This window comes from Castor canadensis, chromosome 1 (assembly GCF_047511655.1).
Source record: "Castor canadensis chromosome 1, mCasCan1.hap1v2, whole genome shotgun sequence".
In the NCBI taxonomy this organism is placed as follows: Eukaryota; Metazoa; Chordata; class Mammalia; order Rodentia; family Castoridae; genus Castor; species Castor canadensis.
This window is the reverse complement of record NC_133386.1, coordinates 143,428,476-143,572,654: the sequence shown is the minus strand read 5'-3', so window position 1 is coordinate 143,572,654 and position 144,179 is coordinate 143,428,476. Positions and strand designations below refer to the sequence as shown.

The following is a 144,179-nucleotide window of genomic DNA, read 5'->3' as shown; positions in this document are numbered from 1 at the left end:
AGTAATGAATAAGTGAAATTTATGGTCATTAGACTTTAATAAATGCTATGTAGATCAGAGAACAGGAAGCCCCTAGTAAATTGTGTTTGGGGTAAATATTGTTAGATACTGTGTTAAATATTATGGTTAAAGAGAACCAATGAATCTGAAAGAGAGAAATATGTGGGCAGAGGAAATAAACAAAAAGCCTTAGAAAAAAGGATGTGGTTGGTGTTTTTGTCAAATTGCTAAGGAGATGTTTAGATAAAATTGAGTAAAGGAAGAGGTTGGATAGGCAGATGAGGGTCAGATTGTGTATGACCTGGTAAATTTATTTTATTTATTTATTCTGAATAAGTTGTGAAGCTCTACAGAGCTTTTGTGTATAGCAGTGGTAAAACTGGCTCTACCTATTTTAAAGTGGTCACTTTGGCTTCTGTGTTTGGGATAAACTATAGGAAAACAGGAACAGAAGAAAGGAGACAATCACCCTATCTTCAAGAGGTGATTACAATAATCTAGAATAGAGATGAGGTGACTTGGGTTTGTATATTACTAATTGTGAAAAATAATGGGATTCTGAAACTTACAGGATTTGTTGATAGTTCAGGTATTAGTTATGAGAGAGGCAAGGTTACCTCAATGTTTTGAACTTAAAAATTAGAACTCTAGTACACATACTAACTGGGTTAGAGAAGCCACAAAGAATTATATTTGGTGTTCCATAAATAAACAAAGAAATTTTATATTGTCTACTCTGCTCCATGATGGTTCACGTTTTAGTTATAGCTTTTCTGTATTTTTTGTTATTGTTTGCTTATTAATGCAGGTTCTCCTTATGTAGACCAAGGTGGCTTTTTTAGCTTAGCATACTTTAACTTAATGATCTCCAGTGTTACTCATTTTTCTGAAAATGACATAACAATTCTTTATAGTTGAGTAAAACTTCATTGTGTTTATATACCACATTTTCTTTATCTGCTCATCTGTTGGTGGGCAACTAGCCTGATTCTGTATCTTGGTTATTCTGAGGTAGTGCTGTAGTAAACTCAAGTGTGTAGGTATCTCTATTGTATATTGACTTACATTCCTTTGAGTGTAAACACAGTAGAGATATAGCAGGATCAGATGGTAGTTCTATTGTTAGTGTTTTTAGGAACTTACATACTGAATTCCATACTGGCTGCGGTAATGTACATTCTTACCAGATGTTTAGGGGTTCCTTTTTCCTTACATCATTGCCAGCATTTGCTTTTGTTGGTTTACTAGATGATAACCATTCTTACTGGGGTGAGATGGAATGTCAAAATTATTTTGATTTACATTTCTTTATGGCTAAGTAAGTATGTTGGCTATTTGTACTTCTTTTAAGAGCTGACTGTTCAATTCATTTGCCTATTTATTGATTGGATTATTTATTATTTCAGTGTTTAAGTATTTGAGTTCTTTATGTATTCTGGATATTAATATCTTGGCAGATACATAGCTGGAAAAGACCTTTTTTTGTTATGTAAGTTGTCTCTTCATTCTGTAGTTGTTTCCTTTGATGTGCAGAATTTTAAAAAATTTGATACAATCCTCCTTTGTCAATTCTCACTATGATTTCCTAAGATATTGGAGTCCTCTTCAGAAAGTTACTGCCTATGCCTATGTCTTAAAGTGTATTTCTATAAAAGTTTCATAATCTGAGGTTTTAACACTAAGGTCTTCAATCCATTTAATGTTGATTATTGTATAGCATGAGAGATAAGGATCTAGTTTCAGTCTTCCATGTATTGATATTCAGTATTTCCAGCGCTACTTGAAGAAACTTTTTGCCAATGCTTATTTTCAGCACCCTTGTTGAGAGTCAGATGGCTGTTAGCTATGTGAGTTTATGTCTGTTTCCTGTATTGTATTCCACTGGTCTATGTGTTTAAAAGTTATTTTAATGTTACCTTTATTGTTCTAAAGCTGTGAATTGTCACCATCACCCATACTTCTTGGAGTATTCATTTTTCCATCTCCACAGGCTCCACTTGGAATTCAATCAGGAGCAAATAATTAGGTCTTGATGTTTGACTTATCAAAGATTCATAGCCCCTTATCTGGGTAGTGTGGTGGGAGATGATATATAGATTTCCTTATTCTCTTCTAGAAATGCATGGAATGGAATGAGTGGTGTCTTTGGATTAGAAGGAAGGCATATAGTTCACATGATCAGTTATGTTCAGAAAGGATATTAGGATTAATTTCTAATATTTTGGGAATTCTTCATCCAGAAAAGCAAAGCAAGAACACAATTACTTTTGGATGTTACCCACACGTTTTCAGTAATTTCAGAATCCCTTGTTTAATCTCCTGGGTTCGTACTCCATAGACAATGGGGTTCAGAGCTGCAGGAATGACATGATGCAGGACATTAAGCAAGATAGGGATATCAGGGGAAACTTTGTTCTTGGCCACATGAGTAAAGACAAGAACCAGCAGGATGGTGCTAAAGAAGAGGATAAGGATAAAGTGAGAACCACAGGTGCTTAGAGCTTTGACAACTGCTTCTTTTGCCTTTAGTCTAAGAACTGCTCTGAGGATGAAAGTATAGGAGAGGAAGATGAGGATGAGGTCAGAGCCCAGAAGAGTCCAGGCCATAGTCAGCTGGAAGATTCTGTTAAGGTCAACACTATCACAGGAGAGCTTGGACACAGAGAGGTTGGCACAGACATAGTTCTCAATTATATTTTGTCCACAGAAGTGGAGCTGGGCAGAGAGGATGGGGATGGGTGAACTGAGAAACATATTCCGGATCAAGATAAAGACAACAGACTTCACTACAAATTGTTCAGTAATTATGGAAGCATAATGCAGAGGCCTGCAGATGGCCACATAGCGGTCATAGGCCATGACCAGGAAGGTGCAGGACTCCATAGGGAGAAATATGTTCATGATGAACATCTGGAAGCAGACAGAGAAGGTGATGGGCCTGAGGTCAAACCAGAAGATGGCCAGCACCTTGGGAATGACAGTGAGGCAGAGCACGACATCCAGCAGGGAGAGCAGGCTGAGCAGGTAGTACATGGGCTCATGCAGAGAGGATTCCAGCTGGATGGTGATGAGAAAGATGGTGTTGGCTCCCATGGCCAGGACGAAGAGGAGACTGAGTGGCAGGGACAGCCAGAACTGCCAGATAGGAGATGTGACAAAGCAATTCAGGATAAATTCTGAGACTTCCAAAGGAAGGGAGCTATTGCTATAAGGCAGCATTAGCAGTCACTACAGTGAGGTGGATGTCTTTGAATAGCTGAAGAAAGAGAAAGAATTATATTTACCTAAAATTAACTATACCTAAAATTCTGCAAAAATAAAACAAAATTGACTGTAAAAGAAAAACATTGTGAAAACTAGATGTTTTCCAATAAATTTTCAAGGAAGTAAAAACTGAAGGTATCCAGAAGCATGATGCACTGGGTACAAAGAACTAATTTCCTGTGGCTCAGGAATGTAATCTTAGCGACTATGGAGGCAGAGATCAGGAGGATCATGGTTTGAAGCCAGCGCAGGCAAACAGTTGGAGAGACCCTATCTTGAAAAAACCCTTCACAAAAAAAGGACTGGTAGAGTAGCTCAAGGTGTAGGCCCTGAATTCAAATTCCTTACTTACAACAATAACAAAAAAACCCCAAAGAACAAATTTCCTGATTAAAGTAGACAAAAATCTCATGTCTGCCCATGTCTATATGTATATCTGTTTCTCTATCTGCACCTATATCTTCCCATTCTCATGTTCATACCCACAGCAGGACCCACAATCACACCTGTGCTTAAACCTATACCTATACTCATACCTGTACCTATACCTGTGTCTATATCCATAACAATACCTATACTTGAGTGCCACAAATATGTCGATGGGAAGTGAAAAAGAAAGAATTCTCAGGCTAGGGATCGATTGCAGTACAGTTATTAAAAGAAAACATTGATATTGATTTCCAACCCAAACAGCCATGCTTCACATGAATGTAAGAACTACTTCATTACCTAATGGAGGTCAAGGACATATCATGAAATCTAGGCTCACATAATTATCGTTTTTAGGGTGAGAATGACTTAGATCCGCTCTCTTGGCATTTTTCAATAATACAATGTATCATCAACTATAGTCACTGTGTTGTACAATAGCTCTCTTATACTTACTCCTCCTATCTTAGTGATTTTGTGTCTCAGAGTTTCATTTTATTTTATTATCATAGATTGTACAACTTTTTTTTTGATACGAGGTCTGACTATGAAGCTCAGGCTTGCCTGGAAATTGCTATGTAATCCAGGCTACCCTTGAACTTCTGATTCTCTTCCTTTCATCTCACCTGTGCTGAGATTACAGGTATGAGCCACAGTGCCTGGCTCATGTGACTGAAATTTTGCACCCTTTGACCAATATTTCTCTATATCATCACCTCTCCCAACCCTGCACACAACCACTCAGTCTGTGGTAACCATCATCCCACTCTCCATTTTCAGTGCATATTAATCATCTTGATTTATTCATTCCCCAATGATTACATGCTTCAAAAACATTATGCTGTTTGGAGGCTTCTTAAAAATCTAAACAGATCTGCCATATGATCCAGCAATCTCATTCCTGGGGATATACCCAAAGGAATGCGACACAGGTTACTCCAGAGGCACCTGCACACCCATGTTTATTGCAGCACTAGCTATTCACAATAGCTAAGTTATGGAAACAGCCAAGATGCCCCACTTCTAACGAATGGATTAAGAAAATGTGGTATTTATACACAATGGAATTCTACTCTGCTGTGAAGAAGAATGAAATCTTATAATTCCCAAGTAAATGGATGGAACTGGAGAACATCATTCTGAGAGAGGTTAGCCAGGCTCAGAAGACCAAAAATCGTATGTTCTCCCTCATATGTGGACTTTAGATCTAGGGCAAATACAGCAATGTGGTTGGACTTGGGGCACATGATAAGGGGAGAGCACACACGGGAGGTTTGGGGATAGGTAAGAAACACAAAACATGATAGTATTTGATGTCCCCACTGCAGAGGAACTAATACAGAAAGTTTATAGCAACAGAAGTCAATATGAGAAGGGGATCAGGAACTAGAAAAAAGGACAGTTAGAGATGAATCAGTTTAGAATGTAACACATTTGTACATGGAAGCAATGCTAGGAATCTCTGTATAGCTATCCTTATGTCAACTAGCAAAAATGCTTTGTCTTTCTTATTATTACTTATTCTCTCTCTTCAACAAAATTAGAGATAAGGGCAAAACAGATTCTGCCTGGATGTGAGAGGGGTAGGGTGGAGAATGAGGGGCTGGGGGGTAGGTGGAAGAAGTGTCTAAACAATGTATGCACATATGAATAAATGAAAAAAAACCCCATTATGCTGTACATAATTTCGTGTCAATTAAATTTTCATATGTCAGTAGACATGAAACAATTTCCTGTCTTCTGGGCTTCCAGAACTCTGGAATAATTGACATGTCAATTAAAAAATTCAACTCATATGTCAATTTATAAGTAAGAGAATAAAAACCAGGCTCGAGAAGGTAGGGAATTAATTACGTGATGTACCACACAGTTCTTTACAGCATTTCATCTGCAGGGAAGATGTGCACTAGAAATAAACAGATTCTTCCCCCCACCCCCACTCTCATCTTGAAAATCAAAGAAAACTGACTGCCTCCAGTCTTCTTGGAGAGAATGTGTCCTTGTAAACATGGAACCATAGACTAGTCTCCATGTGACTGTTTAGCCTGAGTTTATGTCAACTCTTTGGCTAAAAAAAAAATTGAATATTATCCTGGATTCGCAGTAGCACCAGAAAATAACAGAAACAATTCCAAATAATTTTTGAGGAACAAACTTTCACCTTAAACCTCAAAGAATTTCAAAATGTAACCATCAGATGAAATCAGTTTCTTTGCAGTAAAAATAACAATTAAAAAGAAAAAAATGATGAGTAAAGGCCTATAAAATTATAGATAGCAGAATCTAATCCATAAAAGCTAGAGATACTGGAATAATTTGATAAAGACTAATGAATAAATTTTCTCTCTGAATAAACTTGAAAATATAAGCAAGGAATAAATATGCTTAAAAGAAGCGTGTCATATCTCCTAGAAATATAACATAACTAAAAGAAAAATTTTAGAGATATGTTTGGTAGTAATTAGCCAAATTAAAGTGATAATTTGTGAATGAGAAGATAGAACTAGAGAAAGTTTTAGAATTAAGTTCTAATAGATAAGCAGAAAATTCAGAAGTGCAGTTCAGAGAGACATGGTATTCTTATCTGGCTTAGTTACTCTACCTTTTTTTTTTACTTGGAATTAGAAGATAAAGTATGAATTTCAATGTTTTGCTGACAGCACTGGAATTCTTAAAAAGGACAAAGCACATGTGAAAAAGAACTGAATATATTTGAAAAATGCATTGTGATAATATGAATAAGTAGATTAGAGGCAACTAAAGACAGCAAACTTTTGGATAGGAGCTCAGAGAAATCTACTAAGGCTGAAGATGGAGAGAAAATGAAAACTGGAAAATACTGAAGCTAGTGTAAGAGAAATAGAGGGTAGGGTAAGAGTATCTAACATACTCCTAATCACAATCCCTGGTTGAAGAGGAGAGAAAATGAAGCCAAATATTTTGATCTTTTCAGAATAGATGAGATACATCAACCACCAGGGGCAAAAATTTCAATAAATATCAAGTAGGGAAAGTAAATGAGAAGTACAACTAGATATACCTGATTTATTCTAAATATACATGTAGATCTCATATTATGGGGTACCTGCAGATACAAAAGACCAAAAGAATATCTTAAAGATCAGTATGACCAATACAATAAGAGAAATCAGTGCACACCAGGCCATTTGTAACTAGAATTCCAGCTAAAGAGTTGCACATTAGGCACAGGATTCTTGGTTTCTTTTTTGAAGAGGAACTTTACTTTCAAGGTAGTACCACTATGATTTTTTTCTTTTTTTTTGTTAAGAAATAAAGTTCTCTTTATTCGTGGCTATGTACATGTATTCCCAGAAAAATATAAGGACTGTGCAATAAAACAAAAACAAAAAACATGAACAACAGAACAACCTAATAGGACAAATACATAAATAGTGAAAGGTCACACACATACAAACTCAACTGCATTTCTACCTTCTACCAATGAATTTGAAACAAAGTAAAAATATCATGTACACTATATCAGAAGTATAATATTCATGATTTTCTTCTTATGCCCTGTAATCCTATCACTTTTCCTTCTTTTTATCAGTTGCTAGTTGCTAGGTTTCTTTGCCCAACTTAATAATGGGCGTGTAGAAGAAACCCCTCCCAGTGTTTTGAAGATCTCTTGGCATCTGGAAAAGATAAATCTGTGCAGAGACTTTTTCTCCCACAATCCTGATGGGTATCAAATTATGATATTAGAAGGTTATAGGAATTCTGCTAATCTTGGAGAAATTATTTTGTTTGATATCAAACCTGTTTTCAATAAGACCTGGAGACAAGAGATAGGGAATACAGAGTAATAAATAATCATGATCTTATTTGTAAGGAGTAAGTTGTATACAGTGGGGTGAATCTGGACTGACTAAGTGGAAAACAGAGAGAAAGCATGGGAAAACTGTGGAGAAGAGAAGCATATGTGTCAAAAGCAATATTTGGTGGTGAGAAGATGGAAAAAGATAAAACTAAATGAAAACAAGAGACTGAACTGAGAACAGACAGGACAGAGACAGGAAAGAGGAGTGAATACTTTTAGAGAATGAGAAAGAAAGTAAGAGGTAGACTGAGGGAGATTTTTTTCTTTTTATGTTACTAAGTGTTGAATTCAGAGCCTTGTGCTTGGTAGGCAGGTGTTCTATCACTTGATTCATGTCCCCCACCCCTTTTTTCTTTAGTTTTTATTTTTCAGATAGTGTCTTGAGCTTTTGCTTAAAGCCAGCCTCAGACCACAATCTTCCTACCTCCATATTCTGAGAAGCTGTGTGTGTGCTATCATGCTTGGATCACTAGTGAAAATTTCTAAAGAAAAAATTATGATTAAGGCAGAATGATTAGGAATCTCACAAATCTTCCCTTCCAAATCTACATTTTCCCTCATTCTCCCCAAAAGGCTCAATGAATGCTTCTCAAGACATCTCTTACCTGATACACTACCTCAGATCTTTGAACCTCCTCTGATTCAAACTCCTCCCCATAGAGCACAATAGTTTGGGCACACAGTTATGCCATTTCTTTCAAGGGCTCTTCTCTACTTCCTGTCAAGCCACAATCCTCATACATCAACTGCACAGCTTTTCCAGTTGCAAACTCTGCTCTAGGCAGATGTCTACTATGATAGGGATGGTTTGGTATTCCTCATTTGCCCATGGGGCCAAACTTACTGGTGCAGACAGTGACCTCTGCTAGGCAGGGATATTTCTGAATCTGTCTGACTATTCTACACTCTGCCTTTCAGAGAGGATAATTTATGTTAGAGCTTAATTTTCTCTGCTTCCCCAGGGAAAGACAGCCTTGTTGGCCCTGAAGAGGCTGGGAAGTCAGGAGTCCAAAATTTTCTTATTCTTGGAAGAGAAAGCTTTCCTCTTAGGTCTTTATGTCCTGTGTTTTCCAAAGTGGAGGCATTATTGCCCTAGAGACTTAGGGAGTTTCAGACAACTTTGTACCAGTTGAATGGGTAGGGTTTGAAACTTAGGAAATAAAAATATGTGATTAATGGAAAGCAATATAAGATATGAAATATATGAAATCAATATAATAATATGAAGACAAAAGCTTAGGGCAAGAAGGTTAAAAGCCAAATGTTAGTGGGTACCAAATTCTTGTTTTCCAGAAAAGTATGGATAAAAAGTGTGCATAATGCATTAAAACCCATCATGTGCCCACCAACACTGATAGTTCACAGTACTTACAATACATTTAGAGAAACTTCCTCATTTTCCAGTATCTCTGATTAATAGATCTGAGTGAAATTTTTCAAGATACTCCATTTTGTAACATTTTTAATAAAAAAATGTCAAAAATTGCTCATAACTTACTTCTTCATAATTTACTATGCAGTGCTTGGCTGGCAAAAGATATGTTGGTCTTATGGTAAAGAATTTTTCTAACTATTCCCCACCCTATGTCCAAGGGCCAAGGCTGGAAGTGAGACAGGAAGGTATTCAAGTCCTACATCTGCCACTTGAAGAACTGGTTACTTTATCTGAATCCTGTATTGCTACTTTGTATATTTGTTGTGAGGAATAGGAATGTTAGGAAAGCATTTGGTAGTTCTTGTAATGTTATAATTACTAACACTATAAAATTGATCTAAGTGTTTTTCTAATGAAAACATTTGCAAACAATAAATGACTTATGCCTGCTGCTACTCACCTTGAAGCCAGTTATATAGAATTACCATGTCAGCACCAGTTTGATCTCAAATCAGTGTCACTGTTTGAAACACTTATACAAATAATCATTGGTTTTCAGCTCATTTTTTAAAAAATAATTTTGTTTGTTCATAGCATCTTATTAAACATAGCTATCTCTGTACCTTTGATTATAACCCAGACTTGTTTTTTGTGGACTATTACCTATCTCTTGGAAATTATTCTCCTATTTCCCTCAAAGTCAATTTTATAATACATATTATATAGTTAACTTTTCAAGTCAGACACCCCAAAATCTTTCCATCTATTTTCATTTGGTTTGGTAATAAAGATAAACTTAATTAAAATATTTTTTGCAAGTAAAACCCACAATGAACTATCATCTCAGCTCAATTAGAATGACTATTAACAAAAGAACAAAAAATAAATATACGAGAGGATATAGAGAATGGGAAAATATCATGCAGTGTTTGTGAGGATGTAAATTAGCATAGCATTATGGAAAACAGTATGGAAGTTCCTCGTCAAACTAGAAATAGAATTACCATATGATCCAGAATTTCCACTATTAGGTATATGGCCAAGGGAAAAGAAGATAGTACATCAAAATTCAAGGTATGGAATCAACAGAGATGTTCATTGATACGTGAATGGATAAAGAAAATGAAGTATACACACAATAGAATATTATTCTTCCATAAAATAATAGAATTCTATTATTTAAAGCAACATGGAAGAGCTGGAGGACATTATATTAAGTGAAATAAGTCAGGCACACTTATGTGTGCAAGATATAAAAGTTGACCTAATAGAAGTAGACAGTAGACTACTGGTTAGCAGAGGCTGGGATAGGTTGGAGGGTAGGGGGAGATGGGGAGAGGATAATTACAAAGTATAAGGGTATGCTTGGATAGGAGGAATAACTTTGAATGTCCTATAGCACAGTAGGGTTACTATGATTGGCAACATTTAATTGCAAATGCTTTATTTATAAGATGCAAAGATTTACAACAGACTTTTTGTGTTCACAGTGCCAAATTAATGTTGCATTATAGCACTCTATGGGCAGGAGTATTGAAGCTTAAAGAGTTTTTCCATTTGTTTGTTTTTCTGAGACAGTATTTCACTGTGTAGCCCAGGTAGGCCTCAAATGCATGATTCTCTTTACCCTACAACTTGAGTGCTGGTGTGACACCATGCCAGGCTTCAAAGAGTTTTAAGTGTAATTCTCAAGTCAAACTTCCAGATAAAGCCTGATCTTAAATGTTTATTTTATGACTCCTTGTTAATTTCTCTTGCCACTATATCCTGTATGGCTTTCATGAAATTCCACATCATTTTTAAAGTCATAAACTTGAGTTTCTGATGTGTGAGTGGAGAGGATCTGAATGTTGACAGACATTAATCTAGGCAGTTGCTGAGACAACAGCTTTTTGCAAACCCTTTGTCTCCTTTGAAGAATCTTGTAGTTTTCACAACAACAAAAATAATAAATAAATAAATAAGAATTTTGTAATTTAAATATGAGTATTTTAGGGGCCTGGTGTGGTGGCTCACATGTGTAATCCCAGATTCTGGGAATGAGGACCACAGTTCAAGGCCAGTCCCTGCAAAAGTTAGTGATGAACCATGTTAACAAATGTGCTAGATGTGGTGGCACATGCTTGTAATCTTAGATTGAAGGCAAATGGCAGGAGGATCCTGACTTTAGCCTAGCTCAGGAAAAAAAAAGTGCAAATTCCTATCTAAAAAGTAAGAAAAGAAAAAAGGACTGGAGGTATGGCTCAAGTAGTGTAGTGCTTGCCTAACAAGCATGAGGTCTGTGTTCAAAACCCCAGTACCATCAAAACATTGAGTATTTTTGTACTTTCTATGGATTAAAGTAGAGACACTGCCTTCCAATGGGAAAGTATAAGCCATAGAAGACTATGTAATGGGATTGGCTTTTCTGGGACTGTCAGAGGAGTTAAACAAAAATGTTTCCAGTGTTTATTTGTGGTCTGATCTCATTACCATCTTACTGGACTGTCATAGCAGATTCTCTTGGAACTAGACATCGATAACTTTTAGGGTTAAGCATCCTTAGAATCCGTTCTCTTATCTGTTTTGTCCTGACCCCATAGATAACAGGGTTAAGGGCGGGGGGCACAACCACATAGAGATTAGCCAGAAGTATGTGAATGAGGGATGTTGTGGCCAAAGCGGTGTGTCATGAAGGAAAACAGGGCTGGCAGATAGAAGGCCAACATGACGCACACATGGGAGCCACATGTGCTGAGTGCCTTGAGCCGGGCATCCCAGGACAGGAGATGGAAGACTGCTCGAAGAATTTACACATAGGAAAATCCAATTACAGAAAGGTCGATGTATCCTGCTGAGAAAACAATCAAACCATAAATAACATTGATCCTAACACTGGCACAAGCTAACTTTGCTAAACCCATGTGTTCACAATAGGTGTGGGGGATATTTCGGACACCACAGAAAGGCAATCTCAGGATGAGAAATATGAGTGGAGTCACAAACACCAAAGTCTATGGCAACTATGCCCAGAATGGCTATAACCTTGTTGGTGAGGATCATGCTATACCTCAGTGGGTTACAGATGGCGATATAGCGATCTATGGCCATGACTGTTAGCACCACAGACTCCAGGCCAGTGCACATGTGGATGGTGTACATCTGTGTGATGCAGGCCCCAAACATGATCTCCTTGAGACTGAGCCAGAAAATGCCCAGCATCTTGGGGATAGTGGCTGTGGATAAGCCTAAATCAGTGCAGGCCAACATGGCCAGGAAGTAAAACATGGGTGGAGGCTGCGTTCAGTCTGAATTACAAAGACGATTATGATGTTCCCCAGGAGGGCTATTAGGTACACTGCAAAGAAGGGGATGCCGATCCAGATTCCCATGTCTTCCAGTCCTGGGATCCCCATCAGAAAAAAGGAGGAGGGGTGGAACTGTGTAGGATTAGCATATGTCCATATTGGGTTTGAATTCCTTCAATAATATACTGTGGAGCCACTTGTAAACATGTGTCATGACTGCCAAAGAGGAAGAAGCTACTTTATGATTTGTTCTTTCCCCGAGTTGTATTAGTCCATTCTTTTTCTCCTTATGGGGTATGATCATATGAAAGTCACTATCAGAACCTTTCACCATCAATGACCCTTTGTGAGATTCACCTTTCTATTCAGCTCTGTCACTTGCCTCAGCAGCCATTATACCAGGCAATTCTTTTAATTTCACTTCCTACTAAAAATGATAATCAATTAAGTTTTTGTTTGGGGAAAAGTATAGCCAGAAGTGTCAGAAACATTTTCAGTCCTTTGCAAGTATTATTTTACATAAAGATTAAAACAGACATGAGATTGGTACTTCTGTCCCTATTTACAAAGGAGATAAATGAGGCTCAGGCCAAGGGAATATATATTTACATATATATTACTATTTGAACATATGTACATGAATATATGTATGTATACATATATATGGCTCAATAGTTGCTGCTTTTAATCGGTAATTTTTTGGTGATATTAAATTTTTATCTGAAGACATCACTCTTGTTAGGTAGGTGCTTTGCCTGTTGAGTCATGCCCCAGTCTTTTTTGCTTTAGTTATTTTTCAGATACCATCTCTCTTTTTTGTCTGAGGCTGACCTGGGACCATGGTCCTTCTATCCATGCCTCTTGCATAGCTGGGATAACAGCATACAATCCCCATGCCCAGCTTGCTGGTTGAGATTTGGTTTTGCTAATTTTGTGCCTAGGCTGGACTCAAATCGTGATCCTACTGATCTCTGCCTCTTGAGTTGCCAGAACTACAGAAATGAACCACAATGCCCAGCTTATTCGGCCATTTTTTTAGTATGTAAACTGAGGGTAACAATACTGATCACCTGATCAGTATATTATATAGAGCTATTTTGACAACTGGAACTTATAGACTTGTGGTGTGTGCTCACTCTGCCCTGCAATATAGATTTTAAGTAACTGTAACATCATCACAGTTATCACTGTTGATGAGGAAGAGCGGCAGAAATATTTCCCTGGCCCATCTCTTTTCATTCCACTTGGCACTTACCATCTTTAAATTATTATTATTTATCATATAAAGCATTTTGTATCACTATTAACATGCAACATGTTTCCAAGGATTTGTAAAGTTTGAATAATTTCTTATTCAAGAAAGAGAAAGAGAGAGAGAGAGAGAGAGAACTTTATGATTAATTTTATATTTTCATTGCTTCTTGTGCAACATGTTTCCAGGACCTCTTCTGAGACACGCAATTTCCATTACAATGGTTGGCTTTTTAACTTTAAGGCTATACTTATTACAAAAATAATACTCTATGAATTATTAACCCTGGATATTGTATTGTTCACTTAAAGTTTTAAACTGATTTGAATTTGAATTTGTCCACTAACATTGTCACAACAAACCAATATCAATAACCTCAGTAATCTTATCAGAATTAAACTCAACAATTGAAATGTTTGTAGTTATTCTTGTATCAGTGAGGAAAATTATTTCTATACTCAAATTCTAAGATTGCTTTTCTTTGTTGTTGAATATGCAAAGTAAATTTTTCATCAGTTACATTATGGAAGCAAGTGAAATCTCCATCTTTTGTGGACAACTATGGTCCATGGAGCCAATTTGGCCCCACATGTGTTTAAGATATCTATACAGAGAGTTTCATTATGACATTTCCACGTATATTTGTATTGTATCCTGAACCCAACATTTGTTTTAGTAAGTAAAGTTTCATTTGAACACAATAATTCTCATTCATTTATATAGTGTCTATTATTGCATTTACTCTACATGCAGAGGTATTTGTGAGTGACACAAGATGACTGGGAAAGCTGAAAACATGTACTCTTTCTCCCTTTATGGAAAATGTTTGGTGACTCCTGAACCACAAGAAGAAAATTTGCAATAGTGACCCCAAGTTCTGGTGAAAAAAGTTGGTATTTTGTAAAATGACACTGAAGATTCCAATCCTAACTTATTTTACAGTTTTATCATCTCCCCATTGTGGTCAAAGTAGACTTCAACCTTTTTGCATTCATTCTATTGTCTGGAAATTGACAGGTTTCAAGAAACTGTCAAATTGAGGGTTTCAAGTCAATTTAACTACAATCTGGGGACCAAACTGTTAATATCCTTCTCATCTCCATGAAGTGCTCTTCTCTCTTGGATTAAGAGATGTTTCTCTATCCTATTTTTCATCTAACCCTTAGATGCTCCTTGAAGTTATTTTTACTCCTTGATGCCTTTCATTTTGTCTTTAAGTCTATCCTCAACCACAGCTTCTTATGTGATTGATTTCACTTCCTGACTGCAAGTGTCACATTGTTTTCCTTCTGATTGTCAAATATCTGTTCTTAGAAAATTTCTTCTCCAATGTTTTATGTATATATTTCCAACTGCTTACAAAATGTCTACAGATGTAACTGAGGCATATCTCATTTAATAAAGTGTGTTCCGAGTTGATCCTTTCCACTCTGGAACCATTTCTTCCTCTATTTTCTCAATTCTCATTAATGATGTTATACACACACTATTCAAGAAACAAGCCTTCAAGACATGATAAATAGTTTTCTATTTATATTCCCTCACTTTTGAGTTCAAATCCTCCTCAATTCCTGTCAGTTTTCCACTCAAGCACACTTAACATAATTAGGTGACCATTTCATAGCTAGAACTGGTGTTCAAGGCGTTAGAGAGACAAAATAAACTCGTGATCCTTCACTCATTGGTCAAATAGTCTACTGAGGGAGACAAACATTAATCCCATCCCTTAAATAAATGTGAACAGCAACTGAGCTACATAGAGTAGTTATCGTACATTAAAGCTTACTAACCTGGTCAGGGTTTACTGGGAATGGTTTTTGGAAGAGGTATTACATAAATTGACAATTAAAGGATGAGAATTCATAAATCAAAGGGCTTCAGTGGAGAAGAACATGTCTAGTTAGTGGACCAGGGTATACAAGACTGGGCTGTGGAAAAATGGCATAGCAAATATGAGGGAGTGAAATGTCAGTATGACCAGGGTTTAGAAAGAAAGCACAGGGTAGATGAGATGAGACAGAAGCCGTAAAAGATCATATAGGCTCTTCTGGTTAATTTTAAGGTGTTTTATTTTTGTCTTAGAAACAATGGAAAGAGACTGTAGGATTTTAATTTTTTTTCTGATTTGCAATTCAAAACCATCACTATGTTTGCACTGTCAAAGCCTATTAAAGATAGCAAGTGCAATTGCATCTGGATCAGTTAGAAGGTTGTCACTGTTTGCAGATGGAGGATGATGGTATCTTGTTCCATACTGCTAGTGATGGAGATTGACCAGAGAAGGTCAATTTTAAAATTGTTTTATATGGTTAATTCTCAGAAATAGTTGTTTAACGAATTTTTCTTTCCCTTTGCAATTACTGTGTTAACAAGGCATCTTTTATCTTAACTTTTTCCCTAATTTGTTACTTTATACCAATGATCTGTGATATTTTTCCTTTATTAAAAACCTTTAAAATTTTATTTATGTAGATGGTACTGGGGTTTGAATTCTGGGCCTCATGCTCACTAGGGCATTGTTCTACCACTTGAGTCACACCCAGCCTCAATATTTTTCATCCTTGAAAAACATTTGAGGGATCAATACAATCACATTTATAAAATGAGACTGAGAAGAACTGATTTGCATACTAAAAGAAGAGAGCGGGGCTTGTGGTACTAAAGCAGTGTATCTGAGGGTATGCATACTTTGAGAAGTCCTCTGTTGGCGCTTGAAGAGGGCCCTTAGGGGAAAAAAAGATGGCCTCAGGATAGGTTTGGGGGAAATATTTCATGTGGACCTGCTTATTATACTATTCTTGCAATACACAATATACACTCATGTGTCAAAATTCTAAAGTCTTGGAGATTTTTCCATGTTCTAACTGCTACTGATGACCTATATCCAGAATTATTTGCAAACTTAGTCTCATTCTCTGTCTTCATCTGTTATATCAGAGTTTCCCGTTCCCATTTATTAATCCCTTAACTCATTTTACAAATATTTATACAGTGCTTACATAGTCGTAGGTACTGGTCCAAATGCAGGTAAACAGAAACCATTCAGTCAGAAAAGTCCTCAACTTCATAGGGCTTAAATGCAATATTTTGCTTCCTGGCCTCAAAGAACATTTCTACTGTCATTGTAATACTCCCATGTTTTGGTATTCTTTGTAGGAAACTTTCTAAAAGGGCTTCGTGTTGTAAATAATTCAAATCCAGAATGTGCTGGTCAATAAGCTTAACCAATACCAGCAGAAATTGTTTGTTTCACTGCCTCTCCTGGAAACCACTTTCATCACCTTATGATTAATGTATGTAACATGTTTTTGTTTAATGAGCACTTTTGTATATATTATCTAAGGTTTTCTCCACCAAAACCCTCTCTTTCCCTTTCTGAATCCCTCTTTTTATATCAAGCTCTGATGAGCTTTTATCAGTGACTGGTTACCATGTTTGAGGTAGAATATTCAATAGATTCTTTACCCACGATCTTAGACTTCTTGTCTTTCAACCCATCTTTCCCCCATTTTTGGACATACAGAGTTACCTTTCCATCGGCCTGACTAATTACTCAAAACTTCTCTTCTGAGATGACAAAATGAAGGACATTGGGAAGGACAGACTTTGTATGTGCCAGCTGATAAATTACCATGTGTATTTCCCTCATGTTTGCATATAACATTCTTTGTTCATATACTCATGCCTACATATGTGCTATTGCATTTGTGAAACTGGTTTGTTTATTTGTGACTAGGGTGGTTTAACTGTGTGCTTTTGTGTTTAGTGTCTGATATGCAGTAGTGAAGCCAGATTATTCTCAAAACATCTTCTCTCTCTCTCTCTCTCTCTTTGTGTGTGTGTGTGTCTCTCTCTCTATATATATATACATATATACACACACTCACACATATACACACACACATATATATACACACACATATACATATATACACACACACATACACACACACACACACACACATACATATACACACACATATCTTGGTGATGCATCTATCTATCTACAGAGATTCTAGCTGGGTTACTGGAGCTCAGTTACTGTCCTTGGGTCCCTCTTTCAAAATAACCCAGAACTGACTCACCTACCTCTGCCCAACATCAGGGATCCTTTGTGAAGGACTGGATGCAACAGACTGCAACTTGCATATGACAGATCTCAATAGTCAGGGCCAAGGGCCAAGGAATTACACAACAACTCTAGTCCCCTGAGAGAAGACTCAACACAGTTGGCTTTGTCCCTGAACCTTGGATTTGGATCAGAAAATTTCCATATCCTTGAGGCTGAATCTCTTTGTTCTGGTCTAAGGCAACTTCTAGTTGCCTGGTGTCTGCAGCCTCCTGTGAGTACCCTTCCCTGAACAGGTCCTAGGAGGCCAGGTACTCAGAGTCATAGAGCCTCACACCAGCACTTTAAATCTTACTGTGGCACTAAGTGGACAGTTACATTTGGCAAAGGGGCAGTGAAGTCAGGAAAAGAGCACTATAGGAAAACCTCAGCATTTCCTTGGTTATCTCAGAAATACACATACATTAATGAGTGGCAGAGACATGATTCTATTCAGTTTTACAAACAATGAGCCACATCAATGATAAGAATTACATGATTTTGTGACCATTTAGTGCCACACTTTAAATCTTATTAATTAATGCAAAATATATTTTGTAAAGGAAAGAAATTTAATATATAGGTTAGGACATGGCTTTCGATCCACCTACATTATCTTGACTTTGGATACTTTAATGTGCATTCCAAGTCTTGGTTTTCTCACATAGAAAACAAGAAATAATTACGTCAACTAGTAGGATTGGTGTAATGATGTAATAGGATAGTGCCTAGAAAATGCTTAGCAACTATTTGTTAAAAGTTGATTGATAAATAATCATTATTATAATTTTTCAACAGCATTATTGCCAGAGTTAACACTTTGGAGTTAGTAAACTTAACTTTTACTCCATTTCTTTTAATTTAATAGCTGATAAAAACCTTCCTTAACATCTCTGAGCCTCATTCTCTTCCTAGGGGTGATAAAAATGACAATAAACATGTCACATGTTTTTTTCACAATGAAATGAAATCATGCACTTGGCTAGTATAGCACAGTGTTTGAAAATAGATCCAAATTATTATTAAAATAAACAATATACTTACTATTTATTTGAAATAGAATTCATTGGTGTTCGATAACCAACCAAACGATCAGATAGAAAAGATTGGCAGTTACTTTTTTAGTTTACCAGAATTCTCATTTAATTTATCCAGGAATGCACTTAGTTTGACCACTACATGTCAATAATACACATATGCCAAGTCAATGTTCCCAGGTTTAATCTCTATTTATTGAGTTCCTGCTATGAATTATACAACATTAACAATTGGTTCCTAAATAAATGAAAGTTAAATCAACAAAAGCTTGCTTTCTATTTGAAGAGTATGGAAATTTAGTGGTCAAGCAGCTACATTTTTTAAAACAAATAATGGAAGTTCTCCTGTGACTTATCACCCAACTGCAAGTTTTCAAGTTATTTTAGGTTAATCTTTACCAAAAATCTTTGACTTATATTATGACAAAAAGGATAGGACAAAATGTTGGTGACTTTTTTAGTGACTGCCTTTTTTTCTTTTTCTTTTTATAAAATTGTTTTATTATTCATATATGCATACAAGGCTTGGATCATTTCTCCTCCCTGTTGCCACGCCCTCCCTTACCACCCTCTTCACCCCCTCCCTTGATACCTGGCAGAAACTATTTTTCCCTTATCTCTAATTTTGTTGAAGAGAGAGTATAAGCAATAATAGGAAGGAACAAGTATTTTTGCTAGTTCAGATAAGGATAGCTATAGAGGGAGTTGACCCACATTAATTTCCTGTGCATGTGTGTTACCTTCTAGGTTAATTCTTTTTGATTTAACCTTTTCTCTAGTTCCTGGTCCCCATTTCCTATTGGCCTCAGTTGCTTTTAAGGTATCTGCTTTAGTTTCTCTGCATTAAGGGCAACAAATGCTAGCTAATTTTTTAGGTGTCTTACCTATCCTCACCCCTCCCTTGTATGCTCTTGCTTTTATCATGTGCTCAAAGTCCAATCCCCTTGTTGTGTTTGCCCTTGATCTAATGTCCACATATGAGGGAGAACATATGATTTTTGGTCTTTTGTGCCAGGCTAACCTCACTCAGAATGATGTTCTCCAATTCCATCCATTTACCAGTGAATGATAACATTTCGTTCTTCTTCATGGCTGCATAAAATTCCATTGTGTATAGATACCACATTTTCTTAGTCCATTCGTCACTGGTGGGGCATCTTGGCTGTTTCCATAACTTGGTTATTGTGAATAGTGCTGCAATAAACATGGGTGTGCAGGTGCCTCTGGAGTAACCTGTGTCACAAACTTTTGGGTGTATCCCCAAGAGTGGTATTGCTGGATCAAATGGTAGATCAATGTTTAGCTTTTTAATTAGCCTCCAAATTTTTTTCCAGAGTGGTTGTACTAGTTTACATTCCCACCAACAGTGTAAGAGGGTTCCTTTTTCCCCGAATCCTCGCCAACACCTGTTGGTGGTGGTGTTGCTGATGATGGCTATTCCAACAGGGGTGAAGTGGAATCTTAGCATGGTTTTAATTTGCATTTCCTTTATTGCTAGAGATGGTGAGCATTTTTTTATGTGTTTTTTGGCCATTTGAATTTCTTCTTTTGAGAAAGTTCTGTTTAGTTCACTTGCCCATTTCTTTATTGGTTCATTAGTTTTGGGAGAATTTAGTTTTTTAAGTTCCCTATATATTCTGGTTATCAGACCTTTGTCTGATGTATAGTTGGCAAATATTTTCTCCCACTCTGTGGGTGTTCTCTTCAGTTTAGAGACCATTTCTTTTGATGAACAGAAGCTTTTTAGCTTTATGAGGTCCCATTTATCTATGCTATCTCTTAGTTGCTGTGCTGCTGGGGTTTCATTGAGAAAGTTCTTACCTATACCTACTAATTCCAGAGTATTTCCTACTCTTTCCTGTATCAACTTTAGAGTTTGGGGTTTGATATTAAGATCCTTGATCCATTTTGAGTTAATATTGGTATAGGGTGATATACATGGATCTAGTTTCAGTGTTTTGCAGACTGCTAACCAGTTCCCAGCAGTTTTTGTTGAAGAGGCTGCTATTTCTCCATTGTATATTTTTAGCTCCTTTGTCAAAGACAAGTTGGTTATCGTTATGTGGCTTCATATCTGGGTCCTCTATTCTGTTCCACTGGTCTTCATGTCTGTTTTTGTGCCAGTACCATGCTGTTTTTATCGTTATTGCTTTGTAATATAGTTTGAAGTCAGGTATCGTGATACCTCCAGCATTGTCCTTTTGACTGAGTATTGCCTTGGCATTTCGTGGCCTCTTGTGTTTCCATATAAATTTAATGGTAGATTTGTCAATCTCTTTAATGAATGTCATTGGAATTTTGATAGGTATTGCTTTAAATATGAAGATTACTTTTGGGAGTATAGACATTTTTGCTATGTTGATTCTACCAATCCATAAGTATGGGAGATCTCTCCACTTTCTATAGTTTTCCTCAATCTCTTTCTTCAGAAGTGTATAGTTTTCCTTGTAGAGGTCTTTCACAGCTTTTGTTAGGTTTACACCTAGGTATTTGATTTTTTTTGAGGCTATTGTAAATGGAATTGTTTTCATACATTCCTTTTCCATTTGCTCATTGTTAGTGTATAGAAATGCTAATGATTTTTCTATGTTGATTTTATATCCTGCTACCTTGCTATAGCTATTGATGATGTCTAGAAGCTTCTGAGTAGAGTTTTTTGGGTCTTTAAGGTATAGGATCATGTCGTCTGCAAATAGGGATATTTTGACAGTTTCTTTACCTATTTGTATTCCTTTTATTCCTTTTTCTTGCCTAATTGCTCTGGCTAGGAATTCCAGTACTATGTTGAATAGGAGTGGAGATAGTGGGCATCCTTGTCTGGTTCCTGATTTTAGAGGGAATGGTTTCAGTTTTTCTCCGTTAAGTATAATGCTGGCTGTAGGTTTGTCATATATAGCTTTTATAATGTTGAGGTACTTTCCTTCTATTCCTAGTTTTCTTAGAGCTTTTATCATGAAATGATGTTGGATCTTATCAAAAGCTTTTTCTGCATCTATTGAGATGATCAAGTGGTTTTTGTCTTTGCTTCTGTTAATATGGTTTATTACATTTATTGATTTTCATATGTTAATCCTCTCCTGCATTCCTGGGATGAAGCCTACTTGGCCGTGGTGAATAATCTTTTTGATGTGTTGTTGAATTCGGTTTGCCATTATTTTGTTGAGGATTTTTGCATCAATGTTCATTAAGGAGATTGGCCTATAATTCTCCTTTTTGGAGGTGTCTTTGCCTGGTTTTGGGGTAAGTGTAATACTGGCTTCATAAAATGTGTTTAGCAGTTTTCCTTTCCTTTCTATTTCGTGAAATAGTTTAAGGAGGGTTGGTATCAGTCTTCTTTAAAGGTCTGATAGAATTCAGCAGAGAATCCATCAGGTCCTGGACTTTTCTTTTTGGGGAGACTCTTGATTGCTGCTTCAATTTCATTTTGTGTTATAGGTCTATTCAGGTGATTAATTTCCTCTTGGTTCAGTTTTGGATGATCATATGTATCTAGAAATCTGTCCATTTCTTTAAGATTTTCAAATTTATTTGAATATAGGTTCTTGAAGTAGTCTCTGATGATTTCCTGGACTTCCATGGTGTTTGTTGTTATCTCCCCTTTTGCATTCCTGATTCTACTAATTTGGGTTTTTCCTCTCCTCATTTTAGTCAGCTTTGCCAGGGGTCTGTCGGTCTTGTTTATTTTTTCAAAGAACCAACTTTTTTGTTTCATTAATTCTTTGTATGGTTTTTTTGGTTTCTATTTCATTGATTTCAGCTCTTGTCTTTATTGTTTCTCTCCTTCTATTTGTTTTGGGATTTGCTTGTTCTTGTTTTTCTAGGAGTTTGAGAAGTAGTATTAGGTCATTGATTTGGGATCTTTCAGTCTTTTTAATATATGCACTCATGGCTATAAACTTTCCTCTCAGGACAGCATTTACTGCGTCCCATAGGTTCCGGTAGGTTGTGTTTTCATTTTCATTGACTTCCAGGAACTTTTTAATTTCCTCTTTTATTTCATCATTGACCCATTGTTCATTACGTAATGAGTTGTTTAGTTTCCAGCTGTTTGCATGTTTTTTGTCTTTGCTTTTGTTGTTCAGTTCTACTTTTACTGCATTGTTATCAGGTAGTATGCACGGTGTAATTTCTATTTTCTTATATTTGCTGAGGCTTGCTTTGTGCCCTAGGATATGATCTATTTTGGAGAAGGTTCCATGGGCTGCTGAGAAGAATGTATATTGTGTAGAGGTTGGATGAAATGTTCTGTAGACATCAAGTAGGTCCATTTGATATACTGTATATTTTAGAACTTGGATTTCTTTATTGATTTTTTGTCTGGATGACCTATCTATTGATGATAATGGGGTGTTAAAGTCTCCCACTACCACTGTGTTGGTGTTAATATATGCTTTTAGGTCTTTCAGGGTATGTTTGATGAAATTGGTTGCATTGACATTGGGTGCATACAGGTTGATGATTATTATTTCCTTTTGGTCTATTTTCTCTTTTATTAGTATGGAATGTCCTTCTTTATCTCGTTTGATCAATGTAGGTTTGAAGTCTACTTTGTTAGAGATAAGTATTGCTAATCCTGCCTGTTTTTTGGGGACCATTGGCTTGGTAAATCTTCTTCCAGCCTTTCATCCTAAGCATATGCTTATTTCTGTCGGTGAGATGGGTCTCCTGTAAGCAACAAATTGTTGGATCTTCCTTTTTAATCCATTTCATCAAGCGGTGCCTTTTGATGGTTGAATTAAGTCCGTTAACATTAAGTGTTAGTACTGATAGGTATATGGTGATTCCTGTCATTTAGTTGTCTTAGTTGTTTGAAGGTTTGATTGTGTGTACCTAAGTTGAGGTTACTCTCTACTTTCTTGCTTTTTCTTTTCCTGTGGTTTGGTGCTGCCTGTCTTTTCATGGTTAAGTAGGTTTCACTTTCTGTGTGCAGAATCCCTTGCAGAATCTTTTGTAGTGGTGGCTTTGTGGTCACATATTGTTTTAGTTTCTGCTTATCATGGAAGACTTTTATTGTTCCATCTATTTTGAATGATAGTATTGCTGGGTAGAGTATCCTGGGGTTGAAGTTATTTTCATTCAGTGCCCGGAAGATCTCGCCCCATGCTCTTCTTGCTTTTATTGTTTCTGTTGAGAAGTCTGCTGTGATTTTGATGGGTTTATCTTTGTATGTTACTTGTTTTTTCTCTCTTACAGCCTTCAATATTCTTTCTGTAGTTTCTGAACTTGTTGTTTTAATGATGATATGTCGTTGAGTAGTTCTATTTTGATTTGGTCTGTTTGGTGTCTTGGAGGCCTCTTGCATCTGTATGGGAATATCTTTCTCTAGATTTGGGAAATTTTTTGTTATTATTTTGTTGAATATATTACACATTCCCTTCGCTTGCACCTCTTCTCCTTCTTTGATGCCCTTGATTCTCAAGTTTGGTCTTTTGATGGAGTCGGTGAATTCTTGCATTTTCTTTTCACAGGTCTTGAGTTGTTTAATTAATAGTTCTTTGGTTTTTTCCTTTAATTACCATTTCATCTTCAAGTTCTGAGATTCTGTCTTCTGTTTTTTCTAGTCTGCTGGATTGGCCTTCCGTTTTGTTTTGCAGTTCTGTTTTGTTCTTTTTTCTGAGGTTTTCCATATCTTGGGTGCTTTCCTCTTTAATGTTGTCTATTTTTGTCCTGAGTTCATTTATCCATTTATTCATTGTGTTCTCTGTTTCACTTTGGTGTTTATACAGTGGTTCTATGGTTTCCTTTATTTCTTCTTTTGCTTTTTCAAATTCTCTATTTTTGTTGTCTTGGAATTTCTTGAGTGTCTCCTGTACATTTTGGTTGACCCTATCCAGTATCATCTCTATAAAATTTTCATTGAGTACCTGTAGTATGTCTTCTTTTAAATTATTCTTGTGGGCTTCATTGGGTTCTTTGGCATAGTTTATCTTCATTTTGTTGGAGTCTGGATCTGAGTGTCTGTTTTCTTCATTTCCCTCTTGTTCCTGTACTACTTTTTTGCTGTGGGGAAACTGGCTTCCCTGTTTTTTCTGTCTTCCTGTCATTGTCCTTGGTGTTGTTACTGTCCCTGTATTGTGTTCAATTAAGTATTTTCTAGCTTATAATAATAACAATGGTAATATTTAGAATGGAAGGGTGAGAGGAGATGGAAAGCAAAGAAGTTAAAGAAAAAGGGAAAAACAAATAAACAGACAAGTAGGAAGAAACAAAACAAGGAATCAAACAAAAAAGTTTCAAAGATATAAACAGGGTGTGTTAGTGTACTAATTGATAGTAAACTGAGCAGGCTTTAGAGAGATAGAGAGAGGAGTGAAAATAAAGAATAAAAAAATAAAGATAAGAATAAAAATAAAAAATAAGTAAATGAAAGAAATATATATATATGTATATAAAATAAAACAAAATGAAAAATAGAAAAAAAAAAACCTCTGAGTTCCAATGCAATGAAGTTTTAGTCTTAATAATTTTTGTGTCACTCTTAGTCTCCAATCCTGGAGATGGTGCCTCAGATGTTGTTTTGTAGTTGTCTCATCAAAGGGGATGCATGAAGTAGAACAAAACTGCACACACACACAAAAAAAACCCCACAAACTGTCCCAAGTTCAAATGCAATACAGTTTCAATAAATTTTTCAGCATGCAGTTGTATTTCAGTTGTTTTCTCATCAAAGGTAAGGAGAGAGAGAAAAAAAAGAGTCTGGAGACAGTTCTGTGAGTGGCTACCTGAGGCTGTGGCTTGCCTGCCCACTGCTGTCAGCCTGCTGTTGCTGGAGGCAGATCTCAGGGGTGAGCTTAGCACTCACCTGGCCCCGCAGGCTTTGTTTACTGAGAGTTCTCCTGTGCGTAAGCCTCTGCTACAAGCTTTCCCCTTTCCAAGCACACTGGGGGAGGTGACAGTGCACCGGCTTTCTTTGGCCTGCGTATTTATTTACAGCTCATGTGGGAAGTGGGTCTTCCCCCCTCTCCTGTGGGTTTTCCTCCCTCCATCACTCTCACAAGCTTTCCTGCTCCCGATTGCTGGGCATGTGCTGCTGCTCCTGCTGGCTGCTGTGTTTGTTTACAGCTCATGTGGGAGGTGGGTCTTCCCCCTTCTCCTGTGGAGTTTTCCTCCCTCCATCACTCTCACATGCTTTCCCACTCCTGGTTGCTGGGCAAGTGCCCCCGCTCCTGCCAGAGCCTCCCTGGCCAGGCCCAGCTTGTTTATTTACAGTTCTGGAAAGTATTCCCTTCCCCTCTTCTTTGGCGCTCAGTGCGCCCCACCCTCTTTCCCATATGTCTTATTGTTCTTGTTGCTTATTACTCAGTTTCTCTTTTTTTCCCAGGTGGAGGTTGGTCTGTCCAGGGGGCTATGCTGATCTGACCCACGGTTGTCTGTGGGAGTACCATGGTACCACTAAGCACACCTTGTTTGTGTCTTCCTAAGCTGTCTGGGCACAGGCGACTGCTGGCCTGGGGGCCCTCCTGGTTTCTCTGTTTAACATGAGGTGGAGATTCTCTGCACCAGCTGGAGGTGTGGAGGGGTCAAAGTTTTTCCTCTTCTCAGTGGTTTTGCCTGCAAGGTGTGCCTCCGGCGTTTCTCCACGATTTCACTATAGGAGGCATGCTTTCTGCTTCTTCCCTCTAGCTGCCATCTTGGAATTCTAGGACCTCTTTTTCTTTTTGGTAACTTACTGTGGATTGAGCCCAGGGCTTTGTGCATGCCAAGCAAGCACTGCACCACTTGAGTCATGTCCTAGTCCTGACATTTTAAAGACAAATCATTAAATTACAAAGGCAATGAGTTTTTTCTTTTTCAGTTTTTATTACCATATATTAATTGTGCAAACTATTGTGTTTCATCATGATATTTTCATATGTGAGTATAGCATATTTTGAGCATCTTCACCCCAATTAACCTTATTTATACTCCCTTCCTGGAAACACTTCCTTTTTCTAATTATTCCTCCTTCTACTTTCATAATCTTTTTTTTTCCCCTTGATTCCACATATGAGAGAAAACATGTGATACTTGTCTTTCTGAGTCTGGCTTATTTCACTTTACTTGATGGTCTCCAGTTCTAACTTTCCTGAAAACAACACGATTTGTTTTTCTTTATTGTTGAGTAATACTCCGTTGTGCAGTTCAAAAACTTTAAGAAATTGGAGTTCAAAGATTAAAAGCTGCCTTTCTCAAAGTAAACAATAAGAGCCAGTAAAATTTTATTTATGTATATATAATATCATATATTATGCATTTTATTATGCAAAATAAAATTAAGTATAAAACTTAAATAGGGGAATATATAGGTTGTTTTAATAGAAAAATAATTGCCAAACTCAAGTGGGCCCCTTAAACTTCCTTTTAATAATATAATAATTCTATAAAGAGGTCTTACCATGGCATTTCACACATTTGTATATTGTACATTGATCAGCTAAACTACCTTTATTGCTCTCTTTTTTCCCTGCTCTTTTCCTTATTTTTCAACAGCTTTCAGTTGGTTTCCTTGTGCCATCTTCATAAATAGACACAATGTATTTCAGTATTGTTCAACTCAAACCCCACCCTACCTTCTTTCTCATCAAATTTATCCAAGCATATAGGTAGTTCAGATAACCCATAAAGGACAATAGGGATAGTGTTTGTAGAGATGTTTACAACTAATCACCCCAAAGAGGAGAAGGGGTTCCTAGAATCTAGAAACCCAAAGAATGTGGTGGAGAAACTTGTCTAAACTAAGATTTACTGTGAGGAACTCACAAAGCCCATAGTGACACACAGTGATGGTGCAGGTAGGAACCAGAACAAGTATCCTGACTGCGCTCTCCTGCTACCCTCCTGTTGGTACTTTCCATTTTCTGAAGCCAACCAGATGCCTCAGAGAAAAGGAGGTTATTTATCACTGCAGTACATTTTCCAAGTGCCCAGGACAGTGTGGCATGCACACCTGCTGTCATAAATGAAGGGAAGAAGGAAAATTCTGAAAAAAACTTGAAGGTCAATATTTTATATATTTTCCTTCAAATTATTATTCTTTATTAATTATTTCAGGACATTTCTGATTTGAAAATCAACTTTGGTTGGGTCTTTTCTGTCAAAGGGTTTAATCAGTAATCACTGCTATTACAAATGTTAGTTTCACTAACTCACTTCCCATATGCTTGCTTCATGAACTCTGTTTAATGTGATAAAGTTTCTGTTAAGAACAAACAGTTGTTATCCTCAGCTGGGCTGGGGCAAGAATTCCTCTAGATGTCCTGGTTCTGGAGCTGATAACTGAAAACTGTTATTGCTTCTCTGATGTTTTAAACTTTTTTGATCCCAAGGCCCCCTCCTAACCAGGTCCCTTTCTAATTAGCCAACCATGTAGTCTTGAGCCCAAAGTCTGCTCAATCTAGGGGCAGGAGAGGGACAGCTTGGCATCAGATAAAACCCCTGAGGGCTTGCTGCCCACTGTGCATACTTCCCAGACTTCCTGGTGTGGTGCACCCTTCTGCAGATATAAATTTTTCCTTGCTTATTGACTTCTGAGTAGCATCATCTATCTTGTGACACCTCAATATCTTAAAGATATTTCTAACACTGTGATATAATAGAATATAGCATGAGCATTTGAACCAGAATGAATAAGACCTGCCATATAGCTGTAGCACATTGTTTGAACTTAAGATTCAGCAGTAGGCCTTTGGAAAATCAGAGTCAAAAATGTATCTTGTTTCTGACATGAATGATAATCATCTCAAATCATTTTGTCAGCACCCTTCTAGTGTGGTGGCCTCAATTTATGTAATTTCATGAAAGAAAACTATAGAGGGAGTTTTGTCTCTTCACCAAACTACTATGTTCCTAACTATGGGATCCCAGGAACATCTAGGCATGGTCCACAGAGCTTTAAGAAAAATGGCTGACTTTGGTGGGTGTAGGAAGAAGAAAGTGACAGAGTTCTCTGAAGAGGAGAATCAGAACTATGTATGTTTTGTTCAGGCTCAGGGCCCTTGCACATAAGCCTTGCTGAGCCCATGCATCATAAATGGACTTAGAAACTTTTGAGATGACTATCCAAAGCACAGAATTTCCTTGACAAGGAATCCTAGGACAGGGGCTCTGTTCAGCTAGGTCTAAGCTTATACTGCCATTTGGTCATGAATCATTTTAGAGTCAGAATCACTGTGTACTCTAACCACGCTGGGCATGCTGTCATGCTGATAGTTGATTTCTCCCACTCCCACAAATATATTTAATCAGGAAATTGCCTTATATGTGCCACTGACCCTTTAATACCATGGGTAGAAGAATAAAGTTTGTTTTTATTTATCATGTTTAGGCGTGGTACAGATATTATTGACAGTACAGTAATAAAAACCGGGCCAAATTTACTCACTAGTACTATTCTACTTGCACTGATACTTAAAGTTTCTGTAGTCTTTTCTATTTATCAATGCCAACCATAGGGTATTTTTCATCTCCTCTTTTTAAGCCACCTCTACCTGGGACCCATGTTGGAGATACACACACACACACACACACACACACACACACAAACACACACACCTACACACACACACATGAAATATTTTCTACTTAAATCTATAAGAGTTAAGATATTTTTGCAAGAGAATTTAACTGGGTGATCTTCTTTCCCTTGTTACATGAGAACAATGATAAAGATTTGTCCTCTTTATACATTTTATGTACACACAAGTGTTTGTGTTTCTTTGGGTCTCTGTCTTTTTATTTGTAAGATAAAAGGGATAGATGAGGTTTCAATGAATTTTCAATTTTCCCAATGGAAATACATAAGGAAATAAATTTGCAATGCTTTTACAAAATTTAGGGTGTAAAAATTAAAGTATAATTCATTCATGTAGACTTAAGAAATGCCAGAAGGTATTATAGGAAGCAGGAATTGTGCTTAGCTATTGTTTTAGAACAAGAACTGCTAATATTCACAGAAATTGAATAGATAATGTTGCTTTGTATTTTGGATCTATTGTCCTCTATTTCCTACTAATCTACTTTTGTGTACTTTTGAGTGTTTTGTATTGTCATATAGACCTAGACAATGGTGTTAAATATAGGACATGAGGGCACTTCTTATTTCTAAGCAAGAGTCACAGATTTCAGTTCAGTGCCCTTTTGATCTATTTTAAAGCAAACTACATTCCCCAGCCACATCTAGAGTTTAGAAATGAGACTAAATATTGGAGGATTAATAAATTATGCTGAGATTATTTTAAGCTTGATATCAAATAGATACTTTGAACCTTGTCTTATGCTTAAACCATAGAATGAACCCAATATTGTTTTCTAAATTTTATGAAGTCCTGTGTATCTGAAGATAAATGGCACATCAAGCAATGGAATATTTAAAATAAAATAAAATTGAAATTAGACATGGGACACATACTGTCATTCACATCTAAAATGACTGACTGCCTACCATGTTAAAAAAGAATATTGCATTTCCTTCATGCCTACACAGTAGTCTGTCAAATTCCACAATTAACCAAGACCTGGTTTAATGGAGAAATAATGAAAAAGAAAAGAAAAAAGAGAGAAAAGGAATCAGAAATAATAAAGGGAGTGAGAATGATGGTAAGAATAAGAATGAGTACATGTTAAAATAAAAATAAATCAAAGATTCTGGAAATTTGGGATTATCATAAATAATAGAAAGCTGAGGTGGAGTAGATGCCATAATTCAGACACTGCCACTGAATGAAGGATTAAGCCTATCTACAAAATATTATTAGATCAATACCCTTGAGGATTCAAGTTTACCTAAGGAGAAGATATAAGAAGAAATGGAGAGCATTCTCACAACTTACTGCAAGAGTCTCCTCCAAAACCACTATTACCTCCAGCATGGTCTCAGTAACCTTTTCCAGATACATGGAATGAAGTGGGGACAATGGGTAATAAAGATAGTTTAGGATATCTGTCAACACTAAACCACTTCTAATCAAAATGAAAAATCTGACAACCATAATCTAGTGCTATAAAAGATTTAAAAGACAGATCGGCTTTTTAGTATTTGGGTTGTATGTAGATAGATTTACACAAACTTTATATAGAACTATTCTTTTTGCACAAATATCTTTACCACCCACTCTCAAATCTGCTTGGTTTTGACATCATAAATGATAGGTAAAGGGCATGTGGGAGAACCACATATAGATTAGACAAAAGAATATGCATGTAGCAGGGAATGTTTCTGCCAAAGCGATGTATCATAAAAGAAAAAAATGTTGGTGTGTAAAAGCACAGCATGACACAGACATGGGAACCACAAGTATTGAGAGCCTTTCGTTGGGCATCTTGTGAGGGAAGGCAGAAAACATCTCGAAGGATAAGCACATGGGAAGAGGCAATCAAGACAATGTCCACAATGATAATAGAAATCACCATGAGCCCATAAATTATGTTGACCTTGATGGGTGCACAAGCCAATCGGGCAAGACCCATGTGCTCACAGTATGTGTGAGGCATAATGTAATGCCCACAGAAAGAGTCGCAGAATGAGAAACACAAATGGAGTCACAAGAATTAAATTTCTCCCAACAATAGAGACTAGGAGGCTGGTGGTTTTATTGGTGAGGATTGTTGTTTACTGGAGAAGGTTGCATATACCATCATTAGTGCTTTGATTTGATATAAATTTAGGGATTTTCCTCATGGATTTAACATAGTCAATATGACATAAGGCAGATCAATGAGATGTTCTTAGAATTTCCCTCATTTCAAACTCTGCTACTCTGACCAGTTTGTTCATTCTATGAGAATACTGTTATTTTTGATGTTTCTTCATTTTATGGAACTGCTTTGGTTTCCAAATCCCTATTCCCAGCCTCCTATTTACTCTACAGTACTCTGATATTCTTCTAAAAATACTTATGAGACAAATTATGTTTGTCTTCCTTACAACATGTAACACCAATAAATATCATAAAGTTATATTTTATGCCCAAAATCATGTCTAGCTTCAGGTATGAAAAGATCAAATATGTAACAAGTTTTGTTGACACTGAAATTATATTTTTGTTAAGGAATCTTCCTTGATTTCTTGAAAATAACAAAGAAAATTACCTTCTCTTAACAATTTGTGTCCCCAGGACATTGTACAACTTTATAAAAAAAATAACATAACCTGACTTCTTTGTTTTCTACGAACGAACACAATAATTCCTCTTCAGGGAAAGGAACAAGGAGATTTTAATGTTAATATCTCTAATGCTGACATATGAGTATTGGTTATCAGGGTGTGTGTGCACATGTGTGCGTATGTGTGTGTGTGAGAAAGAGAGAGAGAGAGAGAGAGAGAGAGAGAGAGAGAGAGAGAGAGAGAGAGAGAGAGAGAGAGAGAATGTTTTATTATGTACATCATTGAACGTATCATTTGTCCTCTAACTTTACCTGGTACTTACTGCATAGTAAAGGTATCCAGGAAAAGGAGATAATAATCCACTGTCCTATATGAGCAGAAAAGAAGCATATTTTGACCCTTCAGAAGCTGGAGAGTCCTTGTATGAGGAAGAGGAAAGTTCGCCAGTGTTGAGGGAAAGATCCCAGGCTGAGAAATCAGAGGACGGTTGTTTGTGGAATTTGAGTTGGAAACATCTCAGGAAATAGCTAGAATGATGTTGTGTGATTTAAGTTCAGAATCAGTCTCATTTTCAGGGCAGTGGCTTTTAACAGGACCCTTTACTAGCACAGGCAAAAGTTTCCAGGGAGTAATCTTTTACTTTAGTCCATCACCCATCAGTACACCTTCCCTCTCAAAGGTTTGGACAGAAGGCTTGCTTTCTCTCTGGTATAGCTGTGTGCTACCAGCATAGGCAGACAGTGTGTAGCTGATAATTTGAAAAGATTTTGTGGAGGATAAAGTAATAGGTTCACCATAGTCTAGAGGAGCTCATTGTCAAAGATTCCAGTCCCACAGACCACTTCAAAACCTGAAGTGACAATGTTCAGAGATCGTCTCTGGCAATGCACAGCAGTGCTGAGACTACATTGCTTGTGATTTCCTTTTACTCAGCTGCATCTTTGTCTCTCATTCTAGTAGAATATTAAGAGAATTTGTTTGGACTTTGAAACCACTCAGATTAAAAGTGGTTTGAAATCTTTCTGTGTCATTTAGTACCTGGAGATCCTTGACAAATTCCTTTACTTTCCAGATCATTTTTTTTTCATATAAAATTGGGAGAAATAAATCTAAATAATGTTATCGTTTTCACATTAAAGAAGATCAGTGTATGTCAATGAAATAGTTCATAAAGTACACTAAAAATAGTAGTTATGGTATTAATGACTCCTAATATTTTATTTTATTTTAACCCAAGATGCTAAAAAAGACCATTTGGTAGCTGAAAAGAGCTATTTACTTTTTTAAAAGATCATTATTTATAATTAAACCATGATTGGCTAAAGATGAGATGGAGGAGGTGTGAAGGAAGGTTTTCATAGAATAAGCCAAAGTGAAGGAGTGGTGCCAGGTCACGAATTTATACTTAGCTCTGGGTTTCTGTTGATGCTAATATAATCTTACTTTGCTATTTAAAAGGAACTATGTTCTTTCCTCATTCTTATGACCTTCCCAAGCTTGGTGGGTCAAAGGAAGTTGATGAGAATGGGTACTCATCTCTACTCAAGCACTTTTAAGACTGAGTTGTGAGGGAGGCCAGAGAAGCAGGTATAGTTTGGCTGCTTGAGCAATAGAATTGGGTTTACAGAATCAAAGGCTTGTAAATAATTCCATAAAGTAGTGGTAACCAGGGAGCCAAAATAGATTGGCTAACTTAGAAATCAATAGGCATATGAAAGAGAGAAAAGCAAACAATGATGCAGACCAAATATATAATACTTATGTCATTATATTTGGATGTTGACATCAGTCACACCTTCACCAGCACCCCAAATATACTAAAGTAACTGGCAAGTTTTCTTCTGTCTTAGATGAACAACAATAAGCTTAGTTGCTGCCCTTGTTTTCTGCCAACAGGTCAATTTGCTAACCTGAACTATTTTCACTCTTATTGACAACAGTTGTGGTCATAACTATATGACTGTATTTGTAAAGTTCTGCTTTGACTAATGTACAGTGTATGTGTGTACTTCTGTGTATAGTGTGTGTGTGTGTGTGTGTGTATGAGAGAGAGAGAGAGACAGAGAGAGAAATAGAAAAAGAAGAAAAAATAGGCAGAAATAGAGATGATGATAAAGGGCACAGAAAGAGACAAAATTAGAAATTCTGCATAGAACTCAGAAGTATATCTGCATACTACTGAGAAGACTGGTATATCACAGTCTTCACCTTTGATTTGTACCAATCCCAGGTGTTGTGTTCTGTGAAGAGAATTGTGCTCAGGATGACTCATCAGCAAAGAGAAGAAGGCTACTGTCATCTTCAGTTCTCATGTTCCTTTTCTTCGTCCTCTCTGTTACTTCTCACTTATCCCATCCAAGTATACTTACCTCTAATATTTCCTCGCCCAGTCCCCAACTGGAGCAGAATCACAGCATCAGCGAGGTTCTTAAAGATGGTTCTTTGGAGCTCCTTCAAGCCTGTGTGCTCCAAGCCTCCATGGTTGCATGTAGAAAAACTTTATGGCGAATCTAGGCGTACCCTAGAATCCCCAAGCTTAGTCTTAAGAATCATCTGGGTATAAACCTAGGCCTAGGGATTATTAAGACTCTCTAACTCTTTGTTCCTCCCTATTGCTTCTGCAGAGAAATACTGTATCAGACATACATTCTTAGTGGAGGGGAATGTCACATGAAATGTGAGGAAGAAAAGTATGCTGAAGGGAGAGGAGTATGTTTGGGGGTTGATACTCCTGAATCAGTTTGGTCATTGTCACTACTGGGGGTTCAGAAATGATGAAGCAATAGATCCCTGACACACATTAGAGTCTGTTTATTGGCAATGTGCACACCTGCAGATAATGGGAGAAATTTCTTCCAACCCAGCAAGAGTGCCCTTCCCAGTCTATCACTAATGGTGGACAGATTATCTGGGGAGATGGGTTTACTCTTCTGTTTGGTGTGAAAAAAATTTCACTCTTTCTTGAGAAAACTTATTCTATTTTCCTCAGCCAGAAAAAAAGTAGTGCTTCCCAAGAGTCTTCCTTCCCGGAAGGAAGTCATGGTAACTACCATGACATTCTGTAAGTGCTGTTTTTCCTGGATGCAGGTAGAAAGAGATCGAGGGACAATTGAATACACTAGATAATAAATTGGTATTTTTGTCTTCCAAAATCAGACTGTTCAGTTGTTAACATAGAGAAAGTGATACTGCCTATGGTCCAAAAGGCACTCTGGTGTGGTCTGCTATGTTCTTATCATCATTATTTCTCTGTGATTGATGAGAAGATTACTTCCTAGTTTCCTATCTCTACCTTGTCGGGTGCAGCTTCCCCTTTGTATCCACATTTATTTTCTTAAATCAAACTTAATTCTATCTAATCTCTGCTTAAAAATTCTTCTTGTGATCCCTACTTTCTCCATTGTACAGTACAAATTTTATGTGATAAACAATCACATAAACAATCATTGCTGTTGCCAAAGCCTTTCACTCAATACCCAAGCAGCCTTTTGAACTTTAATTGTTCTTCATGATGTTGCAACATATATCCCTGTGTTGGTGATGGAAAGTCTTACATATGAAATAACTGTCACCCATTTCCACTTTCTTTCAACTCTTTTTCAATGCATTTCCTCCATGATAGTCTTCTGTATGAACAACTCAGATATGACTACTGTGTTTTTAGTATTCTCTGCATATTTTCTTTTGCTTTTGCGTAGGCTTTTCCTCATTCTCTTCATTGACAGTGGCATTTAACTCAATTCTACTCTTCAGAATTTACCCAGCATGGTGCCTTGAATGTAGGAAGTGCTTAGGTTTTAGGGAATTACTAAGAGAGTCACAATACCATATGGTTTTATATCTCTTAATTAATACTATCCCAAAATGTATTACACAGAATCTTCTGGAATCAGTTTGTCATGACCATCATTATACTTTCATCTTAAATCATTTTTGACATTCTATTCATTTTTCCTTTTGAGTCAGAAACACAAATGTTCCCTGAGGCCACTGCTTCTCCTGAATACTTTTTAGGGATTAGATAGGTTTTCCCACTATAACTCCTCAGACTAAAAAGCCTAGAGATCTCCTCATCTAGTCTCATTAATATTCTTCAGTAATATCTACCCCCATCTTTAAAATCTAGTATACCTTGGATGCACATGACATAATACAGTAAATATCCCTAGTTCCTTGAAGATTTTGATGTCTACCAAATATTGTTGAATATTTCATCAAGAAACTCTTATTGGTTTATTACCATAAAATATGAAAATTTTTATGATTTCTTATACACAGGGTAAAATTCATATTATAATGTTATCCTAGAATCACATTACAAATGCATCTTAATACTGTGTTACATTACTTAGCTTTTAATGACAAAACTAACTTCTGTAAAATTAGTGGCTTAAAATGATGAATTTCTTTTGGGTCAAAATTAAAGAAATTATTTCATTCTGGGTTATCTTGCTTTATCTTTATGAGCCTTTTCTAGTGGGTCAAGTCATATTTTGGCTGGATAATCATGGACAGTCTCACCCACAACCTCCAGCGATTGGAAATCTGATGCTGGGGTACTTCCGTTCTCTGCCTCATAGGCCGTTATCCTTTAGCAGGCCAACTAGGATTCGTTTGCGATGTTCTCAGAGTTTCAAGTACTGCATCGATAAACTTGAATTCCCAAGCTCTTTTCAAGCCTTGCTTTCATCCTGTTTACTAATTCAAAAGAAGTCTTCTTCCTTCTCAAAGTCAAGAGGTAGGAAAAATAAGCTCATATCTTGATGGGAAATATTAAACATCACATTGAAAGGGCAGTGTTGTAGGGACTAGGATCATTCATTTTTCAGTATCCAATTTATATAAATTGGCTATTCATTTGATCTTGCCCCATTTATCAAAAAGTCTGTGCATTCTCCAGTGTTTTGCATAGCTATGTTTTCATAAATCATAATGTGGTATGTGTGTGTTCGCTTTTTGTGCCATATTGTTCAGTCAGTTGTATACTCTAGTACAAGTATCCCACATCTTAATCAGTGAAGCTATAAAATGAATTGTGGAATATCTCAGTATAAATTCTAAAATGTTATTCTTCAAGATTATCTGGTCTACTACATTTTAAATATATATTACAATATGAAAAAAAACAAACCAACAAATGCACAAAAATATTTATTGCATAGTCAGGGTCCAAATGTAGAGGATTTTTTTTTTAAAAAAGTGATTATTTTAAACTATCTACCTCTTACATGTTTTCATGTATTTTAAATTAAAATTATTTTAAATAATTTTATACTTTTATTATAAGTTGTATACATCATTTGTTGAAGTTAGCTGTAGGTATGTGATGTTTTACAATACCATTTAAAAATGCAGTGGAGAAGTGAAACTGTCAACCTAGATTTCTATACTCTTAAGAACATGTTTTTGGTGGGTATGAAAATCCAGGTTAGCATTTTTTTCACTATTTAAAAAAATTTTTTTTCAGTGTATTTTTGTAGATATCATTTTATTGCCCTCTTGATTCCACAGAATTTTTAGAGATATTTGCCATTGGTTTTATTAATTTTGCCTTTGAAGATATTTTCTTGTTCTGCCTGCTTTGAGGATTTTCTTATTATTTGTATTTTCTAGTGGTTTTTCTTTGACATTCCCGAGTGGGCTTTTTATTTTTTAATGAATTGTGTTTGGGTAATTATTCTTTTAGTATTGCTCACGACGCACATCAAACTCTTCTATATATCCAGTTAGATGTATATATAGCTTAAGTTACATAACAATCATTTTCCAAATATATATTCTTTTTCATGTTTTCCATCAACTTATCTCTCCAGGCTTCATTGTAAATATTTCCTTCTGATAAATATCAATTTATTATTTCTTCAACTGGATATAATCTGTTGTTACCTTACCTATTGACTATGCATTTTAAATTAATACAATTTTTAAAAATAAAATTTCTAACTGGTTATTGCTACTTTCCAGTTTGTGCTGAAATTTTTCATTTTACCATCCAAGTTATTGCATAAAATGCCATAGTTATTTTATAATCCCTTTGTCTGTCTTTCTTTTGAAGTTTTATTGTTTTTGGTTTGTTTGTTTTGATAATTATTATTCTTTTCATTTTTTTTAATTTAATTTAATTTTTTTTTTTTCAGAGATTGAGAATGTTTAATTTTGGAGTTAGTTTTAGGCAATTTTTCTTGAGACAAAATTTCTCAATTATTTTTAACCATGTCAACATCTCAGAATATGACTCTTGGCTTTTTTTTTTTTTTTTTTTTTTTTTTCATTTTTCTTTTATTATTCATATGTGCATACAAGACTTGGTTTATTTCTCCCCCCTGCCCCCACCCCCTCCCTTACCACCCACTCCACCCCCTCCCGCTCCCCCCCTCAATACCCAGCAGAAACTATTTTGCCCTTATCTCTAATTTTGTTGTAGAGAGAGTATAAGCAATAATAGGAAGGAACAAGGGGTTTTGCTGGTTGAGATAAGGATAGCTATACAGGGCATTGACTCACATTGATTTCCTGTGCGTGGGTGTTACCTTCTAGGTTAATTCTTTTTAATCTAACCTTTTCTCTAGTTCCTGGTCCCCTTTTCCTATTGGCCTCAGTTGCTTTAAGGTATCTGCTTTAGTTTCTCTGCATTAAGGGCAACAAATGCTAGCTAGTTTTTTAGGTGTCTTACCTATCCTCACCCCTCCCTTGTGTGCTAAAGCTTTTATCATGTGCTCGTAGTCCAATCCCCTTGTTGTGTTTGCCCTTGATCTAATGTCCACATATGAGGGAGAACATACAATTTTTGGTTTTTTGAGCCAGGCTAACCTCACTCAGAATGATGTTCTCCAATTCCATCCATTTACCAGCGAATGATAACATTTCGTTCTTCTTCATGGCTGCATAAAATTCGATTGTGTATAGATACCACATTTTCTTAATCCATTCGTCAGTGCTGGGACATCTTGGCTGTTTCCATAACTTGGCTATTGTGAATAGTGCCGCAATAAACATGGATGTGCAGGTGCCTCTGGAGTAACAGTCTTTTGGGTATATCCCCAAGAGTGGTATTGCTGGATCAAATGGTAGATCGATGTCCAGCTCTTTAAGTAGCCTCCAAATTTTTTTCCAGAGTGGTTGTACTAGTCTACATTCCCACCAACAGTGTAAGAGGGTTCCTTTTTCTCCGCATCCTCGCCAACACCTGTTGTTGGTGGTGTTGCTGATGATGGCTATTCTAACAGGGGTGAGGTGGAATCTTAGTGTGGTTTTAATTTGCATTTCCTTTATTGCTAGAGATGGTGAGCATTTTTTCATGTGTTTTCTGGCCATTTGAATTTCTTCTTTTGAGAAAGTTCTGTTTAGTTCACATGCCCATTTCTTTATTGGTTCATTAGTTTTGGGAGAATTTAGTTTTTTAAGTTCCCTGTATATTCTGGTTATCAGTCCTTTGTCTGATGTATAATTGGCAAATATTTTCTCCCACTCTGTGGGTGTTCTCTTCAGTTTAGAGACCATTTCTTTTGATGAACAGAAGCTTTTTAGTTTTATGAGGTCCCATTTATCTATGCTATCTCTTAGTTGCTGTGCTGCTGGGGTTTCATTGAGAAAGTTCTTACCTATACCTACTAACTCCAGAGTATTTCCTACTCTTTCTTGTATCAACTTAAGAGTCTGGGGTCTGATATTAAGATCCTTGATCCATTTTGAGTTAATCTTGGTATAGGGTGATATACATGGATCTAGTTTCAGTTTTTTGCAGACTGCTAACCAGTTTTCCCAGCAGTTTTTGTTGAAGAGGCTGCTATTTCTCCATCGTATATTTTTAGCTCCTTTGTCAAAGATAAGTTGCTTATAGTTGTGTGGCTTCATATCTGGATCCTCTATTCTGTTCCACTGGTCTTCATGTCTGTTTTTGTGCCAGTACCATGCTGTTTTTATTATTATTGCTTTGTAATATAGTTTGAAGTAAGGTATTGTGATACCTCCTGCATTGTTCTTTTGACTGAGTATTGCCTTGGCTATTCGTGGCCTCTTGTGTTTCCATATAAATTTAACAGTAGATTTTTCAATCTCTTTAATGAATGTCATTGGAATTTTGATGGGAATTGCATTAAACATGTAGATTACTTTTGGGAGTATAGACATTTTTACTATGTTGATTCTACCAATCCATGAGCATGGGAGATCTCTCCACTTTCTATAGTCTTCCTCAATCTCTTTCTTCAGAAGTGTATAGTTTTCCTTGTAGAGGTCTTTCACATCTTTTGTTAGGTTTACACCTAGGTATTTGATTTTTTTTGAGGCTATTGTAAATGGAATTGTTTTCATACATTCTTTTTCCGTTTGCTCATTGTTAGTGTATAGAAATGCTAATGATTTTTCTATGTTGATTTTATATCCTGCTACCTTGCTATAGCTATTGATGATGTCTAGAAGCTTCTGAGTAGAGTTTTTTGGGTCTTTAAGGTATAGGATCATGTCGTCTGCAAATAGGGATATTTTGACAGTTTCTTTACCTATTTGTATTCCTTTTATTCCTTTTTCTTGCCTAATTGCTCTGGCTAGGAATTCCAGTACTATGTTGAATAGGAGTGGAGATAGTGGGCATCCTTGTCTGGTTCCTGATTTTAGAGGGAATGGTTTTAATTTTTCTTCGTTAAGTATAATGCTGGCTGTAGGTTTGTCATATATAGCTTTTATAATGTTGAGGAACTTTCCTTCTATTCCTAGTTTTCTTAGAGCTTTTATCATGAAATGATGTTGGATCTTATCAAAGGCTTTTTCTGCATCTATTGAGATGATCAAGTGGTTTTTGTTTTTGCTTCTGTTAATGTGGTTTATTACGTTTATTGATTTTCGTATGTTGAACCACCCCTGCATCCCTGGGATGAAGCCTACCTGGTCGTGGTGAATAATCTTTTTGATGTGTTGCTGAATTCGATTTGCCATTATTTTGTTGAGGATTTTTGCATCAATGTTCATTAAGGAGATTGGCCTATAGTTCTCCTTTTTGGAGGTGTCTTTGCCTGGTTTTGGGATAAGTGTAATAGTGGCTTCATAAAATGTGTTTGGCAGTTTTCCTTCCCTTTCTATTTCATGGAACAGTTTAAGGAGGGTTGGTATCAGTTCTTCTTTAAAGGTCTGATAGAATTCAGCAGAGAATCCATCAGGTCCTGGACTTTTCTTTTTGGGGAGACTCTTGATTGCTGCTTCAATTTCATTTTGTGTTATAGGTCTATTCAGGTGATTAATTTCCTCTTGGTTCAGTTTTGGATGATCATATGTATCTATAAATCTGTCCATTTCTTTTAGATTTTCAAATTTATTTGAATATAGGTTCTCAAAGTAGTCTCTGATGATTTCCTGGACTTCCATGGTATTTGTTGTTATCTCCCCTTTTGCATTCCTGATTCTACTAATTTGGGTTTTTTCTCTCTTCATTTTAGTCAGGTTTGCCAGGGGTCTATCGATCTTGTTTATTTTTTCAAAGAACCAACTTTTTGTTTCATTAATTCTTTGTATGGTTTTTTTGGTTTCTATTTCATTGATTTCAGCTCTTATTTTTATTATTTCTCTCCTTCTATTTGTTTTGGGATTTGCTTGTTCTTGTTTTTCTAGGAGTTTGAGATGTATCATTAGGTCATTGATTTGGGATCTTTCAATCTTTTTAATATATGCACTCATGGCTATAAACTTTCCTCTCAAGACTGCCTTAGCTGTGTCCCATAGGTTCTGATAGGTTGTGTTTTCATTTTCATTGACTTCTAGGAACTTTTTAATTTCCTCTTTTATTGCATCGATGATCCATTCTTCATTAAGTAATGAGTTATTTAGTTTCCAGCTGTTTGCATGTTTTTTGTCTTTACTTTTGTTGTTGAGTTCTACTTTTACTGCATTGTCGTCAGATAGTATGCATGGTATTATTTCTATTTTCTTATATTTGCTGAGGCTTGCTTTGTGCCCTAGGATATGATCTATTTTGGAGAAGGTTCCATGGGCTGCTGAGAAGAATGTATATTGTGTAGAGGTTGGATGAAATGTTCTGTAGACATCTACTAGGTCCACTTGATCTATTGCATATTTTAGATCTTGGATTTCTTTATTGAGTTTTTGTTTGGATGACCTATCTATTGATGATAATGGAGTGTTAAAGTCTCCCACAACCACTGTGTTGGCGTTTATATATGCTTTTAGGTCTTTCAGGGTATGTTTGATGAAATTGGGTGCGTTGACATTGGGTGCGTACAGATTGATGATTATTATTTCCTTTTGGTCTATTTCCCCTTTTATTAGTATGGAATGTCCTTCTTTATCTCGTTTGATCAATGTAGGTTTGAAGTCTACTTTGTCAGAGATAAGTATTGCTACTCCTGCTTGTTTTCGGGGGCCATTGGCTTGGTAAATCTTCTTCCAGCCTTTCATCCTAAGCATATGCTTATTTCTGTCGGTGAGATGAGTCTCCTGTAAGCAACAAATTGTTGGATCTTCTTTTTTAATCCATTTTGTCAAACGGTGTCTTTTGATGGGTGAATTAAGTCCATTAACATTAAGTGTTAGTACTGATAGGTATGCGGTGATTCCTGCCATTTAGTTATCTTAGTTGTTTGAAGGTTTGATTGTGTGTACCTAACTTGATGTTACTCTCTACTGTCTTGCTTTTTCTTATCCTGTGGTTTGGTGCTGCCTGCCTTTTCATGGTTAAGTTGGGTGTCACTTTCTGTGTGCAGGATCCCTTGCAGAATCTTTTGTAATGGTGGCTTTGTGGTCACATATTGTTTTAGTTTCTGCTTATCATGGAAGACTTTTATTGCTCCATCTATTTTGAATGATAGCTTTGCTGGGTAGAGTATCCTGGGGTTGAAGTTATTTTCATTCAGTGCCCGGAAGATCTCACCCCACGCTCTTCTTGCTTTTAATGTTTCTGTTGAGAAGTCTGCTGTGATTTTGATGGGTTTACCTTTGTATGTTACTTGTTTTTTCTCTCTTGCAGCCTTCAATATTCTTTCCTTAGTTTCTGAACTTGTTGTTTTAATGATGATATGTCGTGGAGTAGTTCTATTTTGATCTGGTCTGTTTGGTGTCCTGGAGGCCTCTTGCATTTGTATGGGAATATCTTTCTCTAGATTTGGGAAATTTTCCGTTATTATTTTGTTGAATATATTACGCATTCCCTTCGCTTGCACCTCTTCTCCTTCTTCGATGCCCATGATTCTCAAGTTTGGTCTTTTGATGGAGTCAGTGAGTTCTTGCATTTTCTTTTCACAGGTCTTGAGTTGTTTAATTAGTAGTTCTTCAGTTTTTCCTTTAATTACCATTTCATCTTCAAGGTCTGAGATTCTGTCTTCTGTTTGTTCTATTCTGCTGGATTGGCCTTCCGTTTTGTTTTGCAGTTCTGTTTCGTTCTTTTTTCTGAGGTTTTCCATATCCTGGCTGTTTTCTTCTTTATTGTTGTCTATTTTTGTCCTGAGTTCATTTATCCATTTATTCATTGTGTTCTCTCTTTCACTTTGGTGTTTATACAGTGCTTCTATGGTTTCCTTTATTTCTTCTTTTGCTTTTTCAAATTCTCTATTTTTATTGTCTTGGAATTTCTTGAGTGTCTCCTGTACATTTTGTTTGACCCTATCCAGTATCATCTCTATAAAATTCTCATTGAGTACTTGTAGTATGTCTTCTTTTAAATTATTCTTGTAGGCTTCATTGGGTCCTTTGGCATAGTTTATCTTCATTTTGTTGGAGTCTGGCTCTGAGTTTCTGTTCTCTTCATTCCCCTCTGGTTCCTGTACTAATTTTTTGCTGTGGGGAAACTGGTTTCCTTGTTTTTTCTGTCTTCCTGTCATTGTCCTTGGTGTTGTTACTGTCCCTGTACTGTGTGTAATTAAGTATTTTCTAGCTTGTAATAATAACAATGGTAATATTGAGAATGGAAGAGTGAGCTGAGATGGAAAGCAAGAAGTTAAAGAAAAGGGGAAAACAAATATACAGACAAGAGGGAGAAAGCAGAACAAGGTATCAGACAAGAGAGTTTCAAAGGTATAAACAGGGAGTGTTAGTGTACTAATCGACAGTAAGCTGAACAGACAATAGAGTGACAGAGAGAGGATTGAAAATCAAAGATAAAAAAAATAAAAAATAAGTATATGAAAGTAATATCTATTTATAAAAATGAATTAAAATAAAATGGAAAATAGAAAATTAAAAAAAAACAAAAAAAACCCAAAAAACCAAAAAACTTCCAAGTTTATATGCAATGCAATTTCAGTCTTAATAATTTGGATGTCCGTCTCAATCTCCAGTCCTGGAGTTGGTGCCTCAGATGTTGTTCTGTAGTTGTCTCATCAAAGGGGATGCATAAAGTAGAACAAAACTACACTCACACACACACAGAAGAAAAAAAAAAAAGCCCCACCAAGTGTCCCCAGTTCAAATGCAATACAGTTTCAGTAAGTTTTTCGGCTTGCAGGTGTAATTTGGTTGTTCTCTCATCAAAGGTAGGGAGAAAAAGAAAAAAAAAAAAAGCGTCTGGAGGCAGTTCTGAGAGTGGTATCTGCAACTGTGGCTTGCCTGCCTGCTGCTCTCAGCCTGTAGCTGGCGGCGTTATTTATGCAGATCTCTGGGGTGAGCTTAGCACTCACCTGGTCCCACAGGCTTTGTTTGCTCAGAGTTCTCCTGTGCGGGGGAGGGGGGGCCTCTGCTACAGGCTTTTCCCTTTCCAAGCACTGGGAAAGGCGACACTGCCCCGCATTGTCAGGCCTGCGTGTTTATTTACAGTTCACGTGGGAAGTGGGTCTTCCCTCCTCTCACAAGCGTCCCCGCTCCTGGTTGCTGGCGCGCCCCGCTCCCGCCAGAGCCTCTCCGGCCCGCCCGGCTTGTTTATTTACAGTCCCAGGAAGGAGTCCCTTCCCCCAATCTTCAGCGCTCAGGGCGCCCCACCCTCTTTCCAGCGTGTCTTAACTGTTCTTATTGCTTAGTACTCAGTTTCTCTTTTTTTCCCGGGTGGAGGTCAGTCTGTCCAGGGGGCTATGCTGCTCTGGCCCAGGCTTGTCTGTGGGGGAACCGCGGTACCGTGAAGCTCACCTGGTCCGCGTCTTCCCAAGCCGTATGGGCGCCGGCCACTGGCGGCCCGGGGGCCTCCTCGGTTGTCCGTTTAACGTGAAGTGGAGATTCTCTGCGCCGGCTTGGCAGGTTGGTGACTCCTACAGCGACGCACCTCTCCTTCTTTTCATATTTTTAAACTGAATGCTTGGTATTATGAAGAAAACTTGTCAGGATAGCTTGAGGCTATAGGTACCATTGCCCATCATACTGGTTTTACTTTGGCTCTGGTAAGCCTTTACAGTAAGAGCACATGGCCTCATTCAAATAAGGAACAGAGTTAATTCTAAACTAGGCTACATGCTTTAGGATGGTTGGCCTTTGCTGATTTACCTTCATGCCTTGAGTACTCCCTTGGTGGTCTGTTTCCTATATACCTTGGCAAACTCTCATCCCTTAAATACCAGTGCTTAAGCCTGCTCTATCTGTGATACAACTAAAGTGATCACAGTATCAGTCTCTATGAAAGCTCTTCTCAATTAGCAAATGCAAAGTGTGGAGTAAGGAAAAGCAGCACCTGAGACAGGCTTCGTCTTTCTTAGCTCTCTGTTATTTTCTGAGATCTTGACTTTCTTTTATGTTTGCTGATTTATTAGCTCTTCAATGCCTTAAAAACATATTTTTAAACATTCTGTCCAGTTTGTCCAATTATTTTCTTGCAAAAGCATTTATCTGAAATAAACTAGTTTATAATTACCAGAGTGAAATTTCATTAAGTACCGTTTCCTAAAAATCACATTATTATAATCAATTTATCCACAGTTATTTGGCTTAATTATACCTTTTACTGCTTTCCTGTTTTTTAAACTGCTTTCACATTTTTTCATATCTCATGAAACTCTTTTTTAAGTTTCTAATTTTTTTTGCTAGAATGTAGCTTAAATAGTTTCCCCCTTTGGGAAAAATATTTAGTCAAATTTTTCATTAGATTTCTGAAAATGTCTTCAAATTATCATTTTTCTGTTATGAATTCCTTTTTTGTGGGAAAACCTTTTTATTTCCCTTTTATCTTTATCACCTAGTTTTAATGGGCATGAATATAATAATAAACTATTGCATGTAATTAAAATATTATAGTTTCACTTAAATAAAAAACTTATTGTAGCCATTGTCAGGATATTGGAATGTATATGATGTATGCATATTATTATGCATAGAATATAAAGTGGGTACATTTTGTTTACATTTGAATACAGTGTGTTGCATTTTATATGTTTAATTTGTATTCTAGTATAATTTTGTCATCAAACATGAAATTGATTAGTTATCAATGTCAATAGAAGCATGCATTTGATTATTCTGATACAGTCTCAAAAATATTTTTTATTTATCTGTTATGAATTCTGATATGCTTCTTGCTATGAGCCAGTCTTGTCAGTGTATCCCCCTCTGGTTTGCACAGCACCACGTTACGTAAGGGTATATCTCATGCTTTTCCTAGAGGACAGAAGTCACAATCAGTCCACGCTGTCTCTCAGTGTACAAAAGGTGAAGAACTATTTGCCTATTTGCAATATGAGTATAGGAATATGTTTAGTATCCTGGTGGTTATCTCATGGTCTCTGCTCACTGCACTGATTGATCCTATAAATAATAATTGTAATAATAATTTTGTACTTTCTTGAAAAAAGTAGTCTAAAAGTGCTGTATTTAATTGTTTTAAGTTGGTTTGTATTTCCCAATAATGATAGATAGTTATTATTTTATTTCTTCTCTCCCATTTCAAGGTGGATTTGAAAAAGCCCAAAAAATACTTGTCCTAAAAATGTCTTTTATTTATTTATTTATTTATTTTATTTATTTATTTTTTTTCTTTTTCTTTTATTATTCATATGTGCATACAAGGCTTGGTTCATTTCTCCCCCCTGCCCCCACCCCCTCCTTTACCACCCACTCCGCCCCCTCCCTCTCACCCCCACCCCCTCAATACCCAGCAGAAACTATTTTGCCCTTATCTCTAATTTTGTTGAAGAGAGAGTATAAGCAATAATAGGAAGGAACAAGGGGTTTTGCTGGTTGAGATAAGGATAGCTATACAGGGCATTGACTCACATTGATTTCCTGTGCGTGGGTGTTACCTTCTAGGTTAATTCTTTTTGATCTCACCTTTTCTCTAGTTCCTGGTCCCCTTTTCCTATTGGCCTCAGTTGCTTTAAGGTATCTGCTTTAGTTTCTCTGCATTAAGGGCAACAAATGCTAGCTAGTTTTTTAGGTGTCTTACCTATCCTCACCCCTCCCTTGTGTGCTCTCGCTTTTATCATGTGCTCATAGTCCAATCCCCTTGTTGTGATTTCTATTGTACTTTTTGGTAACCTTGAATGTACTGCTTATCTACTTTGGCTATTTTATATATCCCCATTATATTTACTTTTCACACTCCAACAATTTTAAGGTTCTTTACAATCTGATTTTAGTTCCCGTTCCCTTTTCTACATTTTCTTTTTTGAGGTTCGTGAATAATTTCTTTTTTTCTTCTTATGCATTGCAATGTTCAAAGTCATTTAGTTAAAAACCATTATACAAGCAAAACAAATATTTTATATTTTCTTTCTGAATGTGACTAAATTCTGTTTTATGTCTTCTTTCTATCTCATGCTAGTACCTCCTTTCCTTATTTGAATGATCATTACCCAAATCACAGCTCTCCTGGGAGTGACATGTGACCTTTGTGAAATATATTATTACTACCAGAGAGAGATCTAGAACCAGACAGTTTTAGACCAAGTACTTCCTTCAGTAATTTAAAACACTAATCCTTCAGTGAGTTTAAAGTGCTTTTCCTTTAAACTTACTCTTCAATGACATCTTCTGTGTCGGGAGTCAATAGAAAATACACATATAAACCCACATAATTGCTGCCAATATTTCTTTTTGATACATATAAAAATAATTGATGATAGGCTGAGCATGATGGTGTACACTTGTAACCCCAGAATTTGGGAAGTTGAGGCAAGAGAAACACAAGGTCTGCATGGACTACATTGCAAGATCCTGTCTCAAAAAAAGAAAGAAAAGATATAGAAATATTGGCAGTAAATTTTGGTAAAAATAATTTTTTATTAATTTTTATCGCGAATTTCAGCCTATTTAGACCTTATACTTTGATAACATGAGCAAATCACCTCTCCTTCAATCTTTTTTAGTAAAGAGACTCTTTACCCGCTGTTGGATATGCTTGGTCCTGATTCCATAAATGATTAGGTTGAGGGCAGGAGGAATGACTACATAGAGATTAGTCAAGAGAATGTGGATATACTGAGGGATATTATGACCAAACCGATGACCAGGGAAGGAGAAAAGAGTTGTGCCAAAGAAGGCTAATATAACTCAGATATGTGAGCTGTAAGTATTAAGAGCTTTTAGTTGGGTGGCTTGGGAAGGGAGGTGGAATGCTGTGCATAAAATCTTAGCATAGGAGATAATGATAAGAATCACATCCAAAAGCAAGACAGAAATATTCCCAAGACCAAAGGAGACATTGGCACTGATGCTGGCACAAGTCAGACATGCCACTCCCATGTGCTCACAATAGCTATGAGGGATGATTCTATGTCCACAGTAGGCTAGCCTTACGAGGAGAAGAACAATGGGCGCAATCATGCATAAGCTTCTTAGAACCACAACTACAGCAATCCCACCAATGATTCTGTTGGTGAGAATCGTGGTGTATCTGAGAAGGTTGCAAATTGTCATGTAGTGATCTAAGCCCATGGTAAGAAGTACAATGCTCTCCATGACTATGAAAAAGTGGATAAAACAGACTTGAGTGACACAGAACCCAAAGCACAGCTCCTGAAGTCTGAACCAGGAGATGCCCAGCATCTTAGGGATGGTAGCAGTTGAGAGACTGAGGTCGGTCACTGACAACATGGCCAGAAAGTAGAACATGGATTGGTGGAGGCTATGATCAGTCCATATCACAAACAGAATGATAAGTTTTCCAACAAGAGCAACCAGGTACACGACACTCAAGGGAAAACCAAGCCAGAGCTGTACAGCTTCCAATCCTGGGATCCCCAGCAATAGGAAGGAAGAAGGGTGGGGCTGAGTGATGCTGGGAGAAATCACTCTTCTGCCAGCTGATGGTGGTTTTAAAAGGTGTTGCCAGTTCTTATTGGGGCAGTTCCTTCAGACTTACTTGAAATCTACAAAAATTCAGATTATGGAGTCCTGAAAGAAAGGATTGGTATTAGAAATAAACTTCTCTAAAGGGTTTTGATTCTTTCCTCTTCTTCCAGTTCTCCATAAACTGTCCTGGTAACACTTCTCACCTGTACCAAAAGTATTAGAGGCTGAGCTGCCAAATAGAAGTCAACACTGTATCTTTCCTAAAATTAGGGGTTTGGAGCAAGGAAATCTACTTACTTCTCTCTTCTTTAAGAAATAGACATGAGGAGAAAAAGAAAATTGATAATAACCACCACAATATTCATAGCTATCACTAATTTGATATCTACTGCATTATGTTTACCTTACATATGTTGTCTCATTTAATTATGCTCACATTTCTCTGATACACATTCTACTGGTATCTGGTTTTATAGAAAGGAAGTTTTAATTAACTTCTTATTGTTTATAAAGCTAATAAGCAGAGGAGTCAAGATTTGAAACCATTTTGAAACTAAGTTATGTGACATTGGTTTGGATCTGTCCTTATAAGCATGGCTAGTAGAAGGAGTGAAGGAATAGAGAAAGAAATAGGTCTAAGGAAGAATAAGAGGATCTAGAGGAAAAAATCCGCAAGATTTGCACCACTAGAAACTTTCCATAAAGACACTGAGACTATTAAGCTTTGATAATTATAACAGTGTGTAAGTGGGATAACTAAATAAACAAATAAAAGAATAGAGAAAGATAATGGAAAAGAATTTGGTTTAGAAGCAGATCCACACATTTAATAGTAAGTTAATTCCAGGTGAGAATGTAAGATAAGTTAGCAAAAAGAAACAATGATCTGTGATGTTTACTCCCGCTTGAAGTTTTTTTTCAAGAACCTGTTGGCTACTACCAACAGTTAAAAGAAATGTGACATCAAATCTGATTGTGGCCTGAACAGAGCTAAACTGTAGATGTGGTTGAATCAAGTCTCCAAGTCTCCAAGTTGATTGATACCATGTCATATCACTTAAAGTTGTATTCTTGTTCTTTATGGCATGACCAGCCTTTACTCTAAAATCTAGTATTTTCATTTCCACTTTAAAATTTTTTTATTCATTTATTCACATGTGCATACATTATTTGAGCCATTCCTCCCCCCGCCCACCACCCCCTCCCTTTCCCTCCCAACTCCCCTCGCTTCCAGGCAGGAGTTCTGCCCTTATCTCTGATTTTGTTGAAGAGAAGATATAAGCAATAATATGAAAGAAAAAGTGTTTTTGCTAGTTGAGATAAGGAAAGCTATACGGAGAGATTCCTAACATTGCTTCCATGTACAAATGTGTTACAACCCAAGTCAATTCATTTCTACCTGACCTTTTCACTAGTTCCTGATCCACTTCCCATATTGACCTCTGTTGCTTTAAGGTTTCTATATTAGTTCCACTTTCATGTTTTGGGTTTCCTAACTATCCCCATACCTCCTATATGTACTTTCCCCTTTCATATGACCCAAGTCCTACGACACTGCTTTATTTTCCCTAGATCTAAAGTCGGCATATGAGGGAGAACATATGATTTTTAGTCTTCTGAGCCTGGCTAACCTCACTCAGAATGATGTTCTCCAGTTCCACCCATTTACTTGCAAATGATTAGATTTCGCTCTTCTTCATGGCTGAGTAAAAGTCCATTGTGTATAAATACCACATTTTCTTAATCCATTCATCCATATTGGGGCATCTTGGTTGTTTCCATAACTTGGCTATTGTGAATAGCGCTGCAATAAACAGAGGTGTGCAGGTGCCTCTGGAGTAACCTGTGTTGCATTTCTTTGGGTATACCTCCAGGATTGGGATTACTGGATCATATGGCAGATCTGTGTTTAGACTTTTAAGAAGCCTCCATATTTTTTTCCAGAGTGGTTGCACTATCTTACATTCCCACCAACAGTGTATGAGGGTTCCTTTTTCCCCACATCTTTGCCAACCACTGTTGTTGGTGGTGTTGCTAATGATGGCTATTCTAACAGGGGTGAAGTGGAATCTTAGTGTGGTTTTGATTTACATTTCCTTTATGGCTAGAGATGGTGAGCATTTTTTCATGTGCTTTTTGGCCATTTGAATTCCTTTTGAGAAAGATCTGTTTAGTTCAGTTGCCCACTTCTTTATTGGTTCATTGATTTGCAGAGAGTTAATTTCTTAAGTTTCCTATATATTCTGGTTATCAGTCCTTTGTCTGATGTATAATTGGCAAATATTTTCTCCCACTCTGTGGGTGGTCTCTTTAGTTTAGAGACCATTTCTTTTGATGAACAGAAGCTTTTTAGTTTTATGAGGTCCCATTTATCTATGCTATCTCTTAGTTGCTGTGCTGCTGGGGTTTCATTGAGAAAGTTCTTACCTATACCTACTAATTCCAGAGTATTTCCTACTCTTTCTTGTATCAACTTAAGAATTTGGGGTCTGATATTAAGATCCTTGATCCATTTGGAGTTAATATTGGTATAGGGTGATATACATGGATCTAGTTTCAGTTTTTTGCAGACTGCTAACCAGTTTTCCCAGCAGTTTTTGTTGAAGAGGCTGCTATTTCTCCATTGTATATTTTTAGCTCCTTTGTCAAAGACAAGTTGGTTAATAGTTGTGTGGCTTCATATCTGGGTCCTCTATTCTGTTCCACTGGTCTTCATGTCTGTTTTTGTGCCAGTACCATGCTGTTTTTATTTTATTGCTTTGTAATATAGTTTGAAGTCAGGTATCGTGATACCTCCAGCATTGTCCTTTTGACTGAGTATTGCCTTGGCTATTCGTGGCCTCTTGTGTTTCCATATAAATTTAACAGTAGATTTTTCAATCTCTTTAATGAATGTCATTGGAATTTTGATGGGAATTGCATTAAACATGTAGATTACTTTAGGGAGTATCGACATTTTTACTATGTTGATTCTACCAATCCATGAGCATGGGAGATCTTTCCACCTTCTGTAGTCTTCCTCAATCTCTTTCTTCAGGAGTTTGTAATTCTTCTTGTAGAATTCATTCACATCCTTTGTTAAGTTTATTCCTAGGTATTTGATTTTTTTTGAGGCTATTGTAAATGGAATTTTTTCCATATATTCCTTCTCAGTTTGTTTGTTGTTGTATAGAAATGCTAATGTTTTTTGTAAGTTGATTTTGTATCCTGCCACCTTGCTATATCTGTTTATGCTGTCTAAGAGTTTTTGGATAGAGTTTTTTTGGGTCTTTAAGGTATAGGATAATATCATCTGCAAATAAGGATATTTTGACAGTTTCTTCACCTATTTATATTCCTTTTATTCCTTTTTCTTGCCTAATTGCTCTGGTTAGGAATTCCAGTCCTATGTAGAATAGAAGTGGTGATAGTGGGCACCCTTGTCTCATTCCTGATTTTAGGGGAAATGGTTTCAGTTTTTGACTGTTAAGTATAATGCTGGCTGTAGGTTTGTCATATATAGCCTTTACAATGTTGAGGTGCATTCTTTCTAGTCCTAGTTTTCTTAGAGTTTTTATCATGAAGTGGTGTTGGATCTTGGCAAAGGCTTTTTCTGCATCTATTGAGATGATCAAGTGGTTTTTGTCTTTGCTCCTATTAATGTGCTGTATTACATTAATAGATTTGCATATGTTGAACCACTCCTTCATCCCTGGGATGAAGCGGACTTGGTGTGGTAGATGATATTTCTGATGTGTTGTTGGATTCAGTTTGCCATTATTTTATTGAGGATTTTTGCATCGATGTTCATTAAGGAAATTGGCTTATAGTTCTCCTTTTTGGAGGTGTCTTGGTCTGGTTTTTGGATGAGAGTAATATTGGCTTCATAAAACGAGTTAGGCAGTGTTCCTTCCCTTTCTAGTTCATGGAACAGTTTAAGGTGGGTTGGTATTAGTTCTTCCTTAAACATCTGATAGAATTCAGCAGAGAATCCATCAGGTCCTGGACTTCTCTTTTTTTGGGAGACTCTGTATTGCTGCTTCAATTTTGTTTTGTGTTATAGATCTATTCAGGTGATTAATGTCCTCTTGGTTCAGTTTTGGATGGTGGTAAGTATCTAGAAATCTGTCCATTTCTTCAAAATTTTCAAATTTATTAGAGTATAGACTCTCAAAGTAGTCTCCAATGATTTCCTGGATTTCTGTGGTATTTGTTTTTATCTCCCATTTTGTACTTCTGATTTTACTGATTTGGGTTTTTCTTTCCTGATTTTAGTCAGGTTTGCCAGAGGTCTGTCAATCATTTATTTTTTCAAAGAACCAGCTTTTTGTTTCATTGATTCTTTGTATGGCTTTTTTGTTTCTATTTCATTGATTTCAGTCCTTATTTTAATTATTCCTCTCCTGCTTGTTTTGGGATTTGCTTGCTTTTGTTTTTCTAGGAGTTTGAGTTGTAGTATTAGGTCATTGATTTGAGATATTTCTGACCTTTTAATATATGCACTCATGGGTATAAACTTTCAAATTAAGATAGCCTTTCCTGTGTCCCAGAGGCTCTGGTAGGTCATGTTTTCATTTTCATTAACTTCCAGGAACCTTTTAATTTCCTCTTTATTTCATCAATGACCCACTGATCATTGAGCAATGCGTTGTTCAGCTTCCAATTGTTTGCATGATTTTTACTGCTGTTTTTCTTGTTGATTTCTAGTTTTGATGCATTGTGGTCAGATAGAACACATGAGATTATTTCTATTTTCTTGTGTTTTCTGAGGCCTTCTTTGTGCCCTAAGATGTGATCAGTTTTGGAGAAGGTTCCATATGCTGCTGAGAAGAATATATACTGTGCAGCAGTTGGATAAAATATTCTGTAGAAATCAGCTAGGTCCATTTGGTCTATGGTGTGATTTAGTTCTAGGATTTCTTTACTGATTTTTTGCTTGAATGACCTATCTATTGGTGATAGGGGGGTATTAAGGTCTCCCATTATCACTGTGCTGGAGTTTATATATGTTTTTAGGTTCTTGAGAGTATGTTTGATGAAATTGGGTTCGTTGATGTTGGGTGCATATAGGTTAATAATTGTTATTTCCTTTTGGTGATTTTAGCATTTATTAGTATAGAGTATCATTCTTTATCTCATTTGATTAAGGTAAGTTTGAAGTCTACTTTATCTGAGATATGTATTGCTACCTTTTCTTGTTTACAGGGGCCCCTGGCTTGGTAGATCTTCTTCTAGCCTTTCACTCTCAGCCAGTGCTTGTTTCTGTAGATGAGATGGGTCTTCTGTAGGCAGCAGATTATTGGATCTTCTTTTTTAATCCAGTTTGCAATTGGTGTCTTTTGATTGGGCAATTAAGTCCATTAATGTTTAGCATTAGTATTGATAGGTATGTGGTGATCCCTGTCATTTAGTTGTCTTTGTTGTTTAGGGGTTTGTGTGTAGCTGAATCAATGTTACTCTATTTTCTTGCCTTTTCTTCTCCTGTGGTTTGGTATTGCCTGCCCTTTCATGGTTTTGTTTGTTTCCTGTGTGCAGAATTCCTTGAAGAATCTTTTGTAGTGGTGGTTTGGTGGTAATATATTGTTTTAGTTTCTGCTTATCATGAAAGACTTTTATTGTTCCATCTATTTTGAATAATAGCTTTGCTGGGTAGAGTGTCCTAGGGTTGAAGTTATTTTCATTTAGTGCCCAGAAAGTGCTCTTCTTGCTTTGAATGTTTCCATGGAGAAATCTGCTGTGATTTTGATGGGTTTACCTTTGTAAGTTATTTATTTTTTCTCTTTTACAGCCATCAATATTCTTTCTCTAGTCTCTGTGCTTGTTGTTTTAATAATAATATATCATGGGGTAGTTCTATTTTGATCAAGTCTATTTGGTTTTCTGGAGGCTTTCTGCATCTGGATCAGCATAGTTTTCTCTAGATTTGGGACATTTTCTGTTATTTTGTTGAATGTATTACAAATTCCTTTTGCTTGCACCTCTTCTCCTTCTTCAATGCCCATGATTTTCAGGTTTGGTCTTTTAATGAGTAATGAATTCTTGCATATTCCTTTCACAGGTCTTGAGTTGTTTGATGAATAGTTTTCCAGTTTTTTCCTTTAATTTCCATTTTATCTTCAAGTTCTGAGATTCTGTCTTCCACTTGTTCTAGTCTGCTGGCATGGCCTCCATTGTGTTTTGTGTTTCTTTTTCATTCTTTTTTCTGAGGTTTTCCATGTCATGGTCACTTCCTCTTTAATATGGTCTTTTTTTGACTTTAATTCATTTATCTCCCTATTTATAGTGTTCTGTGTTTCACTCTGGTGTTTATTTAGGGCTCCTATGATTTCATTTACTTGCTCTTGTGTCTTCTCCTATTCTTTATTTTGGTGTCTTAACATTTCTTGAGTGCCTCTTGTACAATTTGGTTAACCAAATTGTATCATCTCCATGAAATTCTCAGTGATTGTTTGCAGGATATCTTCTTTAAGGTGTTCTTGTGGGCATCATTGGGTTCCATGGCGTCATTTATCTTTATTTTGTTGGTATCCAAAACTGGGAATCCATTTTCTTCATTTCCCTCTGAATCCTGTATTAAATTATTTTTTGGGGGGGAATGGTTTCCATCCCTTTTTCTTTTCCCATCATTCCTGTTGGTAATGTATAAGTGTTCTTGATAGGCTAATTGGTGGTTTCAATGACCTGTTTTCTTTCTCTGGGTTAAATTTTGTTTTTTGGCTGTATTGGGTTTTTAGCTAATTGTCTGTGCTGTTTCTGTCCCTGGTTTGCATGTAATTTAGTATTTACTAATTTACAGTGATAAAACAAAAAGACACCACCAAGAAAAACAAAACAAAACACCCCCCAAACCAAACAAAAAACCCAAAGAAATCAATAGGGAGAGATGTGCAAACAGACAAGAAACAAACAAACAAAAACTCAAGGTTCAGGACCAACAGAATTTCAGTCTTAGTTTAAGTTCTTATGTTACTCCTCCAGTATCCAGTCCTGGTGTTGGTATTTTAGCAGCTCTGTCTTAGTCTTGCCAGGTGGCTGGCCTGTGGGTAGTTTTTTTTTTTTTCAGCAGCTGCTGATTGGTCAGCTTGTCCACCAGTGAAGTGTGGCAGCTCTACAGTCTACTAGTTGTCCTGCTTTGGAATTGGCTTATCTCTGTGCTTGTTTAATAGGGGCTTGTGTCTTTTCCTTGCCCCCTTTCCCTGGGGCAAGGGCAAGGTCAGTGATTCATCAGCTGGCTGCCCCTATCAGCCTGATGTGATGGTTCAATGTTTGTTCCTCTATGCTGCAGAGCTGTCTGACTGTGGGTGCCCAGGGACTGAGCCCTGTAGTCTGTGCCTTTGCTCCTTCCCTACTTCAGGCAGCAGTTTATCACTTGCCCACTGTTGGCCCTCCTGCTGTTTGTTTACTGATTGTTCACACACGAGTTTGGCTCCTTGCCCCTCCTCTCTTCTCCAGTGAGTTTTCAGCAACCCCCACCCCTTCTGCTGTGTGCTAGTCTTCAGTTTTGTTGTTTATTCAAGTGGTTTTTTTTTTGAGGAGGAGATCAGTCTGTCCAGGGGGGTTGTGCTGGTTTATCCTCAGGGGTGGCTGAGGGATACTGCGTGATGCTTGCCTCTCAACTGTGTGGTCTGCTGAAGGTCTCCCAAGCACTTTTGGAGCTGGCGGGGTGGCTACCCTCCTGTTCTCTCAGTGTATCATGGCATGGAGAAGATTTCCATGGACTTGGGGTTCTGAGTTCCAAAGTTTCAACTCTCCCTTGTTCTTCACCTCTGCCAAGTGTGGCTCCAGTGTCAGCAAGATCCCTGATTCACTGAGCACATGCTGTCTGCGTCTGTGTCCCAGTTGCCATTTTGGATCCTCTTCTCCAATTCCACTTTTAATGAAAACACCCTTATCAGGTGTAACAAAGAATTCAAGAGTAAAGGACACACCTCTCTCTGGGCAAAGCCACATTTTTTATATTTGCCTTTCCTCTTCAAAGTTATTCTTTGCTATTGATATATCTAAGTTTTTTATGTCATGCTACATCTTGGACCCTGGACTCAAATGTAAATTCAGGTCTTTTGATAATAGAGTTTGAGTAATTTAATTCTTTTGAAATATGAAACATGAAGAATGAATAACCAACAGCTGAAGGTCATATTGTATCCTTTTCTATATCAGGGGATGTGTGCAGTCATTCTGAGTATAAAAAATTAAGCTTATAACTCTATCCTTTGTCTACTATGGATTTTTTTTTCATTTTCTTGTATCATGGAGGCAATATGATTAGGAAAATAAGCAAAATCACAGGATATGTAATATTTCTGGCACTGTGGCCTGGGATACAGTCCTGAATCTGTTCTCAACTTTCCAGCCTTAAGTAAGTTACATCATGTTCTGAGCTTCAGCTTCATATAGAAATAGGTTCAGCACTATCTACTGTATTATTACATGGTGTAAGCAAAGTGCATGTACGTCTGAAAAATATCAGCAATGGCCAGCAAGTATTTTTTTCCCCAATGTTTTCCAATTTATTCCTCTTTATATTTCTCCCTAGACCATTAAAATGCACCACTTTATTCTACACTCTAGTGATCTAGGTTTAACTCAATTTCTGTGAACCCAAATTCCAGTCCTAAGCATACATTGCAAAGACTTACCATGATGCTTCCTCTGTTTTAGGGAGTTATATAATAAGTGTGCCTTTAGCCCTTAAATATATATATATTTATTGGTGTTCTTTTAAAGCCGTTTATATTTACATACAATAAATAAACCCTGAGGGATGTTAGCAAAATGTGTCTGTGCTGAGGTCTCCAGGCACCAGAAGTCTCCTACTAAAGTGAGTAGTTCCCCTTAGTCATTGCACCAGCTGAGGAGAAGCGCTAGAGAAATCTTGGTGACCATTCTGTGTCTTACTTGGTCTATTATTGTATTTCACATAGTAATTATGGCAAGTCTAATTTTGTCTTTTGCCTTCCTCCTTTTCTTTTTGACAGTAGTGGACTTGAACTCAGGGCCTTGTTTGCTAGGCAGGCACTTGAGCCATGTCTCCTGCCCTTTGTGCTTTTCTTGGACCATGATCCTCATATATGCCATATGCCTATATGCCAATCCCGTATGCCTGGGTTGGTCTTGAATTGCTATCCAACTAATCTCTGCCTCCTGAGTAGCAGGATTATAGGCGTGCTTCACAACCATCATTCTTCTTTCTTATCCTTCTCTCTGTCAGTCTGTGGATTACTTGGTCTTAATCCTCTGGGCTATTGGGCATGTATATAACCAGTAACTTTAAGAAAAATTATACATGTATTTTATATATATATATATATATATATATATATATATATATAGTGAATTTTGCCTTTTTAAAGTTTGTAGTTTGGTGGCACTTAATGCATTCACAATGTTATATGATTATTACTATTATTAGTTCCTGAAAATTTCAGCACTCCAGAACTAACTGCTGTATCCATTAAGCAGTCACTCCCCATTCTTCCCTCTGTCCAGCTTCTGAGAACCATGGCTTTGCTTTCTGCCTCTATGGAGTTTCTCTGATAACTTATTCCAGATAAGCTCATAAAGATGGAGGAATGCATTTGGTAGCCTTTTGTGTCTGGCTTCTTTCACTTGGCCTAATGCTTTCAAATTGCATCCATACTGTAGCATGCAGCAGTATTTTATTCCTTCTATGACTAAATAATACCCCATTATACAGATAGGTCACATTTTGTTTATGCATTGACCAGCTGGTGGATATTTGGATTGTTTCCATATTTTGGCTATTATCAATAGTGCTTCTATGTATATTTTGGTACAAGTTTTTTTTTGAACACCTGTTTACAAATCTTTGGGGTAAATACTAAGTGAAATTTGAGGCCTTAAGATAACTCTATGTTGGACTTTTGGAGGAAATACTGAACCATTTTCTATAGTGACTATGTAAATTTAAATTCTCACAAGCTCTGTATGAGGGTTCCTACTTCTCACATTCTCTCCAACACTTGTTTTACAGCTTTTAAGACTATAACTATCCTCCTGATACAGTGGTACCTCACTGTGTTTCAGATTTTTAGTTTCCTAATGAATAATGAATGATGTTGAGCATATTTTAGAGGGTACATTGACCATTTGTATATATTTAAGGAAATGTGTATTAAAGCCATTTGCTCATTTTTGCATGGTAGTGGGGATTGAACCCAGGCCTTCATGCATGCTAGGCAAGTGCTCTATCACCTGAGCCTCACCACCCCCAGAATCCCCCATTTTTTGAGAGAGGGATTTGTTAATTTTGTCTGGGATGGCCTTGGAGTTGCAATCCTCTTGATTATGCCTCTGGAGTAGCTGGGATTACAGGCATGTGATACCATGCCCAACTTCTTTTACTCATTTTTTACATTGCTGAGATTTAAGGATTCATTATATATTCTGAATACTAGACTCTTATAAGATATTTGATTTTCTAATAATTTATCCTACGCTATATTTGCATTTTCACTCTGTTTTAGTATTATTTTTTTTGATCCTGATCAAGTTCAACATATTTATTTTATTGCTTTGTTTTTGTTGTCTTATTTTAGAAACCAAATCTAAGGCTATGTGTTACTACTGTGACATGTTTTAGTGTTTTGTTATATTTCTGTCTTTGTTCTAGTTTACTCTAATTTTTGCATATAGTGGAAGCTTAGGGTCCTTTTCATTCTTTTCTTTGTGGATACAAATTTTCAAAGGAATTATTCTTTTCCCCATTGAATGATTGTGACACTATTGAGAAAAGTCAATTTATCATAAACATGCGATAAATTTATTTCTCAACTGTCAATTCTACTCTATAATTTGTATTTCTGTTCTTATGTCAGCACTAAAATTTTTTGAATATTGTATTTTGTAGTAAGTTTTGAAATAGAAAGTATGATTTCACTGCAATTTCTTTTCATTTTCACATTATTTTGGTTATCCAATGACTTGCTATTTCATGAAAATTTTATTTTATTTTATTTTATTTTTATTTGGTTTGCAAGTATTTGTTTTTATAGTCCTGTTAATCTGGAATGGGAATCATAATGTCTTGGGAACTTCAGTGGAGTTTATGTAATAGACTCTGGAGAATTCTTTTCTCAATCTCTTTCTCCTTTTACTGAGACACTGAGAGATTTTTCAGTGATCCCCTGCTTCTCCCTAATTTTCTATTCATTTAGTAGCACTGATAGAATGTATTGGACTTATTTCCAAATTATATTGCTAAACTCCTGGGACTTTATGGTTTATCTCCAATCCAGTCCCATCTCAGTTGTTTTATGTCTAATCCAAGAGAAAGCAGGAAATCAGCGAAGAGTTGCAACCAATAACATTATTTAACTGGGAATTAATGCTTTGACTTTTTGTGCTGTTACTGGCAATATTAGAATTTGTATAATGACTTGTATAAGAACTTTTACATGTGTTTTCATTAATGTTGTTGGATTCTGAGGATGGTCCTACAAAGCATATACTTCTCCTCTTTTTGTACTGAATACACTATGTTTGAGAAAGTTCAGTGATCTAGTTAAGTTTCATGTTTAGTAGAAATAGCATTTTATGCTAAATAAGTTTACTACAAAGCAGGATCATTTTCTCTCATCCCAGGGAGTTTCAGAACTGAACACAATGCAGAATAACATTGAAAATTTCAAAGTAGCTGTTAAGGGAACAAGTGGCTTCCAGAATTCTTAGAGTAATAATAATAGTTTACACTAATGTAACATAATATCTCCCTATTATGAATATGATATATATAGAGATTGTTGATAATACTGCAGAGACATACACTCACATCGTGCTTACCATACTCCTACTTGACTGTTGCTACAAGTTCCACATGCAGGTAGAGAAGCAGACAGAAGTCAGAAATTAAAGTAATACTAAAAGGAAGTAACAGAGCTTTGTCATAACATGAAATAAGCATCCCTAATTAAATATTTAATTAATTTTTCTTACTATACAAATGATAGTTATATAATACTCTTGTATATGCCATATGTAAAACAATATTAAGATATAAATTTATATATACACTCAATATACTATATATACATGTTTTTGTGTATGCGCACACTTACACATATATATTTTAAACTTCTACCTTGTACCTCACATGATTTTTTGAGCAATAGAAAGATGGAAAGATCCAGGCATGGTGTTGCATGCCTGTCATCTTAGCACTTGGAAGACTGAGGCAGGAATATTACAAGTTTGAGTTCATCCTGTTTCAAAACAATCAAGCAAGCAAACAAAGACTTAGTCTGTGTGGAAGCATTTTCACTGGGACATATGAAGTAAGAATTTTGTTCTAAAATAGTATAGATCAATAAAACTTTTCCCCTGAGTATTTGCAAGGTATGTAGTTGTTAACAGTTCCATTCGAAAAAGACTTAGAAAGTTTGGAGAAAAATGATTTTAGAAAGAAGGCCTTGAAATTTGCCTTGTATTGCTGCTTTGTCTGCCACTTACAGAGTCAAGGCAGAGCTCAGCAGGCTTCATAGGTAGTATGTTGAGAAAAGAGCAAAACAAAGATACTTTAAGACACCACATTGAAATTAGTCATCCTGCTTCTTATTTAGTTCATTTATTTGCTTCCTCATTATTTTACATTTAAAAACATTTGAAGGTCAAATAAAGATCATATATATTCAAGGTGTGCAAAGTGATGATTTGATATATGTGTACATTGTTTAATGGTTACCATAATTAACAAGTCCATCAACACCTGCACTGCACTACATTGATCTCCAGAAAATGTTCATCTTATAAATGAAGTTTTCACCCATTGCTCAGCAGCTCCCCAGTCCTTCTCTCTCAGTTCCTGGTAACCACTGTTCTTATTTCTGCTTTACAAATTCAACTTTTTTAGGTCATATAGTACTATTTAACACATTGAGATTTGGGAGGGGTTGGGTGTCACCTTAGCACGGTCTAGGCAATCCTGATACTATACTCATAGAGAAAGCACTGCTCAGTCTCTCTCTCCTTCTCCCTCTGTCCCTCCCTTTATCTCTCTCTCTCTCTACCCCCCCCTCTAACAATAAAGGACAAGAATGTAAACCAGGTCATATTAAGGGGAGGGTTTTAGTAGGAGGGAGAGGGTAAATGAGTAGGGTAAAGGAGGGTGAATATGGTTGATGTATTTCCTACACATGTATGACTGTGGAACATTTGAACCTATTGAAACCATTTTAAGAAGGGGAAGGGAGAAGAGGGAGAATAATGGAGGGGATAAGCCATGCTGGGATACATAGTATGTATATATGGAAATGTCACAATGAAACCCCTTGGACAACTATTATAAAACTTTAAAAAACAAAACAAAACAATTCTGAGACTGCTGATGATTATACAGAGCAGCAGATATTCTCATACATAGGCAATACTGACATATTCTAGCCAACAACCACTAGGAGTACACTTACAGTAAAAAAAGAGAAGAGTTTATTATTTCCTGTAGGAAGGGAGACCACACGTAATGATGAAATGATGGTGGCTTCAGTAAGAGGGTGTGAGGAAGAGTTTGATATTTATTTGTCCTTGTTTTGGGGTAGTTTACAAAAACAAGCAGTTTTCAAAAGAGAGGCTAAATCTATTATTCAAAATCGTAATAATTTTTATACAGAGAGTTGGAGACAGAGGGGCTAAAGTTTTATTTAATAAGATGACTATAGTTACTCATGTCATCCAGAAGGACACCTTTATTTGGCAGTGTTATTGTTTTTGTCTCTGCTGAAACACTATCATGGAAAAGTATATTGTTTTTATTTCACTTCATTACCATGGACATAAAGTGATTAATGCTAATATTTTGTGAAATTCATCAATGCCAAAATGATAATGACAGACCAGACAGTTCTTAAAACCTTTTTTTCTTGTAAGAAAGCCAGTCTCCATGATTGTTCACTTATTCAGGCTAGACACATATTCTTTCTGTAATGTTCCCAAATAATGTTTCCATTTTTCTTGGCAGTTTTTACTATGCCACCTTCTAATCTCATTCTAAAGGAAGTTGATTTAGAAAGTCTAGAAAACTAATGGCTCTCTTAATTTCTGTAGGTCTAAAATTAAAACTTAATTGAATATTTATAAGTGGTTAATATTATCCATGGAAATAGCACATAACTTCTTGAAGGAATGAATTACAAATGTGAAGCATATCTGATCACAAAACTTGAAATAGACACTAGATGTTAACCCTCAGTAATCATAAGTAGAATTAGTCTATGTTGGAGGAGTTTTTCCTCCTACTTCGTCAAGTCTGTTTTTCTAAATATGGACACCTCTTGAATTCATTCACAGGTGTAATTCTTTGACCACAGATTTTGCAAGTCTCTAGCATTATCCTTTTGCCTTTTTCACAATCTTACTTGTTTTGATATGTTAGTGTGGAGTAAATAGTGATGTTTGCTGAAAACATGTTGACTTTGTAAAACATGCATAACTCAGATTTTGGAAAACATGCAAGTAATAAACTTTTTCACTGATGCCATAGAGTACAATAAGCAGCAATTTCTAGGAAAATAATGTTATGCATTAATAAGTCCCTTGGTATTTTACTTTTCAGTTCTGGTTGACTGTCATGATCACCTTCTTTTACTAATCTCTCTCTACAATGGCTGACCTACAGTCTCTCTGTTACATCACAGGCCCATTGATGGCCCCCTTGTCAGGAAAGCTTCTGATCAGAATCATCTTCTTTATGCATCCACAGTGCCCTTTTATAAAGTTTACAGTTTTCCTTCTCATTTCTCCATCCTTGGCTGCCACATACATTGTGTGATTCTATTCCTACCCTTCTTTGTATCCATCATTAATTTCTGTTTTTAAATTATTGTTATACTGGGGGTACATTGTAACATTCACCAGAAGCTCTTAATATATATCAGAGTTGAATTCCCTCTATTCATCATTCTCCTTTATCACCCTTCCTCCTACTCCTGGAATAGTTTCAACATGTCTCATTTTCCCATTTTTATTACTATCCTTCTAACATGAGGACTTTTGACCAGGAATTAAAATGAATAATTACCTGTATAGTCAGTCATTCATCAACAAACATGCTCTGGGTGGCAGCTGTATTTTATATTCTGTGCTAGAGATAATGGTGAACAAAAGCACTTTGTCCCCTCCCTCAAATGTTCATGAAGGTTACAACTAGCCGGGAATTCAGACATTGATTAACTAGCTACACAAAGTGTCATATAGTACAATAAGAGGGTCCTGGAAGAGAATATTATAAGAAAATGCACTATGTTCAGTAAAAGCTTTTCTGAAAATTAGTCACTAACGTACAGCCTGGAGGATTGATAGGAGGAAGATGCTGGTTCCTCATTTCTATTTCTTATACCTATTTTGGGATGCCTCCAACAGGTTCATTTCTGTTTTTAGAGAGGACTCCTTCAACAGGCACATTTCCACATTTAGAGATATGACTTTCCTCTCTTTTTTCTCACAAGGCCATGTCTCTCTTAATCTTAAAGTCTTCTTTGATTTCTTATGATCTCAAGTTCATTGTGTATTTGTGATTTCCTGTCTTCCTTACCACCTAGAAAGATGTCAAATTTCCTATTATTAATACTTTTTCAGTCCCTTCAAAGGGCGATTCCTTCTGCATTATTATCAAGAACCCAGTCATCCTTGGTTCCCCTTCTTTAGAAATGTAAATTTAGATCAATTATATTAGGAAAATATATAAGAAGTAATACAGAGTAAGGAGGAGTAAATTTGGAGGGAATCTTTGGAGTATTGATTATAATGTAAATATAGCACAAGAAATTGAATAAAAGACTAAATTCTTGGCCTGGGAATTGGCTCAAGGGTAGAGTGCTGCCTACAAAGTGCAAAGTACTGAGTTTACACTCCACTACCACCAAAAAGGAAAAAAAAATAGCAAAAGGACTAAATTCTTGAGCCTAAACAAATGTGCAGGGAATAAGTACATTTATTTATGCCTTAGCAATACAAAAGCTCAGGGCTGGGTGACTGTGACACAGAAGCTTCAGGTTGAGGATGGAGGCATCCATTTCCAATACAGACATGCAACAAAAGACTTTTATTCAGGAACTGTATTCAGGTCAGGCTCAAAGCTCTCAATACCTGTGGTTTTCATGTGTGTGATCTTAGCTTTCTTCCTTTCCAGCCTTTTTCTCATTTCTGACTCATCGAATTGGCCTCAATAGTCCACATTGTATCCACACCCTCTTGGCTAATTTATATGTGATCATCCCCTCTCTGCTCTGGACTCTCTTACACCATAGAGTAAGAATCAAGCAGATCTGGGATTGGGTGTTGATAATCTTCCTTTTTTAAGGAAGTTTGACTATGAACATTTGATTTGGAGACAGTCTTCCAGTCTTTTTCCTTTGTAATCCTAAAAAAAAGGGAAACTTACATGTCATTAAGCTTAAATGGAATAAATGCTTTATGGAATTTAATGTTAAATTGAACATTAGGGGTCTTTTGGTGGTACTATGGTTTGAATTCAGAGCTTCGTGCTTGCTAGGCAGGTTATATACCATTTGAATGTTGCCTCCAGCCCTAAACACTAAATGTTTTTTTTTTATATGCAATTTCAAACTGAAGATAATGTTACATAGCAAATATTTGTTCCTAAAGTAACTAAAATTATTGGTACATAAATAGGTATAATTTATTTCCATAATGAATATTAAAATCATGTTCCAGGGATAAAATCTTACTGAAACTCAAGTACTATTATATAGTATTTCTGTACAGAATTCATTAATTATGGTATAGGAATTTGATGCTGCCAAGGACTATCATAGCAGCAATGGATTGACTAGACAATACTGCAAGATGTGGGTCCAGGAGTCCCAGGCAAAGAAATCAAACACAACTCTATATTCTTGCATGAAGAGTTAGCTCCCATCATTATGTCACCATAGGGAAAAAGATGATCAGTAAAGCACCATAGGCATCATTTTATTATCCATTTTTACAACTTTTAAAATAGCATCTGCAGCAATTATTGAGGGTCAAATATCTAAAAGAATCTTTGGATTTAAATTAGTTCAAAGTAAGGTACAATGGAGAAAGAAAGAGATACAGTGTGTAAACATGGAGAAATCAAAAGACTTTCAGGTGTAGCTACTGGGATGCCTCACTTGCACAGAATGAGCTTTGTCTTTGTAGTGAACTACCAAAAAGTGCAGATATCTTTGTCTCAGCCAAATGAAGGCCTAAGTTTATTGAGATCTTTTAAAGCTTCCTTTTTGAATAACTACTGAGTCTTCCTTACTTTCATCTAATTAGTTGAAAGCCTAAATAGAACAAAAGTTGAAGTCCAGTTCCAAGAAAGAATGAATTCTGTCAATTTCAAAGTATGTCTATTTCAATTACACATTCCAGAAAGAGCAAAACAACAACAACAAAAAATCCACACAAGCTAGGCTCAGGGATCCTCGAGGTCCATTGTGAGAGAGACTTGACTTAAACCTCTACTAGTCATCTGGTGTCCATAAACCCCTACTCTGACAATACGGGTTTCAAAAAATCTTGGTTGTACTGGGGTTTGAATTCAGGGCCTTGCACTTGCTGGGTAGATACTCTACTACTTGGGCCACATCCCCAGAAAAAAATTTTAAGTCTTGTTTTTAATACACACGAGTAAGAAAATGAAAAATGCAAGCCCTATCCTGGAATAAAATACTTGCAACTCATTTCAGACAATGGGTTTGTATCTTTACTATACAAAGGACATTTATAAATCAATAATAAAAAGACAAAGACCCTAATTGAAAAAACAAAGATAAAATTTTAATAGATATTTCATAAGAAGATAAACAGCTAGTAAGTGCATGAAAAGGTGCTCTTTGGGAAAATGAAAGTTGAAATTATGAGATTCCATTCCACACCTATTAAAATGGCTAAAATGCAATGATCCCCTTTACATAAAAAAGCCTGGTGGGGGAGGGGGGCAGGGTGGAGAAATTACCCAAACAATGTATGCACATTTGAATAAATGAACAGCAACAACAAAAAAAGCCTTCTTTAATATTGGTAGGCCATTGACTATAAGATGTAAAAAGATCTATATTCATATTTTGGATATTTTAATCTAATATTTAAATATAAACATATTGACTGAACATTCCCAGAGGGTTTCTATTTAATCTGTAAGGATATTTGGACAACCAGCTAAAATTCCCAATTTAAATCATTAATGTAGTCTTTATTTCCTTACTCATTGTACCTGGGAATTAGACTTTTACCATGCATATTTACTTATTTGTCTCCTTTATGTAGTTGTTTAAAGCCAAATATATAACTAAAAGAAATAGAAAACAGAACTTATACCATTCAATAATAGGAAACAGAAATAACCATTGTTAATATTTTAAATACCATTCATTGCATGTTAACAATTTAAAAAAGATAATGCAAGCACCAAAAGTGCTCACCAAACTCTCTCTCTATATATACATATATATAGTAAAACTATACATAGTAAAAACAATCTCCCTCACCTCATTGACTTCTGTTTCTCTGGTTCCTATTCTCAGAGACCACCTCTGGTAATGTTTATCAAGAGTTATTAAAGCATATTTATCCATCCTTCAGCAGCTACCTATGACCTTATTTTATTGATATTTGACATATTGTTACATTTTTCCCAATGTCCGCTCTTATAAATCTTTGCCAATAGAAATGATAAAATGTCACCTAGGCTCAAAGAGGTAATTTTGTGTCACTAAGGGGGCATCTGACAGTCACTGAACACATGGAATTCAGCACCTAACAAGCAATCTGATCTGTAGCAAGCAGCGATGAAGGTAGGGCATGCAATTGTTCTGTGCCTGGACTATATCCTGGCACAATTAGCACTGACATTTAAATGGATGAATGTGTGGATGGCTGGCTGAGGACTAGTCTGCATAATATGTAACATAAATTGGAATTACAAATGGAGACTTTGATTGCATCAAGGATTCTAAAGTAAGTTCCTAAAATAATTGAGAAGTCTTATAAAATATAATATGGGTAGGAAGTTGATTGATTCTCTAAAGGTTGGCTCACATAAATAGAGTTAGCCTCCTGCATAGCTCCATAAAAATTGGATACAGATGAATATTTAAGGCAATTAGTTTTGGTAAAATTATAAGGTAAGAGATAAAGTTACGGATGTATCATGTTGTGTAAATTGGAAGTGAAATGTTTGGATCTCAGTGGGGAAGGGCATAAGATCCTCCAACTCTGAATGCTGAGGTTATAGAAAGAATTAGGGTCTTTTCTGCCTTGCAGACCAGCTGGAGCTTCAGATCAGGCATTTAGGCATTTAAATTTCTGCTATGCTTTTTTTTTCTTGTTCTCCTTTCTTTATTTGTTCTCAGGTAACTTTAGTGGATATCTTAACCCATGTCAATAAAAATCCAGAAAGATTTCCAATTACTTCCCATTTGTCACTTTGTTTTCTTCTTTGACCTACTTCGCTGTGTATCTTAAGACCTGGAATCTTCATCTCTTTTGGTCTGAACTAGATATGATGTTTGGTTCATACCAGAAAGCCATATTTATTTTTTTAGCAATTACAGTAGTGTGGTATTGGCACATCAATAGAAATGTAGATGAGCAAGTCTAGAAACAGATCCACCTACATATTAAAACCTGATTTACAATAAAAGTATTATGTCATTGCAATGTGAAAAAGATGGACTTTCAAAACTATTGGTTCTGAGTCACCTAAAAAAATTCATACAGAAAATTAATTACATTATTTCACACGAGATATTAAAATAAATTCTAGATGGAACATAGGCCTACAAGTAAAGGTAAAGTAATATATAATGTTGAAAGCAACATAAGATAATATAATATCATCATGGCATTGGATTAGTCAAAGATTTCTTCAATAGGACACAAAAACACTATCTTTAATGGGAATATTGATTAGTGGGCTTTATTGAAAATGAAATTTTGAATTCCTTAAATTCACAAATTAATGAAAAAGTAATCAAGATAGCTGGTGAAAATGTACGAGACATATATCTGAGAAGAGACACATTAACAGATGGTACAAATTGCTTTCATACATAGGCATGGTGGCTCACACTGCAATCCAAGCTACTCGAGAGGCTTTGGAAAGGTCACAATTAGTGGTAAACCTGGGCAAAATGTTAGCAAAACCCTGTCTCAGGAAACAAGCTGGGATAATGATGCACATTTGTAAACTCAGCTATGCAAAAGATATAGGTAGGAATATTGTGGTCCTAGGCTGGCCTGGGCAAAAGATATAAGACCTTACCTGAAAAAATAAGAACTGGAGGTGTGGCTCAAGTGGTAGAATATTTGCATAGCAAGTGTGAGATTTTTGAGTTCAAACACCTGTATTGCCAAAAAAACTGCTTCTCATAATTTTGTATGAAAAAGACAGATGACCCAACTCTAAAGCAATGATCGCAAATCGCAAATGGTGTCCACTAATGAGGACATACAAATGAGCAATAACTATATTTTTCATAATAGCATTAGAAATCAAGGAAATGCATATTAACACCACAGCACAATAGTATGCATACCCAGCAAATGTCACCAAATAAGTCAACATCCATTCCCCAAATCCCCTCAAACTAATAATGCTGGTAAGGATGTATAGTAATTGTAATTCTTGCACACAATTGGTGAACTTGTAAATAGTATACAAGTTAGAAAACTCTTTGACACTTTCTACTAAGGCTGAAGTTATATTCTTTTATCACCCAGCAACAACTTTCAGGGGTTGACATTGACTGTAAATGACTCTCTAACAACATCTACAGAAATATTCGTAACAACTTTATTCATAATATTTAAAAAGTAGATAAATCTCAAGTATGTCTCCAGAATAGACATCTGAATTTAGTATATTTATAGAATGGAATACAATAAAGAAAAGCAACAAATTTCAGCCATATGCAATCATGAATGAATCTCAAAAACATAATTTTTAGCAAAAAACATCACAAAATGCACATATGATTTAACAGTTAGTATGAAATTCACAAATATCCATAATAATTGGATCAGAAAAATTATGAACGCTGGGAGTTACTGGCTGTTAGGGACATGAAGACCTATTCTGTGTTGACAGTAATGCCACATATTTTGGTCTGGGTAGTGATCACATAGGTTTATGGCTGTCCATAAAATGTGCACACCACTAGGCTAATTCCTTGTAGGGTACTTCCCAATAGAAATAGTTTGGTCACACCAAATCAGCATATCAGTACCATTCTGGCAGCCCAATATCTAGTAATCTCATGGAGTAAAGACTGACCATCCAGTAGAGTGAACCTGAATTTTGGGCCACTACCCTAAAATCAAGATCAGCCAATAGGCCCTTGGACAACTGCATAGGCTCAGGTCCAGGAGCTCCTTGAAGCATCTGTGTGACTACATGAATGAGGGTAGAGGGTTGTAGAGTTTACCAAAGATAAGGGCCCTAAATGGGAGAAAAGGGATGAAGACTCTTGAGTTAGAGGATGGGTTTGAGTCACTAGAAGAAGACTTAAGGTATTCCAAAGTGCAGGACTTTGCATTGTTTTACATTTGTAAAAATCCATCGAGCTGTGTGTGTAAGATTCGTTCACTTTGCTTGTATGTGCTATACTTGAATTTTTGGAAAGTAAGAACATCCATTATTAAGTCCTTCCTCTATCAATAATAAGATAAAATGAATAAATACAAACCAAATATGTGTCATTTCCCAAAACATATAAAAGGGGGCATGTTACTGAGACCCATCTGAGAAGCCATAAGAAGCACAATTTGGAAAAGGCTGAGCATTACAAGATGCTTAGCAAATGATGAATGAATGAATCACTAAATTTCATGAATCTGAGAGTAATTACTGTAATAAATCTGAGAGCATTAGATTTGACTTTGAAAAATACAATCTATATGTATAAGAGTTACCTATTTGGGGATGTCCATTCCCAGAGACCCTACCACTAAGCTTCACCTTTACTTGAGCAGCATTAAACCCTTGAAAGAGTTGTCTTTATTTACAATAACAGAAGCAAGATAATATAATTGGACATGCATGATATAGCCTGGGGAAATAGTGAGTAAAAACATTGCTAATGCGTGTAAATGGCACTGAAATATCAGTGGCTGTGGACAGATAAGTAGGTTTACCTAAGCAGCACACCAGAGTGATTCATGTAAAGATGCTAGAAATTCTTCCATTTATCATCAAGTGCAGGTTAGTAAATGCAATATGGAAAGCTGAGTACTCAGAGAGGAATGGAAGAAGAAAAACAACAGGAAGAATAGCAAAGAGCCAAATCCTTTACTGTTATATGTGACATGACAAACAGCATGGACCAGTCTCTCAACATTCTTCCAACATTAATTAAATTTATGACTCATCTGTAGTCAGTTTTCATGATATTATGTGGGAAACCATCTATCTATCTAGGTGGGCAACCTTCAGGGAATCTGAAAGACTAACCTTTACTTATTAGTTTATTCACTTACTTCAAGGAGTGACATCTATTTGTCATGCCAATTTAATCAAAAACTCAGGTCATTTGAATCCATAAGGCTGAGAGTATGGCGACTAACATATTTGAAGATGACAATTGAGGGTAGATGATGAAGAATGGACTCATGGTCTCCCTGTGGTGCAGTTTATATTCAGGGTGTGTATATCATTAGCAATGCTTCATTGAATTCTTCACAGTGAGCAGGCACGAGTAAATGCAATTTGTGTTTCCAGTAGATTAATGTTCTCAGACTCTGTGGAAAATATAAGGCATGTGATGTAACGACAAGATAAAGTTCAAGCTGTAGTATAAGAGTGGTGCAACAAGAGTAAAAATACAACAAACAAATGATAAAATGCACCACAAAATTTAGTTTTCTCCATTCCCTCTTAGGGATTTTTTTTCCTACAAGAGCTGTTTTCGTTGACTTGTGGGATGCTCTGGTTGGCATGTTTGAAAAGAAATAAAGAAATAAAATTTGGGTTTCAGATTAAAAAAAGATAAATGTCTGGAAATCATAATGATAAAGGGACATCTTCCCAAATGCTTTAATTGGTGTATAGTGAAGTTCACAATTAGAATTCAATGTCTGATTTGGTGACTAAGTCAGGATCCTGGGGAGAGTCTTTAGTATATGATTCTCTCAAGGTTGCAGTAGATTCAATCCTAATCTCATTGAGATCGAGTATAATTTTATAGTGCTCAATGTCCTTATCTTCTAGATGTTTTACACTGTCCCTTAACATTCTCAGCATGCCATATAAGAAATGATAAGTATTTGAGCACCAATTCTGTTGACAGTGATAGAGAGGTCCCTTAAATCCCAGTTTTCTCTTTTCCCCATAAAGCAGGATTGGGAATAAAATAAATGTCACATTAGTCCACTTAATCAGGAAAGTTTGCCTGTTAGTTCAATAAACTCACTTAGCTCCCTTAGAAGTTACAAACTTTATGATGGTTGAAGATGAGTAAATCACAGTAAAGTGGTTACAAGTACCATACATTTTAAGCTTCTTTATGTTCAAAGTTGATGAGGATAACTAGTACTTCAGCAATAGTACACTATTTAAGCATGATTCTCCATCTCTCAGGAAGGAAGTCAGAGATTCACTTACTTCATCTGTTATGGCATGCAGATATAAAGTCATTTGGTCAGGTGTTCCATGCATTTGAATTTCTAAATTGTAATTATTTCCACAAAATAGAATATTCTTTGTTCTTTCATATCTAGTTACTAGTTAAGTTTGTCTCTCAATAGAATCTGTTATCTCTTGATCAACTCCCTCCAAAGCCACTAAAAATAACCATAGATTATTATCTGTGTTTAGAGTAATATCTTCAGAGGGTTGCCACTGGGGAATCACACACGGTAGAAAACAAATCACCACAAACATTATAGATCATCCTCCCCATCCCAGTCTTGAATTTGAACATCCCTGTTATTTCAAGTAGATTGTTCTTACCTCTAAAGTGGCTCTTTGGTCTCTGCTTCCCTATACTGGCTTGGTTCACTTCTGGAAGGCACACAGATGACTACCAGATGCATAGCTCACTGACACAAGTTGTCTTTGTTTCAGCCTTTCCAGTGGATTCATGTTCCCAGATTATGAAGAAAATATAAAGCATGATATGACAAATAAAGCCTCGATACCTTAATGATAACGGGACATCTTTATAAATGCTTTAATTGGTGTTCAGTGGAGTTTACAGTCAGAATTCAATGCCATTTAGATAGGCTATTGGAAGAACACCACTGGAAGATATTGATGAGGAAAAGGGCAGTATCAGTAGTGTATATTCTTTCCTTTCCATTATATTCTAGGGTAGTGTAAAGGTATTTTGGGGGGCAAACGCCAATCTTTAGAAGGAGAGTCCTTGAAGTACTTAAAGGCAACCATTTCCCACAGAGTTGTGTTGAAGGATGACTATATTTCTAGGTGGTCTGTGTAGAGTTAACTCTTAATTTTCATTAATATTCTAATTTCAGAAGATAACTAACACTCCTTTAATGACCTACCATATCTGAATTATTGATTCAGAAAAACTCTTCACAACTTTTATCTATCCAACAACAAATATTTCTCTCTCTCTATTTTTTTTTTTTGGCAGTACTGGGGTTTGAACTCAGGGTCTCATGCTTGCTCTAGGTAGGTGCTCTACCACTTGAGCCACTCCATCAGTACTCTTTGTTGTGTTTAGTATTTTTGAGAGAGGGTCTCACAAACTATTTGCCCGGTGTTGGCTTTGATCTGCAATCCTGATCTCTGCCTCCCAAGTAGCTAGGATTACAGGCATGAGCCCCTGACTCTAATGAATATTTCTTTCACACCAATTATGTTGGAATTATTTCAAGTGATTCAAAATAATGATCCTACCCTAGTGATTTGTTAACTATTGGCCAAATTTTTAACTGAGTACTACATAAAATTAATAATTGTATATCAATAGCATGATGCTATGTAGCTTTTTTAAGAAACGAAAAATCTTGAAATCAGTAGAGTTATTAAGCATTTTGTCCAAGAAGGGAACTTGGAGAATTGAAGTCAGTAGTAGGAAGAAAGACCACTCTGTGGTGGACTTTTAAAATTAATGGACATATTATATTACCTTTTCAAAAATTGATAATATATAGTTAGGTAACATAAAACAATGAATTATTAGTTATTGAGTATCAAGTATCTCAGAATTTAGAAGTTTAAAACAAAAACATTTATCATCTCACATATTTTCTGAGGGTCAAAAATCTTACTACAGTAGGTAGTGTAGCTCAGTGTTTCTGAAGAGACTGCTACTAAGCTGTTGGACCAGCTGAAGTCTTTGATGTTTGATGGGCCTGGAGGGTCTGCTTCAAAGCTCACTCAGGTGGCTGTGAACAACAACCTTTAATTCCTTGTCCTTTGAGCCTCTTCTTAGGTGTACACATAATATGACTTCTCCAGAAGTGAGTGAAGAGGAGAAGTATGTGGGAGAGAGAATCAGGAAGATTAATGGGACAAAACAGAAAAACAAGGCTATAGTTACTTCTAAGCTATAGCTGATAGGACCATCTCTCTTTTCTACCTCCTGTTGTAGAGCTCCCTCTCCCATGGCCAGAGCTAGTGCTAGTTTAGATTTCCTTGCATAGTCAAATATTCCATATTTTTATCCATAGCATATATATAGCAACAATTGTATCTTCTAACAATCTGAGTCAAATATTGCTGAAGTAGAGTCCCTCATTTTTCTACTTCCTATTGTATAAGAATAGTAATCTCTAAATAGCCAAGTAGTACCTGTAATTTCAGGTGCCATGTTCTCTAAAAAATATCTCCTGAAAATGCTTACCATCTCTATCCATAAAGGAAATGCAAGTCAAAACCACACTAAGACTCCACCTCACCCCTGTTAGAATAGCCATCATTAGAAACACCACCAAAAACAGGTGTTGGCAAGGATGTGGGGGAAAGGAACCCTCACACACTGCTGGTGGGAATGCAAACTAGTACAACCACTCTGGAAAAAAATTTGGAGGCTACCTAAAAATCTGAACATAGATCTGCCAGATCTGCCATATGATCCAGCAATACCACTCCTGGAGATATATCCAAAGGAATGTGACACAGGTTACTCCAGAGACACTTGCACACCCATGTTTATTGCAGCACTATTCACAATAGCCAAGTTATGGAAACATCCAAGATGACCCACTACTGACGAATGGATTAAGAAAATGTGGTATTTATACACAAAGGAATTCTACTCAGCCATGAAGAAGAATGAAATCTTATCATTCTTAAGTAAATGGATGGAACTGGAGAACATCATCTTGAGCAAGATTAGCCAGGCTCAGAAGACCAAAAATCATATGTTCTCCCTCATATGTGGACTTTAGATCAAGGGCAAATACAGCAAGGGGATTGGACTTTGGTCACATGATAAGGTGCGAGCACACAAGGGAGGTATGAGGATAGGTGAGAAACCCAAAACACATGATAGTATTTGTTGCCCTCAATGCAAAGGACCTAATGCAGAGACTTTAAAGTGACAGAGGCCAATAGGAGAAGGGGACCAGGAACTAGAGAAAACATCAGTTTGAGAAGAATCAACTTGGAATGTAACACATATGTACATGAAAGCAATGCAAGGAATCTCCCTATATAGCTATCTTTATCTCAACTAGCAAAAACCCTTTGTCCTTCTTATTATTGTTTATACTCTCTCTTCAAAAAACAAAGATAAGGACAAAACAGTTTCTGCCTGAAAGCAAATGGATGGGGGAGAGACGAAAGGGGCAGGAGGAAGAGGGGAGAAATGACCCAAACATTGTATGCAAATGTGAATAAATGAAAACAAAATCTCCTGGACTGGAAAATAAGGCCTATTACAAAGTCATATAAAGAGCCTACTCAACCACATATGGGTAACTAGTAATGATAACAAAATAGGACGCTTTTATTTTTACTCCATGTCTTTTGAATATTGTGTTTTATTTTTCAGGGACACAAATCTGTGACAACTGCAATTCACATAGTTTCCACATCTTGAAGATCAGCTCTTTAACTTTATGGAATGTCATTCTTGAGTCTGTGCCTTATCCATATTTTTAAGACACACACAAAAAGCTCCTTTTTAAAACCTTTTTACTGAGGTGCCTCACGGTTTCATAATCTTAATTCATAATCTTGGATTGGATCATAGATTAGTGAACAAATTTTGCCTTATAAAAAACTATGAGGAAAATTGAAAGAATGTATATTGAACTGCTTTTCAGATAAAAATATTATGCCAATTTCAGATGCTCTAAGTTTGACAAGTATACTAAACAAGAAAAATAGAGACCAAGACAAAAACTGAGAACATTTACAATGTTTACATTCAACAAATAGAAAATTATTACAAGCTCTAAATGTTAGAAAATTCAATAGAAAAAATGGGCTGTCATAATAAATGACAGATGTTCAGAAAAAAGAATACCTAATGAACAGATCATATGAAGTATTGTATGAATATAGGCTTCATTGGCCTTCAACATATTACTTCATGATCCTCTGAGTTTCATTAGTATCTGTTGTGATATTTCCCTTTTCATATCTAATTTTATTAGAAGAAGAGTTATAAACTAAAAGCATAAATATCAGGAAAACAATCCCATTCAAAACAGCCTCAAAACAAAAAACTAGGTGTAAACTTAATAAAGGAGGAACATGACCTCTATAATACCAAGTATAAAACTTGAAGAAAGAATGTGAATTCATAAATTCAATTTGTAGATACAAATTCAATAAATGCCCATCAAAGTACCAGTGTCATAGACAAATCAATCCTAAATTTCATATGGAAGCATGAAAGACCCTGAATAGCAAAAAACAATTCTGAGCAAAAAGAGCAACATAGGAGGTGTCACAATATTGGACTCCAAATTTTACCTCAGAGCCATAATAATAAAAACAGCATGGACCTGGCACAAAAACAGATAAAAGCTGATGGAAGAGAATAGAAGACCCAGAAGTAAAGCCCTATGTTAAGGCCTTCTTACCTTTAACATAGGAGCCAAAACCATATACTACAGAAAAGACAGCCTCTTCAACAAGTGGTGCCAGGAAAACTTGCTATCTCCATGCAAAAGACTAAACCTAGACCCCTATCTCTAACACTGTAAAAAATCAACTTCAAGTGGATCAATGATCTTAATTTAATATATGAAACTTTGAAGCTACTATAGGAAAAATTGGGAAAATTCTGGAAGATTTAAGTGTAGGTAATCATTTTTAGAATTGGACTCCAATTTCCCAGGAAATGAGAGCAACAATTGACAAATGAGATTGCATCAAATTAAAGAGTTTATACATCAAAAGAAACAATTAACAGAATTAAGAGACAATCCATACAATAAGAGAAAATCTTTGCCAGACAGTCAATAGATAAATGATTACTATCCAGAATATACAAAGAGCTAAAAAAAGTAAACAGCAAAAGAACCAATAATCCAATTATTAAATGGGCAAATGAATTGAATGCACAGCTCTTAGAAAGAGATATACAAGTGGCTATAAATACATAAATGTTAACATCTTTAGCCATAAAGGAAATGCAAATCCAAACTATGCTGTGATTCCACCTCATACAGGTCAGACTGCCAATCATCATCATTAACAAATGCTGGCAATGTTGTGGGGAAAAAGGAACCCTTGTACACTGTTGGTGGGAATGTAAACTACTGCAACCATGATGGAAACCAATATGGAGGTTTTTCAAAAACTAAAAGTAGACTTACCTTATGTCCCCACCATACCACTCTTGGGCATATATCCAAAGCTGTGTAAATCATATGCAAGAGAAATACCTGCACCATCACTTTATTATAGCTCTGTTCACAATAGCCAAACTGGAATCAGGCCAGGTGTCAACAACTGATTAATAGATAATGTCATATACACATATATCTCAGACATAATATATATAATACTTCATGATAGACGTCATATATAATATATACCATGGAATATTACTCGGCTATACTATATCAAAGCCATGATGTATGTCATGAAATGTCATTCAGCCATAAAGGAAAATGAAATTGTGTCATTTAAAGGGAAATTGTAGGAAATGGAGATCATCATGTTGAGTGAGATATGACAAGTTCAAAACGCCAAATATAGCATGTTTTCACTCATGTGTGAAATCTAGACCTAAAATAATGGTGATGAAAATAATAATGATGAGGAGGAATGATAGTAACAGGGGGACTGTTGAGGAGAGCATCAGTGGAAGGGGCAGGGGGAAAGAAAAGGATGTTGAGGAGTGAGGAGGATCAAAATATGTTACTTTTGATATATATGCTTGGAAGAGGGTAGAGGAAACAGTGGGTACATGAATATACTGGAGGGGATGAAGTTGTCCAAAGTGCTCTGTACACGTGTATGGAATGATCATATTGAAACTCTGCATATTACTATTGTATACTAATTCAAAAACAAAATAATTAAAAATATGTGTTTATGGTATCAGTCCATCGGGACATGCTAACTAAACCACAGTGAGACACCACTGAGAGGCAGAATTATTAACATAAAAAAGGGTTAAAAACACCAATTCTTGGCCATATGTGCAACAAATAAAACCTTCAGCTGTTGCTGGTGGAAGCATAAATTGGTATGAACCTTTTGGAGAACTGGCATTATTGATTAATAAAATAGTGGCCTTATTGAGGGGCCCTGTGAAAGTATGATGTGCTGGAAATGTTTTACGTTTGGGTTTGGGTTGGTAGTATAAATACATGCATATGCATTAAGTTCTGGTGAAGCAAGCATACTACAATCTCTCTTAAACTGAACCAGATGCATTATTTGAAATTATTCTTTCTTCCTCTCTGCTACCCTAACATTTCTCTATTTTTCATTATGATGATAACCTAGAGACCTGTGCTGGAACGATTAGTAGTTACACTATCCCTTTACTGGCCTGTAAACTATTTTAGTGTATTGACCAAATTGGCACTGATTTTATGCTATGAATGTGGAGAGTACCTGGATTTAAAAAAAATGCTCAGTTAATTGGGTTGTATTGACTGACTGAAAGCTGTATGACGAATTGAAGAGAGGGAAGGGGATAAGAAAGGGTAACCTAGTGACTTGGAGAAAAAAGTATGGACCTACTTATTTTTTATTGATTGAAGGGGTCTTAGGATTGTTGTCTAATGCTTTTTCTCTGCATTAGCAGCAAATACCCTGTATAGCTATTCTTATCTCAACCAGCAAAAACCCTTGTCCCTTCCTGTTATTGCTTATACTCTCTCTACAACAAAATTAGAAATAAGGGCAAAATAGTTTCTGCTGGGTATTGAGGGGGGTAGAGGGAGGGGGTGGAGTGGGTGGTAAGGGAGGGGGTGGGGGCAGGGGGGAGAAATGAACCAAGCCTTGTATGCATATATGAATAATAAAAGAAAAAGGAAAAGAAATGAAAAATGAATAAAATGGGACAGTACTTTTTATATTCTTAAGAGATTTTGAGAGCATCTCACCTTTATCTTTAGCCACTGAGACTATACATCATACAAATACAATATTTGCTTTGAATATGGAATGGACAAATTCTTCTTAATTTTTTCAGGCTAGGACTTACCAACAACATCCTTTCTAGCTCAGTTTTGGCTCTGGTTCCTGTGGTGACACAGACAGACTAAAATTATGCTAGACTTTATTGTACAGTAAACCTAGGATTGGAATGTCTGGAGGCAGAAATCATTCCTTACCCACAAAGAAGCTGCAGGTAATAAGGAATGTGGAAATTTCTCATGCCAGGGTTAAGGTCCACGAATGTAAGTGATGGCGGTGGCAGCCGTCTTCACCGTATAGCCTGTGGATCAGAAGTGCTTAGTCCAACTGAGATTCCATAGGAAACGCATATTTTCTTATTCACTCAAGAGTTCCACGTCTCAATCTGAAACCGAGCTTAAGAGACCATCAGAGACTACAGAGCCCTGGGGAAGCAGATACAAAGCCTCACTTATTTGGGTACAACAACAAATGCCATAACCATAGCAGACTCCAAAGGAGAGCAGACCAGAAAGTAATTCTCATGCCACAGATGGTTTACCATAAGTACTAGAAGTTGGAAATTCTTGGCTAAGACAATTCCAAATAAAGCAAAGATGTGTATGTGTGTGGTTTCATGGATGTTTAGTCATTTATTATTGTGCAAAATAGCAAATGTTTATTAATTGAAAGAGAAAAAAGTAATTATAAAGCCATTTAAAAGTAACATACTTTTAATAGTCAGAAATTCCTCCTTTTAGGGATATGTTTATTTACATATATGTATATGTAATTTTCTGAAAATTATGATCATAATTCATAGGCTATTTCATGGCATTTTTCTTACCAATAACTCTTTATAGCATGAGTTCAAAGATTAGCTTAATAATCAAGTTTATTGCTATAAACTTTTCTTTAAGCATTTCTCTATCTTAGAACACTGAGTTTATTTTCACTGTACTATAACTTCATAAAGACCATCAAATGCCATAGTTAATATTATGAAGAAATTCACAGATATGAATAGATATGGAGTTAAAAATACTAATTTTAATTCATTTATATTACCAAGTTTTCCCTCAGAAAAGTTATACCAAAACTCTGTACTCCAATAATCTTCAAAACAATGGTAAGTTATGTTACCTCCTTTCATAATGGTCACTTCTGTTATCCTTGAAGCCTAGGTACAAGGTAATGAGAAGTCCAGCAGAACAGGCCATATGTGGATGTAGGATAGAACAACCTAACCATAGTTGGAATTGAGGGTCTTTATTATATTGGATTTCTTGGTGTGATGAAGGTAGAACTTCACTTTGAATTTCCTTAATTTGAACTTAACTTCCATTAATTTTGTCAAGTATTACAGTTTTTTGGTTTCCACTTTTCAAAGTGGAACAAATTGTCATCTACACTTTAAATGCATTAATTCAATTCATATTACATTTATCCAACAAAAACCCTTGTCATGAAAATGGAAATAAAGGTGCAGTTATGAATTAAGATAAAGGAGAAGTCTACATTCCTCCTGTTCAGCATCTGTCTGTCAGTAAATGTCTGTCAGTCAGTAATATTATTCAGTCTTAAAAAGAAAGATACATGAAGAATATTATTCAGTCTTAAAAAGAAAGATTGGTCATCAATAGGTACTAAGTTACAGTTAGAAGAAATAAGTTCTGTTATTCTAATATACAGTAGTAGGATGGCTACATAGGTAGTGATCATTTACTGTATATTTCAAGAAAGCTGGAGAAAGTATTTTGCATGCTTCATAACAAAGAAATGATAAATGTTTGAGAAAATAGAAAAGCTTACCCTGATCTGACCATTGTGCAATGTACACATGTGCCAAAATATTACACAACAACCCATAACTACACACAATTTTTATGTCATAAAAAAACCTCAAAAGCCAAACAAAATGAGGAAGTAGTATCATTTATGACAACATTGATGATCCTGGAAGACAATAAGCTAAGTGCAATAAGTACAGTAAAGAAAGAGCAATATTTTGTGATAGCACAGATATGGACCTTAAAAAAGGCAACTTCATAGAAACAGAATAAAAGAGAGTGAGGGAAGTAATGTTAAAAAAGGAAAAGTGCATTAAAGAAAAGAAACTTGCACTTACAGGATGAATAAACCTGGGAACTTAATGTAAGGACAAATGACTGGTAAATAATGGTGTACTTTATATTGAAATTTGCTGAGTATATCATATATTGTCACAGATGCGTATCAAAGTTTGAATCTTATGTGAACAGTTTTTCTAGATATTTTGCCATTTATTATTAGTTTTAGAAAATATTTTATGGTATAGTATATTCAGTATGGAGAACAGTATGAGGCTCCTGAAAAAATTAAAAAGAAAACAACCATATTACCCAGCAAACCCATTACTGGATATAACTAAAGGAAGTGAAATTGGTCTGTCAAAGAGACATCTGCTCTCCTGCACTTATTACATTACAATTAACAGCACCCTAGATATGGAATCGACAGAAGTGTTCATCAATGGATGAACAGCTACAGAAAATATTGCACACATAAAAAGTGGAATATGGCTTAGCTATGAAGGGTGAAATCCCATAATCTGTAGCAACATTAATGAACCTGTAGGACAAAATGTCAAATGAAATAAGCCATGCACAGAAGAACAAATACTGCATGATGGCATTCATATGTGAAAAATAGAATAAGTTTTCTCTTAAAAGTTAGGAATACAGTGGCAGTTACCAGAGACTGAGGAAAGTAAGCAAGATGGGATCAGGATAAGAGATAGGCTAATATAGGAAAAAAAATCTGGTTTTTTTATTGTATAGTATGGGGTTATAGTTAACCAAAATATGTCATATATTTCAAAATAGCTAGAAGAAAGGATTTGAAGTATTATCACAAGAAAGATATTTTAGAGTGGTTTGAGTAAATTGGTACCTTTGGTTTTTTCTTTTTTTATTTTATTGTATCATTTTTACATTTATTCACATGTGTATACATTGTTTGGCCACCTCTTCCCCCCATCACCACAAGGAAGAACCTGTTCTGCCCTCTTGTGTCTGATTTTCTTGAAGAGAAAGCATGAGAGATAATAAGACATAGCCTTTTAGCTAGTTTTAGTACATGAATATTGCAACCCACATTGGTTCATCTTTATCAGACCTCTTCACTACTTCCTAGTCACCTTCCCATAGTGGCCTCTGCCAGTTTAAGATTACTATATTTGCTCCTCTACAGTGAGCACCTTAACCACATTCAAGTTTTAGGTTTCCTTCCCTTTCCCTATTCTTCCTGTGTGTGTTCTTCCCTTAGCTTGTGACCCATGTGCAATAATGTTATTGCATTTGTTTTAGGTCTAAAGTCCACATATGAGGGAGAACATATGATTTTTTGCCTTATGAACCTGGCTAACTTCAGTTAAGATGCTCTCGAGTTCCATCCATTTCCTTACAAATGACAAGATTTCATTCTTCTTCATGGCTGAGTAAAATTCCATTGTGTGTAAATACCATATTTTCTTAATCCATTCGTCCATAGTGGGGCATCTTGGCTGTTTCCGTAACTTGGGTATTGTGAATAGCACTGCAATAAACATGGGTGTACAAGTGCCTATGGAGTAACCTGAGTTGTATTCCTTTTGGTATATCCCTAGAAGTGGTATTGCTAGATCATATGGCAGATCTATGTTAAGTTTTTTAAGAAGCCTCATATTGTTTTCCAAGGTGGTTGTACTAGCTTACATTCCCACCAGCAATATCTGAAGGTTCCTTTTACCCCTGCATCCTCGCCAACATTTGTTGTTGGGGGTGTTTTTGATGACAGCTATTCTAACAGGAGTGAGGTAGAACCCTTGTGATTTTAATTTGCATTTCCTTTATGGCCAGGGATGGTGAGCATTTGTCATGTGTTTTTTGGCCATTTGGATTTCTTCCTTTGAAAAAAATCTGCTTAGTTCAGTTGCCCACTTCTTTATTGATTCATTGATTTTGGGGGAGTTTACTTTTTTGAGCTTCCTGTATATTCTGGTTGTCAGTCCTTTGTCTGATGTATAGCCAGTGAATATTTTCTCCCACTCTGCGGGTGGTCTTTTCAGTTTAGAGACCATTTCTTTTGTTGTGCAGAAATTTTTTAACTGCATGTAGTCCCATTTGTCCATCCTTTTTCTTATTTGCTGGGCTGCTGGAGTGCTACTGAGGAAGTCCTTGCCTATACCTATTGTTCCAGAGTATTCCCTACTCTTTCTTGTACTAACTTCAGAATTGTGGTCTGATATTAAGGTACTTGATCCACTTTGGGTTGATACTAGTACAGGATGATAGACACAGTTCTAGTTTCAGTTTTCTGCAGGCAGATAACCACTTTTCACAGCAACATTTGTTGAAGAGGCTTTCTATTCTCCATCATATGCTTTTGGTGCTTTTGTCAAAAATAAGGTGGGCATAGCTGTGTAGATTCATATGCGGGTTCTCTATTCTGTTCCACAGGTCTTCATGTCTGTTTTTGTGCCAGTACCATGATGTTTTTATTGGTACTGCTTTGTAATATGGTTTGAAGTCAGGTATTGTGATAACTCCAGCATTGCTCCTTTTGCACAAATGAGGGAATTTAATTAAATTCTTATGTTGTATAATATTATTTTGGTAATATAAGATTCACACATGGCTTGGAGTAAATGGAACCATCACAAGAAAGATCAATAAAAAAATTCAGTATGATATTTTATTTTTTTACTTTGTAAAAATTTATTCATTTATTCACATGTGCATACATTGTTTGGATCATTTCTCCCCCCAGCCTCCCTCTCCTACCCTCTCCCCCTTTCCCCCTCAGTTCCAGGCAGGTCCTGTTCAGCCTTTATCACTAGTTTTGTTGAAGAAAAGAGACAAGCATAAAAAGGAAGACAAAGTGTTTTTGCTAGTTGAATTAAGAATACCTATCCAGAAATATTCCTAGCATTGCTTTCATGTACACGTATTATGACCCATGTTGATTCATCACTAACTGATCTTTACCCTGGTTACTGATCCCCTTCTCATGATAACCTCTGTTGCTTTCAGGTTTCTGTATTAGCTCCTCTGGAGTGGAGACATCAAAAGCTTTCATGTTTTGAGTTTTCTATCTATTTCCATATCTCCCGTATGTGCTCTCCCCTTGTCATGTGATCCAAGTCCAACCACATTGCTGCATTTGCCCAAATCTAAAGTCGGCATATGAGGGAGAACATATGATTTTTGGTCTTCCAATCTTGGTTGACCTTGCTCAGAATGATGTTCTCCAGTTTCATCCATTTACCTGCAAATGATAAGATTTCATTCTTCTTCAGGGCTGAGTAGAATTCTACAGTGCACAAATACCACATTTTCTTGATCCATTCATCAATAGTGGGGCATCTTGGTTGTTTCCATAACTTGGCTATTGTGAATAGCACTGCAATAAACATGGGTGTGCAGGTGCCTCTGGAGTAATCTGTGTTGCATTCCTTTGAGTATATCCCCAGGAGTGGGATTGCTGGATCATATGGCAGGTATATGTTTAGATTTTTAAGAAGTTTCCAAATTTTTTTACAGTGTATTGTACCAGCTTGCATTCTCACCAGCAGTGGATTAGGGTTCCTTTTCCCCCACATCTTCACTAACACATGTTGTTTGTGGTGTTTTTGATGATGGCTATTCAACAGGGGTGAGGTGGAATCTTAGTGTGGCAAGATGGTGAGCATTTTTTCATGTGCTTTTTCCATTTGAATTTCTTCTTTTGAGAAAGTTCTATAAAGTTCAGTTGCCCATTTTTTAATTGGTTCATTGATTTTAGGAGAGTTTCATTTCTTTAGTTCCCTGTATATTCTGGTTATCAGTTCCTTGTCTGATGTATAGCTGGTGAATATTTTCTCCCACTCTGGGGGTGGTCTCTTCAGTTTAGAGGCCATTTCTTTTGTTGTGCAGAAGCTTTTTAATTTTATGAAGTCCCATTTATCTATCCTTTCTCTTAGTTTCTGGGCTGCTGGGGTTGTATTGAGGAAATCCTTGCCTAAACCTTTTAGTTCCTGAGTGTTTCCTGCTCCTTCGTAACTTCAGAGTTTCAGGTCTGATATTAAGGTCCTTGATCCATTTTGAGTTGATACTAGCACAGGGTGATAGACATGGAACTAGTTTTAGTTTCTTGCAGATGGATAACATGTTTTCCTAGAAACATTTGTTGAAGAGGCTGTCTTTTCTCAATCATATATTTTTGGCAACTTTGTCAAACATAAGGTGGGTATAGTTGTGTGGATTCATATCCGGGTCCTGTATTCTGTTCCACTGGTCTTCATGTCTGTTTTTGTGCCAGTACCACGCAGTTTTTATTGCTATTGCTTTGTAATGTAGTTTGAAGTTAGGTATTGTAATACCTCCAGCATTGCTCCTTTTGCTGAGTATTGCCTTGTCTATTTGCGGTCTCTTGTGTTTTCAAATGAACTTTAGGGCAGATTTTTTAATCTCTGATGAATGTCATTGGGATTTTGATGGGAATCGCATTAAGCATGTACATTGCTTTTGGTAGTATAGCCATTTTTACTATATGATTCTACCAATCCATGAGCACAGGAGATCTTTCCATCTTCTGTAGTTTTCCTTGATTTCTTCCTGGGTTTGAATTTCTCCTTGTAGAGGTCATTCACATTCTTTGTTAAGTTTACTCCTAGGTATTTCATTTTTTGAGGCTATTGTGACTAGAATTGTTTCTATATATTCCTTCTCAGTTTGTTTGTTATTGGTGTATAGAAAGATAATGATTTTTCTAAGTTTATTTTGTATCCTGCCACTTTGCTATAGCAGTTTATGGTGTCTAGGAGTGTTGGGGTAGAGTTTTTTGGTTCCCTAAAGTATAGGATCATATCATCTGCAAATAGGGATATTTTGACAGTTTCTTTACTTATTTGTATTCCATTTACTTCTTCTTGCCTAATTACTGTGGCTAGAAATTCTAGTACTATGTTGAGAAGGAGTGGGGATAGTGGGTACCCTTGTCTCATTCCTGATTTTAGGGGAAATAGCTTCAGTTTTTAAGCATTAATTATTATGTTAGCTGTAGGTTTGTCATATATAGCCTTTACAATGTTGAGATACATTCCTTCTATTCCGAGTCTTCTTATTGCTCTTATCATGAAGTGGTGTTGGATCTTGTCAAAGGCTTTTTCTGCATCTATTGAGATGATCAAGTGGTTTTTGTCTTTGCTTCTATTAATGTGCTGTATTACATTTATAGATTTGCATCTGGTGAACCACCCCTGCCTCCCTGTGATGAAGCCGACTTGGCTGTGATGAATGATCTTTCTGATGTGTTGTTGGATTCAGTTTGCCATTATTTTACTGAGGATTTTTGCATTGGTGTTCATTAAGGAGATTGGCCAATACTTTTTGGAAGTGTCTTTGTCTTGCAAAGGGTCTGTCAATCTTCTTTATTTTTCAAAGAAACAGTTTTTTTGTTTCATTGATTCCTTGTATTTTTTTTGTTTCTTTTTCATTGATTTCAGCCCTTATTTTTATTATTTTTCTCCTTCTGTTTGTTTTGTGATTTGCTTGTTCTTGTTTTTCTAGAACTTTGAGATGTAGTATTCAGTCATTGATTTGAGATCCTTTTGTCCTTTCAATATATACACTCATGGCTATAAACTTTCCTCTTAGGACTGCCTTTGCTGTGTCCCATAGGTTCCAGTAGGTCGTGTTTTCATTTTCATTAAGTCCAGGAACCTTTTAATTTCCTCTTTCATTTCATCGATGACCCATTCATCATTGAGCAATGTATTCTTCAGCTTCCAACAGTTTTCATTTTTTTAACTGTTGTTTTTGTTGTTGAGTTCTAGTTTTAATGCATTGAGATCAGATAGAATGCATGGTATTATTTATTTTTATTTTATTATATTAGCTGAGGCTTGCTTTGTGCCCTAAGATATGATCAATTTTGGAGGTTATGTGAGCTGCTAAGAAGAATGTATACTGTGCACAAGTTGGATGAAATATTCAGTAGACATCAGCTAGGTCCATTTGTTCTATGGTGTGATTTAGTTCTATAATTTATTTATTTAGTTTTTGTTTGGATGACCTATCTATTGGTCATTGGAGGGTGTTAAAGTCACCCACTACCACTGTGTTGGAGTCTATATATGTTTTTAAGTCCTTCAGAGTATGTTTGATGAAATTGGGTGCATTGACGTTGGGCGCATATAGGTTGATAATTGTTATTTCCTCTTTTATTAGTATGGAGTGTCCTTTTTTTATCTCATTTGATCAATGTAAGTTTGAAGTCTACTTTGTCCGAGGTTAGTATTGCTACCTTGCCTGTTTTGGGGGGGCCATTGGCTTTGTAAATCTTCTTCTAGCCTTCACTCTCAGCTAGTGCTTTTTTCTGTTGATTAGATGGGTCTCCTGTATGCGTCAGATTGTTGAATATTCCTTTTTAATCCAGTTTGCCAAATGGTGTATTTCGATGGGAGAATTAAGTCCATTAATTTTCAGTGTTAGTATTGATAGGTATGTGGTGATCCCTGTCATTTAGTTGTCTTTGTTGTTTAAGGGTTTGATTGTGTGCAGCTGAATCAATGTTTCTCTCTACTTTGTTGCCTTTTCTTCATAGTTTTGTTCCCTTTCACTTTCTTTATGAAGAATTTCTTGAAGAATCTTTTGTAGTGGTTGTTTGACTTTGGATGTAGCTCACTGGTTCAGGAGATGAGTTTTGTGGACCGCTATCTAACCTATTTCAGCAGAGGCCCATCACCTGCCTACTGTCATCCCACCTGCCTTTCCAGGCTTTGTTTACCGAAAGTTCCCATGGGGATCATCTCCTTGCTCTTCCTCCATTCTCCAGTGCACTAAGTGCCTCCTGACCCCTCTGCTGTGTGTCCTTTCAGTTCCTTGCTTAATAGCCACTTTTTTTGTCTTTTTATCAGGCAGGGCTCTGTCTGTCCAGTGGGCTATGCTGGTTTATCCCAGGGGTAGCTGTGGGAATACTGCATGCTGCTTATTTGCTCATCTGTTGGTCTGTATCTCCAAAGCACTTTTGGAGCTGGTGTCTGGCAGCACGTGAGCCCTCCTGTTTTTTCAGTGTAATGTGGCATGGAACAGCTTTTTACAGGCTGGTCAGGGTTTCAGAGTTTTGCTTCTTGTTTTTTTTTCTGCCAAGTGTGGCTCCAGCATTTCAGAAAAATTTTTGATTTACAGAGCTCATGCTGTCTGCTTCCTCCTTCTAGTCTCCATCTTGGATCCTTAAATGCATTTCAAATAGAAGAAAATTCTTTAAAAATAATGAGTTCTATCTTTTCCCTGTTTTCATGATGATTTTGATTTATCTTTTTAATATTTCACATTATTTATATGTGATCATTTGGAAAGTTTCCACTGAATAAACACAATACTTAAAAATCTATACAGAAATCTAAGCTAAATCCAGCTAGAGAGAGCAAGAGAAAAGTGCAATAAAAATTAGGAGAAGGATGTTATATGGGGACATTAAAATGTTGCTGAATATGATATAATATAATTGTGAAATTGCAATGAAATATGTCATTGGAAAATAAATAATCAAGTTCAATAACCTAAAATGAGCATTAGCTAAAGAAATATTTTTAAAAATATAAGGCAAGAAGAATTTTCTTTATAAAAAAGATAAAACAATGCTAGAGGCCATGATTTAAAGCAGAGAGATCGTGATCTCAGAATAGATAAGAAATATGGAACATTAACTGCCCTTAAAGTCCTAATTAATAAATTAATAAGGATACCATCCTACTGAATATAATTGTCCAAGGTTATTTTAGGAATGAAATAATACAACAAATAAGGAGAAAATTGTTATCACATGCATTATGTGCACCAATACCATGATACATATTAAAGCATGCCTACATATGTAAGCATTATATATGTATATCATATTGCCTACCTAAATTTGAATTAACAGAAAGTAAGAGAGTTAATTAAAAGGTATCATCATTTTTAAATGTAAGTATTAAAACAGCATTGCATTCACCAGCAACAGAGATATAATGCAAAATGCACAGTGATGCAATTAAGTTTTAACTTACTATTTAATTTTTGCCTTGCCCTGTCTTATTATATTCTGATTTGGAAAATCCAGATTCACCAGGTTTATACTGATATATAACCAAGCCAAACTCCATAAGCACTTTGCCTGATATGTGGGTTCTCACATAATTTAATGGCCTAATAAGCAGGTAGACACATTAGGAAGGACTTCTTATAGGAAGAGAAATTATATGAAGAATTAAAAGAATTAACCTTACTTCAAAGACAACCATAATTTAGAAATTGGTTGATGGATCAAAATTCAGCATTAGTGACTGTCCAGAGATTGTGAGCTGGTATGTATAAACAGAGTTCACAGCATAAAGCCAAGCCAGACTAGAGCCTGACCCTATTCTTGCACTGTGAGTGCTGTCTTTTGACTTAGGAACAGTCTTAGGAGCATCAATAAGGTCAAAGAAATAATTTTGGATACAAAATTGAAATTTTCTTCTACATTAATTGTTTATACTGTGAAAAATAGTTTTCACTTTTGTCACTAGAAGTAAACACTGTCACTACCCTTTGATTGTACAGGACATTTTTATTGAGCCAGAGAGTAACCTGTCTTCTAATTGGCCGCCATGCATGAGACAAATGGCTGGAGCCTCTAACACCAAAATACTTTGTCATCAGTGGGATTCCTGGACTGGAATCTTCACAAGTCTGGATCTCCCTGCCATTTCTTCTTCATGTACATTGTTGCTGTCTCAGGGAACTGTGGGCTTATCTATCTCATCAGCCATGAGGAGGCACTGCACAGACCATGTGTTACTTCCTAGACATGCTGTCCATCACAGATATTTCTCAGTGCAATACAATTATGCCCAGCATGCTATGCATCTTTTGGTTCAGTCTCAAGGAGATTGACTTTACTGCCTGCTTGCTGCAGATGTTTTTTATCTACATGCTTACAGGCGTGGAGTCTGGTGTACTCATGGACCTGGACTTCTACCTGGCCATCTGCTACCTTCTGTGCTATTCCACCATCCTCACCAACATTGTAATTACCAAGGTTGGCCTGGTCACTTTTATTCAAAGTGTGTTGCTCATTATAACATCCACTTTGCTGATCAAGTGTCTTCCCTACTGCAGGGGCAACCCCATTCACCACACCTATTGTGACCATATGTCTGTGGCCAAATTATCCTGTGGCAATCTCTAGATCAATGTTCTCCATGGTCTTTTAGCTGCTGTGCTGATTGGGGGATTTGATATATTCTGTATCTATGTGTATTACACCATGATTATCCATGCTGTATTAAATCTGTCAACTGCAGATGCTCACCACAAAGCTTTCAGTATGTGTACATCACACATATGTTACAGCCTAAGTTCCAACCTTCTTCAACTTCTTCACTCACTGATTCGGGGGTGATTCACTATACCTTACCATGTTCACATTTTTATAGCCAATGTCTACCTGTTGTTCCCTCTCACCTTGAATCCAATTACCTATGGAGTGAAGACCAAACAGATATGTGAAGGGGTGATCAAATTATTTCTTAGTATGAGATAAATCCTTGATATTGAATTTGCACATAGAACACAGATCAAGAAAGTGAGGGAGAGAGGAAATGCAAAATTCAAGCTATGAGCTCAGAGAAAGTGCTGGTGAATATTCTGCTATAAAATTCATGAACCAATCACAAAATGCTGTATCCAAGAATTCTAATTTGATAGGAAAAAATTCATCAGTAAATAATATATATACTTTTAAAAATATAATTTCTCTTTGAAGTTAGAATTCCAAGAATGCACTTACAGATTGGAATGGTTAGAATATCTAAACTCAAGTGAACCATTTCTGATGAAGTTACATATCTAGGCACTGTGCTACTATATAGGAAAGAGTAAAGAGTGCAGGCCTATAGAAACTCCAGAACATTGGGAAAGCACCTGAGCAATGTGCCAATGTTACAGGGAAGCAGATCACATTTTCTAGAATGTTTGTGTTGAATTCCAGAAGTCTTGCCATCATTTTTATTCCATATTTACATGACAGTTCTGTTACTTTAGGAAAAAAGTCTTTGCTTGCTTGTTATTGCTGTCATACTGCTGATTAGGTAATTATCTTGTTTTTTGTCAATGTGCCAGTGTGTATACAAATGAAGCCGGAGTGAACTTGGCTACAAAGGTCATCACAATCTGGGAAGTTCTCCTTGAGTTAATGCCAAGAAGAATTTTGAAGATAAAATAAATAGTTCTTGAAAACTGCTAGAGGAGAGAATTTGGAGGGAGTTTGAAGGAAATCTATATAACCTACCAAACAAGGAAGCATATGCCTGGCTGCTCTACTTGACTTTAATATAGAGGGAGAACCCGTAATCAGGTAATAGAAGGAGTATACAATTTAGATTTTTGTCAATAAGAGAAATAAATGAGACAGAAATAATAAAGTGTGTTTTCAGTAATAGCAAGGAATAAAAATTGAGAAAGAGTAACAGGATACTAAGGGATAATAAATAAATAGAATTTCTGAATAGGAAATACATATAAATAGGTACTGATTATGATTATACTGACAAAAGTTATATTCTTATCTGATAGTGTGAAGCATATATTTTAATATCATGTTATATATGGTTCAATGGTTGTGAGATATATTAATTATACCAGTTATTTTACAATATACTTTTCACTTTTTGATGCAAACCTGGTTTATTTTTAAAAATCATACCAACATTAGAAATGTGTCTCTATATAATATAAACTATAAGCTTATCATGAGTAAAGTGTCTATACATTTGAATTACATTCTTGAATTGGTAAATATTATTTATCAGGCAAACTACATGTAAACATGATCAAAGTAATAAAAAATCACTTTTCTAATACTTCCAATATCAAACATATAAATTTTATGAGGTAATAGCCTTCATATATATTATGTCATAGAGCTTTAATTTCAAAATTATGAGAACTTTATAATTATCTGCATCTTATGAAAGAGGAATGTGAGTTTCACAAATACCAATACTAGATGAACCTTGGATTCTTACGATTAAAATTTAATAGCAAAATGTTAATAGACCTGTGCTGTGTGGTGTAAGATGGGAGATGTCAACAATAGTAACAATGCAGAACTGGAACATAAAGGCAAAACCTGGTTAAAAAATGAAATAAATAAAATTTACTTGAGGCATATGAGTAACAACCTTCAATTGAATCTGATATCTCCACCAAAAACTCAAAAAATGAGTCTGGGGATGGAGCTGCAACTCAGAAAACTGACTCACAACTGAATGTGATTCTAGCCATTAGGCCAGAATGTTTGAGATATTTAAGAATAATATAAGGAGAAGTGTTGAAAGAAACTTCTATTCAGTATTCATGGAGTGAGGGTTATGGGAGAAGGAGTGGAGGCAGAGAGAAGAGATGAAGACTGGAGACATGTGGAATATGCTTCATTGGAAATTCTACCTTGCATCCTAGATACTTAGTGTTGTGAGGCCACATAGAGTTTAGTGAAAAAGGCCCAATATTTCTACATCAAACTCACAGATGTTGATTAGATATAGAACCAAAGAATCAGATTCAAACAACTCATACCAGTCTTAAGTTTGATGAAATCACATTTTCTTGGAAACTATAGGAAATATTAATAACCTCATGTAAAGGGGTAGAAAGGAAATCACAAGGTGAAACAAAGTGTAGTGGAACTTGTCTTAAATCTCCAGAACCACTATATTCTTTCTTTTTTTGTTTATTTTTAAACTGATACATAAAAGAATAAAAATAAATATACTAACTGGGTATCATGTAATGTTTTGCTACTTGCATTTATTGAATGGTGTTTAAATCAATTTAAATATCTCAAATATTGATCATTTTTTACAATGAAAACTTTCAAAATCCATTTTTCTGGCTTTTTAAAACACAAAATAAATTATTATTATCTACAGTTGACCTATTGTGGAATAACACAAAAGAAATTCTTACTCCTGTCTAACTGTAACGTAATATCCAAAGGTTAACCTTGCCTCACCTACTCCACACTTTCTCCAGCCTCTGATGGTCTCCACTCCACTCTCAACTTCTCGTATTCTACTCATTGTTGACTCATGAAGTGCTTGTCTTTCTGTGCCTGGGTTATTTCAATTACCATAATGATTTTTAGTTTCAACCATGTTGTTGGGAATGATGGGATTTCATTCTTTTTATGAGTGAATACTATTCCATTGTGTATACATATCACATTTCCTTTATCCATTAATCATTTTTTGATACTTAGATTGTTTCCATTTCTTGGCCTTTGTGAGTATTGCTTCAATAAATTTGGGAGCACCAAGGTCTCATTAACACACTGGTTTCATGTCTTATGGATATATACCCAGCAGTAGGTTTGATGGATTATACATTATTTAGTTTTGCTTCTTTTTGAGAAACCTTTTCCAAAGGATTATACTAATTTGCATCCCTACTAATAGCATGCAAGGGTTTCATTTTCTCCAAATCTTTGTCAGGACTTGTTATCTTTAGCCTTTTTGATGATATCCATTGTTACTAGAGTGAGATGATACTTCATTGTGTTTTAATTTGAATTTCCTGATAGTAATGAGGGAAAATAGAACATTTTATCTGATATCTGTTAGTTACTTGTATGTGTTCTCTTGAGAAATGTGTGCTGATATATGGCCCATTTTTTTCATTTAGGCTATTTTTTTCTATTGTGATTTTGGCAGTCCTTACTTATTGTTAGATGTATAGTTTGAAAACATTTTCTCCCATTTCCTGAAGGTTGACTTTGCACTGTGTTGAGTGTTCCTTTGTGGTAAGGAAGGTTTTTGGTTTGATGTCATCCCCTTTGTCTAGTGTTGCTTTTGTTTCTTGTGCTTTTAGATTATTATCCAAAACTCCTTGCTTATTCCAATTTCCTGAATTGTTCCTCCTGTTTTATTCTAGCAGTTTCATAATTATAGGTCTTACATTCAAGTTTCTAATTCATTTGGAGTTGATTTGTATAATTGGTGATAGATTAATATCTAGTTCCATTTTTTGGCATGTGAATACACAATTATCCTAGCACCATTTATTGAAAAGGCCAATCTGTGTCCAATTAGTACCTTCGTTGAAAATGAATTGGTTGTATTATGGGTTTATTTCAGCCTTTCCATTCTATTCTATTGCTCATTGTGTCTGTGTTTATGCCAATACAAAGCTCTTCTGACTAGTAGAGATTTGTAATATGTTTTGAAGTCATATAGCGTAATGCCTTCTGCTTTTTTTTTTTTTAATTCTTTTTGACCAAGATGACTTTGGGTATTTGGGACTTTTGATGTTTTCATGTAAATTTTAGTGTTTTTTTTAACCTTTTTTTGTGAAAAATGTTACAGGTACATTGATGGAATTGCACTTAATCTGCAGTTCATTTTGGGTAATGTGGGTATTTTAAAATATTAATTTATTTAATCTGGTAGCCCATGATACCATTCAATTTTTCTATCCTTTTAAATTTCTTCCATGAACATTTTATAGTTTTCATTGTATAGATCTTTCTGTGCATTGGTTAAATTTATTCCTAGATTTATTTTTTGTAACTATCATAAATGGAATCGTTTTCTTGTTTTTACTTCAGATGATTGAACATTTGAGTGTACAATGCTATGTTGATTTTGTATCCTGTCACTTTGCTGATGTTTTTATTACTGCTCATAATTTTGATGGAGTTTTTCAGGTTTTCCATATACAAAGACATGTCATCTTTAAACAGTGACAATTTGGTTTGCTCTTTACCAATTTAGATTGTCCTTGCTTGATTCCTTTGGTTAGGACTTACAGCACTATGACAAATAAATGTGGTGAAAATGAATATCTCTGTCATATTCCTGAACTCAAAAAGAAAAATTTTCACTCTTCTTCTTTCAGTGTGATTTTATGTGTTTGCTTAATAATATATACGGCTTTTATGATGATAAAGTGCACTCCTTCTATATCTCATTTGTTCAGAGTTTTATAATGAAGTGGTGATAAATTTTGAATACAGGATATAATTTCAAATTTTATATTTTATTGATTTATCATTAGCATATATTAATTGTACAAGTAGTGAGTTTCTCTGAGATGTTTTCATACATTCATGTAATGTACTTTGGTCAAATTTACCCCCTTTTTGCACATCCTTCCTCCTCTTGCACTTGTCCCCTTCCACATTCCTAATTGTCTCCCTATTACTGTCATTTCTTTTACTTCTCTAAATTCCCTGTATGAGAGAAAACATGTGACACTTTGTCTTTCTGAGTCTGATTTATTTTGCTTATCATGGTGATCCAGTTACAAACATTTTCCTAAAAATGACATAACTACATTGCTTTTTATGGCTAAAAAACTAAATTAGGTATATTCTCAATTTATTGTGGGTAAATCACAGTAACTTTATTCATTCATTCATTGATGGGCACCTTGGCTGATTACATAACTTGGCTATTAGGAATAGAATAGTTCAGTGATAGACACTGGTATGCAGGGTATATCAGTAGTAAGCCAAATTTGTGGTATATACCCCAAACTGGTAAAGCTGGATAATATGATAACTCAATTTTTAGTTTTGAGGAAACTCCATACAATTTTCCATAGGGGCTAACACTAATTTACATTCCAACCATAGTATACAAGGTTTCTTTTCCATTGCGTCCTTACCAGCATTTGATGTTTTATAATTCCTTGGGTATAGCCATTCTGAATGGAGTGAAATGCAATCTCAATGTACATTCCCTTAATGGGTAAAGATTTTGGAAAATATTTTCATGTATTTATTATCCATTTGTTGTTCTTTTAAGAGCTATCTGTTCAGTTATTTGCCCATTTAGTGATTAGATTATTTGTAAATTTGGTGTTTAGTATTTGAGTTCTTTATATACTCTGGATAAATAATTGGTAAAAATTATCTCTCACTCTGTAGTCTGTCTTTTTACTCTGTTCATCATTTCCTTTGCTGAGCAGAAGTTTTTAAATTTGATATAATTCCACTTGTAAATTCTTGTTTCTATTTTCTGAGCTATTAGAGTCCTATTCAGAAAGCCATTGTCTATTCCTACATCTAGAAGTAGTTCCTCTATGATTTTTTTCCTATAGTTTCAATGTTTTGGGTCTTACATGAAGCTCTTTTATCCATTTTGAATAGATTACTATACAGGGTAAGACACAGGGATGGAGTTTCAGTCATTACATGTCAATATCCAACTTTCCAAGGACCACTGTTTAAGATGCTATCATTTTCTAATGAATGTTTTTTGTCTCCTTTGTCAAGAATAGATTATTTTAACTATATGGGCATATTTCTTGGTCTTTTATCTTGTTCCAAAGGTTTACATGACTATTTTTGCCAGGATCATGCTGTTTCTGTTACTGTCACTGTGTATGTTAGTTTGAAGAAAGGTATTTGATACCTCCAGCCTTGTTTATTTTCCTCAGGACTTTTGTATCTTCAAGGTCTTTGTGTATCCTGGTGAATTTTTAGATTTCTTAAATTTCAATTTAAAAAATTTTTTGAAACTTCTTTGTGAGGCATATTATGTGATTCATCATGGAGAATGTTCTATGTGTCATTAAGAAGAATGTATATACAATGTAATAGTATCACAGTATTTATTCAGTTAATTGCATATGGTCATTCTATAGGATTTATCATACATTAATCTATAAAATATGTGTTCACAAATTTAAGAAGATTGAAATCATATGAAGTATCTAGAGGAGACATTTTCCAAAAATTATTATCAAAGGTAAATCTTCTAATATGTAGAAATTAAACAATGTGCTTGGGAGCAAACAATTGTAAAGACAAAATATAAAGGAAGTTCCATAATATCTTGATTCCAAAAAATATCGAAAGACAACACAAGGAAACTTGTGGAATGCAGTAAAGCAGCTGTAGTATTTATAGCAATTGAACCTACATTGAAAAAAGGAAAATGATATCACAAAAACATCTGAATGATACATGTCTAAAAAGAAAGAAAGAAGCCCAAGTTGTTAGAAGAGAGGGGGGAAAAGTCTTGACAGAAATAAATATAACTAAAAAAGAAGGATCATCGGTAGGTTTTTGAATCATGTCTTCTATGTTTAGCACAGGTTGTCTCAAATTGGTGGTCCTCCTGCCTAAGCTTCCCAAGTGCTGAGATTACAAGTGTGTTTCATTAAACTTACTCTGTAGGAGTTTTTTAAAAAATAAACAAAATATATAAACCTTAAACTACACAAAGAACAGATATAGAAGACAAAGAATAGGCATTCCACTTAAAGCCACATACACACACAAAGGATCATAAGGACTACTATCAGCACTTATGCACCTAAAAATTGGTTGAACTAAATGAATGTATAAAATCCTAGACACATATAGTCAATAATAATATATCATGAAGAAACAGAAAATCTGAGTAGAACAAATATGAGTAAGGAAATTCATGAGTAAGGAAATTCAATCAGTAATAAACCTCCCATTAGAGAAAAATCTGTGACCCAATGGCTTCACTCCTAAATTCTACAAATATTTAAAGAAGACCTAATTCCAATCCTTCTCAAGCTCTCCAAAACATTGAAGAGAGAATATTTCCAAACTTATGAGTCTGATATCACATTGTTATCAAAACCACAGAAAAAAGAAAAAAAATACAGGCAGATAACCTAAAGAACATAGATGCAAAACCCATGAAGAAAATACTGCTGAAACTGAGAGCTCAATTCCACTCCAGATTGAAAGAAACATTCACCATGATCAAATGAAATTCATCCTGGGAAGTTTCAACATATGCAAATCAACAAATGTGATATAAATCACATGAAAGTAAGTAAAAAATCACTTCATCATCTCAATAGATGGAGGAAAAGCATTTAACAATTCAATATATTTTATGATAAAAACTCAACAAATCAAATATAGAATGTAGCTGAACAGAATGAAGACCATAGCTACCAACATCTTAAATGATGAAAAGCTGAATGTCTTTCTTATAAGATCTGGAGCAAGACAATCCTGCTTTCTTTCACTATTTGGATTCAATATATTACTGGAAGTCTCCCCAGAGCAATGAGATAGGGAAACAAATAAGCATTCAAACAGAAAAGGAAGCAGAATTACCTTTTAAACTGATGATATATTATTATATGTACACAACCTTGATAATTACATACACAAAAACACACTCACAAATTATTAAGCTAATAAATGAATTGGACAAAGGACAAAGATACAAATGAACAAATGTAAAGTATTTGGGTGCCTATGCATTAACTATAAAAGATCTGAAAATGGAATAAAGAAAACAATTCCAATATACTACATGCATGTATATAAATATCACAAGGAAACCCCTTTGTACAATTAATTTATGCTATCCTTGCTGAGATGCTGGAGACACACTTGACTGAGGTAAACCATGAGGGAGAGGTGAAACTTTGGCACTCTGAACCCCAGCCTGTGGAAGGCTTCTCCATTCCATGATACATTGAAAGAACAGGTGGGCAGGCACACCCAAGCTGTCAACAGTCTCCTGCCAGCCTGCCAGCACACAAGCCACCACCCACCCACCAGCCTGCAGGCCTGCCAGGCTGCAACTGCTGGCCCACCAGGCCACCACCCTGAAGGCTGCCCCAAGGCTGCTCTGCTAGCTGCTGGTTACCAGCTCCAAATGTGCTTGGGAGACCTTCAGCAGACCAAAGAGAATACCTTCCTGCTGGAGCCATACTTGGCAAAAAAAAAAAATCCAAAAAGAAGAAACAAAACTCCAAAACCCTGAACCCCCAGCCTGTAAAAAGCTTCTCCACACCACATTACCCTGAGAGAATAGGAGGGCTCCACCACTGCCAGATGCCAGCTCAAAACCTACTTGAGAGATGCAGACCAAAGGTGAGCAAATAAGCAGACAAATAGGACTGGATGCTAAAGGAGTAAAACCAGAACTACTAAGACTGAAATTCTACTGTTCCTGAACTTGGAATTTCTTTTTCTTATCTTTAAGTGTTAGTTTGTCTTGTACACTGTTTGATTGTCCACCATCTCTCCCTATTAATTTATTTGCCTCTCCTTTTTTTTTCTTTTCTTTATTTTTCTTTTATCTCTTTCTTTCTTGATTTTGTAAGTTTTACAATTGTAAGTTAGCTAATACTAAATTGCACATAGACCAGGGACAGAAACAGTACCAAGTGGAATTATGGGAAGAGAAAAAAGGGATGGAAGCCATTCTCCCCTCAAAAATAAATTAGTACATGATTCAGAGGGAAATGAAGAAAATAGATACCCAGATCCAGACTCAAACAAAAGAAAGGTAAACTACACCAAGGAACCCAACGAAGCTCCAAAGAACACCTGGAAAGAAGAAATCCAGCAAGTAATCAATGAGAATTTCATAGAGATGTTACTAGACATGGTCAACCAAAACATACAGGAGGCACTCAAGAAATTCCAAGACAAAAAAAAAAAAAAGAGAAAACACAAAAACAAATAAATGAACTCATAGGAGCCCAAAATAAACACCAAGGAGAATCAAAACACCATAAATAGAGAGATAAATGAATTAAGGATGAAAATTGACAATATTAAAGAGGAAGTAATCCATGATATGGAAAACCTCAGAAAAAAGAATGAAACAGAAATACAAAACAGAACAGAAGGCCACTCCAGCAGACTAGACAAGAAGAAGATATAATCTCAGAACTTGAAGATGAAATAGAAATTAAAAGAAAAAACTGAAGAACTGTTAGTCAGACAACTCAAGTCCTGTGAAAGGAATATGCAGGAACTCACCAATTCAATCAAAAGACCAAACCTGAGAATCACGGGCATTGAAGAAGGAGGAGAGGTGCAAGCAAAAGGAATTTGTAATATATTCAACAAAACAATAACAGAAAATTTCCCAAATCCAGGGAAAACTATTCCCATTGAAGGCAAGAAGCCTCCATGACACCAAACAGACTTGAAGAAAATAGAACTACCCCACAACATATTATCATTTAAACAACAAGCACAGAGAATAGAGAAAGAATTTTGAAGGCTGTAAGAGAGAAAAAACAAATAAGATACAAAGGTAAACCCATCAAAATCACAGCAGATTTTTCAACAGAAACTTTAAAAGCAAGAATAGTGTGGCATGAGGTCTTCCAGGCACTGAAGGAAAATAACTTCAATCGTAGGATACTCTACACAGGAAAACTATCATTCAAACTAGATGGAGCAATAAAAGTCTTCCATGATAAGCAGAAACTAAGACAATATATGACCACCAAGCCACCATTACAAAAGATTCACCAAGGAATTCTTCACGCAGAAAGTGAAAACAAACCAAACCATGAAAGGGCAGGCAGTACCAAACCACAGGAGAAGAAAAGGTAAGAAAGTGGAGAGTAACATTGATTCAGCTGCACACAATCAAACCCTTAAACAACAAAGACAACTAAATGACAGGAATCACCACATACCTTTCAATACTAACACTGAATGTTAATGGACTTAATTCCCTCATCAAAAGACACCATTTGGCCAAGTGGATTAAAAAGGAAGATCCAATAATCTGCTGCCTACGCGAGACTCATCTAATTGACAGAAAAAAGCACTGACTGAGGGGGAAAAGCTGGAGGAAGATTTACCAAGCCAATAGCTCCCGCAAAACAGGCAGGGATAGCAATACTTATCTTGGACAAAGTAGACTTCAAACTTACATTGATCAAATGAGGTAAAGAAGGACACTCCACACTAATGAAAAGGGAAATATACCAAAGAAAAAAACAATTATCAACCAATGTCAATGCACCCAATTTCATCAAACATACTCTGAAGGACAAAAACATATATAGAGTCCAACACAGTGGTAGTGGTAGACTTTAATACTCCCCTATCATCAATAGATAGGTCATCCAAACAAAAAATCAATAAAGAAATTCTAGAACTAAATCACATCATAGATCAAATGGATCTAGCTGATATCTACTGAATATTTCATCCAACTTCTGCACAATATACATTCTTCTCAGCAACTCATGGAACCTTTTCCAAATCTGATCATAGGGCACAAAGCAAGCCTCAGCAAATATAAGAAAATAAAAATAATACCATGCATTCCATCTGATCACGATGCATTAAAACTAGAATTCAACAACAAAAACAACAGTAAAAAAGATGCAAACAATTGGAAGCTGAGCAACACATTGCTCAATGATCAATGGGTCATTCATGAAATAAAAGAGGAAATTAAAAGTTTCCTGGAAGTTAATGAAAATGAAAACAGGGCCTAACAGAACCTATGGAACACAGAAAAGGCAGTCCTAAGAGGAAAGTTTATAGCCATGAGTGCATATATTAAAAGGTCAGAAAGATCTCAAATCAATGACCTAATGCCACATCTCAAACTTCTAGAAAAATAAGAGCTAGCATATCCCAAAAGCAGAAGGAGAGAAATAATAAATATAAGGGCTGAAATCAATGAAACAGAAACAAACAAAAAAACCCAAAGAATCAATGAAACAAAAAGCTGGTTCTTTGAAAAAATAAATGAGATTGACAGACCCCTGGCAAACCTGATTAAAATGAGGAGAGAAAAAACCCAAATCAGTAAAATCAAGAACGCAAAAGTAGAGAGAACAACAAACACCATAGAAATAAGGAAATCATCAGAGACTACTTTGAGAAACTTTATTCTAATAAATTTAAAAGTCTTGAAGAAATGGATGGATTTCTACATACTTATGACCATCCAAATCTGAACCAAGAGGATATTAATCACCTGAATATATCTATAACACAAAATGAAATTGAAGAAGCAATAGATTCCCCCCAAAAAGAAAAGTCCAGGACCTGATGGATTCTCTGCTGAGATGAATTGTATCAAAATGCTCACCATCTCTAGCCATAAAGGAAATGCAAATCAAAACCACACTAAGATTTTACCTCACCCCTGTTAGAATAGCCATCATTAAAAACACCACCACCAACATATGTTGGTGAGGATGTGGGGAAAAAGGAACCCTTGTACACTGTTGGTGGGAATGCAAGTTAGTGCAACCACAATGGAAAAAAAATTTGGTGGCCTCTTAAAAAATCCAAACATAGATCTGCCATATGATCCATCACTCCCACTCCTGGGGATATACCCAAAGGAATGTGACACGGGTTACTCCAAAGGCACCTGCACACCCATGTTTATTGTAGTGCTATTCACAATAGCCAAGTTATGGAAAAAACCAAGATGCCCCACTACTGATGAATGGATCAAGAATGTGGTATTTATACACAATGGAACTTTACTCACCATGAAGAAGAATGAAATCTCATCATTCACAAGTAAATAGATGGAACTGGAGAACATCATTCTGAGTGAGGTTAGCCAGGCTTAGAAGAGCAAAGATTGTATGTTCTCCCTCATATTCAGACTTTAGATCTAGGGCAAATGCAGCAATGTTCTTGGACTTGGCCACACGACAAGGGCAGAGCACATATGGGAGGTATTTGGATAGGTAGAAAACCCAAAACATGAAAGTGTTTCATGTCCCCACTCCAGAGGAACTAATGCAGAAACGTTAAAGTGACAGAGGTCAACATAAGAAGGGCATCAGGAAACCGTGGAAATACATGTTAGAGATGAATCAACTTGGATTGTAACATATTTGTACATGGAAGCAATGCTAGGAACCTGTCTGTATAGCTATCCTTAAATATCCAAAAATTATGATAATCTCTGTGGATTTAGAAAACTAATTGAAATGGAACTCAAATTCACAGACACAGAACTATTTGGGTGGAGAGCGAAAGTGCTAGCCACATCTGCTACACTGGTAGGGCTGGAGACAATGTTAACCTCTGGGAATAAACTCACTCCAGTGGGGAGTGACTTCTGTGTCTGTAGGAACCTGAGAGAACTGGGCTTCCAGGCAGTTGAATGGGGAGTGCGTTGAGAGTTGGTACGAGCTCAGGAAAATGGGAATCACAACAAATTAAGGTTGGTGGGATTTGATCAGTGCAATCTTGAGTGAATCATGAGCTACTGCAAGTTGATTTGGGAGCGTGCTAGAAGTTGGCACTAGCTCAAACTTTGAGTTGATATTTGTACCGGGTGAAAGACATGTACATAGTTTCAGTTTTCTACATGGGGATATCCAATTTTCCCAGCAACAATTGTAGAAGAGGCTGTCTTTTCTTCATCATATGGTTTGGACACCTTAGTCAAAAATCAAGTGTGCATAGCTGTATGGATTCATATCTGGAGTTCTATACTGTTTCACTGGTCTTCATGTCTGTTTTTGCACCACTACCATCCTGTTTTCATTGCTGTGGCTCTGTCGTATACTTTGATGTCTGGTATTGTGATACCTCTAGCATTGCTCTTTTGTTCAGTATTGCCTTGGCTATTTGTGGTCTTCTGTGCCTCCTTATGAATTTTAGGGTTGATTTTTAATCTCTGTGGTGAATGTTATTGGAATTATGGGGGGGATTGAATTGAACATGTAGATCACTTTTGATAATATAGCCATCTTCACAATATTGATTCTGCCAATTCATGAGCATGGGAGATCTTTCCATCTTCTGTAATCTTCTTCAGTTTCTTCATTCAATGGTTATAATTTTCATGGTAGAGGTCTTTTACTTCCTGTGTTAAGTTTATTCCTAGGTATTTTATTTCTTATTAAGGCTTTTGTAAACAGAATTGTTTCCCTTATTCTAACTCAGACTTCTGATTGTTGCTGTATATGAAGGTACTGATTTTTGTAAATTGATCTGTATCTTGCTTCTTTAGTGAACGTGTTTATGAAGTGTAGGAGGTTTTTTTGTGGTGTTTTCTGGGTCTTTTAGGTATATGATCAAGTCATCTATAAATAAAGATAGCTTGACTTCTTCATTTTCTATTCAAATTCCATTTATTTCTCCTTCCTGTCTCATTGCTCTAGCTAGAAATTTCAAGACTGTTGAATAAGAGTGAAGAGAGTGGACAACATTGTCTACTTCCTGACTTTAGAAGAAACAGCTCCAGCATTTCCCCATTTAGTATGATGTTAGATACAGGCTTGTTATAATGTTGAGGTACATTCCTTCTACTTCTAGTTTAATCACAATTTTTATCATGAAAGAATAAAATTTGTTGTAGACTTTTTCTGAGTCTATTGAAATGATCATGTGCTTTTTGTCTTTGCCTCTGTTAATATGCTGTATTACATTTAATGATTTGCATATGTTGAACCATTGCTACATCTTGGGGATGAGCCAACTTGATTATGGTGTATGACATTTTTGATATATTGTTGAGTTTGGCTTGCCAATATTTTATTGAGAATTTTTATATCTAAGTTTATGAAGGAGATTGGCCTATAGTTATTTTGTTGTTGTTGTATACTTGTCAAGTTTTCAAATAAGTGTAATATTGGCCTCATAGAATGATTTAGGCATTGTTCTTTTCCTTTGTACTTCATGGAAAAGTTTGAGGAGTGCTAATTATTAGTTCTTCTATAAAGGTCTGGTAGAATTCAGCAGCTAATCCATCAGGTGCTGGAATTTTGTTTCCTGGGAGACTATTGGTGCCTCAATTTTGTAGCTTGTTATACATCAATTTAGGTAATTTATATCCTCTTGGTTCAATTTTTTGGTCAGCTGTAGCTAGAAATTTATCCATTTCTCTTAGATTTTCCAATTTATTTGAATGTAGATTTTTCAAAGTATTTTCTAAATATTTTCTGGATTATTTGGTGTTTGTAGGGATATCTCCTTTTTTGATTCTAATTTTTATAATTTGGGTCTTTTGCCTTTTCATTTTAGTCAGATTTGCTAAGGATTTATCAATGTTACATATCTTTTCAAAGATTCAACTTTTTGTTTCATTAATTCTTTGTATGGATTTTTTAATCTCTATTTCATTGTTTTCAGCTCTTTGTATTATTATTTCTTTCATTCTGCTTTTTTGGATTTAGCTTGTTCTTGTTTTTCTAAGGGTTTGAGATGCAACATTAGGTCATTTATTTGATATCTTTCTTAGTTTTTGATATATGCATTCATGGCTATAAGGTTTATCCCTAGTACTACCTTCACTGTGTCCCAGTTTCATCCCTTATTTCTTTGATGATCCATTGGTCATGGAGCAAAGTGTTGTTCAGTCCCCAGGTGTTTCAGTATTTTCTGCTCTTTCTTTTGTTGTTGAGTTCTGGCTTTATTTCAAGTTAGTTAGACAGAATGCAAGGGTTTAGTTCAATTTTCTTATATTTGTTAAGATTTTGCTTTATGATGTATTTGGAGAAAGTTCCAGGCATTGCTGAGAAGAATGTAACAACTCACATTCTGTTGCAGGATGGAATACTCTTAGATGTCTATCAGGTCCACTTGATCTATGGTGTCATTCAGTTGTGAAGTTTTATTGTTTTTTTTTTTTTGTCTGAATGGCTTATCTGTGGTAGTGGAGTACTGAAGTATCCTACTATCACTATGTTGGGGTCTATCTATGTTTTAAAGTCCAGTAGTGTATGTTTAATGAAGTTGGATGCACCAGCATGACAACATATAAATTGACAATTGTTATTTCCTCTTGATGTATTGTTCCTTTAGTTAGTATGAAGTGACCTTCTTGTCTCTTGTGACTGATTTACATTTGAAGTCTACTTTATCTAATATAAGTGTAGCTACTCCAGCAGTTTTCTGGGACCATCAAGTTGATAAGTCATCTTTCATCCTTGTATCTTAAGCCATTGTTTGTTTGTGTGTGTAAGGTGAGTTTCTTTTAAGCAACAAATTGTCACATCTTCTTTTTCAATGTAGCTTGTCAATTGATGTCTTTTTTGGGGGTCGTTGAGGTCATTAGCACTCAGAGTTAATATTGAGAGGTATGTGGTGATTCTTTCTATTTTGTGGGGTTTTTGTATATGGGTTTGTTTGTGTGCAATTAATCATATGCTACTTTCTAATAATTTGTCTGCTCTTCTCTTGAGGTTTAATAATTCCCATTCTTTCATGACTGCGCTTATTTTCATTTTCTGTGTGTAGGATAACTTGGAGATTCCATGTATTCTTTTAGTTTCTGTTTATCATGGAGGGTTTTTACTTCTTCAATTTTGAATGGTATCTTTGCTGGGTAGAGTATGTCATGAGGAAATGGTTTTATTTCAGTGTTTGAAATACCTCAGTTTCATGGCCTTCTTCCTTTAAGAAGTCTGTTGAAAATAATCTGCTGTTACTTTGATGGGTTTAGCTTTATATGTCATTTGATTTTTCTCTCTTACAGCCTTCAATATTCTTTCTTTATTCTCTGTGCTAATTGTTTTAACAATACTTTTCTATGGAGAAGCTCTATTTTGGTCATGTGTATTTGGTGTCCTAGAGAATTCCTGTATCTGGTTGGGCTTACTCTCTCTCAAGATTTGGGGAATTTTCTGCTGTTACTTTGTTGATTATGTTTCCTATACCTTTGATTTGCACCTCTTCTTATTTGATACCCATGTTTCCTAAATTTTGTCTTTTGATGAAGTCACAGAGTTCATGCATATTCCTTTCACAACTCCTCAGCCTTTTCTCTAAATATTCTCTTTCTTTAATATCTATTTGTTTTTGAGCTCTGACATTATGTCTTCCACTTGTTCCACTTGTATTCACTTGGATATAGAAGAGGAGATGGGGAATGGGAGGTAAAGAGAGAGGCACAGTGATACCAGACATGGGGCTATAAGATAATAATATCCTAAATTGTGTAAGGTGTAATTCAGTCACTATGGAGGAGGGTTCTATTGTCAGGAATCGCAGAGGGATAGGATGGATGGTAGTAATGTATAAAGTAGGTGTAATAGACTACTTGGGGAGTGGTTAGTGTGGAGGAAACAATGGGGGAAAAGGAAGTGGAAGACAGAAAGGTAAAGAGAGGGAAGGAACAAAAATAGAAAAAGAAAAAATTCAGGGGGGAAGAAAAGAAAATGGAACAAGACAGCACTATGCAAATTAATATTTCAACAGAAAGGAAAACAGAGATAAGTAAAAAAAAAATAAAAATATATATTTTCCAAATTTCTTCCTTTTTAAGGAGACGAGGGAATTTCCTCTGAAATGAGTGCACTGGGCACTTCCTTCCAATCTCTAAATCAGGTATTGTCCCTTCTGACAGGTGCCTTCTCTGGGTCTCCCCTTCTTATGATTTGTATGTAGGGCTGTTTGGCAATTGGTGGTGCCCTCTCTAACCAGACAGTTTGGGAGGGGTTCCACTCAGGATATTTAAGTGTAACATACAAACCTGTTTGAGTAGGCAGGTTTTCCAAAGTGGTCCCTTGTCAAGGTGATGTGTGATCAGTGGCCAATTCTTCATGCCTATTGGATAAGCTTGGGAGATGGGGCTGAGGTGTTAGGTCAAAACTTCTTCCCTGGGGAAGCAGTTAGATTTAGCTTGCTACTAGATTCTCCAGTGTGGTCAAATGCATTGTCATTTTGCACAGGTTGCAAAGTCTGAGCTTCCCCTCCTACACACAGTCTCCATCAGCCAAGAAGTTTGTAAGGAGAGTTGGGAACTTAGCTGCCCCTCCCCAGGTAGGAAGAGCAGGAGATTTTACTCCATTTACTAGGCCAACAGCTTTATCAGGAGCAGTGTAATCAGCCTTTGCAAGCTGTGCTGGAGTATGTGGTTTCCACCATGGGTAAAGATGTAGCAAGCTCACCTGAATGGCTTGTAGTTTTTCTCCATTGTTATCTGGGGTTGACAGCTCAGGCCACAGATGGCAGTCAGAGGTTCCATATCTGCAAATCTTGGTGTATCTAAGACAACAAAGATGCTTTCAGAACTTACTTTGCAGTCTTCTGCATTGATTTTTTTGCTCTTCTTAGAGAGAGAAGAAAAAAGAAAAACCAAAAAAAAAAAAATGGCAGCCATAGTGCCCAGGATTCTAAGGCTGTTTTGTGCTATAAAAGGCTAAATTAAAGATTAATCCTTGTAACATGTTTTGCCTATGTGTTGGTGGTATATTATTTGGCAGAATAGCCAGGTTGCCCTACCCTTGCTACCATGAATCTGAAGTTTTCTGTCAGATTTGTGAGAACTTACAATTCAGGGATCTATTAGCTATCTGTCCTCTTAGTTTCTCTCTCATCAAGGAATATTTTCAAAATTTAAAGTCAATAAATAGAAAAGTCAAGAGTTCTGAATTCCTAGACATATGACTTAGCAAAGTTGAGTCAAAAAGATATAAACAATTTTAAAAAAATTTTAAAGAGATCTATAATATTCAATAATGTTGAATCATAAGAAAGAATCCCCTAACAAAGAGAAGCCCTATAGTGGATGGGTTCACTGTTGAATTCCCTTTAAAGAAAAACTAATGCCTATTTTTCCTAAAAATATTCCATAAAATAAAAATGGAAGGCTTGCTATCAATTCTAATTTTTGAAGCCAGGATTACCCTGACACCAAAAACAGTAAAAGACATGACAGAAACAGAAAATGATCCTTGATATACACAGATACAAAATTGTCAATAAAGTAGTGATATTAATTCAGAATGCATATATTTAAAAGATCATACACCATAACCATGTTGGTTTCATTCTAGAAATATAAAGGGAGTGCAACATTAAAAAATGAATCTGTTTAATATAGTGCCTGAATAGAATGAAGAAAAAAATATGGTCATCTCACTAGATGCAAAAAAAAATTTGATATTATTCAACATAACTTCATGAACAACCTATGAAGAAATAAGGGATAGAAATACCTCAACATAATTAAGGCAGTATATGAAAAACCTATAGTCAACTTCATACCAAGTGGGGAAGATCTAAAATAAGGAACAAGACAAGGGTGTCCACTCTCTTCATTCTTATTCACTACAGTGATTAAACTCTTGGCCAAAGGAATAATGCAAGAGGGAAATAAAAGATATGAAAATTCTCAGTGAAGAACTCCAATTATAATGAGTTGTCCATGATATGTCCTGTACTTAAAAGACCTTAGAGACTCCACCAGGAAACTCTAAGATCTAAAAAACACTTGCCACAAAGTAGCAGGTTACAAAATAAATGTAAATAAATTAGTCAGATTTTAATATTCCAATAATGAAGATGCTGAAAAAGAAACAAGGAAAATAGCCTCAGTCAAAAAAGATTCAAAAAAGATAAAATTACTAGGAATGACTTAACTAATGAGGTGAAAGACTTCTACAAAAAGCTATAAATTATTGAAAATCAAATTATGGAAGTTACTAAAAGATGGAAGAGTTTCCCATGTCATAGGTCAGCAAAATTAAAATATGAAGTTGAATATACTTCCAAAAATGATCTCCAGGTTCAGTGCAATATCCATTAAAAGTCCAGTGATATTCTTCACAGGAATAAAAAAAATCCTACAATTCATATAAAAATGGAAAAGACAATGAAGCCTAAGCAATCCAGAGAGAAATAAGGCATTTTAACTTTCAATACGTGTTCACATTTACTGAACTTGTGGTCAAATATTTTACTCAGGTTCATGTGGTATATTTGCCTCCAATTTCTATTGAATGCACAGAGACTCAGTGAATTTAAGTGATTGGTCAAACTTACACTGCAAGTCATCAAGGTATCCAGGCTCTTATTCTTTCTACTTGTGTCTCAGAGTTGTAAAACAAGAGTTTTCTTTTTTTTTAATAGATATATTTATTTTTTGCTTGCATCATTTTAAGTTTTTAAAATTTCGTTTATTCATATATACATACAATGATTGGGTCATTACTCCCCCCTTACCCCCACTCCCTCTCTTTCCCCCCACTCCCTCCATCTCACCCCCACCCCCTCATTTCCAAGCAGATACTGTTTTGCCCTTATCTCTAATTTAAACAAGAGTTTTCAAGCTCATTAATTACATGAGTGAGATACTTAGACTTTTGAGTAATTATGAGTCTTTAATTCCCATCTAACAACTCAATTGTCATCTAGCAACTCAGGCAACTTATGTTTCATGATAAGATATGAATTTGTGGTTCCTTTACTCCTTGTATGTGTTAGTGAAATTGTTCATCACTGATGTGCCCATTACTGTTGTTTCCATTGTTAAAAACACAGAAAGTCCTTGACTTTATTCAGCCCTCAACAAATATCTTGATGTTATTGTACAGTGTTTTGAAGTGGTACAGTACAAAGCACTGTGGATAAATATGACCTAATTCAGCTACTAAATTTTGCGTAGAGAATCATTTATGGTTCAGAATGATGCCTCTAAATACTCCTGGATTCCTAGTAGCACCTATCTTTACAATAACCCTCTCCTATTCTACTGGGAGCTGGTCTTTATTCTAACATATATGTTTGTGGATGTTTTTCTTAAATAGTGACAAGTATTTACAAAACTAATGGTGAATAGGAATGTCTTATGATGAAGCAAAGAGGATAGACATGGGCAATCTTAGTAAATGCACTCAGTGGATGCACATTCACAGTGTTGATGTGGGCTTTTAAACATCTTCTTAAGTCAAAATGAGCAGATATTTGATTCAGACACTTGAGTGTCAATGCTGAAATAAAACCTTCCAAACTGAATACATTATAAAAATGAATTATAAAAATATAGACAACATATTGAAATAAAACATTTAAGGAAAATAAATATTTATCTTCAGACATCTTTATTAATTTGTCTTGACCCGATCTAAGGAAAACTGAAGTCATTATTTGAGTTATTAAAGTCACTGAACAGGTCTACACAAATACTGCCCATCCTGTAGGTTCTATCATTATAGCCCAAAATATTTTAAAATCTTATTTGTTTTCACTTTGATGTTGAAACTTAAAAAAAAGCAGGAAACAGAAATATTGCATACTTGGTAGGACAATGGAGTAAGCATCTTGTTTTAACACACTATAGTGTGAACAGAAGGTAATATTACCAAAATGTCTTATATATGGACTGTTCACTTGTCAAAGCAATTATACCATATGCATGTTTTCTACAAGCTTTATTTAACTGTTTTAAATCCTGATTACTTCATTATAGTATCATTGTCTGGAATGTTCAAGTAAACGAAAATATGTCCAAGATTGGTAAGTTAATGAAAACCATAATGAATGGAATATAAAAAAGGTGAGGATTTTTTTTTTCTTGTTCCTGGTCCCCTTCTCCTATTGGCCTCAGTTGCTTTAAAGTATCTGCTTTAGTTTCTCTGCATTGAGGGCAAAAAGGTAAAGATTTTGAATCCACACTTTTCTTTTATATAGTTCTTTGGCTTAGAAAGGTCATTAACCTAATTGTTCATGAGTTTCATTAGTATAACATTTTCTAATTTATTGTGTTATACAAATTCATGAAAAAGTAAAAGGGTATCAGGCTGGGCACTGGTGACTCATGCCTATCAAGCTGTCTATTCAGAAGGCAGAAATCAGGAGGATCGTGTTTCAAAGCCAGTCCGGGCAAATAGTTCCTGAGACCCTATCTCAACCACAGCTCAAATTGCAATATTGCAAAAATAAATAAATAGATAAAAAATGAAACAAATAAAAGGGCAAATCAATAGTTCACAAAATCTCAACTACATGAAAGATAAGTTTTTTTACATATATGTTGTAATCTACACTCCTATGTAACAATTGTATCTGAGTCTCTACATAGTCTCTACATTAGGTCTCTGAAACAACCACCTCAACAAAGAGCCCAAAATAAGAATAAGACTGTAGTATTAGATCATTTTCATATTTTTCTACCTATATACCTACTATCTGGATAATGGTGAACAAAGTCTTGATTTTCTGTACTGTGTTCTTTCACAGTTAGGTGAAGCAATGTTCCAAAAATATGGCCTACATTATCACATTTTAGGGAGGAATTGCTGTCTTAACAAAGACAATGTGCCACCTACCAGATTTCCTGTTTCAGGAGACATCTGAAGTAAATGAGTGAGAGGCTAAGAACAATAAAGCTATTGAATCCACACTTAATATCATGATTCTGGATAAATCTGTTTTTAATAATGTCGTAATGATAATTTAAGAGTGGTAACATAAACATTTTCCTCTTAGTGAAGGATGTTCCAATTTCTCAGAGATTCCAACAGCTCTGAGTTCCAGGTCTCTGAGTTCATTCTGATGGGATTCCCAGGCATTCGCAGATGGCAGCACTGGCTCTCCCTGCCCCTGGCTATGCATTGCCAACAACCTTATCCTGACCATCATCAACAAAGAGGCAGCGCTGCACCAGCCTATGTACCATTTTCTGGGCATCCTGGCTGTGGTGGACATGGGAATGTCTTCCACTATCATGCCTAAGATTTTGGCCATCTTATGGTTCAATACGAAGGCCATCAGTCTCCCTGAGTGCTTTGCTCAGATGTTTGCCATCCATTGGTTTGTGGCTATGGAGTCAGGTATCTTCGTTCGCATGGTTATAGATCAGTTTGTAGCTATTTGCAAACTACTGCAGTATCCATCAATGATTACGGAATCTTTTGTGATCAAATAAACTGTGTTCACTCAGAAACAGTCTGTGTCTCCTCTCAGTGCCTGTATTGGCTGCACAGAGATCTTACTGCTCCCAGAATCAAACAGAGCACTGTCTTTGCTCTAACCTTTGAGTCACTAGCTTATCCTGTGATGACAGGAAAGTCAACAGTATCAACCAACTCATTCTGGCTTGGACAATCATGGGAAGTGACCTGAGTTTGATTATTTTATCAGATACTTTCATTCTGAAGTCTGTGCTGAAATTGAACTCAATAGAAGCTGCATCCAAGGCCTTAAGTACCTGTACTTCACACTTCATCCTAATCCTTTTCTTCTACACTGTCATCATTGTCATGTCCATCACTCATAGTGCAGGAATGAAAATTCCACCTATTCCTGTCCTTCTCAATGTGCTGCACAATGTTATTCCCCTTGCCCTCAACCCCATGGTTTATGCCCTCAAGAATAAGGCGCTCAGACATGGTTTATACAAGGTTCTTAGGCTGGACACCAAAGGAAGGTAACATGAAAAATACACTCATGTGAATGCCCTCCACATATTTCCATGTTACATTTTCCATTGATTGCAAATGGAGTAATGTAAATCATGGGGACATTGTGCTAGCTTTTCTTAGCATAAGTGATCAATATTAATGACTGAAACTTCTGAACAAAAATGAGGCAACTGTTATTTGAAGCCACTGGATGTCAAAATGAAATCTTAATCATCAAGAATAAGATAATGAAGATATTTATCTTAAGGAATCCAAGGAAAATATACATTGAGTGTACATTTCATTATGTTACCTATGTCTGTGGCTTGAACTTCCAGAAAATGTTTAATAGATGTTTTTGGAGGAAATACTCACCAACATATTATTTTTCTTATACGCACTTTTATATTGGAGTGTTTAGACTTTTATTTTTATGTGATTATTGATAAGCAAGAAGTCTAACTTTTACTATTTACTTAATTAAATGTGATATCTTTGTTACTAAGCAAAGAATTCAAATACAAATTTCTCTGAGAAAACAAAAAATTATCAAGAAAAAACTGAAAGTATTAATTGTTAGGCAAATTCAGATCAAAATGAAAATATCATGTCACTGCATCTTCTACCTTTTGTATGTTTTTAAAGAATGTAATCTGGTGTTACAGGTATATGAAAACATGAGAATCCTGAGTCTTTGCTGTTGGGACAAAATAAAGTCCTGCAGCTGTGGAAAAGAAGTTGGCAATTACTCTGTAAGTTAATTCCAGTTACCATATACTGAGCTACTTGAACCCAAGTTTTAGAACAGTTCTGTAATATGTATATTCATAATCACATTGTTAGTCAAACAGTAGAAATGCAACATATACCAAGGCTGCTGAATGGATAAACACGATGCAGCCTGTCTGTCAATGGGATCGTTATTCAATAAAATGCAACTGTTAGATAATTAGAGGTAACCTTCTATATGGTAATTATTTCACTGCCTATATGCTTACTATAACATAATGTTGTAAACTTCCACAAGCAAAATGAACTTTATTTTCAAAACCTTTTACTTGGTTAAGAAATTAAAGGAATGGTAAAGTTTTAATTATTAATTTCAATTTTTGTATAGTAAAAAAAGGAAAGAACAAGAAAAGAATAAACTTTAAGACACAAGTGAGAAAATGATGAAATATTGTTGCATGTTGCTATACGTATGAATGTTGAAACATTAAACAAAATGCAGAAAGCCAGAAACAAAAGACTGCCAGTAGTATACAAGACTTGTTTTATGAAAATAGAATTATTCATGTGCTGTATTATTATAATTTCCAATGTTATTTTTACTATTTCAAAACTGGACATGTAATCTTTCCTAACTTCATTTTTGCACATAATATGCCTGAACGTTTTAGGAATTTTTCTACTGTCCTAACATTCATAAACCACCTCACTTGAAAATAAATTTCATGGAAACCAGTGTCACATTACTTAATACTTTTTTCAAAATCACTAGTGAGACTTTGGGAGTACTAAGGCCTCAATGTGTTATTCAAATACATGCATGAAACCATAAATGAGTAAAGGAATATGAGATTGTGTGTACATGATTAAAATCTTCTTTACAAAACTAATATATGTGAGGTAAACATTACCAAATTATATGTGTTTTATAAATGTCACAATAAAACTATCTTATACAATTAGTTTATGCTAATCATTTTTTAAAGGTAAAAAAATTCTTTTCATAAGAATTTTGTAAATTGATATTGCATCTTGCTTCCTTGCTGAAAGTGTTTATGATGTCGAGGGGTTTTTTGATGGAGTTTTCTGAGTCTTTTAGGTATAAGATCATGGCGTCTATAAACAAGGATAGCTTGACTTCTCCCTTTCCTAATCAAATTCAATTTATTTCTTCTTCCTCTCTCACAGTTCAAGACTGTGTTGAATAAGAGTGAATAAAGTGGACAACCTTGTCTGCTTCCTGACTTTAGAGTAAATGGTTTCAGCATTTTCCCATCAAGTATGATGTTGGCTATAGGCTTGTCACTTATATCCTTTATCATGTTGAGGTACATTCCTTCTATTCCTAATTTTATCAGAGCTTTCATGAAAAGAGATTGAATTTTGTTGGAGGCTTCTTCTGCATCTATTGAGATGATCATGTGGTTTTGTCTTTGCCTCTGTTAACATGCTGTATTACATTTAATAAATTGTGTACATTGAACCATCACTGCATCTTTGGGATGAAACCCACTTAATTGTGCATGATTTTTTTGATATATTGTTGAATTTGTTTTGCCAATATTATATTATGATTTTTTGCATCTAAGTTCATTAAGGAGATTGGCAGATAGTTTCTTTTTTGTTGTATAGTTGTCAAGTTTTGGGATGAATATAATATTGGCTTCATAGGATGATTTAGGCAGTGTTCCTTCCCTTTGTATTTCATGGAAAAGTTTGAGAAGTGGTGGTATTAGTTCTTCTATAAAGGTCTAGCAGAATTCAGCAGCAAATCCGTCAGGTGCTGGACTTCTGTTTTTTGGGAGACTATAGATGCTTCAGTTTCATACCTTGTTATATATCTGTTTATGTCATTTAATATCCTCTTGGTTCAATTTTTTGGTCAGCAGTAACTAGAAATTTATCCATCTTCTAGATTTTCCAATTTATTTGAATATAGGTTTGCAAAGTAATCCCTAAAGATTAGTGTTTGTTGTGATCTCACTGTTTTTGTTTCTAATTTTATCAATTTGAGTCTTTTCCTTTCTCATTTTAGTCAGATTTGATAGGGGTTTATTAATCTTATTTATGTTTTCAAAGATTCAACTTTTTGTTTCATTAATTCTATGTATTTTTTTATCTCTATTTTGTTGTTTTCTGCACTTATTTTTATTATTTCTCTCCTAGTTTTGGATTTAGCTTGTTCTTGTTTTTCTAAGAGTTTGAGATGCAACATTAGGTAATTTTTTGACATTTCTTAGTATTTAATCTATGCATTCATGGCTATAAAGTCTGTCCCTAGCACTACCTTTGCTGTGTTTCATAATTTCTTCACTTATTTCTTTGATGATCCATTGGTCATGGAGCAATGTATTGTTCAGTCTCCAAGTGTTTTAGTATTTTGTACTGTTTCTTTTGTTATTGAGTTCTAGCTTTATGCCATGTAGGAAGGGCTTAGTTCAATTTTCTTATTTATTGAGACTTACTTTGTGACCTAAAATATGATATATTTGGAGCAAGTTCCATGGGCTGCTGAGAAGAATGTAACAATTTACATTCTGTTTCAGGATGAGATACTCTGTAGAAGTCTGTCACTCCCACTTGACCTATAGTGTCATTCAATTGATAGATTTCATTTTTGAGTTTTTGTCTGGATACCCAATCTATTTGGGATAGTTGAGTAATAAGTCTCCTACTTTCACTATGTTGGGGTCTACCTCTGTTTTAAAGTCTAGTAGTGAAATTGGATGCACTAACATAGCAACATATAAATCAACAATTGTTATTTCCTCTTGACGTATTGCTCCTTTTGTTAACATGAAGTGACTTTCTTTGTCTCCTCTGACTTACTTAGGTTTGAAGTCTACATTATGTTGGTAAATCTTTTTCTACCCTTTTATCTTAAGTCATTGTTTGTGTCTATCTGTAAGGTGAGTTTCTTGTAAGCAACAAATTATCTTCATCTTTGGTAATGCTTATCAATTGGTGTCTTTTGATGGGGGATTTGAGGTCATTAACATTAAGTGTTAATATAGAGGTATGTGGTGATTCCTTTTATTTAGTTGTTTTTGTTGTATAGTGGTTTGTGTGAGTGCAATTAATAACATGCAACTCTCTAATTACTTTTCTACCCTTCTTTTGAGGTTTAGGTGGAAATCAGAGTAAAGGCACCCCTTGGAATGTATACTTAAAAACTTTCAAAAGGGAATTTAATGGGGACTATGGAGTTAAATTTTAACAAGCTTAGGTCCCTTTGTGAATTAGATTGGTCTGCTTTTGGTGTAGGGTGGCCCCTGGAAAGGTTGATAGACAAAGTTGTAGTCAATGAAGTTTATAGGGTAATTGTAGGGAATCCTGGGCACTCTGATCAGTTTCCCTACATTGATTGCTGGCAGGATATAGTTCTCAGCTGACCCACATGGCTAAGACCTTGTCTGGAAGACATCTGTAGGATCATGGCAGCTTGGGTGGCTGCAACTTCCAAGTATAAGGAGAAATCAAAGGAGTTTACACTGGCTGTGGAGCCCAGGAAATACCACCATCCTATGTGCCACTTTATCCGCCACTGCCACTGGCACCCAATTCCACACCCTCACCTTTAACATTGGAAGGGGAAACTAGAGGGACAGTCACATCTGTAAAATCTGGCCCAGAAGCCTCTGGGGCTTCATCTCCCCTGACCTCCCTGAGTCCTGTGGACCCCATTTCTGCTCTGAGTCTGCGGTTCTCACCCCACATCCTCCATTCAGTTGGGTGCATCCAACCAGTCTCCATGAAAACCCTGCCCCTCCTCAGACTCCCACTGCCCTACAAATGCCCCTGAAGGAGGTACATGACCCAGTGTATTATGACCAGAATGATCAAATACAAGGAGGGCAGACATTCAGCTACCAGTCCTTTACTACCACAGACCTCCTAAACTGGAAACATCATACACCTTCCTTTATGGAAAAACTTCAAGCTCTGATTGACTTAATGCAGCCCACCAGCCAAACTCATAAACCCGCTTGGGCAGACTGCCAGCAGCTTTTTTTGACTCTATTCAATACTGAAGAGTGGTGCCATATACTGTTGGTGGCTCTAAAGTGGCTGGAAGATCATGTCCCTGCAGGTAACTTAAATGCCCAAGCCTATGCTCAGGCTCAGTTCCCTGAGGAAGACCCCCATTGGGATCCTAATGATGACTGAGGCTACCACAACTTGAATAATACCAGGAAGCACTACTGGGAGACATGAAGGATGGAGGGAAAAAGGCAATGTACTTGAGCAAAACATCAGAAGTCCTCCAAGTACCAGATGAGAGTCCCAGACAATTTTATGAGCATTTGTATGAGGTCTCCTGCCCTCTTTTTTTTAATATTCATTTATTCACATATGCATACATTCTTTGGGTCATTTCTCTACACTGCCCCCTTCCTCCACCCTCTCCCCCACTCCCTTCCTTAGTTCCAGACCGGTCTTGTTCTGCCCTTATCACTAATTTTGTTGAAGAAAAGACACAAGCATAATAAGGAAGACAAAGCATTTTTGCTAGTTGAGTTAAGGATAGCTATACAGAGAGATTCCTAACATTGTTTTCGTGTACCCATGTGTTGCGACCCATGTTGATTCATCTCTAACTGATCTTTACACTGGTTCCCGATCCCTTCTCATGTTAATCTCTGTCGCTTTAAGGTTTCTGTGTTAGTTCCTCTGGAGTGGGGACATCAAATGCTTTAATGTTTTGTATTTTCTCTTTATTCCTATATCTCCTGTATGTGCTCTCCCCTTGACATATGATCCAGTCCAACCACATTGCTGCATTTGCCCTAGATCTAAAGTCTGCATATGAGGGAGAACATATGATTTTTGGTCTTCTTAATCTGGCTGACCTCGCTCAGAATGATGCTCTCCAGTTCCATCCATTTACCTGCAAATGATAAGATTTCATTCAGCAGATGATTAATGCCACTTGTGTTGGCCAGGCCCAAGGGGACATAAGGTGAAAATTGCAGAAACTGGAGGGATTCATTGGAGTGAATGCCAGCCAGCTCTTGGAGGTGGCCACAAAGGCTTTTGTCAATCAAGACCAGGAGCCAAAACAGGAGGCTGACAGGAAGATGAAAAAGAAAGTGGACCTTCTTGCTACAGCCCTAGTTAAATGGTCAGGCAGGTCCTGATGGGCTGGTCAAAGTAGAGGCCAGGACAATCACTGTGGATGGTGACAAACACCCCCAGGACATCCCTTCTTCAGGGAGAAACTAGGACAAGATCAGTGTGACTATTGTTGCCAGGATGGGTACTGGAAGAATGAATGTCTCCAACAGACCAGGGACCCCCAAAGGCCCCCCAGACCAGAGGCAGAGGCCGCATTGTAGATGGAAAATATCAGCCCACTAGCAGGGAACCCAGACCCTGGGAGGAAAACACTGTTGAACTGAGAGCCCTGGAAGGCTATGAGGAGGACTAGGACCAACCGGGCTCCATTTTACTCAGCCCTTGGGAGCCTATGTTCTGAATGAGAGTAGGGGCCATCCCATTGACCTCATGGTAGACACACAGACACAGAACGCTCAGTTATGACCCAACCAGTGGGCCCTCTTTCACAAAAGCATAGAACTATTATCATCAGGGCTACAGGGAACTGGGCCTGCCACCCCTTCTTAGTGTATAGACAATTCAACCTTGGGAGTCATGAAATAAAGCATGAATTCTTCTATCTCCCCAATTGTCCTGTGGCCATGATGGGCAGGGACTTATTATGTAAACTGAGGGCACAGATAACCTTTGATTCTCACAGCATGGCAGCCTTAAAACTGAAAGGACCTGAGACAAAGACTCTCTCACAGTTGCATGAGAAGAAGAATGGTGACTCTATGCCCCTGAGGGAAAGCTTCCTGAGATTCCTGGGCTTCCCCTCAAGATTCCAGGTATATGGGCTAAAAAAAATCCCCCAGGGCTGGCCCAAAATCTGCTCACAGTAGTGGTGGAATTAAATCCAGGGACCACCCCTCTCAGCAAAAGCAATACTTTATTCCCTGCAAAACCCAGGTCAGAATTAAAAAACACCTTGACACACTTCTAAAGTGTAGGATCCTTTGATCATTCCAGTCATCCTGGAACACCCCTTCCTTACCTGTCTAAAAACTGAGGACTGAGGATTTTAGACTGGTTCAGGACCTCTGAGTGGTAAATTCATGGACTATCACTCTACACCCTGTGATCCCAAATCCCTACATACTCTTAGGCCTTGTCCCTGCTGAGGCAAAGTTTTTTTACCTGCCTAGACCGTAAGGATTCATTTTTCCATATCCACCTAGCCCCATAGAACAAGTCTATTTTTGCTTTCCAATAGGAAAATCCCAATACTGGGGAAAAGGGACAGCTAACCTGGATTTGGCTACCACAAGACTTCAAAAACTCCCCCTCTATCTTCATAATTGCCTTGGAATCTGACCTCAAAGCTTTCTCAGCTGATCAGAATGGCTGCACATTCCTTCAGTACGCAGATGACCTCCTGCTGGCTGAATCAACTCAGGAGGACTGTATGGAAGGGACTCCTCTCTTTCTCTGTCTTTTATGGGAGGCAGGGTAAAAAATTTCTCAGAAAATGGCCCAAATTTGACAAAAGACCATCAAATAACTCAGCTTTCAACTGTCACAGGGGCAACACAGGCTCTGTCCCAAGAGAAAATAAACTATCTGTTCCATTCCAGCCCCCAACACCCACTAGCAAATCATAGAGTTTTTGAGAGCCATGGGTTTCTGTCAAATCTCTAACTACTCTTTCTTGGCTAAGCTCCTCTATGAAGCCACAAAGGGGGAGAATAAGAACCCTTGGTATGGGAAGGGGAACAAGGGAAAGCCTTTAGAGAAATTAAGAGGGGACTCACAAATGCCCCTGCTTTAGGCCTGCCAGATGTGACAAAGTCCTTTTTCTTGTATGTCCATGAACAAAAGGGGACAGCTGTCAGGGTCCTGATCCAGCTACTAGGCTCTTGGCATTGTCTGGTAGCTTAGTTGTTGAAATAGCTCCATGCTGTTTCTTGAGGCTGGCTGCCTTGCTTGTGTACCCTGGCAACCACCACTGACCTAGCGGAAGAAGCAGACAAGCTTACCCTAAGGCAAGAACTCACTGTTTAGGTTCCCCACTCTATCCTGACTCTCATGGAGTATAAGGGAAATTATTGGCTGACCAACTTGCAAATGATCAAATTTCACATCGTACGCTATGTGAAAACCCACACGAGTGGCTGGAGATTGATAAGACTCTAATCCCAGCCACCCTATTGCTTGTTGACTTGGGCCCCCAGAACATGATTGCCTAGAGGTCATGGATGATGTTTTCTTGAGCTGGTCAGATCTAACTGATCAGCCTATCAACCACCTGGGCATTGAATATTTCACAGATGGCAGCAGCTTTGTCTGGTGTGGCACACACTTTGCTGGGTATGTAGTGGTAATTCTGGACTCGGTAATTCAAGCCTGCCTGCAGCTGGTTGAAACTTCTGCACAAAAGGCTGAACTTGTCACCCAGCTCATTGCAATATGGGTAAATATCTACATTGACCCTAAATATGCCTTCACAACCATTCATGTCCATGGGGCCTTATATAAAGAGAGGGGATTCATTATCTTGGGAAGAAAAAAGTATTAAGTATGAGCAAGATATCCTTGAACTGCTAGATGCTGTATGGGCCCCTAAATGAGTGGCAGTTATGCAGTGCTGACGGCACCAAAATGGAGATGCACAAGGAAACCAGAGAACAGACAGAGGGGCCAAACAGGCAGCCTTCATGAGAAAACAGGCCCTAGTTGTCCTTGTTCCCATGTCCCTTAGCTAAGTGGAACCTATGGTACACACCACAAGAACAGGCCTGGTTCAAGACTAAGAAGGGAAACTTTCTACCAGACAACATTGGAAGTTTGCCAGTGTTCACATCACAATCCCTGTGTCACTGGTCCTACATTTGTTAAGCAGTCTCATGAAGGAACCCATTCAGGGTGAACGACCCTCAAGACCACCCTGGCCCAGCACTTCTATGTCCCCAAGCTCTCCAGCATAAGTAAGGCAGTATGCCAAAGGTGTAGCCTGTGTGTCAAAACCAATCCCCAGCAAGGGCCAAGGGTGCCGCCCCAGGTGCAGAATGTTGGAGGAACTCCTCTTGAAAACTTGATTGTGGACTTCACTGAGATGCCACCAACTTGAGGATGCGAATATATATTTATACTCATCTGTACCTTCTCAGGATGGATGGAAGCCTTCCCCACGTGGACTGAGATGGCCTGCAAGGAGGCCAGATGCCTGCTTAAGGAGATCATCCTTCAGTTTGGATACTCAGATCTATTTGGTCAGATAATGGGCCAGCCTTTATGGCCAAGGTGGTGCAGCTGGTAGCTAAGGACTTAGGAATCACCTGGAAGTTGCATATGGCCTACCACCCCCAAACTGCAGGAAATGTGGAGCATATGAATAGCACCCTAAAATTATAGCTGGAAATACTATGTCACGAGACTCATCTACAGTGGGATCAGTTACTACCTATAGCATTATTAAGGATCAGGTCAAGCCTCATGAACAGGATGGGACTTTCACCCTTTGAAGTCTTGTATGGATGGCCTAAGAGTATATAAGGAGACCTCAAAGAAATAAGTGACTTCACCTTGAGAAAATGGATGCAGGCTTTCGGGTCAACTCTCTCAAAAATCAATGACTGGGTCTGAGAGAGACTTCCCATTAGCCTGACAACCCCCACACACCCTTACTAACCAGGGCATGCTATCTGGTAAAAGAATGAAATGTCCAACCACTAAAACCCAATTGGGGGGCCCTTTTTGCTGTTATTCAGTCTACCTCCACTGCAGTTAAGGTAGCAAAAATTACTCCCTGGATCCACCACAGCCAAGTGAAGCCAGCTCCTCTCAAGTAGGAGTGCATCCCTGACCTAGGCTTACCATGTAATATCACCCTTCAGACCACCTGTGCCCTTCCTCAGCAGGACCCTGCTTCCTTGGAAACAACAAGGGACCACAAACAATAGGAGGACAGCCCTGCTTTTTTCACCCTGGAGGCTGACTAATTTATGCACAGTAGAAGATTGAGGAATCACCTCCCTTTCCTAAAAGATGGGTCCTTTCTATGTTTTCCTCCTCTTAAACTTAATTAGTTCTCTGCTCGGAGATCCACAAACTTCAAGCTGTGATTTATGCATGCATACTACTTGGGAAGGAAGTATTGTCACCAGGATTTTGCTTTTTCATACTTAGTACTCTTGTGCAACACTGACATTGGGCCATGCACCCATAACCATGCCATCTATTCAGTGTGGTCCCATGGTAATCAGATCTGCTTGAACCCCACTTTCTGGTTGGAGGTCCAGAGATTTGATGACACTATCTCGGGGGAAGTTAGGGACTTCTTTAACTGTACCAAGGTTTTCAACCCTGATAAGCCAGTGTGAATGTTTCTTGATGTATGTGTGGCCATAGGCCAAGATAGAGTAGGATGTGAAAGCCTAGCCTGGGAGAGAACCTATACGTCAAATGATAAGTATATATGCCAGGGTGACTGGCCCTGTTATGATGTGGGCTGGCATTATTGCCCTTACTGGAGTTGTGTTTCATGGGTTACCTGGCAGATGGCAGAACACTCATCAGCCCTCCTTCACAAAGGGATGACTACTCCTGACTGTACCCTTGGCACCTGTAACCCCATAAACTTTACTATACTAAATCCCACAGATTGGGAACAGTGACTTATGGTCAATATAATGATAAATGGAAAGGGTGCAGACCCTGGTACCCTGCTACACTTCAAGTTCATCACAATCACCCATGAGAGTTCCTCATACCAAGTCTTTCATTCTTTCTATGAGGAAATGTGGAGTGAGTTTCCTATCTCCACCAAGACCAAAAACCTGTTCCTCATACTAGCCGAATGCATAGCCCAGACACTAAATGTCACCTCATGTTATGTTTGTGGGGGAACCAATCTGGGAGACCATTGGCCACATGGGAAGCTAAGGAGCTGGACCCACTGGAGCCCTTTAATGAGACTGCCTTCCCCAATCACAAGAAAAGCGTCTGGCTCCTGAAAACTTCTATCATTGGGAATTACTATATCTCCTGTCCAAAAGGCCAGTTCTCCACCCTGATAGGGGATTTAACTTGTTTAGGGCAGAAGTTTTACAATGACACTGCCCAAGAGACCCAGTGGTGGGGAACTCGAAACCACACAGAACCATGGCCCCACCTGGTGGCCAAATTCTCTGCTCTCCAAAAACCTTAGAACAATCTTACTGCAAACACAGATTGGTGGGCATCACCATCCTTTTTCTTTCTTCCCCTCGCACAAGGGGAAAAATTGGGAGTTTCCATATATGAGGAAAGTACAAACAGAAAGAAGCGGGGTACCTTAAAAATTGGAAACTGGAGAGATGATGAGTGGCCTCCTGTGTGAATCATTCAGTATTATGGTCCTATCACTTGGGGGCCTTTCACATCCCGATTTATATGCTCAGCCACATTACTCGGCTCCAGGTGGTAGTCAAAATTGTAACTAATGAAATTGCAGGATCTCTTGACATACTGGCCAATCAGCATACAAAGGTATGCAATGCAGTGTACCAAAACCACCCAGCCTTTAGACTATCTACTTGCCTCCGAAGTAGGTATATGTGGAAAATTCAGTCTAAGTAACTGCTGTTTATAAATTGATGGTGAAGGGAAGGTTATAGAAGAAATCACTGACAGAATGAGGAAGATTGCCCATATCCCATCCAGACTTGGAAAGAATGGTTCTCTGCCTTGGGTGCCTTCAAGACCTTGATAGGGGCCATGGCTCTTATCTGGGGAACATGTTTGATACTACCCTGCCTGGTTCCCCTGGTATTGCAGTTTATCAGGACCATTATGGAGGCCACTATAAAAAGGAAAACTGCTGCCCATGTAATGATGCTGTGGAAATACAAACCCCTAAATCAGGATGATGCTCTTTGGCTTTAGGTGGATCCAAGCACCAAAGGGGGAAATTATGTAATGGGGAAGAGGGGGAGACATGGCAGGAAACTGAAACTTAAGGAAACTGAACCTGAAAATTGTCATGTAGCACTGAGGATGAAGCAGCCAATGAAATTACAAGGAACCATATAAGGGTTAAACTTTGCTTCTTACTTCTGTAAACTGCTTGCAAGGGTATAAAAGGCAAGGCCCCTTTGTTCTTGGGGCTCAGCTTTTGGATGGGAATCCACCGAGCGTCTGCTGGCATGCTAATAAATATTGCTTCCTAAAAAGCCTTGGTGTTTGGTTTTCCTGCTTGAACATCCCTCACCATCACCAGATTTCAAGAATTTCAGGCTGTCTTTGAGATTCTTTACAGAACGGCAGTTAATCTTTTCTTTCAGCTTGACAAACTTGCCAGCAATGTGAGCTATTTGACTATCCAGTACAGGAGCAGAACCAGTGTTTATTTGGCCAGTGTTTATTTGGCCAGGATGGTTAAGGAAAATCACCTGAGTAGTGAAGCCAGCAGCTTGCACCGATAGATCATTCTTGCTATCACAACAATGTTGCCACAATGAACATCTTTGACAGACATGTTGTTGAAAAGCCCACATTGTTCCCAGAAAGAGCTTCACTCAGCTTCATACTACATTTTAACAGACTACTTCAGTTATAACATTAACTGGAACAAAGGTGACTGCCATGCCAGGCTTGAGAATACCAGTCTCTCTACTTGGTCCACAATGAATCTTTTAGACATTTTGGAGAGTCAGATGCAAGGATTTGACAGTTGGATGCATTGGTGGTAGGATGCAATTAAAAGCTTCAATCATGGTGGTTGTCTGGCACTGCCATCTCTACAGGCAGGTGACTTTCCAAATCTCTTTCAATCAAGGCATATTGGCACTTGGTTTCAGCATGTTGTGTCCATTTCAGCCAGAAATTGGCACAAATACTACTGCATGAGAGTTGCAGCCACTTGTATAAATGTAAGTGCTGACTTCCTAGATAAACTCCTCCCATCTCTTCTGACTGTAGGGTAGCTCTGTGGAATCCATTTTATCAACACCACCAATTAGTTGTTTCACACCCAGTAGCTAAGACAGAGGGCATATTCATGGCCTTGCCCATTCTTAGAGATACCATTTTCAAATTTATCACCACCAACCCCAACAATCAGGACAACACAATCAGCCTGAGACATTTGTATAATTTTTTTTTTGACAAGGTTTCTGTGCCCTGGCATATCGATGTTCTTCACATAATACTCACTGGTCTCAAATTTCCACAGGGATACCATACTCACGCTCAGCTTTTAGTTTATCCAATACAGAGGCATGTTTGAAGGAGCCCTTTTCCATCTCACCAGTGGCTTCAAAATTTCAAGTGCTCTTTTGTTAATCCCATCACGTCTATAAATCAGATGGTCAGTAGTGGTGGAATGATCTGCATCTACATGTTCAATGATGACAATATTGATATGAATATTTTTCTCTCTCATTTCAACTTTGATGTTGTGCTTTTCTTGACACTTTTATTCTGATAGCAAACTTGTTGCTAAAAATCAAAGGGATATTTTTAATAGCAAAATAGGAAAGCATATTCAAGAGTAATGAAATGCATAATTTAATTTGGTATGACTATTAAATGGAAAGTTTTAGCTATTAAAGTTTTAAAATTTTTTTATTCATTTATTTACATGTGCATACATTGTTTGGGTCATTTCTTCCTCTGCCCCCCACCCTCTCCTTCTCCCCCCCACCCTCCCTCGCTTCCAGGCATAACCTGTTCTGCCCCTATCACTAATTTTGTCGAAGAGAAGACATAGGCAATAAAAGAAAGACAAAGTGTTTTTGCTAGTTGAGCTAGGGAATGCTATACAGAGAGATTCCTAGCATTGCTTCCATGTACAAATGTGTTACAACCCAAGTTGATTAATTTCAAAGTATCCATAATGACATGAGAAAGTGTTCACATAATAATATTATTTACCGAAAAAAGACTGGCATGGTGGTTCATGTTTCTCATCATAGCACTTAGGGAGATGGACACAGAAGGATAGGAGTCCATCCTCAGGATACACAGCCAGTTCAAGGTCAGCCTGCTTTATATAGGCAGACATTGTCTCAAAAAACAGGGGGGGCAGGGGGTGGGGGAAAACATTAGTTAGAGAAAGTAATAGGTGTATTTAACTTCTTATCATCTGACATTTATTTTCTAAAGTAAGATGTTTAACATAAAAATTTTAAAAATGAGTGAAATAAACAAAATATTTTAAGAGTGATTATTCCCCTGTGTTGTGAATTTTGTGCTGGGAATTTTCAAATAAGGATGGAGATTTAATCTAAAAAGGAATATTCATTTCCACAAAAGTCCAAATACATAGAAATAGAGAATTAAATAACTTCTGAAAATATAGAGAATAAAAGTGAAATTTACAAAAGCAAATAAGTGAGATTCTAGAAATAATAAGAGAAATCATGTAAGTGAGTAGGCAGAGCACTCATGGACTATACTGAAATGTTGTTACAATCCTTTAGTGTTGTTTACAAGCAAAGGTTGAATAATACATGAAGCTTAGAACCTAGAATCATCGTCTAGTCTTTGGGAACTAAAGTATCTTTGCCTAAAACTCAAAGGCACAGAAAAACTATATTAATCTGATTATTTGAGGAATATCAATGCAATATGTATTACTATAGATGGCTCAAAAATGGAAACATGTTAAGAAATTTTCTGGAAATTGTCTTTTTCTACAAATCAATTATTTTCTCCATGTAGGAGAAAAAAAATCCTCAGTGTACATACTGTTTGTATGAATTTCCTTTAATCCCCATACCCACACAGACAAACATATATGCCCACCTTCATCATACTGGAGAAGACTGTAAAAATAGTAATACTAAGATGGGACATAAATTTTTAAAGGAGAGAGAAATATATAAGAATTCATAGTAATAAATTTAGCCCACAAGACTTCATTAAAAGTTACTAATTATAAAATATGTAGTGTTTGTGGGTCAGAAATCAAGTGGCCTTTTAAAATAGATTTTTCCCTCAAGAGGAGAGAGAAACTAATCAAACTTTGCTAGAAACTGACAATTGGTTTTAGGACATACATATTATTCTTCCTTTCATCTATGTGAATGAGAGGGATAACAAAATAAAAAAGATTCTTTATTTTCCATATCTGCTGAAAAGCACCTGGAATTGACAGATCTGATACTCTCTACTGATAAACAAAGAGAGAAAGCAACAGCTCCAAAAGCCTATAAAACTGTCTTGCTAAAGAAGAAATAGCACATACCAGAACAAAAAGAATACCAGAATTATAAAGACATGTTTACAAAAAAGATTAAAAAGACTATTTAAAGAGTCTCAAAGTGGATATATTTGGTATGATCAATGGAAAAAGAAAAAAATAATGGCAGAAATGCCTTGAATTGCTAAAATAAATTAAGATGAAAACAAAATGAAGCCAAACAATGTTAAATGTTTAATCTCCCATGCCACACAAAAAATGTATTGTACATCTTCATCATACCAGGCAATATTGTAAAAATAGTAAATTGGAACAAATATTTTGAAAAGGAGGGATAAATATATAAGAATTCATAGTAATATACTTAGTATAAAAAAGATAGTTTAATAATAGCAGCAAAAAATATTAAAAGAGAGGGAGAGGGTAAAAGAAGGAAGTTAAGAAGGTGAATATGGTTGATGTCTCTCTAAGCAAGAATGAATACAGAATATTTTAAACCAGTCAAAACTACCATAAGAAAGGAACGAAGGCAGAAAGAAGAAAAATAGAGGAGATGAACCAATTCAAGCTATAATAAACATACACAAGGAAGTGCCACAAGGGAACTCCCTATGTTAAACAGCAAAAATATCATTTTTTTTCTTTTATAAAATCGGAAAACAGGAGGGTGGAACAGGTCCTGTCTGGGGTGTTAGTACCAGTGGGAGGGGGGAGAAGGTGGGGAAAAGGTGTAGGAGGGTGAATATGGTGAAAATACTGAGTATATATGTATGTAAATGGAAAAATGCTACCTGTTGAAACTATACCAGGAATGGGGGTAAGGGTATAAAAGAGAATGGTGGAGGGGATGAATTCAAGTATGATGTATTTGATACATTGCAAGAACTTTTGTAAATGCCACAATGTACCCCTACCCAGCACAATAAAAAAATGTACCATTAGAGAATAACAAAAGATGTTATGCTTTTAAATTCATAATGGTGAAGGTAAGCATGATATAGTTTGATATATGACATAGTTGGAAAGACATGAGATTAAAATGTTTAGAGAAGAGTAATGACAGAGAATGAAGGGGCTAATAAAATCCTAGTCTTGGGCAGGGGTGTGGCTCAAGTGGTAGAGTGCCTTGGAAATGCAAGACTCTGAGTTTGAACCCCAGTACTCCCCCAATAAATAACTTAGTGTTAATAATGTAAATTTATAAGGACTAGAACAGGGCTTTTTCAAAGCCCTGAAAAAGATAAGGAAATCAAATTTTATCTTGATACATGTGTGCAAGTCTAAAGAAAATCCCCCAGAGAACATGAAAGCATTTCAAGAAACTTGTTACTGTAGACACTGTGAAAATACTTAAACTGCAAAATGTTAAAAAGGACATTTATTCCACACATAAAAGAAAATAGCAAGTTGAATGCAAAGAACAAAAAAGAAAGGAATGGTATAGCTAAGTAAGAAAGTAATGGTGTAGTAAGAGAGGGTACGGGAGATAATGAAGGGGGGAGAGGAAAAGAGAAAAGAGAGGAAATGTCAATTAATTTGCTACAACACCAAATTTCAGAGAAGACTGAGGTGGTTTGCACTGAACTACAGAAAATGGATCATGCTTCAAAGTATTTGTGTTGTTTTATGAAGCATTAGTTTTACTACTTTCAGTCCTTATTAATCTAATTTAGGGATATACTACAATTTGCTTATTAATTCTACTCTTTGGGGCATTCCAGTGGCCTGTTTGAATAATGCTGGTATAAACATTCATATGTGTGTTTTTGGAGCACATACTTACACGTTTCAGTGCTGAAACACTGAAGAGTGAAATGTCTGGATCACAGAGTATTTTTCAATTTACTGTTGGTATATTGTATGATATGTATTCCCAGGTGGCTTTAATGAAAAAATAAAAATTAAGCATTCTCAGCTTTTTTATGCTAATTTTATGTTAATTTAAGAAAACTTTTATGCTGTTGATGTCACAAAAATTACCATATGTCATCTCCTAAAGTATTGCATTATCATTCTATTTTAAAGCTAAAATTCAGTATATTTTGATTATTATGTATGCTAGAGTTTAAGACTAAAGATTCATCTTTTTCAAGTGGATACCCAGATGTTCCAGTACCACTCAGTGTAAGCACTAGCCTTTTCCCACTCATCCTTATTTCAATTTATGAGTAAATCACCATTCATTCATTTAATTCTTACATTGGGAGGCTTACGTCATAATATTAGGTATATATTTCAGCAGAAATTTAACAAAATTTCCAAAAAAATGAAATAAGAAAAGATGGGTCACACTAGATATTTATTAACAAGATATTACCACAATGGCTACATTGTGGTATTCTACAATTGAGTGCCTTCAAGTCAAAATTTTGTGTTTTTATTTTCAGTTATTGCTGCTGTGCTAACAAAATTGTATAAAGTAGGGTGTTGTGCTATATTTCAAAACAAATTATGATATCAACTTTTGACTTTTAAAAATATAAATTAATAATAATTTCTGGTCTGTCACATTTCATTAAATTCATAAATCACTTTCAGATAGTATTACCTTTGTACCATTATTAGTCTTCTAGTATCTGAACATTGTATTATAGCTTTCCATTAAGATTTTCAAATCATTAGCTAAATTAAATCCTAGGTCCTTGAAATTGTTTCAAGTGTTTTAAATTTTTAATTTTGTCACTCTATTATTTATAATTTTTATTTATCATTCTTTCAATGATATTCTTAGTAATTAATTAATCCTAGTAATATATTTATAAATTCACTTAACTTTTCAATATCTATAAAAATTAGATTTGATTACTTATGTTGAATCATCATATTTTGTCTTCTTTCTCTGAATGAATCTTCAGCACAATGCTGAATAAAAGTGATTATAATTGGAACACTAGGTTTAGTTTTATCTCAGAAAAAAATGCCTTTAAAATTTTGCAAAGTAAAATGCTTATTCTACACTTTTATATAATTAAATAAAACCAATAGTTTTTTCTATTAAAGTTTAATATCTGCAATAAAGTGCATAGCTTTTCTGTAGAATTTGATAAGTCTTGACAGCAGTGAACATTTACACTATGCAATTAAAGACAGCAAAAGAACATTTCTATCCTTCAGAAATTTACCTCTTACTTTTTTGAGTCATAACCTTCCCCAGAGGATTTATAATATCATGGGGATTGATAGTGATACAACTTCAATCAAAACTGAAAGATAACTTTCAAAATTTGTTCTGAGTTTGGCAGAAATCTTCATACATTCATCATGTGGAATGACAAAAATCATTGTAATTTGTCTTAAAAATTTTTTCAGTATCAGTTATCGTCATAATAAAGCAGTAACAGGAAACTCAACCAATAAGACATGTGTAAATATGGTGAAAGTTTTGCTATAATCCTCTCCAAACAAATAAATATTTGTATTTATGAAATTGTGCAAATTTACATATTCATTAATTTAATCAATAAATTCAGAATAAAGCATAAATTATACATAACACATTTCCAGATTACACTCATATGACATATTTGATCATCTGCATCACTCTCACTGTTTCTCCTTGTTTTCCTTTTTTTTTACAACTCCAATAAAAATATAGGTGTATATAGCTATCTGTGTGTATATGTTTTATGTGTGTGTGTGTGTGTATGATCTTGTGGTGATACTGAGTTTAAATCAAGATAGATGAAATGAAAAACAAGTAATTTAATGACTATTAGAACATTTGGTCAGAATTCAAACCTGGGAGAAGAACTATATCTTAGATACCATTTTTGCCCTTGCTTAAAAAGCTAGTAAAAATAGCACAAAAGTCCCAAAGGATCTTTTCCTTCTAACCAGAGTCTTCTGAGACACTCAACTGTGGAGACCAGTTCAGGTGTACACACTCAAGGATGGAGAGTGAATCTTCAAAAGGCACAGCAAGGCTAAGTGGAGGGAGAGCCTTATTTTAGAACTCTTGATATTCATAACTCTTAGTTATGAGTACTAGTCTGGTCTTTGTTAACACTGAGGTGAGTTTGGGTTATTCCCAAAGATTTGTGTTTTCTAAAATGAAGTACTTTTAGCAGAGAATTCATCTGCTGGAGATGTGGTTGATAGGAAGTTCAATAATTCTGACTCTTACTAGAGTACATTACTGAAAGAAATATGAAAGGAAAACTAGTCTCCTAATGGTGAAATAAATTTAGAACTACCTAATAATTCATTTGACAAAGCAAAGTCCAGAGAGTCATGTGTTGCAATAAGGGGGCAAAGGGACAATTTTTTTTTACCTTAAATAATGAATAACCATACTCAGAATGATGTGGAAAGGGTTTCTGTGGAAAAGAAGGAAGTAACCCAAAAGTAGACTTGAATCCTACAAGGTGTTGAGTTATTGGAAGAACTTCTCTACAGAGAATCTCCCATGCTGCCAGTTTCCATACATCTGTGTAAATGAATCTGGGGATAAGAATCCAACAAGATATCTATGTACAGAACTCCCTTATCTAAAGATTGACTTCTGTAACTTCTCATATTTGTGCTCTCTTCCCTGAGGTAAAAATAAGAATAAGATTTTTCACTCTTTACCTTGAAAGTTAACTTTTTTCCTATGTCACCATGGCTTGTTTAAGCTAAGTGTGCTCAGCTTATGCAATTGTTCTTCAGTGTTTGGATCAGTAACTTACGATAACATGTATGGAAATATAATAGCGAATATCAGTTAAATGAAAAATATGTATTAGCATACATTCTGACTATTATTATAATAGAAAATATGCATTAATTATTACATTCCAGGTACTGCTTGGAAGATTAATTTGTATTTACCTATTATAACACGTCTATAGTGTATGGTACTATCACTGTCCTTCATATGTTATGAAAATTGTGGAAGAAAAGGTTTCAGAATTGTTTAAATCCATCCTGCTAGTTAACGTTCACACAGGAAACAATTCATGAAGTCTGAGTGCCCATGATTCACTGTAGGGTAAGATGTAATAAAAATAGGTTCTCTTCATATTTATAAAGAATAGTTACTTAGTTATCTAATTTTCCCTTTTTTGATATTTTATAGTACTAAAAATAGATAAAAAAATAATAGATCAATGTGGATCCTTGAAATTTAGTATGGGAGGTTGTAGACAGAAAGGAGGAATTGGCTTTGGTTCCTCTCTCTGTTTTTGATTTAAATGAATGAATTTAGATAAATTGTTCCTTTATATATTATTGATGCTTGGAATAGTGTGAGGATTTCTGAGATGATTGATCAGTTTTAATTTACTAGCCAGATCTGTAGAAACAAAATCTCAATTCTCCAGGTGTTCTTGTTTTTTCCTTCTAGTGTTGTGGCTTTGGTGTCTTTGTCAACTTTAGAAGAAGCAGAGACATCAAGCAGGGTTTCCACAGGGCTAATTCTCTTTGTAGAAGTTCCAAGAGCCTTGAGCAAGACCATGTTTGAAGAGCAAAATCCTTTCTGGGATTTAGCAGACAAGTTTTCCCCGGATTTCATTCCACATATAAGAGACATTTATAAGTTTTTGCATCTAAAGCATAGAAACACATTTCAATATTTCTGGAGGTCTTAGTAACCAGCATTTACTTTCTAAAGTTGATATCCCAATCTCCTGTGATGGTTAAGGATCATGATTTTCCACTGGATTTTTTACCCAAAATGCACAATGGCCCTTGAGTTAGAACAGGTTGAGCAGCTCCACTTGAATTTATATAATTAATCAAGGACATATTGATCAATTAGAATGCTCTAAATATAAGGATGTGATGATGATAGTAATAAAAATAGTGATTACTGCCCATATATGGAGTATTCACTATGCATTATGTATACTTAGGTACATTGTGTAAAATTAACTTAACGGATAATATTGTCAAATTTCTGAAGTGGTACAAGAATTATCTCATAGGTTGAAAATATTAAGCCATAAAGTGGTTAAACAACTTAACAATATCGTATACCATGTATGTAAGAAGCAGAAGTAGAAGGGGAAGCTAGGCAGTGATGACAAAGAAATTTAATCACTTCTAAATTCAAGTCACATAAAATCACATTTTCATTCATTTTTTATTTTGCATTTTGTTTTGAAGCCCTCTACTTACCTTTGATTTATAATCTGGCCCAGGAAACTGCCACTGTTGAGGAGTGTAACATGCCCTCCCCCTGTCAACCATCATGTCTGCAGCCAACAGCTCCAGCCTGACCCCAGGATTCTTTATCTTGAATGGTGTCCCTGGGCTGGAAGCTGCACACATCTGGATCTCCCTCCCCTTCTTCTTCATGTACATCATTGCTGCTGTGGGAAACTGTGGGCTCATCCACCTTATCAGCCATGAGGAGGATCTGCACAGGCCCATGTACTACTTCCTGGCCCTGCTCTCCTTCACTGATGTCACCTTGTGCACCACCACTGTACCCAACATGCTGTGCATATTCTGGTTCAACCGCAAGGAGATTGACTTTAATGCCTGCCTGGCACAGATGTTTTTTGTGCACACCTTCACAGCAACGGAGTCTGGCGTGCTCATGCTCATGGCCCTGGACCGCTATGTGGCCATCTGCTACCCCTTACGCTACCCCACCATCCTCACCAACCCTGTGATTGCCAGGGCTGGTCTTGCCACCTTCTTGAGGAGTGTGGTTTTCATCACCCCATTCACTTTCCTCACCAAGCGCCTGCCTTATTGTCGGGGAAACATCATCGCCCACACCTACTGTGACCACATGTCTGTGGCCAAGGTATCCTGTGGGGATGTCAAGGTCAATGCCATCTATGGTCTGTTGGTTGCTCTCCTAGTTTGTGTGTTTGACATCTGCTGTATCTCTGTGTCTTACACTATGATCTTGAGGACTGTAGTGAACCTGTCTTCATCAGATGCTCGTCACAAAGCCTTCAGCACCTGCACATCTCATATCTGTGCTATTGTAATCACTTATATTCCAGCTTTTTTCACTTTCTTCACACATCGTTTTGGAGGAAAGAATATTCCTCACCACATACACATCATTGTGGCTAATCTTTATTTAGTACTGCCTGCTACAATGAACCCAATTGTTTATGGAGTCAAGACCAAGCAGATTCGGGAAGGTGTTATCAAGTTTTTACTTGGAGACAAATCTGGCTTTACTAGAGAAAAATGAATTGTAAAACCAATAGGTTGTTGGAGGGTTAATGAAAAAATATTCTTAAAATATTTGAGTGAAATGGCATCAAGTGACTATATTATGTAAATTTTCTGAAGTCGTTGCAAGAAAAAATGATGAAATGTTTCTTTTCAGGAAATTCTGGTAATGCAGAGAATGCAAATTAAAAAAGGTAACATATCCAGCTTCATAGAGTTTATATCTTTCATAATGTTTATAGACTCACCTGTATAGTGAAAACAGAAAGGCAATGCAATGAGGAATGTAGGCCTGTTGTCAATCTGTGCATTGTTTGTAAATTGAGGAGGCTACGGTATCATGGAATGATCATTTTTCCTCTCCGTTTCAGTGAAATTCTAATCTGATCAATCACATTGTTCATGGGAAAATATTTGCCCAGTGTTGCAATGTAATTCCAATATTTTTAAAGAGAAGTTAGATTTAGATGGTTTTTGAAATTTCTCATTTCTTATTATTTCTTTTTAAAAATATCCCATGATTCATCCAAGAATGTTTGCTGTTCTGTTTTTTTTTTTCTTTCCCAGCATCATCAGTTTGGCACTTCCATGTAAAATGTATCTAAAACATATAATTTTCCTATTATTTATTAAGCAGGCAAAAGCATGAAAGTACCATTATTGTTTTTAAAGACTTCACTTTTATTTCCAATAGGACAGGTAACTTTTAACCAAAGCCATATATTGAAAATATAACCCAAAGATTCCTTTCTCTTCCCCAGGTACTTTCCCTCATCCCATATTCAAGTCTAAGAACCCTGTCTATGGAGTCCATGCTATTAGCTATTGATTGGGAACAGAGTTCTGAGTCTGGTTTAGCCAAAGTGCCCTTGCCAGTATTTTTAATAATTCATTCATTAAGTCATTTTTGAGGCATTGATTTTGTTAATATTATTAGTCATACCTTGGATTTAATGAGAAGGGACAGAATTGACTATGATGCAGTCTCAAGTCTCAGAGCACTGTGTATGTACATTGTAGCCAGAGAAACATGAGATGGAGCACATATAATAAAAGGGGAGAGGTAATATAAAAATTAACTCAATGCAATGGAAGGAAAAGTTGCTAAAAAAGGGGAACTATTTCTTGAATTTTGGATTTAGTTGGTCCCAAAGTTTAAATCCTCTGTTTTTTCATTCTAGTTACTAGTTTTCAAAAACTAGTCACTATTAACAGAATAATTAATCTATTTTCTTCACAAATCAAAATGTCAAGTCTGTATTTCTATGTCGGCAGTGGAGAAGAGTCTCTGCACTGGCAGAAGCAGTGGGCCTTTTAAGAGAATGACTCATTCAAATACAAAGAGCTGCCATTGGATTCTTTAGGCTCCCACACAGGATTTCACAAGAGCACACAGTCTTGTTACCAAAAAACCTTTCTGTTCTTTTCTAACTTATCCTTTCAAATGATGCTTATGAAAGAGGCTGAAGACAGATGTGGGTAATAAATTAGTTTATAAAATGCTTTATATTATAAGCTCTGGATTTGTCCTATCATGAATAGGGAAGCCAAATGCAAAAAGCCAAACATCACATGTTTTTGCTCATTTGTAGAATCTAGAACTAAATTGATGATGATCATGATGAAGGGGCATGAGCATAAAGGAGGAACTGTATAAACAGTTTCCTCCAAGTAGAGAAAAAGCCTATTAAACAACCTGAGATAAAGAACTAAATGTGACTTACTTTCTTTTAAAACTATAGTTATGCTGTTATTTTATAGCTGTCATTTTATGTTATAATAACCCATGTATATATTTTTTAAGATTTCACATTTAAAAAATGATACTGTGTCAGATTTTCTGTGCCTAACTTATTTGGTGATTGCAAATAATGCTGCTAAAATGCAGATAGGTACATACTTCTTTGAGATATTAATTTCATTTCCTTTGGACATATTCAGCAATGGCATTGCTAGATCATACTGTAGTTCTATTTTCAATGTTTTGAGGAAGCCCTGTACTTCTCTTGATAATGGCTGCACTGCTCTATAATCCCACCAACAGTGTACGAACTTCTCTTTTCTCCATATCCTTGCCAGAACTTTTATCGTTTTTTTCTTTTTGAAAGAGTGAAAGTCAAAAGAGTTGCTTTTCTGATTAAGATGTATGTGGTACAATATTTAGATGATATTTCTGTTACTTATCGAGCAAAATGATTAATTATGTTAATTTTTTCTTCCAAAGTGAGAACCTGCGTCATCATTCCTCTAAATATTTGGTTCACCTAAAATTTTAATCTTTTACCCCACATATATCTGACTTTAGCTGGGTAATACAAATTAATAATTTATTATATACATATATGTTGTACAATTTTAGTTAGGTTAAACATATCTAACTCCTCAATTATCATATTGTTTTGGTAAAAAAATGTAAAAATCTATTATTTTGACTTTTTAAAAAACTTTTCACTAGTGTATATTAATTATTCAAAGCAATGGGTATAACTATAGCATTATCATGTATGTATATAAAGTATTATCATCATATTTTCCACCCATTGCCTTCTGCTACCATGTTTACCACCTCCCCCTGACCACATCATAATCCCCCTAAATCCATTTTTCAAAAGACTTCAAGTTTTAATAACATTTTAAAGAATATTAAAGTAAGAAGTCAGGTTTCTTTGTGATATTTTCATACAAGTATGCAATGTCCTTGATCACCTTTACCCCTCTATTACCGTTTCTAATTCCCCCTCCCTAGCCTCCCCTTTCTTCCTGTATCCCAGGTAGTCTTTGTTTGCTATCATGACATTGTTTTTTATTTCTGGATATATTTATACCTTGTCAAGTGAATATCTGGCAAAGCTTTTCTCCCACTCATGTTGACCTGCTTTTTTATTGTTTCTTATTCCCCATGCTTTCGCCCCAGTTTTGCCTCCCCTTCCACATCCACAATAGTCTTTCTTTTACTTTCACGACCTTGTTTTTGTATTTGTTTTATCCTCTAGATTTCAAAAATGAGAGAAAACATTCACTATTTCTTTGTGGGAATGTCTTATTTTACTTAAGATGACCTTCTGTTTCATGCATTGTCTAGTAATGACAAAAGTTCACTAGTCTTTATGACTGAGTAAAACTCCATTGTTCACTATGCTGATTTTTTTCAGTGGCTCTGAAGTATAGTTTGAAGGCAGGTGTTATGAAACCTCCAGCTTTGCTCTTTGTGTTCATGGTTGTTTTGATATTTTGGGTTCTTCGCAATTTGGAATTTTCTAAATTTCAATTAAAATTTTTTTGAAACATACTTTATTACCTATTATATGAGCAATCAAGGAGAAAATTCCATTGGATGTTTAGAAGAATGTGTATTCAATCCAAAGGAATCACAGTACATAATCTGCTTAAGTGCACATGGAACATTCTCCAGGACATATCAGATGTTAGATCATAAAAATTTTAAAATTTAACAGAAGAAGACTGAAATTATATGAAGTACCCATTCTGATCAAAATGTTATGACAACAAAATTAGAAATAAGGGCAAAATAGTTTCTGCTGGGTATTGAGGGGGCGGAGAGGGAGGGGGCGGAGTGGGTGGTAAGGGAGGGGGTGGGGGCAGGGGGGAGAAATGAACCAAGCCTTGTATGCACATATGAATAATAAAAGAAAAAAAAATAAAATAAAATGATTTCCAAAGCAAAAAAAAAAAAGTTATGAAACTAAGAATCAATATAAAGAGAAATTTTCCAAAAATTATTTAAATAATTTCTCAAATATCTGAAAATGAAACAGCAGGCTGTGGAAAAAAATTGTAAAAGAAAAAATTCAAAGGGAAATTATATAACATCTTAAAAAAACAAAAATGGAAACAGCACAAGAAAACTTATGGAATGTAGGACAAGCAGTTCTAAGAGGATAGTATAGCAATATACGCATACATATAAAAGAAAAATGATCTTAAGAAAACAACTGAGTGATAGATCTTAAAAACCCAAAAGAAGAAAACGAGTAATCCCAACTTGCCAGAAGGAAGAAAAAAAAGATTTTAACAGAAAATTTTAGTTTTTTAGAAAACTAAAAAAAGAAGGATGAATTAATGTAGTAGTCTTTTTTCTTTTTTTCTTTGAGACTAAGTTTCTCTGTGTAGCACAGGTTGGTCTCAAACTGGTAATCCTTCTGTTTTATCCTTCCATGTACTGGGATCATAGGTGTGAACCACCACACATGTTCTCTAGTAGCTTTGTAAAGGATAAAGTTGATAATCTTTAAGGTGAGAGAAAAAAGAAGTATTATAACTAAATTCATAGAAACACAAAGGATCCTGAGACTAGTGTCAATATTTAGTGCCTATAAACTGGATAAACTAAAAGGAATGTATAAAATCCAAGAGAGAGAGAGTGAGAAAGAGAGAGAGAAAGAGAGAGACAGACAGGCAGAAAAACAGAGAGAACCTAAGAATACTGATTCATGAAGATGCAGAAAATCTGACTAGACCAAAAATGAGTGAGAAATCAATAATATGTCTCCCAATAGGGAAAATCTAGGACCTGATGGCTTCTGTTGAATTCTACAAACATTTAAAGGAGGCCTAATTCCAATCTTCATACTCTTCCAAAGTTTGAACAGAATTTTCAACCTATTTTATTGGTATTATATTACACTGATACTAAAGCAAGACAAAGAAAAAATTATAGACTGAAATCCTGATGAATACAGATGCAAAATCCATTAGTGAACTTGAGAGCTCAATTCAGCTACATATTAAAAGATCATTCGCTATGATCAAGCAGGATTTATCCAAAGGATTACAGATTGATTTACCATGTGCAAATAAATACATATGATATAGTTCACATGAATGAAAGAAAAAAACATATGATTATCTCAATAGATTCAGGAAAGCACTTAACAAACTCAAAGCTTTTATGATAAAAAGTCAGCAAATAAGATATAAAGGGATGTACCTCAACATAGTAAAGACCTTAGCTAAGATCTCTTAAATGGTGAAAGGATGAAAGCCTTTATTCTAAGATATGGAACAAGACAAACTTGCCCTCTCTTACTATTTTGATTTAATATATTACTTGAAGTTCTCTCACAGATGTGTGGGAAAAGGACCCCTTATATGATGTTGGTGGGAATATAAATTAGTACAACTGTGGAAAGTAGTATGGAGGTTCCTCAAACCACTAAAATTAGAACTACCATATGATCTAACAATATCACTGCTGGGCATACATCTGAAGGAATGTAAATCAGGTTACAATTAAGACATTAGCACTCCCATGTTTACTGGACTATTATTCGCAATAGCCAAGCAATGGAAACAGCCCAGATGCCATATAACTGATGAGTGGATTAAGAAAGTGAAATATGTATGTATAAAGATATATACATATACATACATATATGCATTGCTGAACAATATAGGGTAGGGGGGAAGGGGTAAGGAAGAGTGATAGAGGGGATTAGACTGATTAAAGTACAGTATATTATAGGTAAATAACCCTGGAAAAACTTCACTGAGCAACGCACAGACACTGAAGCAATGAAAGGCAAGAATGTAAAACAGATCATATTAAGAGGAGGGTACTAGTGGGAGGGGAGAGTTAATGAATAGGTTGAAGTAGGGTGAGTATAGCTGACATATTTTCTACACATGTAGAAATGAATATGGAATACTGAAACCTGTTAAAGTCATTTTAAGAAGGGAAAGGGGGAAAGGGGGAGAAAAATGGAGGGGATGAACTGAACTTGTGTACAGTGTATGCATATATGAAATTGTCACAATGAAACCCCCTGAATAATTATTATACACTAATAAAAATCTTTAAAAAAGAAAATGTAGAGAAATAAAAAGCATTCAAGTTGGAAAGGAAGAAGTAGAATTACCTTTTAACACATACTATAGTTATTATATGTACACAACCTTAATGATTACATACACAAAAACACACACTCACAAATTATTGAATCAATAAATAAATTGGACAAAATAACAGGCAACCAAGTCAATATATGTAAATGAATTAAATGTGTATGCGTAAATAATGAAGCTCTGAAAAGGAAATGTGAAGAATAATTCAAATTACAATAGCTTCAAAAAAGAATAAAATACTCAGGAATTAAACAAAGAATGGAATTATTCATACAATTAAATCATAAAACCTTGGTGAAATAAATAGACATAAATAAATGGAAAACCATCCCATGTTTAAGAGTTGAAAAGTTAATACTGTTAGATATCAATACAATATAAGGTGATCTGTAGATTCAATAAAAATCCTATCAAAATGCTAGATTTTTTGCAGAAATAAAAAATGCATTAATATTCATTTGAAATCTTAGGGGACCCTGCATTGTCTAAGCAATTTTGACAATCAATGAACAAAGTTGCAAGACTCATACTTCCTGGATTTGAAACTTACTACAATGCTAAGTAACCAAGTGGTATACTGGTATTGGTATAAAGACAGATGTACAGGCAACTGGAATATAATAGAGGTTCTAGAAATAAATACTCACCTACGTGATCATACATGTTCTAATCAGAATATAAAGACTATTGAATGGAGAAGAGTGAAATTATGTTAATTGCAGATGTTGTTTGCAGATGAATGAATGGAACTGGAGATAATCGTATTAAGTGAAATGAGCCAGGTTCAGAAAGACAAAGATCACATATTGTTTCTCATATGTGGAAGACAGATCCAAAAGATTTAAATTTTTGTAAAAGTCATTTTTAGTAGACTCCATTTTTTTTACAAAAGCAAAACCATTTTAATTTAAATGAAAAGAATCCATTCAGGCAGAACAGGTCCTATCTGGGGGTGTGGTGGTTAGTAGCAGTGGGAGGGTAGAGGAGATGGGGAAAGGGTGTGGGAAGGTGAATATGTGTGCACATGTATGTAAATGGAAAAATGATACCTGTTGAAACTATTCTAGGAATGGGGGGGAAAGGGGAATAAAGAAGAACGATGGAGGGGGTGAACTCAATTATAATATATTTGATATATTGTAAGAACTTTTTTAATGGCCCCAGTGTACCCACCACCCAGCATAATAATAATAAAAAATACAGAAAATGGAAGGAATTTTTCCAAATGATCACTGTGAGAGTCCTTATACTCTTTTTTGTAATGCAGTTAACACTAAAATACCTTATAAAAAACAAAGTATAATATTAAAAATAAAATATGTTTTACTCTGGAAACATGCCACGGTCTAGCCATATTATAATCATATTTTCTTCTGAGAAGAGAGCTGAAACATAAGTTTATTAGAATGGTGCAACAGGTTTTTTTACTTTACAAAGGGGTTTAAGTATAGAGAGATTGTTATTTGTGGCTTTTCTTTTCAATAAAAGGAAGGTAGAGTCAAAAAATACAAACTATACCATAATGTGAACTTTAAAACTTAATACTATCTTGCAAAAATGGTAAACTTCAACAGAAAATGGGTTCATATGCTACTATTAAAAATGCTTACAATAAATACATGAACAGTAAAACCTCCACTGAAGATAGAAAAGGAGATGGATGAATCATCAATGTAGAAGAAAAACAATTGATCAAAAACCTTGTAAAATATTCATAATTATTACTGGTAAATTAATTTTTATTCAATTTGAAACACTCATAAGATAGTGTTCTCACTAATGCAACTGTGAAAAAGAGCATATAATAGTACTCTCAAGGGCCAGAATACTTTCTTTATAGAAGTTAAAACCAACACAAATTTTATTGAGACTATTTTCTACAATTTAGTAGCGATAAAAATTGCCTATGCCTTTTAACTCCATAAATTTCATACTGTTTCTAGTCTTCTGTAGTGATAAAAAGAATAGCCATGTAAAGAGAGTGAGTTAGGATATTTAGAGAAATATTTTTATGTAGAAAAATAGAAACAAAAATTCAAGAGTACTAAAATGCATAATTTATTTTGGTATGGCTCTTATTGGAAAGGTTTAGTTACTAAAATTTTTATTTCAAATAATCTATAATGACATGGGAAAATGTTCACAAGACAAGGTTACAAGATGGCAGATTGATGACAGACAACACATTTCAGTGTCTCCACAAATCCCAAATAAAACCTCAAGTATGTGGCTGCCAGGAGAAATGAGCAAGTTATTAAGCTAAAGGAGGGTCCCAGTAAGAAGGCAGATAATAACTACAGAAAATCAAGAAATACCAAACTCTAAGCATCAAAAAGCACAAATCTTCTGTGGGCACAGTTACAGGTCTGCTTCATTCTATGTCCCTCCCAGTTTGCTTTTTACAAAACTTACTGTGGCTACCAGGCAGAAACTGACCAGAGTCTGTGCCCCACTGAGCAGGTAAAAAGGCCAGCATGGAAACTGGCCATAATGGGGAACTAGTTTCAGTCCTGAGGGCCACCACATAGGCTAGCTCAGCATGTGAATGCAAATACATTTTACTCCAGGGCAAACTTTTGGCTAAGCAGGCTGATTAAAAGCTTCCACATCCAGTCCCAGAGCATTGTGTATGGGGGTAAAGCTATGTGGACTTTACTATAACCAGTGTTTCCCTTGAGAATTGCCTCTCAGTCAAGTCCAATATGCACACTGAAATATATCTGAGCATCAAGAAAACTTCTGGCTAAGCAGGATGATTAACGACCTCCACATGTGACCGCAGACTGTGGAGAGGGGATAAGGTCACTGAGTCTAAGGTCTCTAGCCAATGGAAGGGTACAGAAGTGAGCTGGTCAGCTAGCTAGAGCTCTAACCTACTGCCAAATACAGCAGTGTATGCATGCATACAATTGATAGGAGCTATTTGTCCTTAATTCTCCAGACAAAACATTAAACTGGAGGCCTAGGTGGAAATATGGAAGAAAGCTCATTGTGGACAAGCCAGAGAAGCCACTAGACTACTAGAAAAGGGAAAGTATGTACTTTCAGAGTGGCAGAGGGCCTT

The 144,179-nt window shown here is 36.1% G+C and overlaps 3 protein-coding genes and 5 pseudogenes across 3 annotated transcripts; 3 read left to right on the top strand and 5 right to left on the bottom strand.

The window, feature by feature from the left end:
• Positions 1-2,274: 2,274 nt before the first annotated feature.
• On the bottom strand, positions 2,275-3,219 carry LOC109679294 (olfactory receptor 56A3-like). The gene has a single exon (XM_020154541.2). The coding sequence runs from the start codon at positions 3,217-3,219 to the stop codon at positions 2,275-2,277; it is 945 nt and encodes a 314-aa protein (XP_020010130.2).
• An 8,166-nt stretch (positions 3,220-11,385) lies between these two features.
• On the bottom strand, positions 11,386-16,985 carry LOC109679295 (olfactory receptor 52E5-like; annotated as a pseudogene).
• Positions 16,986-30,684: 13,699 nt separating this feature from the next.
• LOC141425751 (olfactory receptor 52E4-like) lies at positions 30,685-31,248 on the bottom strand (annotated as a pseudogene).
• Positions 31,249-47,883: 16,635 nt separating this feature from the next.
• On the bottom strand, positions 47,884-79,394 carry LOC141425747 (olfactory receptor 52E8-like). Its single transcript, XM_074083277.1, is given in 2 exon segments — positions 47,884-48,864; positions 79,386-79,394. Coding segments are annotated over 2 exon segments (990 nt in total).
• A 194-nt stretch (positions 79,395-79,588) lies between these two features.
• On the top strand, positions 79,589-90,865 carry LOC109680970 (olfactory receptor 52N2-like; annotated as a pseudogene).
• Positions 90,866-110,365: 19,500 nt separating this feature from the next.
• LOC109680967 (olfactory receptor 56B2-like) lies at positions 110,366-118,083 on the top strand (annotated as a pseudogene).
• A 7,058-nt stretch (positions 118,084-125,141) lies between these two features.
• LOC109680968 (putative elongation factor 1-alpha-like 3) lies at positions 125,142-126,376 on the bottom strand (annotated as a pseudogene).
• Positions 126,377-134,111: 7,735 nt separating this feature from the next.
• On the top strand, positions 134,112-135,438 carry LOC109680969 (olfactory receptor 52N2). The gene has a single exon (XM_020155583.2). It carries the CDS (start codon positions 134,307-134,309, stop codon positions 135,270-135,272), a length of 966 nt encoding a protein of 321 aa, XP_020011172.2. The 5' UTR covers positions 134,112-134,306; the 3' UTR covers positions 135,273-135,438.
• The last annotated feature ends 8,741 nt before the right edge of the window (positions 135,439-144,179 follow it).

What these genes read in the sequence shown, in the direction of transcription:
- LOC109679294 (XM_020154541.2), bottom strand. Translation starts at nt 3,219, where the DNA reads ATGCTGCCTTATAGCAATAGCTCCCTTCCTTTGGAAGTCTCAGAATTT.
- LOC109680969 (XM_020155583.2), top strand. Translation starts at nt 134,307, where the DNA reads ATGTCTGCAGCCAACAGCTCCAGCCTGACCCCAGGATTCTTTATCTTG.